At 37.1% G+C, this 131,309-nt stretch overlaps 3 protein-coding genes across 9 annotated transcripts; 1 reads left to right on the top strand and 2 right to left on the bottom strand.

Annotated features, from left to right (window-relative positions):
• Positions 1–11,614: 11,614 nt before the first annotated feature.
• Positions 11,615–88,227, bottom strand: LOC139139093 (coiled-coil domain-containing protein 78-like). Of its 7 annotated transcripts, XM_070707862.1 has the most exons (23): positions 87,993–88,217; positions 77,905–78,108; positions 77,387–77,570; positions 76,571–76,800; positions 71,281–71,444; positions 69,198–69,341; positions 67,384–67,404; positions 64,812–65,008; positions 63,895–64,069; positions 62,533–62,664; positions 60,976–61,107; positions 58,359–58,445; positions 55,038–55,217; positions 53,743–53,916; positions 52,034–52,084; positions 51,165–51,253; positions 50,221–50,299; positions 49,917–50,042; positions 49,076–49,284; positions 47,436–47,618; positions 45,838–45,904; positions 43,946–44,046; positions 11,615–16,468 (listed from the first exon to the last, which is right to left on the bottom strand). In XM_070707862.1, the coding sequence occupies exons 3-23, from the start codon at positions 77,500–77,502 to the stop codon at positions 16,351–16,353; spliced, it is 2,775 nt and encodes a 924-aa protein (XP_070563963.1). In that variant the 5' UTR covers positions 77,503–77,570; positions 77,905–78,108; positions 87,993–88,217; the 3' UTR covers positions 11,615–16,350. The 7 variants fall into 7 exon arrangements, with proteins under 7 accessions (XP_070563963.1, XP_070563961.1, XP_070563964.1 ...); XM_070707860.1 differs by lacking the exon at positions 77,905–78,108 and having other exon boundaries at positions 87,993–88,227; XM_070707863.1 differs by lacking the exon at positions 77,905–78,108 and having other exon boundaries at positions 88,106–88,217.
• A 4,470-nt stretch (positions 88,228–92,697) lies between these two features.
• Positions 92,698–130,751, top strand: LOC139138067 (coiled-coil domain-containing protein 78-like). The gene is made up of 19 exons (XM_070706290.1): positions 92,698–92,834; positions 93,645–93,865; positions 94,635–94,765; positions 95,074–95,220; positions 95,440–95,606; positions 120,456–120,630; positions 121,292–121,411; positions 121,894–122,010; positions 123,118–123,204; positions 123,545–123,724; positions 124,982–125,032; positions 125,384–125,472; positions 126,106–126,184; positions 126,592–126,717; positions 127,643–127,836; positions 128,657–128,839; positions 129,733–129,805; positions 129,990–130,089; positions 130,741–130,751. The coding sequence occupies exons 1-19, from the start codon at positions 92,728–92,730 to the stop codon at positions 130,749–130,751; spliced, it is 2,358 nt and encodes a 785-aa protein (XP_070562391.1). The 5' UTR covers positions 92,698–92,727.
• On the bottom strand, positions 96,795–108,772 carry LOC139139096 (uncharacterized). Its single transcript, XM_070707872.1, has 6 exons — positions 108,557–108,772; positions 101,718–101,872; positions 99,956–100,020; positions 99,198–99,287; positions 98,769–98,903; positions 96,795–98,082 (listed from the first exon to the last, which is right to left on the bottom strand). Exons 2-6 carry the CDS (start codon positions 101,746–101,748, stop codon positions 97,939–97,941), a joined length of 465 nt encoding a protein of 154 aa, XP_070563973.1. The 5' UTR covers positions 101,749–101,872; positions 108,557–108,772; the 3' UTR covers positions 96,795–97,938.
• Positions 130,752–131,309: the final 558 nt, after the last annotated feature.

The following is a 131,309-nucleotide window of genomic DNA, read 5'->3' as shown; positions in this document are numbered from 1 at the left end:
CCTGAGGATGCAACGAATTAGTCTTAAGAGGGACAGCCGCGAACGAACTATTTAGTTTGAGAACACGAGCTGAATTGTAAGCCTCGATCAATGTGATAACAAAAAAAAGACAGATTCTTAGACAGACGGACATTAGACTTTGAAGTGTCGACGGAGTGACTGTATTATTTTGAACGGAATGAGGTTTCTAACGGGTAACTGATACTGACGATTCACAAGGCAAGTACTAGCCTTTGTCAACGAAAATGTACCAAACTATTCGTGTCAGCTCTTGAAAAATGTCGGAGAAATTGAAAGTGAGGCAAGTCTTCTTTATGTAGATCATGTTGTGGGCGATTAAGGTAGAATGCGCGTCGGGCACAGATATTCTGACTCTTAAACTTTTACAATACTTTTCTGATCTACCACTTGTGGGGGTTCATTTGGAAGCTCGTGGAGTAAATACGGTTTTCACTGACTTAATTTAGTAAAAATGGAAATTTTGATTTTTTTTCTCATAGGTTAACACAGGGATGACGACATATTGAATTTCAAGTGTCATTTAATATGTAGGTAATTTGTTTCTCCAGTACCAAGTTTTACACGGTGCTCGACCCCTGATTTTTCCCTTGATTTCGAAAGGGAATGGTAACTTTGTAAAGTTTCCTATATACAGAAATTATGAGCAGAAGTCAAAAGTCTGAGTTGCGTAAAACTAAAACCATAACCAACAGTACAACGGTGAGTTGATGTTAGTAACTAGGTAGTATACCTATGTGAGTATAATGGTTAAGGAGGACAATATGATAAAAATCTGTATAAAGATATGTCTCCCTCAGACTTTACGACTTTGAGAGTCGATTCGTCGGGTCAAATCACCGACAATGTGTGTGCAGTCGAAACGCGATTTTTTATATCTCTTTCCTCGTATTTTCTCACCTTGCTTTCGAGAATTATATATCTGACGATGTTTGAAAAACAATGTTATAAGCATCGGCATACACTAGCAAACGAGAATTCTCGCTAAAATCAGCGTTCTAGGCACACTATGCGCCTCGAAAGTGAAAGACTTAATCTTTTGCTCAAACTTTCCTCAATGAATCTTTCAACTATTATCTTACCAAAGCAACAATAAGATTCGGGGTCACCGTGCAAAGTTTGGAACTAGCGAAACAAATTGCCCAACATTTTGCAATTTTTGAAATTCAAAATGGCCGCCATTCATGTGTTAACTGTATGGAGGAAAAATTAAATTTGGATTTTCGAAAAACTAAGACGGTGAAAGTTTTTCTTTCTCCAAGAGCTTTAAAATGACCCCCAACGAGTGGTAGATCAGAAAAGAATTGTAGAGATTCCGACTAGCTGTCCCCGAGGTGCGTTCGCCTACCTTTAACCCTTTCACCACCATGGTTTGTCCCAAATCCATTGTTTTCAATGGTAAAGTTGGACCTGTATATAGGGAACTGGGGGGAAAGGGTTAAGAGTAAACCTTCAATCTCTAGGACTAGACCAGCTCACAAACAAACCGGCCCTGTCTGCCCCCCCCCCAGGGTACCCGGGTATGACACTACAACATCTACAAACTGGAGTCAAATAAATTCCCTCCGCATTTTCATTCACACAATTGAATACCAGGGGAGGCACTATTTTAAGAGGTCATGCCAATTACCATTGCAAACCCTAAGTAGAGAATACTGCCACTCATTTTTTTACATGTAAAGTCACCAAAATTTTGACCCTTTTCCGGGAAAAACCCCGCCGAAATTCATTATCATTCATACAAACACATGGCAAACTATGTGGACTAAATGTTCATTGTGACCAATTAACAGAAAACCAAAGTTTTGTGTGTCGACTTTAACCCATGATGTAACGCCGCCGAATTCCTGTTCTGAATGCACGCTGTTAGTATAACCACGAAATTCGTCGGTCACCGCAATTTTGCACATAATCCGTATTTGTTAAAGGAGGCACGTCAGCAGTGTTTACCTGTGGACACACAGTAACAACACTATTCTTTATTGGTAGCGCTTTTTTTTGTGTGGCGACCGGGGTAACAGTCAGTGATTGACTTTAAATTATAGAATACAGGTGACCGAATTCGTGTAAGTGAGAGTATATAATTGGAGCCGCGTGCATACCTGTTTCTTTGAAGTTCTGATCTGATGTAGAAAAGTAACAGGGCCATCATCCTCTGAATTACATCAATCACATTTAATGAAATCGGAAGCTTTCTCATGGATTCTGATCCATCTGCTTGAGGTAAATCACTATACATTAGCTATGTGCGAACCCCAGAGCTATGTAGGTATTGTGAAGTATGTCTCTCTATTGCACCATACAGACAACTTGTTCCAAGCTTCTTTTCACTGGCTGTGCAATATTCTGCTCTTTTAGCCATGAAAAAAATGGATGAAACAACGGAGACGGTTACTTGGATTAAATTGGTTTGTGGAAAATTAGTATTCCGGTTCGTCCATGACATGTGGCAAATATGCAAATAACTGTACGTTGTACCCGTCACATCAGTTATAATAGACGATGGTAGGACTGAGTGAATACAAGCAGCAAATTACGAAAAAAAGTCGCGGACGAAAAACGGGGGCAGTTATGGTTTGGTACAAATACACCGAAATGACTCCCTTCTACTTGACTTAGAATCGTCAGAATTTTGTAAGGATGCTTCTTCACGAACTTGGATTAAACTAGTACTCATCAATTTGATAAGTCATTGGTGGAAGATCGAAGTAAACACAATGAAAACTCATAATGAGTGTCTGGCAGGATACCTCTTTCAAATTTTCAGTTTGATTTTTTTTTTAAATATTCCTTATGTTATATTAATCGGTAATGTACTTCGTTACGTTATTTGAATCAATTTTTTTCAAAAAAAACCATCATGACAAATTAATGACAAAAGTTGAAGTTCTTTCGGATGATGATGGTGGTGTCTGTAGTGGTGGTGGTGGTAGTGATGATGATGATGATGATGATGATGATGATGATGATGATGATGATGATTGGGGGAGGAGGAGGAGGTGTTCAGGCACGAAGCCATGAGTCTGTCGTTCAATATTCATGTAGCTATGAATTACTGAATAGGCCCGTCTTGTTATTCGGTATATGAAAACCAACTAAAGGAAAAGTCAACAATAAGGCTTTAAACCCGTCCCCTTTTAAGTGATATAGCAGATAATGAAAACGATAGTACCATACTGACGTCCAATAGATAGGCATTTAATTACTATTGCTCCTTCCTCAAACTGGTAACCTCAGCGTGGTTTTCTTTGACTCACATCATACAAGATATGTTTTATTTGAGTTCACGGACATGAACATGTCAAAGAGACACTTCATTTTTTACACTAAAATGCCCCCAAAACAAGGAATTTGTTCCCAGCAGACAATTAAGTTCCGGGAAATCGTCGGCTTTTCATACAAACGAGCAAGCAATACCTTGATAAAATTATTGCGGAAACCATCAACAGTAAAATATTCTGCTCCACATAGAACCAAAAATTATCTTTATCTGTCCGACCTCGCAATTAACACACTCTATTTCACATTTCTGTCTATAGCTCATTAAAAGGCCAAACCATTATCTTAATCATATATTTTTATTATTTAGAGCGAAATCTTTAGAGTCGTGCATAGCAGTGCCGTGAAGGCGAAATATCTGTCGCTCAAGGTATGTGTTATCTCTGTTGCACAGACTCCTAAATATTAATTTACTCCCTAGTTTATAGAAAGGGAAATAAAGATGCGGGTTACCTCATTTTTACAGCGCTGTAAAATTCGCATGGCGAACGCTTTTATCTGCCTTGCGTTACGTTGCCAGAGGAATCGACTGCACAGCGTTTCCACATCGGAACTTGAAAGAGAACAGAAAAGAAAATCTTCCATTCCTTGCCGTGTTCCCTACGGCTTGGATTGCTTGCTCGTTGGAACATAATACCCTGTCTCCAGGGACAAGGTATCGTTAGACTGATTTTCGAAGCAAGATTCAGAGAGGTTTTCAGAGCGCAAGGTAAGATTTGATTTCGCTTTCGGAATGTAAAATAAACAAGTCATCGTTGATGACACAGTCCCCACTTGTTAATGGGTACTTTGATTACATGTCCTCAGAGAGGATAGAGTCCTCTTCTTTAAGTCTGTGATAAAAATACTTTTGAATAAATTCGCTTGATACATGTCTGAGTTGTAGTTCAGGACATGAAAAAATCGTAATAAAATGGCCACATGTCAGCCATATTGGATCGTATCACAAAACAAATCGATGTGCATATGTATGACATAGGTCAATGTCCTTGTACCAAGTTTGAATAAAATCCGTTGAGATATGCCTGAGTTATGGCTCTGTACATGAAAAAATTGTAACAAAATGGCCGCACGGCAGCCATATTGGATCGTATCACATGAAAAATTGACGTGCATATCTATGACATTGGTCAATGTCCTTGTACCAACTTTGAATAAAATCAGTTGAAACATGCCTGAGTAATGGCTCTGTACATGAAAAAATCGTAATAAAATGGCCGCCTGGCGGCCATACTGAATCGTATCACAAAATAAATCGACGTGAATATATATGACATAGGTCAATGTCCTTGTACAAAGTTTGAATAAAATCGGTTGTGATATGCCTGAATTATGGCTCTGTACATGAAAAAATCGTAACAAAATGGCCGCCTGGCGGCCATATTGGATCGTATCACAAAACAAATTGATGTGCATATCTATGACATTGGTCAATGTCCTTGTACCAGCTTTGAATAAAATCAGTTGAAACATGTCTGAGTTATGGCTCTGTACATGAAAAAATCATAATAAAATGGCCGCCTGGCAGCCATATTGGATCGTATCAAAAAACAAATTGACGTGCATCTGTATGACATATGAAGTAATCCTTGTACCAAGTTTGAATGAAATCGCTCCAGGCATCTCTGAGATATCTGCGTGAACGGACGCACGCACACACGCACGGACATGACCAAACCTATAAGTCCCCCCGGACGGTGTCGTGGGGACTAATTAGCGCATTAAACCCATGAAATTGTAGGATGAATGCTTTCCTCTGTGCGGAACAGTCTTAGATCGTCTACATTGGTAATCTAGGTACAGTTCTTAAAGAGAGGAAATCACTGATTTTTTGTATCTTTATATTTCAAGAATAGGTGAAATACCTTCCTAAACCGACCATGAACTCAGGTACAGGTAATTTTTGACGTGATCAGTGCCAGTCGTAGTGCGAGTTCTCAAATGCTGCAGAATCGACAGCTATAATGTTCAAAGGTCCATATACAGTTGTAAGTGCAATCTTACGTCTATGTGAACGTCTGAACTTGACCCAAAACATATGCAGACGTATGCAGAACCTTCAAGTTGTTTTCGCCTTTTGTCGAGATTTGAGAAATTTGTGCTTAAAAAATAACAAAGAAATGGGATAGTGATAATATATGACCACTGTTTTTCATAAGAAGTTTGAATAACCGTAAAATGAAGTTTTTTTCCAAGGCTTTTGAACATATTTCTCACACTTTCCCTAAAAGAAATGTTTTCAAATGACAAACAGGACATAAAGTAATTTTCCAGACAACAAAACCAGTTTGATTGCGATTTTCATTTAATTTTTGAAATTGTAAATTGTTTTTCTGGTTGCCGCAGTGTGCCATGGATTAATACATGTTAGAAACTGTACAGGTATCACTGTGTGAGTTCATTCAATTAAAGGGAGGCAGTCGTCGGAACTGCGCGTGTCCGATTTCTTGTTTACAATGTATTTCATGCATGACATCCAGATGCAACAAGTCAACATAACTGCAACATTTAAATTTTACAATATTTAATATTCACAAACATGTTTTAACTTTCATTAATCGCCAACGTATACCCTAGATACAGTGTTTAAATCGGTCGTAGGGGTCCCCGGTAACCTTTGAGCCTGCAGATCTCCGACGACTGCCTCCCTTTAATGTCTGTTCCATATTTTAGTTAATTCTCAGGTTTATAAACAGTTCCAAATACAACAGTAGCGTGTTCAGACATAGAAGTTCAGTAGCGTCTCGATAAACACGGATGATAGTACAATTATTCTTAATATCAAACGACACAAACAACAACAACAACAACAAAACAATGAAATAAACAGCTGTTGCCAGCAGACAATATGTATTCAAGAAAATCAAGCGAGGAGTCCTAGCTCTCAGTGTTCGTGAACTCTGAATTAAGTATTCTGGAACCTGTTGTTTATGAAACCAAAATCAATTTGGGCGTCAGACGATAATGTGTTCAAAGAACGAATGACACACATCAACATTCGCGATTGGTTTCATTGGACTGGAAAATGTCCCGGATATTCCTCTTCGAATCAATAACGAAGCACGTTTGCGTATACGTAGGTAAACGTATGGCTGGTTCGGTCGGCCACGCTGTGCAATTATGACGGGATAAGTGAACACGACAGCACAGCGTCACGGCATGACGTAAATGATATGACCTGCGGAAGGCATCAGGTGGTTTCCATAGCAAACGGATGAGACGGAGAATCGTGACCCTTTTCCCTGGGAAATATGCGGAACACTTCGTTTTCAAGTCAAAAGCGCCACTGGTTAACCAGAGTGTTTGAACACAGTCCATCGCGGTCACTACACATGTAATCCTATCACATGTTCCTGTCAGCTTGATGAATATTATGCATTTACCTGAAGTGCGTTTTCATGGTATTATGCCATCGTCTCTGGATTAAAATACACAATAACCAGAAAAAAATCTTAATTGGGAATATTTCTCCCACATGGTCATAAACTAGAGGGTTGTTTTATCGCAAAACGAAGACTTCTTACGTTCCCCTCGCCATGTCCTTTTTCAGGAGACAAAACCTTCCGGACTTCAAAAATGTTTAAATTTGCGATACCTTCAACACGGCTATGACGTTGATATATCGTCAAAACAGTTTCATTTTTTTCATATCTCGCTTAGCCGGGAGATAATTAATATTCGCTGTCGCTTGGGAAACGCCACAAATGATGAGTAATCGGTGCCAATGGCCGCAATTTTCTTTCTCTGCAATGCCAAGTGTCTTCCGTAACGTTCTTGAAAGCGCATTGAAACTAACCGTCCAGTCCAGGTCGGGCTATTGAACTGCATTAAATGACAAATTCGCTCTCTTTTGGCGGGCTTTGATGTCGAGGAAAAAATAAAATCCCAGTGAAACTAGATCGGGAAGTAAAATGATGTCGATGCGCGGTGTGATGGAGATGGAACATGATGTTTGTTGTTGCATGGTGTACGCCGCGGTTTGCCGTTGGGAAAGCGGCAGTCAGCTTATTCACATCATTTTTTTTCTAAAGGGTACAATAAATGACGTCATTGCGCTATTTATCTCTATCTTAACGTATACCACAGCATGTCTCGCTAAATGGGATTGATGGTATTTTCTGTCAATAACTCTTTCAGCGGATTTTAAAGTTTATGAACAAGATTATTATCCCTAAATAATACAAAATTGACGAGAAATTATTTCAAAAAATGTCGACTGTTCACTGGTCAGTGGACCCAGGGGTAAGGCACCGACGCGGCGACCCGTAGGCTTGTGAAAGTATTCCCCAATAGGATAAAGTTATTACTGCATTTTATGAGATTTCTTTTCGAAACTGTGAAGTCAGTGATAATGCAATGCTACGAAAGTCAAATAAACGCTCTCTACTCCGCAAGCGAAATTGTGATTACATCTGTCAGGTCGGTAAGATATAAGAAATTGCATCCGTCATGTTCCTCGCTTGTTCTGCCTAACTTAGAAAACAGACGGAGAATTTTATTCTACCAGTCTTCCATTTATCTTTATGGTTGTAGCGAACTTAACTTGGCTTCCTGTTGTAAAATAAAATAACTGAATTGACAAAGGAAAAGCCAGATATACTAACATGTCCCATCAATTGATGTTTTGTGAACTTGCCGCATTCGGCAGCTTTATATATGATGGAATGAATAATTTTCAGCACAAGAGAACACGAGCGTAAACGAAGTCGTTTATAAACTGAACAGATGATTCTCCAGGGCATCAAAATACAATAAAAGCAGAGTTCCTTGAACAGGGCTGCCTGTCATAGGAAATGATGTAATCTTGAGAACATTAGTCATAAAGAGCGATAGAAAGACAAATACGCCAGTAAACCGCAGTTCAGACACAGATAATCGAGGTTGCCCCCACCATAAAAAGAAAACAGACGAGCAAGTATTAAATCTAAAAAGGTGACGTGACAGAGTATTGTGTATAGGTTATGACGTCAACGATGGCGACAATTGATATTGACGATACTGTATAACTCTATACATTACTGTTATATTATTCAATTATACGTTGACAAGTGAAAAATATGAACGATTTGCATTTTTATATCATAAATATAAATACGATAAGAGTACACATAACAGAGAGAGAGAGAGAGAGGAGAGGAGAGTATAGTACATACGTTGCACTCTAACACAATCAACATCATAAGTCTTATGTGAACCGTGTCAATGTGTCGCCTTGAACAGAGGTATGTCTGCTAGGTCGCTTGAAAAGAACACAGAATTAACTAGGCAAAGGTTCATGCAGTGTTGCTTGAAGGAACTGTAGCGACGAGTAGCAGTTGTTGACGGCACCGAGAACGTGAACATATCTCTAAGGTAGTCACGTCACTTGTTGTGACTTTTTTTGCGTCACAAAGTTGGTCCAACATCAATTCACTTACGGTTGATGACGGTGAACTCTCTCAATGAGGGGCAAGCGACTTCTCGCGCAATCTAATAGTACGCCGTTGAAGTGACTGTACATTTAATTTGGGGCTAGGCAGGCATGACGTCAGCAAATGACATCGCCGGAAAGCAGAAAACACGCTCCGTCGCACCTTGTTCATATGTCGTAATTTTTTCAGCCATTTACCTGCAGTTCAATAGCTTTAAAATGCTGGAAGATGCCTTGTGGTAGGGTGTGTGAGAAGTTTGTGTGTGGTTTGATTGGGTAGTGGTTCGTATTACTGTAGATCGGTCCATATAGGCCTATTACTATAAGGGCGTGTATCACAATATAACTCATGTATCTGTTTCACACGATCTTGGAATAAAAAGCTACAAATGTCTACCAAACCCCTACTATATACATAAAGTGGTTTTAGCCCCATCTCCCATCAGGGTCAGATGGTGACATTCTCTTTGGGAAAGGATTGCACATAATTTATGTACTTATTCCATTTTCTATCTTCTGTCATTCAAGAAGAGGGGCACTTTTTAAAGGTATACAGTCACCTGTAATCTAGATATGCCCATTAGTGGTCAAAGGGGCGTTCATTGGTATTCAAAATGCCCATGCGAGGGCGCTTTTTTAAAAAGCGGCCACCCGCTTAAAATCTGTGATTGGTTAGATTTTCTCTTGGTAACTGTGGTAGGTGACAGTATACCTTTAAGGCTATATCCATGTATTAGTGTTGGGGTGGTAGAAATTAGCACGTCAGCAGGTAATCATCTCAGGGTGTTTTTCGATCGATTCCATCATCCAGAGTAAGTCGAAATGACTGTCTTTTTTCGAGGATAATTGAGAGAAGAGGGGATATATTTAGACTAAATGGAAACGAAGACGGGAATACAGCCATCCTTGGAGTGGAACAGCTGAACAAGTGTTCAACAACGAGGGGAAAGTACATTTCAAATAGAATCAAGAAAGTCATTAAGATGAACCTCAGTGGGTAAGTATCGATGTCATCCTGTCTCTCGTTAAGTTTGGCCAGCTTCGTTAGGCGTATACTGTAATCAAAGTGAAAGTCATCGTTGTTTCATGCGTCATAGGACTTTGTCTCTGCACAGTGTTCTGCTGCTGATTACCATCAATACTTTTGATTAGAGAATGAGTGATGCCTTGCTCAGCTACGATAAAGTCACATAATCTTGCATAATGATTTACTCCAAGTATCCGTAATTGAGAACCATCTGCCATGTATATGCAGAATCTCTCTCTCTCTCTCTCTCTCTCTCTCTCTCTCTCGTTATATAGACATCTAACATGGCTACAGGATGTCACAGTGAGTTTTGTGTACAGTATTTTTGAAGTTTTTTCGGCTACGTCGATCTCTTCTGTCGTGTTTTTGCTGTAATTGTACGCGACGGTAGACATTATGCAAATGAAGGTGCAAGTAGTAAATCTATGGCAGGCCTGATCTTTGAATGCTCTATTTTTATCTCTCTCTCTCTCTCTCTGCATACAGGAATCGGACACTTGAAGGGGTGTTTACCTTGTGCCTAATCCTTCATGTAATCCTGAAAACAGAAGAGCAAGAAACTCAACAGATTAAAAAGTTGTATAATTATGATATCACAAGGCTGTTAAAGAACTCCATTTCATACCTTTCTTCGGGACTATTTCTGGCAAAAGAAAAGTACCCACACATAACTTCAATGGAGGTGCAAGTTTCTTTGATTACCGTTCGGTGGCTTGATTTTTTAAACTGTTGCTGTCTTCAAATTAAAACTTACTGTGACGAGACAATGTAATGAAATATTATTGGACTATAAAGTAACAGGACTTCAATATATGTGCGTACGTGCCTTCAACTGTTTCATTTCTATTTCTTTCTCAGTCGGCATCAACCACTCCTTAGCAATGTCTTCCCATTTACCTGCCTTTCAAGTCACATGTATCAGTGACTTGGAAATTATGAATGGGCTGGGCATAAAACAACACTGTAGACCGGATTGCGAGACCAAGTAGGCATATGGATACAGAGATAAATACATCGTGTATGTGCATACACAAATGCAAATCACATATATACATGCACAAATAAACACATACTTACATACATACATACATACATACATACATACATTCATACATACATATACATACATATAAACCTACATACACAAATTAACACATACACACATATATATACTTCATGTATGTACACAGACAAATACATACATACATACATATAAAGTAAGGTTTAATCACTGAACTGCTATCCCTGAGATCTCTTCAGTGTTGTGATTCTGCACAGCTGAATATTTGTGCACCTAGACAGTTCCCTCGAAATGGTACGTACCTCTGATCTAACAGTTGAAAAAAGTTGACGCAATAAAACTTGCCCCTATCAACATCACCACCTCGGCCCCATCTGTTGTTTGAAGGTAGAAGGTGCCTTGGAGACAGATATTCAGACTCTCAAATTTTGGCATTTTTTTTTCTGATCTACCACTTGTGAGGGCTCATTTTAAAGCTCTTAAAAAAGAAAAACTTTTCGCGTTTCAGTTTTTTGAAAATCCAAAATTCAATTTTTCTCCATAGAGTAAACACAGGGATGGCAGCCATTTTGAATTTCAAGTATCGCAAAATGTCGGGTTATTTGTATTGCTAGCTCCAAACTTTGCACGGTGACCCAGATTTTTATTGTCGATTTGGTAAGAGAATGGTTGAAAGTTTCATTGAGGAAAGTTTGAGCAAAAGTTTAAGTCTTTTACTTTCAAGGTGCATAATACCTTAATGTTGGCACTATTGTTACATGTACGACTCATTGATGTGCACAGGTGGGCAATAAATAAAGCAGCTACACAGATTGTCTTCAATATTTACATCATTTTAATAAAATTTTGATCTGAAAAATTAAGATATACATATACTGTTTATTTAAATCATTTTTGAAGTATTTTCATCTCTTAGATTTATCTACATATACATTACACCAAAACATCCACGTGATCTACTCTAATCATTTACATTGTACATTCTTTACTTTGAAAGCCATTTAGACCATGGAACTATACAGTCTATGGCTGTGATAAGGTGGGCTACAAACACTTGGCAAACATAATCCAAATAATTTTTTAATATAAAACCATGTTTTTTTGTAAAGTTTATTTTTCAAAATTGTGTAAACAAATTATTTACATATGAACAATATTCTGCTTTTCAACTATTACCGTCTTGAAGGAGCATGTCATTAAGATTCTGTTTCCTTGAAACCACCTGTTGATCAGTATGTATTTAAATATCTTGACACCTGTTGAACGGTAATATACTAATATTATGAACCTAGTGTACAGCAATATGCTAATGTTGTGACACCTGTTGAACAGTAATATGCAAATGTCATGAACCTGTTGAACAGTAATATGCAAATGTCATGACACCTGTTCAGCAGCAAGATATCAAACTTGTGAAAAATTAAATATTACATGTACTTTCAAATATAAGAGACAAAAAATATGTTGTTTTGTTCAAAGTCACATAGTGTGTCCATTAATTAAACCCTTGCACAGCAGAACTTGCCATCAAAACAGCCCACTGCTGGAAATTGAGAACAGTACGACCTTTGATATTTTCGGAGCATATCAGTCAGATTAGCCTGGAGAGTAGAGCATTTCAGCCAGACCAGCCTGGGGGGTATGGCACTTTAACTAGGCTAGCCTAGGGAGTAATCTCTAGATGTAAAACAAGAAGGTCCCTATATGTATTACCATGGAGATGTGATGCATTGATAAGAAAGTCTTATCTGTCCTGCATGATGATGCCACTTTTTATCCTAAAGGTTGAACCCCAATGAGTAGATTTCATTTCAATATTAAAATGGAAAAATAAAACTCCCTCAATGAAATCCTTTCAATTTTGATATAGTTGGTATATACAAGGCAAAATATAACCCTTGACATAGCTGTTTAGTTTTGTTATCACTCTGAGTGAGCAACAAATATTACTACATCATGTGATAATTTGATCTGTGCATAGGGGCAAGCCAATGATATGCTAGATAGAGTGATTCATCCTGGAAAGCAATGTTTTCCTATCGTTGGTTGGCAGCTCAATCTTCACTGCAAGTTCAAATGAAAGACTTTGGGTGAAACGTGAAGGATCGCATTTGGTACATGTACCAACCAAACTACGATCAAAAACTAAGTGGAATTGCAGATGCTGCAGGTTGAACTCCACTCTGCTAGATTGATGTGAAATCCGGTTAACCTTTTGATCACCGAAAGTCAATTTTTGTTCCCTTTATAAAATATTACGCAGATAATTTTTGCAGGTTAGACAAATTTTTTCAGATTTTTCCAAAAATTTTGGTGACAAAATGTAGCCAATGGAAAGTTATGTTCATTTGGTTAAAAATTATCAAAAGAAAATCACAGAAAAATTCATATAAATTGACAAAATGTCGCACTTAAATTTTTGTGAAAAAAATTACAGAAGTCAATGGGATAATGAAATGGTGATGTTATCAATGGTGTACGGTGTCAGTTTACTGATTGCCCAGTGACTGATTAAACAGTAGCTGTCACAAGTTTGTCTTACGTCAACTACTCTTTGCACATCACTCTACCTTATAATACTGTTTTGTGTACAATATATCACTGAGCTCAACTGATCCAAAACTAGCAATAAATTCTTCTACTGCCTTTAACTTCCATGTAGAGAATAACTGTTTACAGTGAAAAAAAAAACAGGACACCTGAATCAGAAAGTTAATCTGAATCCCTGTAGACAACCAACCAAAAGTATAACAGAATGTCAATAATACACTTTAAAACTTCTCAACACGTTATAATTCATAACTTTTTTCAAGCCTTTGCACCAGATTTCTGGACTTAACTTCCACGGTTTAAAAAGTTGCTGTTTGACATATTAGATACATTGTAAAGTATACTTCTAAGTATTCAACAGTTCATTTTAGAAAGATACCGACGAATAAAATTTAAATTTAAAGCTGGATGTGTTCTTGGCTTGTCTGAATCAAAGTCAATTTGACCACCCATTAAACAGATCAATCTTTTCATTGACTTTATAGAGATGGTACACACACATGAGAGACAAAAATTGATGGCTCTGTGGATAAAAGTGTCGTCATATTGAAAACCAGTATTTACATGTCATATTCACATCAGGAATGTCAGATCATATATGACTAATTGTACCAAATCAATAACTACACCTACTGTACCTAGAGGTTCCAAATCAATAACTACACCTACTGTATCTAGGGGTTCCAAATCAATCACTACACATACTTAGGGGTTCCAAATCAAAAACTATACATACATTGGGGTTCCAACTCAACTACTTCTTGTGCTAGAGGGTACTAAGTGAAGTACCTCTTCAACCTGGAGACTCTAAACCAATTTCTATTAACACCCCAGAGGTAAAAAAGTCAAATGATCAGTGCTTGAATTGTACATGGGGAACCATTGAGTCATACTACTAGAACCTAAAGGGTCCAAAACAATTACAATGTACACTTAGGGGTGCCTATTCATATTAATACTTACATCAAGGTACCCCTAAGTCAATTACTATTTATCAGTTCCTGTAAATTCAAAAACTACCCTAGTACTGAAGTATTAACTGTGATAGCAGTTAGTAATAACATGCAAAAGTCAGCTATAGTTCAGACTTGCCTTAGTTACGATGCTGAAGTTATTCTTCTATTCGTATTCATATTCACATTCACATTTGAGTCACTGACAATAATTACTGGTATTATTATTGAAGTCTATTTCTGATAGAAACTAATCCAAAGAAGATAAAAGAAAAAACAAAAGACCCAAGCAATATACATAAACCAGATATGAATTGAAAATGCTCACGTGTATCATTATATATTGCAGTTGTGTGTAAATTTAAACTTTTGCCACATGTTTGCAACTTCATTGAAAGTGTTATGATCAACATCATGGACAATATTCACCAAAGATTAAGGTGGTTGGAAAGGCTAGAGCGTCAGTTATAAATTTCAACAAAACTATTAAAATATAAAAGTAGTCAACATTCTCTGTGGAATAAAAAAAACTAGACATTTGGGCACAAAGGCATTGCAGAGTTATAGCCTGTTAAAACTTCTGAAAAACTGACCAAATAAGAAGAAGTTGGGGAGCCCTTAGTGTATTAACTATGGTAGAGGTCCCCTAGCTTTTAATAAAATGTTTGAAAAGGGAAAGTCATTATTTGCTGTTTTTCAGGAAAATTTGACAAGGCGGTGATGGCATTCAGAGTGAGTGACTGCCATTGTAAATGCATTTTTAGATTCTTTGAGTGTCAAAGAGGTGTCAAAAGTGAGATTAACCAAAAATAACTGCTCTATGACTTCAAAAGAGGGGTGCAAATATGGCTTGTTTTCAACATTTTTGACAGAATAACAGTTTTCCTACATAATTGTATACCAATTTAATCCAACTTTGAAATGAGATATGGACATGGAATTTTTACAGCCTATTAACAAGGTTACAGATAAGATTTGTACTGCACAATTTTCCTGTATTTGAAGTACTTTTTGAAAAATCACATTTTGAAATTTGAAAGAATTTTTAATAATTTTTTGATATATAAACCCATGTAAAATCATAAAAACAAATTTTATTTACAAATCCTGCCGTACAAATCTTACAATAAATAGTGTCAACATATTTATAACTAATTTGGTAATATTAATACTATCCAATTATTATTAAATTCAAATATATAAAAAAATATGAAAAATTAAATTTTAATATTTACTGGTGTCATATTTCAAAATCATGGCTGCAAATATACAATTTTTATATTCTTTGGAGAAAATATTAACTAAGGGAGTTATCCTGAAAATTGGAACTAAATATCTTGATTCTAACACTTGAAACTTGACATTAACTCTGAGAAAAGAATTGGTGCAAAAATAGCCTTTCCAACCACCTTAATTCTAAAGGTCACTAAGTATATGAATAAGTAATTAGCTGAAATAAAAACACTAAATTTCTTTGACTGCTGTCATTGTATCACCACTTTATATAGCAAGTGTAATTACCTTTGGTCAAGTCCTTCAAACTATATATGCCGAACTGTGAAAGCTCATTAGATATGCAAAAAATTAAATTAGTTGACACAAAAATGCAAAATGACTTTCAATATTGTTTTAACCTGGTATCATCAATGTACATAGCATGTTTTACTCCTTGTACATTATGTAGTGCAAAGTTTGCTTTCGTCCATTATGGTCCCGGATGGGGTACATTATTACTTTATTGTTAATTCTTAAAAAAAATGTAATTATCTTTTATAGCTGAAACTATAGGGCTATAAATAATGCTTTCTGTCACTGACTCCAACATGAATACAAATATGAAAATAACTTCAGCATGGTCCTTATAGTGCTTTAATTTTTTCCCTACTCAGTGTAAAAATAAATACCTTGAGATGTATATACATATAATACAGTGTTGACATGCAGAGGAAAACTGACTGACAGTTTAAGAAATCCAAGACTTCTCTTTAGATGATGACCATTCATTTCTGATGAAGAGTACCGGTTCAATCCATGAATTCTGAAGAACCAAGATCTCAACAAATCAGAGTCTGTGTAACTTTCGTCCAATTTCTCAATACCTCTTATGTTTCCGTCTTCCCTTGGCAGCGCGATAAGAGTCCGGAATGTATTCCCCGTCGTGCGGATCCATGCCGAGCATCCTGCGCAGACGTTCGATTTCTTGTTTATATCTGCGAAGGAGAAAGAAAAGTGCGATGGCATGATTATGAACTTTTCAAAGCAGCTTGGATTTATCAGAAAGGTCAGCCTTGATGTCATTGCAAAAGAAAGCAATACAGATTATCATTTCTGTTGTCCACGGATGCTCGATACTGATAGCTGGTTTCATTCCTGCTGTATGGGGAACTTACACGTGATAACATTTTTTTAGGTTGGTGATTATTTGTCATTCTATTCTAATCCACACGTACCCATATACATACCTGAGGGGATTCGGTAGATTTATCATATTGGAGATTAATTGTACATGTATGTGGGGCAGTGATAGAGACAGACTGACGACAAATGTAAGCTTTCATTGCAATGCCATTCCCTGGGTACAAACTTATTGTTCATATATCTTTAGTTTTGTAAATAACCACATCAGACAAAGTGTTCATAAAATAATGCTTGTGATACAAAATATGCTTACAGGATGGTAGAAAATTATATTAATTTTACAGTTTTGTATGGGACAGCATCTTGAATATTCATATGTAGGTCATTTCCCCCACACTCATCATGACCTGAGTTCAATTAGTCTAGAACATTCCCAAGGTCACTGCCCTTGATGACCTCACAACCTTGAATTCAATTAGTCATGTTTGGAATGTTCTGGAAAGTTGATTAGTTGTGTAAGGGAGATAATTTTAGAACAGTAATTAGCATGTCAATAAAAGTTCTAGATTGTTCTTACATGCCTTTATAAAAGGGACGTGCACAGCTTCCAGTCAGACTTTTGGGATCGTGTCTCTTGTGTGTTACTAAACTCCAGCAGTAGTCATTCTCAAGACTTTTCAAGACCTTCACTGCCAACGCTGGATTTATACTGTGGACTTTATGCAGCTGCAAGCCTGCAAGGACTGTTCATTCATCCAACTGACTGTTACAACTCTGAGACTGGAGCTTTGCCATCCAGCTGAGATAAGTAGTCTGTACACTTTTAAAGCTTGTACTCTATCCCTGACTTAGCAATTAGTTTTATTTTGTAATAAATTTTGTTTTAAACGTTAACTGCTGAGTTCACCCTTTTTGTTCGTTTTCTCTGCACGTAACAAATTGGGGGCTCGTCCGGGAGACGAATATTTTGAGCCGTTTGACAACATTTTGACAGCCTTTTCAAAACTACTGTATACTGTGAACTCAGCGAAATTTAATCATGGCGGAATTTAAACCAGACGAATTTATGGATGACCTTGATCAGGACACATTTAATTCCCTCAGAAAAGACAACCTCATAACACTGGCCAATTTCCTTAAAGTAGAAGTCAAAAGATCTATGCGCAAGAGGGAAATACAGTACCGTATTGCCAAACATCTAGTGATTTAGGCCAATTTGAGGAATCCACATTGAAAGATTATGAGCCCGAGTCTACCTTTGAACTAAGAAAATTAGAATTAGAAATGCAGACAAATTTGGAGATCAAGAAACTAGAATTACAAATGAGAGAGAAAGAATTACAAATGGAAGAAAGACAGAGAGAAAAGGAGAGAGAATTGGAAGAACATCGACTACAGTTAGAAATGAGACGTTTAGAGCTTGGACAGTCAGGAAAATTCTTCCCTTCAGACAAGTTTGACATCACTAAGCATTTCAGGTTAGTTCCCCCTTTCCAAGAAAAGGATGTTGATAAATATTTCCTCCATTTTGAGAAAATGCTCAGAGTCTGAATTGGCCTAAGGAGTCTGGTCTATGCTTTTGCAGAGTGCTTTGGTGGGTAAAGCCAGAGAAATTTACATTCAGTTGTCAGTAGAGCAGGCTTCAGATTATGATTCTGTGAAGGAATTAATTCTCAAGGGTTATGAGTTGGTGCCTGAAGCTTACCGTCAGAAATTTAGGGATTGTGAGAAGGTGAAGGATCAAACTTATGTTGAATTTGCTCGAACAAAAGAACAACTGTTTGATCGTTGGTGTTCTTCGGAAAAGGTCAGTCAGAATTATGACAAATTACGACAGCTTGTTTGATTGAGGAATTTAAAAGGTGCATCCGGAGTGACATCAAGACATTTATCAATGAACAAAAGGCAGATACATTGGAGGTCGCTGCACGTTTGGCCGATGATTATTCATTGACCCACAAATCTTCATTTCTCAGCAAACCATCCCAGTCCTTTTCATACAGAAACAATGCAGGTAAATTTAACTCCTCCTTTTCATCCAAGAATTTCTCAAAGGAAAGTAGGAAATCAAATGACAACAGTTCACAAAATTTAAGTAACACTCACACATCATCAGATCCCAAGTCTCAATCTCCTTCTGACAAACAGTTCGGTACACTTTCTTGTAATTATTGTAAGAAAGACGGCCATTTAATGTCAGAGTGTTTCAAATTGAAAAGAAAACGTGAAGGTCAAAGTGGTCAAAGTGGATCTAAGCCCACCGGCTTTATTTCTTCATCAACTCAATTAGAGTCTAATAATGTGTGCAACACATTTTCTGAGGTTAAACCCCTCTTATCCCCAATTAATGAGGTCAAGGTCAATTCTTCTCAAGATAGCATTATGGGTATTTTCGAGCCATTTATTCATAATGGTTTTCATATCACTTTCTAGTGATTTTTCTTCCGCTACCCCTGTCAAAATTTTAAGAGATACCGGGGCTTCCCAGTCTCTTTTGTTGGCAGATACCCTGCCGTTTTCTGAAAAGTCATTTTCAGGTTCTAAAGTTCTTATTAAGGGTGTAGATTGCAATGACTTTATTCCTGTTCCTCTCCATAATGTCTATTTGTCTTCGGACTTTGTTTCTGGACCTGTGACTTTAGGTATTAGGCCTTTTTTGCCTTTGAAGGGATTCACCTTCTTCTTGGAAACGACCTTGCTGGGGACAAGGTCATTACTAATCCACTTGTGACTGATAATCCTACTTTAGATCAGGATCCAGAGCCAATTGAACAAGAGATACCCGATTTATTTCCTTCATGTGCCATTACTCGAGCCATGTCAAAGAAACTCGAGATCAATTCCGAGAATCAAATACTCTCAAAAATAATGTCACAGATGTTGACTTAAATGACACCTTTCTCAGTCAGGTGTTTGACACGGATCATTCCGTTATCCCTCGTGGATTTGAAACTTCCAGTAAAACTTCTGCTGACCAAAGTCAGACATTTTCTAGATCAAATCTCATTGCAGAACAACACAAAGACCCAGATATTTTGTCTTTGTTTGACAGGGTAGATGATGAAGGTAAAACTTCAGATAGCTCTGTTTCCTATTATACAAAGTCTGGTATTCTCATGCGTAAATGGAGACCTCCAGATGTTTTGGTTGATGACGATTGGGCTATAAAACATCAAATTGTGATTCCAAAGCCCTATCGTGCTGAAATATTGCGCCTGGCCCATGAAACGCCCTGGGCTGGTCACTTAGGAGTCAGGAAAACTTATCATAAAATTCTCAGTCACTTTTATTGGCCTAATCTCAGGCAGGACGTAGCACATTTCTGTAAAACTTGTCACACATGTCAAATGGTAGGAAAGCCAAATCAGACCATTCCAAAGGCCCCTTTACAGCCAATTCCTGCATTTCAAGAACCATTTAGTAGGATATAATAGACTGTGTTGGGCCCCTACCAAAAACAAGATCAGGAAATGAGTACATGTTGACAATTATGTGTACATCAACTCGGTTCCCCGAAGCCATACCACTGAGAAATATAAAGACAAAGACTATAGTGAGAGCTTTAGTCAAATTTTTCACTTTATTTGGCCTCCCTAAATGTGTCCAGTCCGATCAAGGCTCCAACTTTATGTCTGGTATTTTTCAACAAGTAATGGATCAGCTAGGCATTAAACAGTATAGGTCATCCGCCTATCATCCAGAAAGTCAGGGTGCTCTTGAGCGATTTCATCAAACTTTGAAAAACATGATTAGGACCTACTGTTTTGACACAGAGAAGCAGTGGGATGAAGGAATTCATTTTTTGCTCTTTGCTGTTAGAGAGTCAATTCAAGAGTCTCTTGGTTTTAGCCCATTTGAGCTTGTATTTGGACATACAGTCCGTGGCCCACTTAAGCTCGTTAAAGAGAAATTCCTATCAGACGATGATGATTGTCTGAATATTTTGCAATATGTGTCAGATTTTCGTACGAAACTCTCTAAAGCATGTGAATTAGCCAGAGAAAATCTTGAGTCATCTCAGCAGTCAATGAAAACCAATATGATAAAAACACCTCAAAACGGAAGTTTGAACCAGGTCAAAAAGTTCTTGTTCTACTTCCGGTTCCTGGCAAACCACTCCATGCTCGTTACTTTGGGCCATACCTAATTGATAAGAAATTGAGTGATTTAAATTACATCATAATAACACCTGACAGGCGAAAACAAAAACAGCTATGTCACATAAATATGCTTAAGCCATATTTGGATAGGGATAATCCTACTATAACTCAGCCTGTCAGTGCAGTCAGTTCAAACCATTATGAAGATAGTGATACTGAAACTGACTTGAGTGAAAATACTCTAAACTCAAAGCTGGGCTCGGTCAAGCTTCAGAACTCAGAAATCCTGGAGAAGCTGGAGTCTACAAAGTTGGCACACCTCCAGCCAGAACAACAACAACAGGTGAAAGAACTGCTCCACGAATATAAACACCTGTTTCAAGATGTTCCAACGAGGACAAACGTCATCTATCACGACGTTGATGTTGGGGACAGTAAGCCTGTAAAACAACATCCATACAGACTGAATCCAACAAAAGCAAAATATCTCCAGGAAGAAGTCAAATACCTGCTGGACAATGACTTTATTGAACCCAGTAAAAGTAACTGGAGTTCGCCGTGCATACTTGTTCCCAAATCAGACCACAGTTATCGTATGTGCACGGACTTTAGGAAGGTCAACACTTTAACAAAGACAGACACTTTCCCAATCCCGAGGATTGATGACTGCATCGACCGAGTGGGAAAAGCCAAGTATGTGACAAATTTGACCTACTGAAGGGATTTTGGCAAGTCCCTCTGACGGATCGTGCTCGTGAAATATCCGCCTTTGTTACACCAGACGGATTGTTCCAGTACAAGGTGATGCCATTCGGAATGAAGAACTCTCCGGCAACGTTCCAACGGATGATCAACGACGTCATATCCGGGCTAGACGGGTGTGCAGCCTACGTTGACGACGTCGTCCTGTATAGTGACACCTGGGAGGAACACATCAAGCTCATGCGGAAGTTCTTTGAGAGACTGAGCAAAGCAATGTTGACTGTCAACCTTGCCAAATCTGAGTTTGGTTGGGCAGGGTAACTTACCTCGGACATACTGTAGGACAGGGTGAGTAAACCTGTTGATGCCAAAATCAGTGCCATTTCAAGTTTTCCCATACCAAACTGCAAACGACAACTGATGCGCTTTCTCGGTATGGCTGGTTACTACAGAAAATTCTGTCCAAATTTCTCCACAATTACTGAGCCTTTGACTAACTTACTTAAAAAGAAAGTAAAGTTTGTTTGGTCAGAGCAATGCCAACAGGCATTTGATACACTTAAAGCCATACTGCAAAGTGCCCCAGTGTTGTCTGCACCAGATTTCATTTTGCCATTCAAATTAGCTGTAGATGCTAGTGATACGGCTGCTGGTGCTGTTTTATTGCAAGAAGATAGTCATGGGACATCCTGTTTGCTACTTTTCACACAAATTTAACAAATCCCAGAGAAACTACTCTACAATTGAAAAAGAGTGTTTATCTTTGATATTAGCTTTACAGCATTTTGAAGTTTATGTTACTTCTTCAAATCAGCCAATAGTGGTTTATATTGATTACAACCCTCTTGTTTTTCTGCAGAAATTTAAAGGCAAAAATCAGAGATTGCTGAGATGGAGTTTAATGTTACAGGAGTTTAATCTTGACATTAGACATATCAAAAGCAGAGACAATTTAATTGCAGACTGTCTCTCTCGTATTTAGAAATTATTGTTGTTCACTTTCAAGAAATTTTATTGTTGTTCACTTTCAAGAAATTTTACTTTAGAGTAAAACAAAATTTGAGTACTTAAATCCTTTTCAAGATACATTTGTAAAAGAAAGATTTTTCTTGAAAAATTTTCTTTTTTGAAGAGGGGGTGTGTTATGTAGGTCATTTCCCCCACACTCATCATGACCTGAGTTCAATTAGTCTAGAACATTCCCAAGGTCACTGCCCTTGATGACCTCACAACCTTGAATTCAATTAGTCATGTTTGGAATGTTCTGGAAAGTTGATTAGTTGTGTAAGGGAGATAATTTTAGAACAGTAATTAGCATGTCAATAAAAGTTCTAGATTGTTCTTACATGCCTTTATAAAAGGGACGTGCACAGCTTCCAGTCAGACTTTTTGGGATCGTGTCTCTTGTGTGTTACTAAACTCCAGCAGTAGTCATTCTCAAGACTTTTCAAGACCTTCACTGCAACGCTGGATTTATACTGTGGACTTTATGCAGCTGCAAGCCTGCAAGGACTGTTCATTCATCCAACTGACTGTTACAACTCTGAGACTGGAGCTTTGCCATCCCAGCTGAGATAAGTAGTCTGTACACTTTAAAGCTTGTACTCTATCCCTGACTTAGCAATTAGTTTTATTTTTGTAATAAATTTTGTTTAAACGTTAACTGCTGAGTTCACCCTTTTTGTTCGTTTTCTCTGCACGTAACAATATTCATAAAACACAGCCTGTGACAGTGACATAGACATCGAGTTTGAGGAATGATGATAAGATCTTTGGAGGGGAATGGTCAAATATGGAACAACCTGAATAGTAAAAATTGTGTAATATCTTTCGAAGCCTTAGTCCTCTGAAATAAATATTCATATGACTAGAAAACTTAAAACAGTCTGAAATTCTGTTTGTAAATGTCTACATGCTCTAGGGAAACATTTTAAAAATCATACAGAATAACAACACTTTGCATGTCTTCAATGTGACTGACCCCCATTCCAAGATCAAATGGTCAATCCCTAAGTAGGTTGTGTACAAATGTCAATGTACCCTGTTTGCAGTACAACTGACTCCAATTTTTAAGATCTCCGATACTGGTTCATCATTAAGTTGGGTTTCACACATAAAGTTCACTGTCTACCCTGTGGGTTGTAAGACCCTGTGTGGGTTGTTAGCCTACCACACAAGCTTCACTGTGTACCCTGTGACCCCCTCGAAGATGTAATGGTACATCCCTAAGCAGAGTTACATGCAAATTTCAAAGTGTACCCTGGGGGCAGTAAGACTGATTAAGGGCAAAAAAATATAAATAAATAATGAGGCAGGAAAAATTTAAGCAGAGCTGTATAAATTTCATGTAATATGGTGGTGCAGACCATGCCATTAGAAATTTAGAACATGACGTTTGCAATCTTCTCTGTCCTTGGTGAATCTTCATCACATTATTGTCATTCGAAAAGTGCTCTGACCTGAAGAGTACAGTGAACTTCAGACAGAAGTACCAGATTTGTTTGGCAAACACAGAATTATGATTCTGGTCTGCATAAGTTTGAAAGTAGTTTCGGAATGCAGTGTATAGCTTTCTTGCTGAGAAATGGAATTGGCAAAGACAGGAGTAAATTTTTATTATTTTTTATTTGTTTATTTACTTATTATTTATCTATCTACTTATTTACTTATTCATTTATGATTTACAAGCAAAATATCTCCTAAGTAAATATATTTAAATGATTCTTAAAGGCAATAAAAAAGTTGCAGTTTCACTTTTGCTATCAAACATACTACATTTGACTATTTTGTTGGTATTTTCCTGTTTTTGTCGCTTAATATGTTTATATGAACACAATAACGTTCAGAATGACTTGTTTTCATCTGTCAGTTTCTTGAAATTTTAATTACAAGCCCTACGTCCACATGATTGATCGGACTGTGTTTGGATCAAGTGTGGTGATATGCAGAAAGACAATGATTGGTTTTGTTGGTTTATTTTATATCATAATTGTTCTATCTGTAAACAGACGATAATGTGATTGTATGGGCCTCTGTAATAATTATAAAGGTTGCTTAAACTGCTACAATCTTTAGATTATGAAATCATTTAGTTTCAAATGATCTTTACACTATCTAAGCTATCAAATATTTGATGATGAACAGTACTAGTGTAATTCTGCCTTTAAATTTTGGCAAGCAGTTCTTGGAAGCTCATCATGTTGTTGACTTTCGAGTGTCTTCCACCGAATACATGTTTGGTAGTGGTCATATGAGACAGATTGAGGAAGTCTCCCACAGAGGAAACAACAGTCTTGACCTTCATGGGCTGACAGAGTGTACACTCAGACTCCCCGGCAAGAGTGAAAAGAACGTATTTCTTGAAATATTTCTGTGCATTTTTGCATGTATTCTTACTTCTTAGTGACCTTTAATTTTTTTCATGAATTTTAATTTTTATTAATTTGCAATGCAAAACATGTCATTACTTCTAAAATTTTAATTGTGCTCTACCCTTTCCACTACCTTAAAAGCAACACATGTACTGACGAAATAATTGGGAATGCAAAATTCAGTTTTAAGATAGAGAGTACTGTGGGACAGATATTTAGACTTTCTTTACAATACTCTTTTGGTCTACCACCTGTAGGGGCTCACTTTGATGCTCATGAGGTAAATAATATTTTCATCAGGTTACTGTCGTAAAAATCAAAAATTTTATTTTTCCCCATTGAGCTAACAAGGGATAGTGGCTATTTTAAATTTCAAGCGTTGGTACATACTGTATTGGGAAATTTGTTTCTCTAGTACCAACTTTTGCATGATTGACCTCTGATTTTTGTTCTTGATTTTGAAATGGAATTGTTTAAAGTCTTTTTGAGAAGAGTTTGAGCAAAGATTTAAGTCTTTCAACTCTGAGGTGCGTACTATCTTAAAAGCTGTATATCCACAGAGAGCTGCCAAACTACTGTAAAAACCATTGTGCAATTATGTATCCTATGGGACAGATTGAAAACACTCCAAATTACCAGGCTCTGTCTGCAGCCATTACTTCCGACCATTATTGGATTTGCACGTGCAGGGGATTTACGAGACCTGAGATGAAAGTGACCATAAGAGAACCAAAAAAAAGCCTCAAGTTGATTGGTATTACTGATTTTAATGGAAAAAGCCTGAGAAGCACACGGCTTCTAAAAGTACTTTTTGTGTTTTGAAAAGCCATTCTAATACACTCCATTATAAAGCAACTCTGACCTCAAATGTACAATATTTTAAATAAATGTCAAAAGAGACAAGGTTATCAATGTACGTTGCTATGTTCACAGTTTTTAACTTTTCAACCTTTCTGCAGATGTTATTTCATTTCATTATAGAAGTTTTTCATTTTTTTCTTCTTCTCCGCTATTTAATAGAGTTCGCAATAGGGTTACATACATGTCCTTCTAATTTTTCGATTAAAATGCATTACCAAATGCGCAAAAAAAGTGAACACAAATGCAGCTGTGCTTTGGGAAATAAAATGCGAAATCTGACAGCTGACAGACCTGTGGGGGCTGTGAATTGTAAGGTTAATCCCCACATCACGTTGAAAGGATGAAGGTTTTTCAGCGGAAGTGTCGAGCTGTGTGCAGTTCAATGCAGAGCCTTGTTCATCCGTATCATTTGATGACAGATGTACGTATGCAGGTGCCCAAATACACCCTAACACCTGTACCTCACTGGCACTTGTCATCACACCATGAATAAAAGACAAATATCACCTTGAAATCACAGATTCACAGCAGCAATGATTCAATTCGTAGAAAAATATGTCGTCCAATGAGGCAATTGACTGTTTACTGCAAAATAATTGGCATTACTTAAATAAGGGCAATAAAAAACTGTCTAGCCTTGAACCTCATCCCTGATTCCAAGTAACATTTGTTTATATTCAAAAAAGTGACAGTAACGGTGAACCTTCATATAAAATGAATTTCCGATAATAACACTTTGAAAAATTCCAAATACAATAAAAACTATATGCCATTCAAAGTGATTTATTTTCCACTGTCATCAGACTAAAGAACAAACAGTTATGTTGTAAATGTAGCTTTGAGGTGCTGTGAAGAACGTATGAAGATTGGCATCATGTTCTCTTTGCAAATTAGCAATTTGACAGGCCTTGTAGGACTGAGGAAAACATTGGCACAATGCATTCAGAAAAGGTCTGTGTTTTATGATTGATATATATATATATATATATATATATATATATATATATATATATATATATATGTATGTGTATATATATATATATATATATATATATATATATATATATATAATATATATATAATAAAGAAAAAGTCTGTTTTATGATTATTATATATATATATATATATATATATATATATATATATATATATATATATATATATATATATATATATAATAAGGATAACATGGTGTTGAGTCAGTCAGTCAGAACTATTTGAAACTTAAACTTTTGCAACGGAATAATTTCAATAATTTTGCCAACATATTGTTATAAAAATCTATGAAATCTACCCAAGCCTAACTGCAAACTGATACGGAAATTGATATCAGAAAATCACCTTCATCAATAAGTTGAGACGAAATTATTCTTGCTATTTCTCTCATTTTGTGAGACCTTGCTCAAGAAATTTGATTCCAATAACCCTGGGAATCATCATTTAAGTGCCTGAATGCAAATAAATGGATGGAGAAAAGTGAAATTTTCTTCGTAATCCTGTATCTACAGAACAGATTAAACTCCTACTGAGTTTTGAATTATCCATTGTTATCTGAGAAGGTTGAAGATGTGGCCTACATGAGTGTGGCATATAGAGAAAAGAAAACATGCCATGAGACAATGACCCTCATACTATTGTGAGTGTTTGTTACCATGACAAAAGCGGAAAAATTTAAACCCACAGAAAGGAAATCTTCAAAATTCAAGCGCCATGCTTATGCCATAAGAATATTTAGTTCCACAGTTCTGTTCTTTTTTGCTGAAATTTTTTGGATATTTCTTTCTTTGTCGTATTTTTGACTTCATTCTCAGGAGGCCCCATGCTTGACTGTATCAAATTACCCATAATACATTGCGGTGACAGGGGCTCGATAGAGGGCGCGTAGACTTAGCCTTGTTCGTTTTATTCTGACATTGTTATGACTTGTTTTGCTAATCTCGGAGTTTGTGAAATCTGTGAGACACACGCAACCTCAGAATTGGGTTTGCTGAAATGTTTACCTAAAACCAATATGTACCCATTTAATAAAGTTAGATAAAACTAAACACAAAGAGGGTAGTCTACCCAACCAATGTTGTGTCAAAAATATTCTTGACTGCTAAAATAAATATATTTCAGAACGTTCAGGGAACATGTCTGGAATATGTAATGACCAAGTGTAAATGCATTTATCAATAAGGTCTTTCAGCAGTTTTGAATTAACATTTACAAAAATATTTGCCTTCATAAACTGCATGCAGTAATTCTGTTGAATGTACTCTCCTGTGTACTATGGCCATAAAAAGTCTCGAAAACAAAATCAAGGTTTCAGATTTTTGCTCTTGTTCTTTATTCAAGATTGAAGCACGTTGATGATATTCTCATCATGTCAACTACATCAACTTTCAACTAACAATTTCTGACGGGTTAACGCGTGTAAAACAAACATGATAGGTGTAGTTATTGAAGTCTGCAAGGATCTGACATGACTGGACAAAGATACTTAACATGCATTAACCCTTTGAGTGCTGTAATTTTTTCCCACCAAAATTTTAGTGCAGCATTTTATCAGTTTTTATGAATTTTTCTGTAATGCTTTGGATAATTTTGGACCCAATGGGCATCAAATGTTATCGACTAGTTTGTTTTATCAAAATTTTTGGCAAAATCTGAAAAAAATTTACCAGGATACATTTTATAAAGATGACAAAAATTGACTGTGGCACTCAAAGGGTTAAATATATGCATGCATTTTTACATTATCCACATGCACTAAGTGTGTTTATGTACACATGCATGTGCGTGCGTATATACACACACACGCCCACACACACACACATATGCACACACATCTTCCTGATAATTTAAGTGACAAAATGGAAGTTCAAATAACAAACAACCTCAAAGCTTGTCAATTCAATCACATGACATGGTCCCTGTATTGCAAGTTCTGGTAAATATACCTTCATGTTGGCATTCTAGATTTTGACAACAATGATATGTTTAAATATACAATCTTTTGAGGACAATTTGACAAAAAGACACTTTAATTTGCATAAGATGCCTCAACCGGTAGTGTTTTTGAATTTTCAATTTGGCTTGATGGTAAGTTTTCAGTCGGGTCTGAACTCACAACATACGGCAGCTTAGTCACCGAGTGGAGAAGCCAGTAGACAGAACCGTTGGCCAAATCCCCACTCTCAAAAAAGAGTGGTTCAATAATCGACCTAAGTTGTTCCAATTTTTCTGACTGCGACCCCTTGCCACATTCTGTCCACTAACCAGCAGAGCTATCAACCCAGAGTAGAAAATACGGTAAGTAGAAAAGTTGAAATTAGCACCACCACCTTGAATCAGAGAATTAACAGAGTTAGCAAAATTGCTGAAAAAGGGCGCTTAGGTAAAAAGAGGACACGTTTCACTGTAGTATGTGTCACAACAGCTAGTTTTCTTACGTGGTAAAATTTTCTTTGCAACAGATGATGACAGAAAAATAGGCGGCCTGATATTGTACATTTTGCAGACTATAATAAGTTTGGGAAAAGCCACTTACATTTTGTGGTCCCTGGATTTTATGAGAATAAAATCAGAATCCCCATCTAAAGGCTCTAGTAATTTCATTTCAGATGCTGCCTTTTATCTAGTCTCTATAAATTCCTTGAATGCAGATCCGCTCCAGGTATGGCCCTTAGCCTAGTAACAGTCTGAGCTTATTCCATCGAATAATGCTGTAAGCTCATAGCTTGGTGTTGATTGGAAGTTAATGGTACAAAACTCATCCACTGAGCTTATCACACACAAATATGAGGTGATTGATTGGGTAGACGGAGATTTAAGTCTGCTTTTGCCTAAAGCTTTTGATGAAGTTGACCAGAAAGAAGATGCAAAACGACAGGTGATAGATAAAGACTGTGTGGAATATGACAACTGTAGATTCCTTTTACATCCAAAGTTTACAGGAGAAAAAGTAATGCAAAGTCAATGCGTGTATTTTATACACGTACAGCATTATTCTTCGGCCCAACACTACAACCTACAGTGTAAGTCAATGTGGGAAACTAAAATCATAGTGCTTCACAAGGAGTGGGTTTTGCACAAATTTTTGAAGAAACTCTGCTGTTGTACATTGTGTTAGGTGAAACGGAAAGATGAAGGTGTACCTGTAAAGCTGTTTGTACTGCCCGTGATATGGTTATGGCATATACACACACCTGTGTGGATATTAGAATTCAATAAGTGGGCACCCCAATACACTGAGGTTTTGGTTTTGGTTTTGGTTTCAAAGTGTCACTACCAAAACAAATATTATTCTAAATTCAACACCACCAATAAAGATCACAGCATAATGGAACATCTAGCCATATAAATGAGAGTCAAATCAGTAAAAGCTAGTTCTGTCTGTCTGAGGATTGCAGGATGCATGAAACTTGAGTTAGACTGGTGAAACACCCCCATATGAGAGTAGCTGTAGCCTTGCTGACGATATGAAACAATTTGTAGTGGGAATGTAAACTGTCTTGTAAAAAGTCATCGTTGATGACACAGTCCCCGCTTGTCCATTTTGTTATAATCTTTGGTGTCTAGGTAGCTGTGTGGTCTAGGTAGCTGTGGAATGACATTGATGCAACGGGTACATCAGGCCTGTGACTTGCATAATAAAGTAATCTGAGGAACGTTCAATAAATGACTCATCTCTGCCGTAATGACCACTCAAGGAACTTTTGATTACATCACACATAACGATGCCCTTACTGCCTCCAGTGTCATGATGGCACATACTATACACATGGTTTGGTGGAATTTTCGAAATGGTATGGGATCGGGTATGTTGTTGTAATCAGCCATTTCGGATCATATAATGAAACAAATTAATGTGCACAAGAATGCAGCCATAGTATTTTATCTCGTATCACGTTTGAACAAAATCAGTCCATCGAGGGACAGTGACCTATGTTTATGTTTCAAAGACATACAAAAATCACACCAAAATTTTAATCAAATGGCTGTCTATTGACCATATGGATCATAGCACAAAATTAGTAGACATGCATATGTATGCCATAGTACTTTATCTTTGCACCAAGTCTCAACAACATTGGTTAAAGAATATTTGCATATGATTAAGCCTCAAAGACATGAAAAAATCCAAAAATGACCATCTGACAGCGATATTGGAAAAAATGACAATCTGGCAGCCATATTGGAACATGTCACGAAGTAAATTGACATGTATATGTATGCCATAGTGCTTGATCTTTACGCCAAGTTTGGACAAAATGGGTGTAATGACCTTTGATTACGACTCAAAGACATGCAAAATTCCAACAAAATGGCAGTTCTGCAGCCATATTGGATCCTATCGCAAGCTTAATTGATACATGCATATGTATGCCATTGTGCTTTGCCTTTGTGCCAAGTTTGAACCAAATCGATTTAAGGATGTTTGAGTTATGGTTCAAAGACATGAAAAAATCGCAAAAATATGGCCGCCTGTCGGCCATATTGGATCATATCACAAAGTACATCGGTGTTCATATGAAAGACATAATGTTTTGCTTTTGTGCCAAATTTGAACAGAATCGGTTCAAGGATGTCTGAGTTATGGTTCAAAGACATGAAAAATCGCAACAAAATGGCCGTCTCATGCCCATTTCGGATCGTATCGCAATATAATTTGACAAGCATATGTAGGACATAGTGTTATGCCTTTGTGTCAAGTTTGAACAGAATCGGCTCAAGGATCTTTGAGTTATGGTTCAAAGCACGAAAAATTGCAAACAAAATGGCCGCCTCGTGGCCATATTTGATTTTATCACAAAATAATTTGACAAGCATATGTAGGCCATAGTGTTATACCTTTGTGGCAAGTTTGAACAGAATCTGTTCAGGGATGTCTGAGTTATGGTCCAAAGACCATGAAAAATCGCAACAAAATGGCCGCCACGCACCCATATTGAAACATATCGCAAAATAATTTGACATGGATATGGAAGCCATAATGTTATGCCTTTGTGCCAAGTTTGAGCAGAATGTGCTCAAGGATGTCTGAGTTATGGTCCAAAGACATGAAAAATCGCAACAAAATGGCCGCCACGCGCCCATATTGAAACATATCGCAAAATAATTGTACATGGATATGAGAGCCATAATGTTATGCCTTTGTGCCAAGTTTGAGCAGAATGTGCTCAAGGATGTCTGAGTTATGGTCCAAAGACATGAAAAATCGCAATAAAATGGCCGCCTCGCGCCCATATTGGATCGTATCACAAAATAAATCGACGTGCATCTGTAGGTCATAGTGCTATGCCTTTGTGCCAAGTTTGAACAAAATTAGTTTAGCAGTGTCTGAGAAACTGTTGATGACGGACGGACGGACGGACGGACGGACAGACGGACACACGGACGGGACCCAATCTATAAGTCCCCGCCGGACTTCGTCCGCGGGGACTGTCTTGTAAAAATGGTAGTTTATCTAGCTCTGGTTAGCATCGAGTACTCTACTCCAGGTGAGATCTCTCTCTCTCTCTCTCTCTCTCTCTCTCTCTCTCTCTCGCTAAACATGTATTCTGTCAAGAAGTTGGTGCGATAGATCCCTAAGTTACATATACTTCAGCCTGTGCTACACCACATATTACAAAGTTCAAATGACTGCAACATTATTGAATGCACAACTTTACAGCAATTAGCCAAGCTTCGATCCGAGTTTGGTTAATGTACTATTTGTTTCAATGACAGATGCAGTGTTTCATCTAAACAGAGGGGTGGGGGATTCTCCCTGTGTTGATATGTTGGAACCCCTTGGAATTTGTCAAGGGGGAACCAACCCCCTATGAAATGGTACCAGTCACACCTTAGAGATACAAGTAGAACACATGAACTGGTGAAATCCCCCCTAATTTTTCTGGTAAAGGGGTAAATCCCCCTTGTTGATGCCATCCTGGATGAAACACTGTAGATGCACTTACTGATCTTACTATAAAAGAAACACGGGGACGGATTTCAATAGTTGGCAGCAAGCAGACATGTAGATTTAAGTTTCACACCTGGTCCATCAATTTGACTTCACAGGGCATGTAACAGTTTAAATCGATAAGTATGCACGCACTGTACACTGCAGTCAGTCCTGCATGACTTTCAGTATGCTATACAAGAAAAGAGTCATGACAAGTATGAAATCCAACGACTTGGATATAGACAATTGACGTGAATACGGCACGTAAGCCCTGGATTTTCCAATGTTCTTTGAAAAGTATACTTAGTACAAGTCCCTACTACAGGAAATCACTTCAGGTTGCCAGGCAACATGAAACTATGATACAAAGGAACATACTCAGAAAAGTAGAGACGATGTATAATAAATGTAAAGTAACTGCATATCCACTCAGGCTGTTATTGTAATGAGGCTGGCCACTCTTCAATCCTGTATTTCCCCAAGTGAAACAATTTTGTTGTGACGGTTTCTTCCTTCCATTTCAACATTCTTACAGTGTATTTCACATCGGTGCCACAAATAGGCGTATGACAAGGACACATTGCATCTACAACACAAACGATTAGCTTGGGTATCACAACATTGAAAGTCGCTGATTCATTAATTAATTAGAAAGCATTCGCAAGCAAAAGCGAAGTTCCAGAGACCAGAGCAGCGGAAGAAACAAGAGAATGTGTGACAAAGATAGGTGCAGAATGAAAGAGTGCTTTGGATTTTAATATTCAAGCACGTACAAAGTTAGGGCTGCTAGCAGTAAACACCCCCCCGGTAAACACCACAACTAAAAGCAAGGCAGTCCACAGATTACAAATGCCTACATGTACGGTAAAAACGCAACAGATACATACGGGGGCGACAACGCACGGAAATGTATATCAGACGACATTCTCGTGAGCCAGAGCAATAATTTTCGCTCCGCTTACCTACGCAAAAATCAATCGCTTGACGGGTAGCGCCGAGTTGTTGCCGTAAAGAGGCGCGTGGTTTACGACGATGATCAGACGAGAGGAAACATCGGACCTAGGCCATTGAAATTGAAAACCGAGGCCACATGCATTTTCATTTGATTAAAAGCACAGACTAAAACAATTTTCATTGCAATGTCGCTGTTTTCACGAGATACTGACCGTTTGATCTTGGAAAGTTGAGCTGCTTTAACGTGCAGCCAACGCATGCCTGCGCCGGTGCGGTGACATAGGATATAGGAAAAACCGCTGGTGGCTCATCAGAAATACGGCGGGCAGTTTCTCCGCCAAAACAGCCGATTTTGAATCCAAATTTTGCATTGACCATCGTTTTCGAGCACACCCACCTCGCCTAGGTACACGATGTACCAAGCCGCGCTTGTAAACTTATGGAAAGCCTAATTTTCTCTCTCTATGCGAGCGAAGCCATCTTATGCACCGCCATTGTTACATTCGGGCGAAAAAGTATAGCGCCACGTACGGCGAGTATTTAGAGAAAAATAAAATCAAAAAGCAACAAAAAACAAAGCGAAAGAAAGCTAGAATTATTAATAGCTGAACGCAATATGATAGTCGAGCAATGCAGAATAAAAAATAAATAAATAAACACACAAGAAATGCCCGTAAAACCCGTCCGAGCTGAGCGATGACGTCATAAGCGTGTTGCAATGCATTCTGGGTAATTAAGGTAAAATTTGTGTATAGCATGTTCTATGATAGTAATACCGGAAATAGAGAAAGAAAGAAAGAAAGAAAGAAAGAAAGAAAGAAAGAAGGAAAGTGAGCAAAAACTAACAGTTCCAGAGCTGGTCTCTGGAACTAATTACAGTAATTCACCATGGAACAGCTCTGTCTAGACTGATACCTGATCAGTAGAATACTCTTCATCTACAATGTAGCTGTTTTCACAGTTTCACGTGAAAGCTAAAACAAGAACATATGTGTTTTTTTTATTTTATAGTTTCAGCTGAGAAAACCTGTTCAGCTCTTCAACTCTCGGCTGAAATTGTAAAAACAGTTACATCATAGATCATTATGCTGTTCATTTCTCAGTCCAGACAGAGCGGCTCCATGCTGGTTTACTGAATCATTAATTGTGTCTGTCTCATACATACACTGAGTTGTGGCACTGATGTGAAATGCACAGTAGGCAGATATGAAATCTCATTTTAGTGATGAAAAGAAAACTTACACTATTGAATACAATACACAAATCCCAACATAATATCACAGAACTCTTGATCAGGGACACAAAGAGATAACACTTCTTGTATTTTTTGTTTGCTTTCTTGAAGAAAATGGGAAGAAATTTTGCAAAAAAATTGAAATTGAAATCTGAGAATTTCTGCTCTACTATAAGGCATCATCAGAACACAAATGGATTGGGAAAGGAAGAAAGAAATAAAGCTATAAATGAGATATATGAAGAAAATGCTTGGTCAATGTTTACATTTATTACATGCCCCGTATATCGAACGTTGCGCGCTCCATAGGATTCAATGGTAACTCGTCGATGACGTCGCGGGCCGCATAGTCATCACTGGACTGAAAGTGAACCGGAACTATTTTCAACTTGAAAACTTTTGGATGTAAAAATGTTGAAATTCATGTTTTGCATAGGAAATCCGGTTTTTAGAAAATTTCGCGGGAAAAAAATTGATAAACCGCATAACAGTGGTTTATATATATTATTGCGCCAGTCGACGATGAAGATCATTCTATTTTTAACAGTTTTTCGTCTAAAATGAAAATAAAGCAATTGACCGTAATTTGCCAATAAGCGTAAATATTTTTGGGTGCAAACTGAGTAAGAGAGGCATGTAATAAAAACATTATAGCCCAAACAAGGGACTATGTACCCTCGGGGCAGGAGACCATTTGCCCTCCTTACGTCGGGCAAATGGTCACCTACCCTCGAGCACATAGTCCCATGTTTGGGCTATAATATATATTATTGGACTTCTAGGTCTTTGAAACACAGGACTTCCTTGATGACACAGCTGCCACTTGCAGTTAGTCATTAATGAATTGACAAGTTATGGTTGATACATGTACCAGTACATTGTGTACATGTATGCATGTGAAGGGTACACAGGTTTTACCAAGCTTTTACATTCCTTTATCAAAGTAATACTTTTGTAATAAAAAAAAAGAATAAGATGTCATCAAAAAGATTTTTCTTGAAGTAACCAGTCCATGACACCTCAAAAATCAAATATTGAAATAACTGAAATAGGTGGATAGTGACTTTTTCAAAGGAATAAGACAGTATTGTGCAAATTTCATCATTATTTAAACAAAACATGAAGCCGATATGCCTAGGAACCTGTACACTAAATCTGAAAGTTGTTGGACTAGCATGTTATGAAAAATATGATGTTCTGAAAAACGAAAGAGAAAACTGTTCTTAAAATTTGCATGTGTGCATGTCATAATAATTTTAGTCAAAATTAAATTACTCTCAGCAACCTATCAATGCCTTTGAGAGATATTACTCAATCGGTTTCAAAAATATGATATTTTGATAAAAAGTGTTAAATTAGGCCCAATGTTTATATATTTAATTTTCTTAATCATTTGAATATATGGTCATCAGGTCATATAACAAGTCATCGTTGATGACACAGTCCCCACTGTTAATGGGTACTTTGATTACAGGTCCTCAGAGAGGATAGAGTCCTCTTCATTAGGTCTGTGATAAAAATACTTTTGAATGAATTCGCTTGATACATGTCTGAGTTGTAGTTCAGGACATGAAAAAAATCATAATAAAATGGCCACACGGTGGCCATATTGGATCGTATCACAAAACAAATAAATGTGCATATGTATGACATAGGTTAATGTCCTTGTAGCAAATTTGATTAAAATTCGTTGAGATATGCCTGAGTTATGGCTTGTACATGAAAAAATCATAACAAAATGGCCGCACAGCAGCCATATTGGATCGTATCACAAAACAAATTAATGTGCATATGTATGACATTGGTCAATCTCCCTGTACCAACTTTGAATAAATTCGCTTGATACATGTCTGAGTTATGGTTCTGGACATGAAAAAATCGTAATAAAATGGTCACACGGCGGCCATATTGGATCATATCACAAAACAAATCAATGTGCATGTGCATGATATAGGTCAATGTCCTTGTACCAAGTTTGAATAAAATCGGTTGAGTTACGCCTGAGTTATGGCTCTGTACATGAAAAAATCGTAACAAAATGGCCGCACAGCGGCCATATTGGATCGTATCACAAAACAAATTGATGTGCATAGCTATGACATAGGTCAATGTCCTTGTACCAACTTTGAATAAAATCTGTTGAAACATGCCTGAGTTATGGCTCTGTATATGAAAAAATCGTAACAAAATGGCCGCATGGCGGCCATATTGGATCGTATCACAAAAAAAATTGACGTGCATATCTATGACATTGGTCAATGTCCTTGTACCAACTTTGAATAAAATCAGTTGAAACATGCCTAAGTTATGGCTCTGTACATGAAAAAATCGTAATAAAATGGCCGCCTGGCAGCCATATTGGATCGTATCACAAAACAAATCGACGTGCATCTGTATGACATATGAATTAATCCTTGTACCAAGTTTGAATGAAATCGCTCCAGGCATCTCTGAGATATCTGCGTGAACGGACGGACGCACGCACGGACGGACGCACGCACGCACGCACGACGCACGCACGCACACACGCACGGACATGACCAAACCTATAAGTCCCCCCGGACGGTGTCCGTGGGGACTAAAAAAAACTAAAATCCAAATCAAGATCTATCAGGCAAGTTGTTCCTGAAGAGAATATTGTGACAAAACTGTCAAAAAAATTCTCAAAAATACAAATATATATGCTAATTTGAATGTATCGCGACAAATATGTATGCTAATTTAACAAATATTGAATGAATTGTCCCCACCAACATATATACCAATTATCATAGAAATGTCACAAATGGAAATTTTTGAAATTTAAGGAAAACCAAAATTATGTAATTTTTTCATAATTATGCAAGCTTACCCACATCAGATTCTGTGAGATTCCACTCAGATCTAGATAATCACTTAAACATTCCTCATACCAGAGTAGGTCTTATTTAGTGCAGTGATTTTTGAGTTACTAGCTCAAAAAATTTGGTCTACAGACAGACGGGCGAATGAACAGACAGACTGACACACACATAGACTGATAACACTGACCCCTTTAGTGTTCCTACGGTACACTGGCTAAAAATCAATTATATGGCATGTTGATCAGATTCATAGTCACCACTTTGCATGAACAGTTCTGATAAAAAGATGCTGCGCAGCCATGTTGGATTGCGACAAACACGATTAGAACTAATTTGGGATATTTGGATGGTGAACTAATGTCCGTTCAATCTGCAAATGTACGCTTATCTGCTTTTCTCTTAATGCAATGCACTTGTTTTTATATAAAAGTAATATATTGCAACATTCAGCTAAAGGGCATCCAACACTTTTGAGAAATTTGAAAAATATACAGATCCAATTATCCAAAATTAGTTCCAATTGTGTTGACATGAAATAAATTGACATGCAATGCATGCTTTTGTGCATTGCACTTGTGCAGGATTTGAATTAATTTAGCTATGGCATGTCACTATAATGGGTCTCGACATGAATTTTATGATAAGAATGGCTATCAGGTAGCCATGTTGGATCTGACAGTGAAATAAACTGACACACACGTATGTTACTGTACATGTACTTCTGACAATTCTGAATGAAAACGAGCAGCGGCATGAAAAGTTCATGACAAAATGGCAGACAGGTGACCAAATTGGATCATATTGTAAAACAAATTGACCTGCAACTGCATTCAACAGCGTCCTGTCTTTGTGCCGAGTATGAATAAAATTGGTCCAGGTATGTCTGAAAAGTGACTTCACCCACAGAGTGCAATCCAGTGTCAGTAATACTTCCAAAGCAAACTGTTCAGAATATTTAGATAGAGCTGTCTCTGAATTTTAAATGCATGGAAACCCATGTGTTTGAGATGGCAAACCAAGTTAGCATATCATTGGACTGTTGTAGAAGATACTATTAGAGAGAGATGCCAAAGACATGTCTCATCTACACATTGTAACTATCACAGTCAAGATATCTACTTATTACATGAATGGAATGTGATGTTTGACAAGTACCGTAAAAACCCTATCAATTCGACCAGAAAAATAATTACGATTTTAAATAATTTAACTATTAGAAAATTAACTAAGCAAAAATAATTTTACCTAGGGATTTCAACTTTTTTGACAGTTCATAAGTGATATGTGTACCATCTTGGATGATTGATACATATATAGGTGATTTTCCTGAAGTCCCGAATTAGACTTTCTGTCTTGTACATTGTATTGTTCTCTGTATTTCATTGAAAATATAATGTTCAAAACAATTTGTCATGATTGCTTGATCGCATTATTAGAGTCTTACATGTAGAAAGTCCTAATTTCAATCAGTGGTCGAATTGATAAGGGTAAAATAAAATTACATTTTGAGAAGAAACTAGGGTGATCGAATTACTAGAGTGGTCGCATTAGTAGGGTTTTTATGGTACCAAGTTAATGTCTATTTTAATAGTTTGTGCTGATTATCGAAATAATCATCTCTCCTTTGTTTATATGTAGCAGAGTTTATAATACGGCATTTCTTGTTAATGGATACAAACAAAAGCCTTTACTGGGTAATAAAAAGAAATGTTTGGATACTGGAATGAACAGGGCACGCCGTAAAACATCTAGGTTTCCCCGACTTCCTGCTCTGTTAAGATAGAGAAGATGTATTCTCAACTGAAAAGTGGGATGTCGACAGTTTGTGACTATAGCAACAGGTAAGCAGGAAAGGCGATGCCATGGTTACTGATCCGATTGACGGGCTACACGGAATGTCTACTGTTGTAACGGGAATGTCACGCTGTGCGGATAAAAGCCTTTGAGTGTCGCCCAGACAGGAGAGGAAGTTTGATCAGGATTTACAACTCACTCGTTACTCCTCTAATTAGATAGGCCACTTTCCACTTCCACAGGCAAAACAGACGAGAGAAAATGCAGAGGAGGTAAAAAGGATAGAATTGGAGTGTTGTCAATTTCCTCACACTCGGTGATAAAGGTAACTACATTTACAAAGGACATGACAACAGAGAGACGCAATCATTTACCAAATCACCTGAATGCTCACAGCAAATCAAACAACTCAAATCACTGCAACAAGCAGCTCTGAAAATTGGGAATTCTTTCCAGTACTCTTCCTGTCCCGGCGCAAATACACATACAACACTCTGAAGCAGAAAGTTTAAAATGTATCTGCATAATAACTATTCTAAACTGTGTATAGTAACACTCGAAAAATATTACCTCTCAACCCATCTCATTACGTAAAAGACTTGTTCACAAGTAACACAGTCATTATGCTGTAAATATCATCCTGTGTACAGTATATGACATAAAACCTCATGTGATGAGGATGACGAAGGCCAACAAAAACTTTGCCTGTTTACCCCTTATTCCTAGTAAACAGGTCCATAAATCTTGATTTGATGACCATTGCTGGGGGCCAAACCATGGTGGTGAAAGGGTGAAACCTAGACACAGCATTTTGTACAAGACAAAGTTTGGATATATTCTCACAAATCGACATGTGACCCAGTGCATAGCGATACCTTTAGCACAAAATGGCCAGTTGGTGCAACACAGAAAGAATTTTAAGACTTGGCTCAAACCACACTTTATTATTAAATTTACTATGCATGAATATGTTCAAATTGACTTGACGCACATATCAAAATTAAATGATTTCTATAATATGTCAAGTACTGATGACCTTCCTCAGTTTCAAAATGCATCGGCGATTGTACATGTATCTTCATAAGATTTATAAAGACTCCGGTGTTTTTATAAAGATGTTAATCATGATTAGTAGTCTTTGATTGTGCAATCTTTAGGTCAGAGGTGGGTTGAGGATACAATCTTTAGGTCAGAGGTGGGTTGAGGATACAAAACATCTGATAATCAACTGTCAATTTTTTTTACCAGCAGTAGCTATGTGATTTGATTTAAGGATGAAATTTGTCCTGTTGGGGTTCAATTCTGTTGAAATGATGTGAACTGAAGGTCAATGGAAGCCTTTCATGTTTCCGCAGCCAGAATTTCTCTGGATAAACTGATCTTATTAGCGGTAGCTGATCATAAAAGCCGATGCACTAGAAACATAATTCCCTTGTTAAGTGTCAATTCCCGCCTAAAAATAAAATTCCTTAATGTGAAATTGGTAGGAAAACTCTCTTACTGACCTATCTTTAATGCAAAAATTGTGCAAAATCTACAAATGAATATAGATAAACAACTTACATGTTTACACTTTTTTAACATGGTTTGAGGTATGACTTTCTTCATGGCAGGACACACCACGCACAAACCACGGGAAGATTGTTCAGAAAATTATTTTTTTATCATGATTTTTCCTGGCACAAATGAATCAAAGGAGTCGAAAAAGACGTGTTTCATAATTGTGCAAAAATCAGGTCATTGCTCGGGGTCAAAACTTTAAGCGATTGCATGTGTAGCAATTAAGATATCGTATCTGTTATGGTTTCACGGTCTGATTTTTTTTTGGTTACAGCAGAATCCTTATAGTGATTTTGATGCACGCAAAATGCATCGGGGTCTGCTATGCTAAGGAATTTCTAGCACGTCAGCTTTTACAATCGACTACCCCTAAGGCAGCCAAAACAGCCCATTTTTTCTAGTACGACACTCATGTGATGAAAAATATTCATGTGATCTTCATGTCAGTGCATTGCCTACACACTGCCCTCGTTTCCTGCTAAGAAACTTCAAAACACTCAAATCACAGATTCTGACCTTGTAATATTTCCTGCCTAATGCAACGGAGGCAAGTTGTTTGTCACTTATGAGAAGTGTAATCTTGGATATTACGGTGGACAGCCTGGAGATTTCTATTCAGAACAGCCTTTCATGAGCCATTTTCTGTCACTACGAGAAATCCAGATTTAATTTCCGCCACTGTCATCAGGATTACATGGGAGGATAGGAGATATTCCCTGCATACGGAATGTGTGCATGAGCTAATAAAACTGATGGATATTAACACTGGCGTAGATTGGGCTGGCTTGAGAATTTCAATTCTTCCTGAATGATGGTACCACCAAAATTTTTACAAATCAACTGATATTATCCAGGGACTTGTCTCTTTATGCCCATCGAGATCTATTGCAATTTTTTTATCTTTGGAACTTGTTTCAAGATCCCCACTTATCTGGGTTTCTCTTCAAATGAAATAGGTGCCCAATGAGTTGAATTATCAATAATTCATTCAGGATCAACTGGGAATGGAAGTGTAACAAGGAAACCAAATCAATGAGTAATTTTGTATGATGCTCTACTTCAAGGTGAATATGCTGCAAAGAGAATACAATATGTTCTAATTACATGCACATGGTAGCGGCTTCAAATAGATTTCAGAGAAAATACAACAAAATGTCTTTTTCTCAAAGAGCTGGCATCGACTCTGATAAAATACCCTTTCCATCCCCTTTTTACAGAGAATAGTAAACATCTGTATGGCTATAATACTCAGTATTTGCTGAACAATTTGCGTTGTGTTGGATAGGCCACTGATCCTTCTCAAGTTACAACCCATTCTAATGATTGATCAATTTCTTGCGCTTGATCACTGATCGGTACAAATTCATTTTAACAAATGATGTTTGATCTACCGTTGCAACTAATTGCTTGTCTTCAAAACCTTGCATTTGATTTTTCAAGCTGAATCTTTTAATCCTGGGGCAGTTGTCCCTTCATAAGATGCTTCAAGGCTGCAGACCTACATTGTACATGTACCATAAAATATTTCCAAGATATGGTTACGAGACTTTTGCTCATACGTATTTGTAATTTGAGGCAGGATGTCATATTCACCTGATCTTGGCACAGGTACAAGTTACACATGCAGTGTGCATTTCTACAACTCAAGTAATCTACAGTTAACACATATAGATATTCAGTGAATAAAACATATTCCTGCAATGTATCTTCCAGCTCATGAATTTCACTAGTGAAAGTTACTACATACAATCAGTTTCATCCCCAATTCAAAAACAGTATAACTGTAGTGGATTTTTTTCTCACAGGGTATTCTCTTTTAATCTTTGTAATAGGATTCATTGCAGATAGCGCATATTTTCACAGTATTTTTATCCCAGTAAATGTTTCAAACAGGAAATCATTAGCTTGAGTAATATTCCTTGTGTTTCTGATTAGACTGAAAATGTCAGAAAAATATCATGTCCTTTTGAAGATGGAGCAGCCTGAAGACATACGCATATTTCTGGAAACCATCCTTCCGTACACTACTGTTAAAACTCTGTTGTATTGATGTTCATTAATTTACTATCGTCAAAAAAGGATTTCATTCAACATGAGGAGAAAGCCACGAATTGCAAGGGTGTTCCATGAAATGTGTACATGTATATAACATGAGTCAATTGGTGGAATGAGCAAGTGCTGTTGGATTTTCCCAGTCCCCCCATCTGGCTAAAATATGATCATATTTTGTGTCTTATCTTGGTTTTATCCTTGTACGTTGAATAAGTACGCAAATCTCCTTAAAAGGCATTTTTCTGTATGAGCTTACAACATGCATTTCCGCAGGATATACATTATGTACAGTATCGTCTGAGAGATTATTCTCTTATTCCATCGTCTATGTGAGATGATTTGTCTATAAAGCAGTGCAGCTGTATGGAAAATTTCCGTGTACTCATCATTGGACAATGATGCCAAGGTGTGTCGTTAGTGAAAGGAATATGCTAAGCAACATTACTCTCTCCAATCTTTCGGAATCAAATTTCAAAAAAGCTTTGGATGAACCAAAACAACATAAGGGTTGTGTAGCCCAGCACAAAAGGTATACAGTACTAACCATTCCACTAAAACAATGAAATCATCACAGGGAATACATTTACTCAATGCTTTGCTGTCAGACTAAATATTCTCGAAAGGAGCACACTGGCTGCTACATTGCATTTTTAGATCGGAGGGGTCTGTTCTCTCAGGTGAAACACATAGATTTAAATTCTTTATCTTAATTTCTTTGTCATCACCGAGATTCACTGTAGTTGTGAGCAATTTCCCTGCTTTAATGACACATACTGTCTGTGTATGTGCAACTGACTCAATATTATTCTCACTCTTCCTTAAGAAATAAATATCAGTCACAGAAATGTCGAGTATATTCCTACCAATGCTTTCACAAGGGTTTGTCCCCAGCTTAAATCTCCCTTGTGATTGGCCCTTCTCACTCACCTGACTAGATGTTTATCAATGTACTCTTGGCATTCTGCCAGGGATTCTTCTGCCATGGTGCATCTGGTCAACAGGGCTGCCCTCTCTGCTTCCAACTCTTGCTGCAAGCAGAGACAAAAAATTCAATAAAACTGGTCAGAAATACTCCAAAAATTCATAAAACAAAAAAGAGTCATTTTTGAAATTCCTAATAAAGAAATCAAGGCCTGGTTGGACAGCAATCAGCTGCACTGCATTGATTTGTCAACCTTTGAGAAGTTGCAGCGGCAAGTTTTTAGCATATAACTTGTTCGCCGCGATGGCTTGGCCCAAACCTATTTTTATCAATGGTGAATGTGGACCTCTTTGCAGGGAATTGGAGTGAGGTGGTTTTAAGAAATAAATATGAACCAATCCCACAAACAGTTATTGGGATATGTTTTGTTAAAGCTGTTCAAAATGAGTAAAGTGTCCTAAAAATTTAACAAAAATAATGACAATTTTATGAAACTCATAAGAAATCTGAATTTGACAATCTCTGAAGTCTGGCATGTCAAATAAAGAGGGACCTGGATCAGAGAATTTTGGGACTATTAAAATTCAAATTTTTCCATACTGCTGCTGACATGTGCTAGCTCAAAACATTGTAAAGTCACATTTTGGATCAGCTTTGTGTGCTTGACAGCAGAGCCGATAATACTTTCAAAGAGATAAATATCAATTGTAATGTAGTATGCATCATAAGTTGTGATGATACAAATATGTCGCATCAGCAATTGATGATATCGCCCGTCAAACGTAAATTGAATCTGGATCTCATTATCCTTGCTCGATAACAAAGTCCAGACTGAACAATTTTACAGACTTCATCGTGAGTTTCAGGTGAAATGAAAGGCTTCTTGTGGATGTGACATGCTCAACAGGATAAAGCCACTTAGCATTAAACAAAATTGATGTGCTTTATATTTTTTTTCAATATGTCTGTAGCTATGATGCTGTTTCAAAATCAATGCCATATTTGGTTCGACGGTGCAGTTGCTAAGGCTTTCTGATTTTCCAATTCATATGCGGTCTTTTCCCCCACCCCCATTTCCTGTAAATTGATCAAGCCACAGAAGAGGAAAGAATACAGGGTTCAATAAACTTGCAAACAAGAAAAGGGGGTAGTCTGTGTTCTGATGTACATGACAGTAAATTTACAATCGGTAAATTGAAATACATGAACACATATCACATGCTGTGATAAACAATGTTCACAGTTTGAATAATCTGGGTCTATTTATGTCCCCCATTACTGAAAGGTGTTTTGGAGCCCCAGAGCTGAGATGGGTACTTCAAAAAGATGAAAAGATGTCTTCATGTGGTTGCGAGAAAGCCTCAGGCAGAAGCTAATCATTTGCTCATTGCATTCAATCTTGCTGCAAATCAGACAGCGTGAATATCTCACAGACACCGCCGCCGAATAGACTGACAAACGATAACACAGGTCAGATTAATCACAGAATGGTTTTACAGAGAAAACAGATTGCAAAGTATGAACGCATTCTCCAGGGGATAGTTAAACAGTAAATTGAGAGCTCAGTATAATGAGAAATCATATCAGCGATTCATGCCAGCATTTTCCATTTGTGTGTTCTTTAATAACCCTGTCAACATGACTATGAAATCAATTCCGATGTTTATGGCCGACTTGTTGATAACATTGTTGGCGTTGACACAATGACACCAAAATCCTTGACTGCAGGGATGATTGTTTGTGTAGGTGTATACTTTCAGATAATTGGCATTCTCTTCAGTCTATGTGTGTGTGCGTGTGTGTGCATGTTACCATGACAACATATCAGTAGTATAATAGACACTAGAGGGCGCTATTGCCTGACATTTTTTTAAGTTGTTCGGAGATAACTACTAACCTGTGTGTTGAGTGTAAATTCACGTAGCTGTTTCCTAAGTGATCCCCAGTTCGCATCGTCATCAAAACTGAAGTAAAAAAAAGAGTGAAGTAACTTTACACAATACATCAATTTCATGCTGATCTGCTCATTTGCTAGTCTCGCTTCCAGACCGCGTCGCTTCGCCAGTGCAAAGTGCGCCGCTGGCGGTAGGAACATGAAGTAATTTTTCCACTGGCTGGGCGACGGGGTCTGGAGACTACTGACTTCCGCATTCCAAGATATTTATACCCACCAATCACATGGCTCAATCGACAACCACGACAACAGGCAAACTTTGATGCATATTCAATAGAAGGAGGGGCTTGTAAAAATATCTACCAACAACTATGAGGAACTTCTATGACTGACAACGTCAATAAGCTCGACTACACAATGATATGACACACATAAAAGGATTCCCTCGGATTCCCCAAACGACGCACTGGGCATTCACAGTACGCGGACGTGCGTAAATTCAACTGGCGAAAATGGGGCTGACAGCCGAACTTAGGAAAGCAATCGATTGTGGCAAAGAAAAATTAGCCATAGAATGCCTGAAAGACGAGCAAATTGAAGCAATTGCAGCTTTTCTACCGGGGGGGGGGGGGGGGGGGGGGGAATGACGTCTTCGTAAACTTGCCAACTGGGTACGGGAAGTCTGTTGGCTGTTGTCTTCACATGCTCTCCGTATATTTTCACGGGAGTTTCAGCATGGTCACTGTCTACAGAGTACATTTGCCCCGGACATTTGCGACGAGCTCGATGTTGACTATCGCATATTGAAAACACATGCATTTGTCTTGGTTTTTCGGATTGAATATTCAAGTAGGTCAAGGGTCATATTTAAATTGGTTCTCCGCCCGTCCTGATGCGTCATCACAGTGGAATGCAGTGGTAGTCACCAGACCCTCGTCGCTTCGCGACTCGAAGCTCGTCGCTCCGCGACTCGCCATGTCCTACCGCCAGCGGCGCACTTTGCAGTGGCGCGAAGCGACGAGGTCTGGTAAACGAGACTACTCATTTGCCTGATGTCAGTTGGGACACAGATTTGTGTCTCTTCGGTGTGTACATAATACAACAACATAGAATGACATTTAGCAAAGCAAAAATGCATGATAAATTAGCACAGAAAGCCTTAATTTTTGATATTTTAATGAATTTTTGCAATTTTATAAATTTTCAAAATCAGCCACAAATTCAAGTTATTATAATTCTCTGAAAATTTCTATGAGTTTATCCATTATACTTGTACATTTAATTGAGTAAAAAGTTCTTGCATTGAAGACAACACCAGAGAATATGGGTAGCATGTCAACATTTGCTCTGGACGAAGAGCCACACTTGTTGTATAAACAACTAAAATCCTCCAGTTTTGCCTTACACCTCCTCATCAACTAAGGTACCGTACCTGCATACATTAGACACAGCTTACTTCTAAAACTACTGTGAAAAATTAAATTCTTTTTATTGGATCAGAACTTTTGAATGGTACCGGTACAGCTTGCCCTTTCTTCTCAAAACTCAAACAATTAAATTTCCTTTTTTCATGACTGAGAATATATTGGAAGATCTGTTACCTGACTGATTTTTTTATTGCATCATGGCCGACCGCTCTGATATGCGCGAGCTCTTCTTTCAGTTTGTTGATTTCTCTTCTGTTCTCTGATTCCAGCTCTGTGTCTGTCAACCTCAAATCATACTCGTCCATGCCAAGGTCAATGTCAGTGTATCTCTGACCTTCAATTTGTTGTCGCAGTAGCCTAGACAGAAGAAAAATATCATTGAGAAAATTATACAGGAGAGCACATGCTGTGCATGTACATATAAATATCAATTGAGTGGAATTTTTCTTTTCTTTTAAAGGTATACTGTCACCTGTTCAAATTTTGCCACAGTTACCATGGAAAGAGAAAATCTAACCAATCACAGATTTTAAGCGGGTGGCCGCTTTTTAAAAACAGCGCCCTCACATGGACATTTTGAATACCAAGGAACACCCCTTTGACCATATATGGGCATATTTAGATTACAGGTGACTGTATACCTTTAAGGTAGTATGTGCTTTGAAGTTTGCTCAAACTTGCCCTAAGGGAACTTTCAAAATCATGAATAAAGTCTGGCATCACGGTGCAAAATTTTGTACTACAGAAACAGATTATCCAAAATTTACTGACACCTAAATTTCAAAATGGCCACCATGACTAGGTTAACTGTATGGGGAAAATTAATTTTTCAATTTTCACAAAAGTAAGCCAGTGAAAACTATTAACCTCATGAGACTTTGATTTTGATTCTGCAATGAATGGAATTAACACTCAAAATACTAAAAATAAAAATAATGGCCATTTTGGAAGGACATGTCATGCAAATTTTCTGTGAACCAATACTGTATGGTACAGAAATTTGGGGCAAATAATGAAACCACTTTCATAACCAAGAATAACAATCAGGTGTTATGATGCAAATTTTAGTATTAGTGAAACAAATGGCATAGAAATGTACCATATTTGAAACTTAATATGGCTGCTATTCCCTTTGTAAGGACAAATAACTTTTTGATTTTCACAAAAACTTGATGGTAAAAACTTTTTTTGCTCAACAGGCCTCAAAATGAGCCTATATAGTAGACAAAGGAAGGCTGGAAAGAAATTTGGAGTCCAAATATCTATCTCAAAGTTGCATTCTCCCTTAAAAGCTAACATCCCATACATGTACATTGGTTGTTCACTGTGTTCGATCATAAAATTCAAAGTTTCCAGTTCAGGATTATATAGAAACATTTTGCCAAGTTTCCGGAAGTTTTACCAAATCAGAAAACAAACCCAGGAAATACACAGGTCCTGAAAGAGTTTATGCTGGAATGGAAGAGTCCTGGTTTTCACAATAAAGTTATTCAGCTGTGTATTTTACTGCTACCACCAAACAATTATGTTGATAAACTGGTATGGCAGTTGCATGTACTTGCATATATGAAGACTCCCATAAATTTAATTTTATTTGTCATAAATCTCACTTTTCAGAGTTGTACTACACTGTACTACTGTCAGCTGTAGTTCAACTATTTATGGTTTTTTGTTTTTTTAAGTAGTGTGACTGAATAAAACAACCTAAATATCAAAAGATTACACAGCCATACAGGGTGCAACGAATCAAAATTATCTATGTCTAACCATAGTTTTTTCAGAACCTTTTTTTAATAGTCTTTCTTAAGACTTACCTGTATGCCACCAACAATTCTTCATGTCTTTTGCCGACTTTCTGAGCCTGCGCTTTGAAAGCCCTGGCAGCGTTACTCAGCTGCTCTTCTCGGAGTCTGTGAGATCTCTTCAATTCTCTCATCATGTCCTCCACGTACTTTGTCATTTTGGAACTGCTTACGGGTTCCTCTGCACCCGGTGGCATACCACTGCCACTGTCAACAAAATCCTGTCAAGAAGTAACACACAACGCAGTTACCTTTCAAAGTTTCCAACTTCTTCAAGGTCAAAGGTCAAAGGTTGAAAGGTATTAACAGTTGTATAGCTGTAACGTATGGTATTTTCTGTGTAAAAAGTCAGTTCTTCTACACAGGTGTTTTAGCTATAGGTAGCATCTTGTTATGCTCTTTACAATATATTAAAATGGTCAGTTTGCTGATAATCTGTACATTTGTTTGAATAATTTCAGTTGATGTTGTTAAGAAGTGAACTGACATCCTAACTCATATTCACGATCACAATAGTGAAGAAACACAAAGCATCTACCGGTAGATAAGCAAAGCTACAACAAAATAAAAGCGTCCTAATGCTGGCCATCCATATAAAGGCACGCTTTGAGTTTGTTGATATTGGCCACTGTATATATGACTTCAACACAGACACTACTTCACGAACTTCTGAGTAATCTCTGAGTTCTTACATCTTGAACTTTCAAAAAGTCATGCCCTTAAGCTACATCTTGCAATACTTATGCTGATCAGATTTGTAATGTAATTGTCAGATTTTAAAACATGAAGATGCATCCTTCCCAATAACAGATACACAATCCATTTTCATTAAGATAACACAAAATATACTTACAGCAATATCTTCTACATATTTCACTAATCTTGATCGGTATTCTTCATTCAGTTCTTTCAGTTGTATTTGCAGTTTATTGTTCTCTGTTTCAAGTTCACGACATTTACTTCCCACCCTGATCAGCTCCTGTGAAAAAAAGGAAAGCGAAATTTTATCTGAATTCTTAGTTTTGGTCGCATCACATATTATTATTTTAAATCTGAAGAAAATAAAAGAAGATTTTGTGTGCTCTAGAGTTTTGAGGCGGCCCAGTTCTAAGCATTGCAAACATACAATGGTATCACACTGAGTGGAATCTACTTACCGTTGACTGTTCTGCCACTCTGTGCTGGCTTGCTCTGGCCATCTTCCTGGCGTCTTGTAGCTCTTTACCCAACGAGATCCTGTTAAACAAATCACAGTGGTCATTGACTGACTGCTGTCAGAGAGTTACCATGGATACAACTAAAGGAATGTACACACAGAGTGTAAATGTCGTACAGCGGTATATTTTAATAAGAAAAGCTTCAACCTCTTGATGTCATGAACTGATCCTGTATCTAGATACTTCATTGTGTTTGCATTGAATTTCTGCTACAATAACAACGAGATCAACACAGCATGACAGTTGTTGACCCAAATAGGTCTTCTTTAAGTAAACTCATTTGATGGACATAATGTTTCCAACAATTTGTATGTCACTGACATATACAATAATTTTGACAGAGCATTCATTAGAAAAACACTTAACCCTTTGAGTGCAAAAGTCAATTTTTGTTGCCTTTATAAAATATGACCCTGTTAATTTTTTTTTTCATATTTTTCCCAAAATGTTGACCAAAAACTGTAGCCTATGAAAATTTATGTCAATCTGGTCCAAAATTATAAAAAAATGACAGAAAAAAATCACAAAAATTGGTAAAATAGTGCAACAAAATTTTGGTGGGAAAAAATTACCGCACTCAAAGGGTTAATCTTATGTTCTTTTTCTGTTCGCCAGAAGACGATATCAGCACTGATACTGATGAACCACATTTTTTTTTCTTTTTTTTTTTTTTTTTTTTTTTTTCCCTTTTTCCTTACTCAGTTCGGGTTTATCCCCATCTATTTCTTTCTCATCTATTCTATTTCTCTCTCATCTATTCTGTTCATCTATTCTATTTCATTCTCATCTATTCTATTTGTCTATTCTTTTTCATTCTCATCTATTCTCTTCTATTCACACTGTCTAAAGCCCCGGTAAAACTAAACACATAATCTGTAACTTACAACTTTGACTCCAGTCTTTCCTGGTCTTCATCATACTGATTCCTGAGTTTGTCAATTTCTCTGCCGTATCTCTGTGAGGTCCCGAATAGCTATAAAGTGAAACGACAAAGAACTTATGTAATGTTGTCTCTGAATTACAATTCCCAATAATTTACAGGGACACAGGAATTGTTTTCAGATATTACTTTTGCTAATTTTGCTATTTTGCTAATTTCTTGATGGCATTTTGAGAAATGCTGAAAGAGTGGCTGACAGAACATGTGTATTTATGGAATGAATGCTGGATAAGAAAGCTATACCACTTAATATCAGACAACTACCGGAAACATACACGGATGAGGTGAAGGTAACCCTGGGACACATGCTAAACCTGGTTGTAAAATGTAGTGATATGTCATCAATCAATATTTATTTGGGTTCCGAATTTGTGTTTTCATAGCTTGCGATGATTTTAAAAAGATAAAGAATTGCTTGTTCCTTGCCATGAAAACCCACCACAAAACACTGAGTGACTTTTATCCATTTAATCCTCATTTACCAGTACATGAAGAAAACTGTCAAAGGGCCAGCTAACTCTTATCCAGTGATACATGTACCAACATGTTTGACTCTAAACACTGACAATTTCACATGGTAAGATCTTTCAATCCATTGTGTAGGTCTCTTTTTCAATTTGAACTAAGCCTGCTCTGTGAAGAAACTCAAGTCTTTTAAGAACCCAGTGTTAGGAGATTACACGAGTTTTATCATGAAAATGACTCAGATTTCAATGGAGAGTGTAACATTACAGTGGTGTACAACATGTCTGATGATTGAAAATTCAACATGGCTGACAATGGAACATTCCACAGAATGGATTACATCCTTACCCTCTTTTCAATTTCTAATCTCTCCTTCTCTGAAGTCAGCAGATCATCGGCCTGTTTGAAAATAAGACGTGCACACTGTAGTAGTGATGGGGTATTGCACTAGTGATGGAGTATTTCACTGACTGTGAGCTTTTCACAGAAAAATGTAGGATCACAGTCAGGATACGTTCAATTATATACTGCTGATGGAAAACCAGTACGCCCAGCATTCTTGATTTTCTGATCAAAGACGACACATCTGTGTTCATAAGAGTTTGCTGTACGCTGTTCAAAGACAATTTGTACCCTTCTATTTTCATTGCAATTGTATTTCTTGGAAAATAAAACTTTAAGTTTTATCCCTTTTCCGTTGAGTCTTGTAAATATATGCTTAAATGCAAGTAATACAAATCTTTAAAGTGGGATTCTAGTCATCCAGCACAAATAATACAGAGAGCAGCATGATTTTTACTGCACCATAAATACAGTACATTGGTTTACCCTTTGTCTGATGCATGATGTGATTCCCAGAATGCAACACATCCTGATCCCCTGATATTTTGGAGAAGCACTGTGGGAATATCACCTCGCATCTAATCCAGCCACATGCTGAACATAATTTTTACTACATGATTGTGACTTTGATTGCGCTTTATAGTTCGACGTTATTAACAACATGCCTCTGGTATACATGTAGGTAATTCAAAGTTCATTCAGAATATTATCATTAAATTGGTTCACCTTTAATACCATACAGATAACAAATAAAACATTTTCTCCAGGGTCTATGAACAAATACGCCACATGCAGAAAAATATCTATCTCCCCTTATTTAGCTGTAATTTTTGATGCATTTTTCAGTATTTTTGTTTTATTTGTATATGACGTCATTGATTCAAATGAAAAGATATCAAAATTTGACCTGGACAGGTCAACAAAGTGGAAAAAAGAGAAAATGTCCTTCCTTTCTGGAACAAAAATCATGAAAAAATCATCCAAAATTACAGCAATTGAGTGTATTTGGGAAAATGCTTTCAGTAAAACTAGAATATGATCTATGGGAATGGCTTCTGTGTTTCCAACTTGTGTGAAAAAAACAAACAATCCACCAGTAGCTTCTATCATGAACTACCACAAAGTACATGTACTCTTTCCCTCTGCAAAATATACTTTTTGTCATAATAATTTAAAAATCTTAAAGATTTTAAGTTGCATCTTTTGTTTGATGCAAATAATCCATAATTTCACAAATATTACAAAATGAGTTGTGAATATTTTAGAAAATTCTTCAGTTGAAAAATCAGTGGAGTGGTGAAGTATTATTGAAAATTCAGTTGTGCATGTCTACCAAATCTCAGTGAAAATGATGAGCGTGCATTATCTATTTGAGAGAAGTTTTCGAAAAATGGTAATTTGACAAACACGATTTATCATGAAGAATCTGAACTTTTAAAGGAAAGATGAGATAAATTTTTGTGAAAGGGATTGATACGGCATTACACAAGAAGGAGATCCTGCAAAACATTACAGTATGTTGTGTGTTTTTTGTGTACTTGTATGCGGCCAAATTTGAGAACTTCGAATAACTTGGTGAGACATTGTTGAAATTTTTTTTTTTTTTCAGGAATTGCAACCTGTTGGTCCATGAACATTTGAAAGTAGGAAATCTTGGAGGTGAATCACAGTACCCCTTAAAATTCTTTGAAAGCACAGTTATCAAACTAAGTTACCTTTAACCTCTTGGTTGTAAGTCTGCTAACAATTGCTCGGATTCTCTCTAATTCATTATTGGCCTGACTGTATGTCCCATGAGCCCGTTCTAAGTTTTCCTGTTGTTTTAGTAACGTGGCCCTGGCATTGACCAAGTTAAGGAGTTCAATGCCAAGTTCTTCATTCTTTGCAAGCTGGACATGTGAGAGACAGAATGAGAGAAAAACACACACACTAGGTGCTAATATTACTGTGCGCACTCGGGGACATGTAGGAGATCAGAAGTTTATAACGTACTTCGAAATAAGAATAACATGCAAGATAGGAATGGAACCATGCATTATTATGTGCAAAAACCCATGGTGATGAGAATCAATGATTTTCGAGAAGAAGCATGCAAAGTGTGTATCATGAACGATAAACTGAATTCTCCTTCAAGATCATACACCAGTCCTGCATTTTGTTACTTACCTGCCGGAGGTACATGTAAGGGCGTAATAATTCCTTTTTACAGCAAAAGCATTTAAAAAATCAAACAAACAGTACACAACAGGTGCTATCACACACATTGGTCTCATGATAAAAATTTTTGAATACCAAACAAACACAGCAAAATGATACAATGACATAATAGGCAATGTGACGATCACTGATTATCACATTGTGTCTTGAGACAGATATTGCAACTCTCAAATTTTTACAATACTTTTCAGATCTCAAGTTCTTGTGTCAGCTCATTTTAAAACTCAAGGAGCAAGGAAAGTTTCACTGTCCATTTTTGTGAAAATCAAAAGTTACTTTTTCACCCATAGGGACTGCATCATTTTCAGTGTCAAATAAATATATGCATAAATTTAAGGTCATGTCTTGCCATAGAATAAAATTTGAATTGTGATTCCCCATTTTCTATTCTTGAGTTTCAAAGAGAACAGTTAAAAGTTCCTTTACGAAACTTTGAGCAAAGTTTGAAGTCTTTCACTTTCAAGGTACACACAACCTAAAACAAATACTACATTTGGTGTATGTATTTGTATACGTTGCAAAGTAATGTAGACTGCGAAGGGGAAAGATTAAACACATGAATGAAACTAAAAATTGATGAAGATAAATAAAATATGATCAGATTTCAGATGGAGGGAGCAATCCTGACCAAAAACCTGACATTTCTGACATTCACTGCGATTTCCATACAAACTTGTTTTCTTCTAAAATAATGATACATACATGAACCAATACTATAGTTCAAAACTTTTTATTAACTTGTCATCAGTACCCTTACACTATTTCATTGCTGTATCCTCTGGGATTTTCTTACCTCTCGTTCATGTTCCTTACTCAAAGCCACATAATTAGATTTCAGAGAAACGTACTCATCGGCCAGTTCTTTCCGGTCTCTTTCCATGTCATCCAGTCTTTCCTTCACATCCCGGTACTTCTTTCCAAGTTTGTCCTTCTCAATGCCCAATTCCATCAACTCATTCTCAAGTGATAGTATCTTGAGGAAAAATTAGAGAGAAGTTGGTTGAGTTATGGACATTGGTTTAACATGTACATACAATAAAACTACTTCTGAGGGACAAGAACTATAAAATTTGAGGTTCATTTTTTTTTGCTTTTATACAACATATCAGTATGTCTGTACCTTTATTGTCACTCTCAGGCATGTCTACAAAATACACAGTATAAATGTAAGCCTTGACAGAGCATTGCATTGTATAAGGTTATTAAGAAAATACTGTAAAGGATACACATGGACATTAAATTGGCGCTCAGTGTTTTTGCTAAGGTTCCGGAATGTTGGTAAATGATTTGGGAACCCGGGTAACATTTCCGCTGTCCATAAATCTAATTGTATTGATATACCAAGGGGAACCCCGGTAACATTTACCAGGGTACCGGGCCAAACAAAACACTGGGCGCAGTGTATCGCCTGACGCCAAGTGGAGGGTGATGCACAGCGCCAATTTACACACACATCATTTGCGGTATTTCTGTGATACACATGTAACCTTATTATTTATACATCTTACATTCGTGACTGGGGCATCAAATGGGCCAAGGATTGACTGTTTTCGTGTGATGTTAACAATTTTTCTTCAGATTTATAACAAGTGTGTGGAATGCTATCTTGGATATGTTCTGGATGGCATGTGCACTATATATGTACATGTAGAAGCTGAGACATATTCGGCCAATTGTCCATAGTAATCAAAAACGTGCACATGGATAAAACACAGAAATACACCAAAATGCAATGCATTTTCACGCATGTGCCTTAACCCTTTCACTACCATGGTTTGTCCCAAATCCATTGTTTTCTATGGTAAAGTTGGACCTGTATATAGGGAACTGGGGGTGAAAGGGTTAAAGCCCACTTGGCTGGGTGTTTTGCATTTTTTTTCCATTAAAGACAGTTTGAGATCAAATGCAACTTCGGTTAAAATGCTTACCAAAGTGTGACAAATGTACAACTTTGATTTTAACGACTAAATAATTTTCAAGTTGTAACTCAATTTGGCCGTCACAAATATGTGTTTAAGCGCATAAAATTAATCGACCAAATCCACCGCTAAGGATTGAAAATAGTGATATTTTAAAAGACAATATGCTTTAATAACTGAAATCCACAACATCTCTCCGAAGATTAGATGATCCTTTAGGGTATAGTAAAATGCACAAAGATACAGCTAACAGCGGTAATTTGCAACATCTTAATATTACTTCTTTTCCACTGTGTGCCCGGTTTCCAAAAAGCACTACAACAGCCAGTGTGCAAATATTGTATTCTGGAGTACCCGATAGGCCTATTACCCTGCTACTACCTTGGACAAACAGAACCATTCTGTTATATTATGTTTTACTAGGAAAATACATGCTTTTTTTTTATCAAGTTTAGTCGCTATATATTCACAGACATCATATGCAAGATTCGATGACAATGAACGCCTGAAACATGGCAAAATTATGGGATTCTGGGACTAAACACAGCACATCCGATCAGTAGTGTGGCTTTTTTACATTTGCATAGATTTACGATAATCTGGTTTTTATAGGGGAAGTTCCTGTTTAATAACACACTTGTATGATGTAATATGATAGAAGTATATGTACACCTATAATGTCAATTGATCATCCTGATTGTATTTGTAATTCTCAATTCTCAAAATTTCACATGTGTATGATTCAGGTGGGTGGATGAAATTGGGTAAACTCTCTGCTTTTGCACTCTGTGCCGGCATTGGTGTGTCCTTTATTATAACTCACGAGTTTTCTGACCTTTTCTGGATCAATTTAGAAACTGCAGGAACTCTCTATCTCAGGTATCAATCAATCTTACATCACTAAATGAGTAAAATTTTTTAAAGCTGGAGGAAACTTCTGAGTCCTAACCAGTAATCTTCACTTGTAACTGTCACAAAAAAAGCCCTTTCCTTTGATTTTCTTCTCTGAATACCAGTATTTATAATTTTCATGACAAAATGAAGACAACGTCAACATCACAATCATTCGGGATGACTCAAAAATTGCAAGCTATAACCAGGTCCCATGTCTCTTGCAGCAGCAACTTACGATGGATATTAACCACTTTATTGGAAAGAAATACATCTAAAAGAATTACCACAGAATTAAAAACCAATCACATGAAAAAAATTTATACAGGTATTGGAAACACATTCACCTCAAAACTTGAGCAAGGTTTCCAAACTCTGAAGCCAGCACAGCATCTCTTTTGATACTCTGAAGAAATCATCAATCGTCAAAGCCGTAAAAATTTACAGTGTCAGTATAAATTTCAGTAAAGTGCTTTATGAGCCCAGAGGGACACTTTCAGTACAAAGTCATTTAATGTTACCCATCACCACATTATTCTCCTTCTAGGGTTATTTCTCTCACTAGTGTGTACTTTCTCTCCAAAGTAACGGTTTGTTAATATACATACTGTAGTTGGCAATCTGCAGCGCCATCATACAGTATTTGGATAATTTTTGCTAGATAAATCGATACATTTGTATGTACGGTACATGGGTTCAGCTGGGTCATCGCAGCAGACATACCACATCAAATTGGCAAGTCACGTCACCCCATGTCTCTTCACTTTATGGTCAGTTTGTAGCAGTGTTAAAAATTTTACTGTAACGACTTAAAACTCTCAAACTGTTGCCAGTCGCCCCACAGCAAAATTTCAAATCATGAGTTTACGTCACTAGTAAAGCTAATGAACCCTTTCAATATCATGGTTTGGTCCAATCATGTTGTTTACTATATTGACGTTGGACTTTTCAAAAGTGAAATCGGGGAAACAGGGTATGATTCAAAAATATCTAAAGTTAACGTCACTCACTTCAATACATACAAGAGTACTGTAAGTAAATGTCATTGAATTATGATGTATATGATGATACATTTCACCTTGTTTCTGTTTGCTGAGATACAACTTTGTAACAGAAAACAAAACGGTATATACCAAAAATTTGTGGTGGAGGGTGCAAAGATTAAATGAAGGGAGGAAAGAAACAAAAAATGTACATAAGTCTTAGAGAAGGGCAGCTTTGGAAATCTGTTAAGCGTACACACTCTATGCTGATCACACATGAACACAAATACTCAAACCACACATTTCCAAATCCTCACTTACCCTGTTTGTCAGTTCAAATCTAGCCTGCTCAGCCTCCTCCTTGATCTTGTTGTTTTCAAGTTGAAGGTCAACCAGCGTCTTAGACACCTGTGTGAGTGCAGTGACAGTGTCGTTAGAATCGTATCCCTTCAAGATGAAATACTTGGCCATGTTACGGCCCCTCTGTGTGTTTAAGTTACTATGGCGGGGCTGTAAGGAGTGTCCTGTGTTTTTACTGTTGTCTGGTATTGATCATTGGAGAATTGATGTACGTGTAAAGTCTGGGATCAATTCAACCAGAGTCCTATTGAGTCTCAGTGTTTACAAATTGCACAGTAAACACGCCATAAAAAGTTCTGTAGTCTCTTTAGTGTCAGTAAGCCAGTCAGGGAGGCATGTAAGTACACACAGGTATATGTCCACAAGTGAGAAGTCTTGCTAAACAAAACTATGGCAAGAGTAGTATGTACTTCAGAACAGAATTTCCGCTCACGCACGTGTTACTGACTCTCATCAGTAAGTTATATGAATTTCTAGAAAAAAAATCCTTTTATACCTACATTTACATATATTTTACACACATTTTTTCTCACATCAAAGCCATTTGAATGATGTATTCATCATGGTGGTGAACAGCAAGGGCACATGGCTTGACTAATTTTTAGACAACACTTAACATTTTACACATTTTCATGACGCTGCTATTATGATGAAAACCAAAGCTGTATCATGCAGACATATTCCTTTCAACCATATTTCAAGATATGCCACAAGCAGTATAAAATTCACCATTGAATCCTATTGGTGTTGTTCAAAATAGCCATTGCACACATGTTGAGGTGTATGCATATACTGGTCAGTGTATTTGCTAAGGTTTGGGAATATCGGTAAATGATTTGGGAACCCCGGTAACATTGCTGCTGTCCCCTAATCTGATTGCATTGATATACCAAGGGGAACCCTGGTAAAATGACTGGGGAACCCCGGTAACATTTACCGGGGTACCGGCCTTAACAAAAACACTGCTGGTACATGTGTATACAGAATCCTCCTCTAATATCACAGCACATTTTGGTAAAAAATTACTTTTTCACAGAGACTTATTCAGTTTTCGTGAATTTGTTAGCCCCAGATTAAAATATTGGTTTGGTTCACCTTTTAGCATGACAAGCAGCCCTAAAGTTAGATGAGAAGGAAGTGAAAATTAATGCACAAATCTTTTATCCTGGCTTCTTTTTTTCCTCCCATTTTCAACATTTAAAAAACTCAAATTCCACTCTGGCTCCATCAAATTTTGTGAAATTTTCACATTATTATGTTTCTTTAAATTCTATATAACAACAGTTTTGTTTTGCAATAAAGTTCTTGAATTTCGAACAAGAGTCATTTCAATTTTGCTTATCATGACTTTAATTACTTTCTTTGAACATCAGTCTTTCAACCCCTGCAATTAAGAATGAGAATAAAAATTGCAAAACAAAATTGGAGTATTTTGCTAACATACTCTAGTTTCAAATTAGATATTAGATTTCATAAAGTAGTTTTATGTTTTTGACTCAAATGAATTTTTATCACTGATACCAAAATTGAGGTTTTCTACCTCGAATATATACATTTTCATCCTTCGAGTAGACTATTGCTACCAAACTAAACATTAGATTCTCTAATTTTTGACAATATACAGTACATGAGGAGGCCTTGATGTCATCTTTGATGAGAAAATGTGTCAATCAAGAGCAATGCCACCTTAATTACGATATTCAACTGAAGATAAAATGGCCAAAGCTGACCATTGACTCTTAAAGAAAAATCAAACTAAAACATTCTCTTTCTACTTCCTACAACAGAAGAAATCCCATATCTCTTTAAGATTTCAGGAATTGAAAGCAAGTATTACCTACAACACCTACGACCTTTGACATCTGACCTCATTCACTAACATATAATGAAAGTTTTAAGGGACTGAATGACTCTCTCTCTCTCTCTTTCGGGTTCTATAAAATTCTGATTTTATAATGAGCTCTTGACGGTTATTTGCCTCCGGAGAACTCTTGGTAGTTTCCAGGATACATGTTGTATCCATGGTGACTCGAAAATTGCAATTACCAAGTAATGATACAGATGAAGAGTATAATTAGATGATAAATATGAAAGGTTATTCTCAATTCAGTGTGGATACAGTTGATTTATATTTTGAAGATCACATTTCTATGACTAATCAGCCTCGGTAATCACTGTTGAAAAGAAAACTTCATATATTTTAAAAGGATTCCTAATGAAATAAACATATTTTCGGCCTTGTTTTGAAAAATACTTACATTCTATAAGTATGAAATATGTATATAAACACACAATACTATCAGATGTGATGTACTGTGATAATACTTGCATACTGTTCTTTTTTTGGAAAAGAAGACTTGATTTTTTTAAACTTTTATTTGAATACAACTGTCTACTGATGACTGCTATACATTCAACCTAGACACACTGGAATTCCCTCTAGCCATAGTGGACTCAATTTCCCTCTAGCGACAGTCAACTCAATAATAAACAAACAGAGCATGAAATGGACAGCCGCTGCCCTCTGCTGTAAATTGCTGTTCCCATGACAACACGGATCAATAAAAAATAGAATCACCTTAAGTTTCTCTTCTTCACTCATGATGAGTTTACTGGACAAGTTTGTCTTAGCCTCGGCGATATCTCCAAACTTGCTCTGCAGAGCTTCCAGTTTACTTAACAACCTCTCGTTCTTGTCCTTGAGTTGTATCTATAAGAACCAGTGCATGTAGGAAAACAAGAAAAACAGGCTGACAATGGGCTGTGACGTCCGCTATCATTATGGCTATGAGGTACCTATTGTTGTCTATAACAATACCCAGTGAAGGGTTTCTTTTGATATAACTGAAGACGCATTGTAAATTGAATAGACAGTGAAGTGTCTGAGCTTTGTGCACAAGAAAGCTTCGCCATCCTCTCCAATGTCAATTGGAACATTCCATTACACAAAGAGGGGGTTTCAATCTAGTCCTTGACACGATTTGTGCTGCATTTTTAACCCTTTCACCACCATAGTTTAGCCCAAATCCATTGTTATCGATGGTGATTGTGGACCTGTTTACAGGGAATTGGGGGTGAACAGGTTAAGGAAGAACATCTAATAATTGAAACCTGACATAATGCTATTCTTTTATGCAAAGTAAGCATTGTTCTAGTATGAAAATCAAATAATAATGACTAATGGTTTGTGTTCATGTATATGAACATGCATTATGCACTGGTTTGTCAGCAAGAATAAGCTCTGATGGAATTTACACCTTGCCTTGGGATTAGGGTTTTAATAACGTATATAATGAACAGACATTTCAGTATATTATTCCTGAACAGTCTGATGACATTTTTCCTCGTTTATTCGGCGGAACAACAATGTCAAACATATAATGAAATGAAAAGACTAGGTTTCCATTTTGAGTAAAAATTTGCGATCCTTCGCATAACTTTTGAATTTGAAATAATCTCTCAGTAGATGTATGAACAAAATTGTTTGACTAGCATGCTAGTTTTTATTTTTGAATTTTCTTCAATGCTTGTGCATGTGACAGAGTCTGTAATGCATCTTTCAATGGGCATGTATGATTATGGCTGCACTGAGAGGGCACTCTCTACACTCCCCCAAGAGCGCCCTCAAGCTACGGATCTTTCAGTCAGCGTAATGTAAGTTTCAACATGAATAAAGTATATGTGGAAGCTTTGTTTATTTGGCAATACAAGACTGTGACACTGACAAAACACTTTTGAATGAATAACTCAATCAATGACATATTTTGTTTCTAATCACATCGCAGAAACATAATTTAATTGACTACAGTATGATTTCACTGACATTCTTTTACAGTCTTTCAAATGGTCAAAATGATTTCAACATCACCCTACATGACAAATGATAAAAGTTGTATGAGACATGATGAGAATTAAGAGGGATGTGGAGCAGTATTAGTGTCTATATGTCAATAGAAAATTTGTCTCAGTTTAAGTCATTCTGGCAAAAAGACAAGTCTGCAAGAAATGCAAACTACGAGTTTTCCATTGTATCAAGACCCCATAAATTCCAAAGTTTTAGAAACTCTGACAGCTGATATCACAACCTTTCTCTAGAAAGTGAAAGCCTAAATTTACACATGGCTAATTAACCTACGTTTTCCATGGCCAGCAACTTGTGGTCATTCTGGATTTCACCGACGGTAGCTTTCACTGTTCCCGCCGACACGCCAAGTCCAAGCATGTCCTCAAGACTCACAATCTTGGCTCTGTACTGTGTTATCAAACCCTGCAAAATATCAATGTTATGGATTAACAAATCGGCTGATCAACAAAAACCACTGGTTGATCATTTAGTTACAGATTAATAACTCATATCATGGTTAGTCTTCCAAATTGGTATACTTTCTTTCACTCATAGATGAAATTCAGTTTCAGAAAGCATTCACAGAATTGGGGACAGAATTGGAATTCAAGGGTGACTCAAAAGCTTCCGAATTATCTTGAAGGGGACTAGAATAAAATAAGTATTTATAGAGAACAGATCTGAACACATTCAGTGTTATACTGGTTGATGGTTGGGGTGTTCAGTTTAAAACTTCACTGATGGTTGCTGGGTCTGAGTGGCTAAAGACAAAATCATTTAACAGACTTCACCCTCCAATTCACTCTTGAATGCAAAAAAAAGTAAATAAATGCAACTGGAATTCAAATTTTCAAATTTCCTCCCTGAATCCTTGTGAGTATTTAAGAATTTTTGTGACCAGTTTTTTCACTTTTTCTGTAATTAGATATGGGTGGGATGTAAATTACATCCTTCAAATCACAGTTTAATTTTCAGTTATTTGTTCATCCAAATTTAAAATCTTGGTAGGCTTTACCTTTAAGTGTGATAAACAGTCATATGTCGGGTGAAAAAGAGGTGTAATGTTATGCAAATTTATGCAAATCACCTAATTGCTTATCATGATTTTCAGCACTTTTTTTGAGTGTCAATCTTTCACTTCTTGCCATATCAGAATGAGAAAAGACAATGCAAAAAAAAAATTGTCATTTTTTTTTAACATAAACTAATTCCAAATGAGAATTCAATTTCATAAACTTGTATCAAGTTTTTGACTTAAATTCATTATTATTATATCCCAATTTGCGTTTTTTTATCACAAATATCAACCCCTTCACAACCTTCAAGTAGACTATGTCTACCAACCTAAACTTTAGATTCTCTGAAATTCTTTAAAAAGATACAGTATAAGTTTTTCTTGTCATCTTTGATGAGAAATATGGCTTTGAAAAACAGTAAGTAAAGTAAAGTAAGCCTTTATTGAAATCGTATTCCAGTTGGGATCTTGATCATAAAGTAAAATAAAGGTTTTACAAAATCAACACCGAAAGAATTTATATATTTATAAATATAAATATCTATATATCAGTTAAGTGTAACACCATCTTATCAAAGGGAATAAAGGGAAAGAGCTGAACCATCCGACTGTAAAATAGCAGAGACTGTTTACCATACCTGACATAGGCTATCATTCAGTACTGGAAAGTTTCTGATCAAGGACAGCTGACTTGACAGTCTCAAAATAACTGACAGTGTGTGAGGGTCTGGTTGTGGACGGAAATGTACTATCACTGTTGTCTTGCAGTTGCCACCCATTATATCATGCAACAAACTTGTAAACTTTGATTCTCTGAAATGAGACAAAAATATGTTAATCTGATGACAAGAAGTCCTGTTTTACCATATTCAAATTTTAACACTTTAAGCACATTTAAATATTTTCGATCCACAATGTTCACTCCAACAATATCCCATACTGAACCCATTTTGCACCTGGATCAAATCCTATACTAAAGAGACATCTGATATGTTCTAAACTTTTTGTTGTGGGCAGACAGAAAGACACACTGACATACATACACACGCATACATTTACATGAAAACGTCCCTCATGCACACACTGACTGAAGCTGACAGCTACATATGCCCATTTTATATGTATATACATGCAGCGGTCAAAAATAATTTCAAAAACAGCAAAACTCATGAGCCGATTGATGACACATTTTAACATCAGTAAAATCCTGTTAGCTCCTATAATTCAAATACTGAGCCAGTGGGAATTCGAACATGAAAAGATCGACTGCTTGGATATTATTACGAATTACGGACAAGAACAAACTTGAGATAGACAGCGAGCTGAATATGTCATTCTCGACAGCTCTTTTGAAGCATATTCAATACAACTGAAAGAGCCAATTACACTTTCGTTGTCTTTTACATGCAGAAGACTGCACAACATAACAGAGCTGTCTACATCTTGTCAAGTAAGTATCTTTTCAATGTTGTTCACACTACAGACTGCAGGAAGTGACAGATTTCTCTTGTTACGAGGGGGGGGGATTCTTTTGTAATATTGCCCATACTAATACCTGTATGAGATGACCCTCTCTGGGTTGGGTGCGTTGGCAAGGTTAGCGACTAGCTGTCCAAAGGCAAGGATTGGTCTGCTCAGCGTCGGTCCTTCCCGTAATCTTATCTGCTGGGAATCTTCTGCCAGTTTCTCAGCTGCTGGCGTGTCTATGAATGTGAACTTGGAAATGTTTGGGTGTGGATTTTCACCATGGCGCTGGAAAAGGTATATAAAAAGTCCATGCATGAATGAAACTACAAATTTCATGCATCTTTTTAATCAGGTACACAGAGAAATACAACCTTAAATTTTATTCTCTCTGATGTCAAATTTCAATTTACATAAACAATTTACCAAAGGTTGAATTGAGTTTAAATCAACTAAAATTTCACATTGTAGCTGCTTGAAGGTATTAATTTTTTTTTTGAGGGGGGGGGGGGGGAGGTGTTAGTCAGATTGGTGTGACCATAGCATATATTCAAAAATGTCCACCTTTTGCAGTAACTTACAATAATGCATGAATAAAATCATTACAGTACAGTTATATTTTGGATAAAAATTTGTCACTCTGCATAAAGTATCAGCCTGCATTCTAAATTCCATTTACGATAGTACTGCCTTGAAATTGTACGACCTAAAACTTTTGCTCAAACTTTCTGTATGGCAACTTTCAACCATCCCTCTTGAAATCAATGATAAAATTCAGCGGAAACTGAGCAAATTTTGGCACACAAGAAACAAAATACCCAATATTCAACAACACTTGAATTCAAAATAGATGCTAACCATGTGTTATCCCTACGGGAGAAAATTACATTTTCTATTTTCACAAAAATAAGCCAGTGGGAACTTTATTTATTCAATGACCGTAAAAATGAGTTGCAAACAAGTGGTAAACCTAAAACGCACTGTAAAAGTTTGAGAGTCTGAATATCATTCCCAAAGGTGCATTTTGGTCAGTCTGCGTATGATATATTCCCAGTTATCTCCATCCATTGTAACACTGTACATGACATCAATGTTTGATACTGGTGAGTGGTTGTGATTGTGAGTCTTGTCTCAGGTTCTCATGAAAAGTCTTTCATAAAAGATACACGTGGATGGTTTATCTATCCATTCTGAAAACCGGGACAAATAAAATACAACCACTTTCAGATCTGTGATGGAGAGATCCTGAACAGAGCCTGTATTACAAATCTCAATCTCAACAGCTGCTATAAAAATCATTGACAACACAATAACATTGCAATAATTAGCTTGGGGAGAATTACATCTACATGCAAAGTCATAATATTTTATGGTGGGAGGATTGTTTTTAAAGCAGCATGCACATTATGTGTGCCCGCAATATAATGGGTCCATGTAGACCATAAACATGCATTATTAAGATAAAACGCATGCATTACAATCCAAACAAAGCTTTCCTACACTACAGGAAAATGAAATGAAGTCACTATGTCTAACAATAACTAAAGACAGCTATATTCCGTCTCTAACTTTTGTCCATCTGATGGAGGGGTAGATGCAGCTATATTATATTATGGTAATATCAAAACACACTATAATATTTGTATGAGCATCAGACCTAACACCAATTTCTGATAAATTGTAATGCATATATTTACAAGAATATATGTCAGGTATCTTTTCAAAAGGCAATCACATTCAGAATGAATAGGAGACAAATTTCATTACTGTTTTATCCATTCTGCCCTCTATGCAATTTAACGACGACGTTTCGGATAGATAGAAGTGATACGGATTGTGCAGTATTCATTATTTGCAGTAAGAAAGAGAATTTATAACTGTACACTGGAAGAAGGAAACGGAAACGTTGATTTAATCAGCTCTGCATAAATCTCTGACAAAATGTGACATCGATTTCCTTGATGCTTGTCAATGTGATTGTAAAGGATTACCAATATCTGATGAATAATAAATAAACAAAAGCTACACATACCCTGCAGCTACTTATTCAACTTTAGTATTTGCTTTGAAGTTTGCACAACAAGATGAGGTGTCTTTCTATAAAAGTGGTTCTACATATCCGTCATAAATATTAATACCATTTATATGGGACAATAACTTTTCTTGGGGAGAGTTTTAAAATCAACAACAATTAACATGACAAGGATAACACAGTCATTGTCCCTCTTCTGTCAGGGTGACCAATGTTTCCCTCGTAGCTATTGATTCAATAAAATTCATTGCCTCTTGTACAAATTTAACGACATAACAAACAATGAGTTAGTAGCTTTGTAGCTTTATCTTTATGAAACCAAGGCAGAAAGTACCTCGCTACCTTAATCAGCTGAATTGGACCATAAACAGGCAACGTGGATTGTTTTTATTGAAAAATGAACAAAATTACTGCACCATATAATTAACCCAGCAGCACTGCCTCGAGGCAGAAAAAGTATACCTCACCCACAGCAGATAAAATACTGAGAGAATGGTGACAACATTAGAAGTCTCATGCATTGCATGAAACACGAAACACGGGAATATGGGATGAAACAGCCATTAATTGTCGTCAAGAAAACCTGTACATTAATTAAGACACAAGGCACTTCAGGAAGTTCATTACTCACCCCATTCCATATCCACTGCCACTAGAGGGCAGTATTTGAAACGCAAAAGAAAGAAAAGAGAGATATACACAGATGCATAAAAGAGATGCAGAATGGTACACTCAAATTTCTACAGGTTCTTCAGAATGTAATTAAAGAGAAGAAGACATAGCTTAATAAAAGAATGCACTGAGGTTCAGGGACAAACAGTAGCCTTTTTTGAATAAAAAACTCTTTGTCAAATAGTGATGAAGAAAGAGTTACATCAGCATCCTAGACCGTGACAAATGTTGATGTGAAAAAATCATCTTTTGTTCACACAAGGATTATGATGCAACAGAATTGTAGGAATCATTTACGAATCAGTTTTTGAGGCAAAGATTGTCCATTCCTTTGTCATATGACCATTAATTTGAATTTTCCTGATTCAAACTAAATCGTTAAACAACAAGTATTGCACAGAAATAACTCTAGGGGGCCTGTATGAATAATCCTCAATATATATTTCAAGCAATTAATTTTAAGTATTACATTTATTTTGCAAAAACTTGATTGTCATCTGTGATATAATGGGGTAGTTGATTTAAAATGTGTATCAGATAACTATAATAATAATTCATTTATTTTATTTATAACTGTTCTATTAACAATTACAATGAAATCAGATAGGTATTGACCATTTCTTAACAGAGCTGATTCTTTGTTTGTAAAAAAACACCATCTTGTTCAATAACTTTTGATTTTGTGTCCAGTGGAGAATACTGGGGTATTTGATTTTCTCTAAAAGTTTAATTTTTTTTTTCCCGGACTGCATTTGCTGATAGATAAAATCTTGAGAAACAGCATCCCTGTAACTTGAATACATATATTGGCCAAGGGATCTTAAATCAAAAATTACAGATAAACATTCTTCTGTTTTCAGTGAAGTACACTGATGTGTATTGTTTTGTCAGTTGGGAATTTCAATGAATTTTACAATTGGTGTATACTCAGTATGAAAGAATGCACTGTGGTTCAAGGATAAGTAGTATCATTCAACATTATATTAGCGTTCTATCCATTGGTCTATGGATAGTCCTTTCTCAAGAGGTGGGGTAGAGCGCCCTCAAGAGATTTCTCTCAGTCTGATAGAATGTGTACTATAGGTAAATGCTGTGCAGATTGAGTCCTGGTTTGCCCCTTCAGCAACATGAATATACATATATCTGTTTTGGAATATGTGAGTAGAACTGACTAGCATCATTTAGAATATGCTACAAATTGTGAATGCACAGCTGTCTGTTTATAGACATGAACTATTTAAAGAAGTTTACATATACAGTACATCATGATTTCATTTCTTATGTAATGTTACAAATCTTCTTTCCACGGGCTGCTCCTTTGTTAATGCAAATCTTGGTAAAAGATTCTAACAATAAACAGACAAACTTTAGGAGATTTCAACTATTAGGATGGACATATTTATATAATCACACGTTTTGAAACAATTTATAGTCCCATCAGGGTATCATCTCTAACTTTCACAATTTCTAAAATCTGTACCTTGAAGTCAGTAAAGGAACTTCTAGAAATTTCCTTGAGTAAGCACTGTAGAAATCGATGTAATATTTGAAATTTTATTGAAGCAACGAGAGCTTGCTTGAGTCATTGCACTTCAAATTGGTCAGGAAGGCATCCTGACAGCCTTGGCTGTCATTATATTTGATAAAATCATGCAAAGAAGTAAACGAGAAGATTATACAGACACAGGTAGTGTCCAACCCTTTTTTAATGATTTCAAACACATGAAAAAAATTTTGAAGAGGAAAATTGGAGAAGTCACAAAGTATACTTACAGCTGTAAGTTCAATGGTGATGATAGTGGAGGCATAGCAATGAGCTGATCCATGATCCGTCTGGGCGATAATTCTTTTTCCCCATCCTTGCCGGAACAGAGCAGTGGCATCTGAAGCACTCTTGATGGGAGTTTTAAATGCATTCTAAAATGTGTAGAAATTTTTTTCATCAAAAATCATGGTAACCAAGTGGAGAGTAACATTACTCTTAAATATTTACATGGTAGTATAAGAAACATGAATCTTATTACTTCTCTAAAGTATTTTTGGTACAGCATATGTGTTAAACGGGAAGTTAAACTAAAGGACCATGGGGGCACAATAGGGGATTACTGACGACGCAACCAGTTGTATATACTGAGCACGAGTTTTTGAATTCTCATAGCATCGCTTTGACCGTCTGATAAATTTGAATAATCATGATGGGCACTTTCGTGACATATGCAAAGAGGGGTCAAATAGTCCTACAGGGAACAAATTTTGAAACCTATGCGTTCTTCGGCAAAAAAAAACCGAAAGAACATTTTTTCAGTTTATATTCAACTCAAGTTTAGTGGCTATATATTCACAGACATCATATTTAAGATTCAATGAAAATGAATGCCTGATACATGGCAAAATTATGGGATTCTGGGACAAAACACGGCACATCCAATCAGTAGCTTGGCTTTTTTACATTTGCACAGATTTACGATAACCCGGCTTTTGTCAGGGAAGTTCCTGTTTAAGGAACATAACAATGACAATTAGAATTTTTTTCATTTAAATTACCAGAATATATGTAAGAAATATATATATGTAAGAAAATTGCAGCCTCATGCAGTACTGTACTTGCAGTACTGTTATTAAGGGAAAAAGTTGCTATATTTAGATACTGTCTGGGTCAATTTTTATTATTTGAAAAGTCAATCATAGTATACACATGTTGCAACCTTCAAAAACACTAAAAGATCTGTTGACAAAACATGCATTCAAAGCTCTCACTGACAGAGAAGATAAAACTTACAAATACAGATGAAATTCTAACATCCACAAGAAATTTCCGTATAAACATGTACATGTGAAACTGAACATGATCATGATGCTCACAATTTTTTCCTTTGAAATTGACAAATTAAAGTCTTGGCAAGAAAATTCATTATAACGGCCAGGCACAGTGCCTACTGAACTTTGCAGCATAAACCACAGCAAAGCTGTATTTGAAACTCATCATATCATCATTAGTTACCGGTCAATTTTGAAAAGGTATTTAACTTTTTCATAACATTAGAAAATTACAAAAACATCAAATAAGTCTTGTCAACTGAAAGACCTGGCTATGAGTACTTGGATAAACAAAACTGCCTCTAGGTGGCGCCCTTCAAACTCAAAGTAAAATGCTACAAATTACCGATGATATTTACCTATTAAGACTACTAGTACTGTATCACAAAAAATCAGCAAATAAAAATTAACTTAAGTATCAGTTATTTGCAGCATTCAGTGCTTCTAAAAACAATGCACCTCAAAAAGGCTGCGTCAACATTGCTAATTCATGTGAGATTTTTTGGATTTCCATTGCTCCTGATGGGAACTTGAAAAGCCACACAATACAGACATAAAGAATAAACTAAATAAGATGAATGGACAGTTAAGATAGAATGCGCCTTGGGGACAGAGAGTTGAACTCTCAAATTTCTACGATTCAGTTTTCTGGTCTACCATTTGTAGGGGTTCATTTTTAAACGCCAGGAGAAAAAATGTTCGACGGCTTAGTTTTTTGAAAATCCAAAATTTTATTTTTCCCATAGAGTTAGGAGTGGCGGGCATTTTGAATTTCAAATATCGCAAAATGTTGGGTAATTTTTTTCGCTAGTTCAAAACTTTGCACTGTGACCCCAAAATTTTATTTTTTATTTGGTAAGAGAATGGTTGAAGGTTCCATTCAGGAAAGTTTGAGCAAAAGTATAAGTCTTTAAATTTCAAGGCACACACTATCATAACTTCAAAATATTTCTCATGAACAGAAAATGAGCGAACATTGCAAATGACTTTAAATTGTCAGGGCACTGACTGAAGAAAGAATGGTTGATCAATGTCTTACCTTGGCATGTACACCTTCCTGGGGTGAGTTTTTCAGAGGAAGTGGGTTTTTAGACGATGGCAGTGTCAACAAATCCCTGATTGATTCATTATAGACTTCTATCATGGACATTGTGACCTGACCTCTCTGTATCTTCAACCTCTCATCATACATGTATGCCTCATCTGAAGTAGAATACAGAAAAGCACATCTATGTTCACGTGTCTGGGTGTCTATAATGCTAATAAAACAAATAAATGGCTTTTCTAACATCATTTATCGTTCAGAGTGCACAATAACAGTATTGATTTATTCACGGTAATTGTTCTGGTAATAACAATATTAATTTATTCATGGTAATTGTTCTGATATGCAAATCTCACGATGAGTAATTATCAGTGAAGAATATTCATCTTATGTACCCTGGATGGTGTAGCCTTTGAAAAAGCAGGTATGTGAGAGGTCTGAAATCGGCAGTCTGCACCCCTAAACTGCGCTAGCGCATTTCAATTTGCGCTATCAATCTGCTCTCCTATTCTGCGCTATCGATCTGCGCCCCCATTCTGCGCTATCTATGGAACGTTGTAAGTTTAGTTTTGTAGCTGCGACATTTACGAAACTAACGCGATATAAATCCGTGGCACTTTGCCACAGATTGATAAAGCTGCCAGCCAGATCGTAGGACATATCAGTGTCGAAATATATTTGTATTTACTTGTAACTTTATAGCTGTCGGTTGCCTCCCACCATCATGCCATTGCCAACACTTTGCAACACTATTTTTCATAATATTAGAAAACTTTTCAGTATTTTCGTAATGTAGGATTGTCAGGACGACTGGTTATGAGTAATGTAAGATCGAATATATTTCCGGTACAATCACGACATACATACATTCTGTGGACAGTGGATCCGACACAAAAGATATGTGAAGTAGTAAAAATAAGATGATTTTCTTTCTCGTATAAGGAGTTCGGGAAGTGATCAAGTAGTTTAAAGCTCAAAGTCAAGTTCTGACTAAAATTATGTTAGTATCCCCATGGTTAGACGTTGCTGTTAGTCGACGGCGACTATTTCCCGAGTCCAACAATGCACAGCAGAGTGAGTGGCAGGGCTGGCGACGCAACCCTGCAACATGGAATGGCACAAGTGGATTCAAAATTATGTTTACGTTAGCATCACGATTTTCAACTTCTTTTTTGACGATTTCTTTGTCGATACTGAGAATTTCTGTTCATGTTCACAGAAACGTTTGAACCCGACAGATCATACATGTTCGCGACTTCCGTGATGATTGACAAGTCTACGTCCATGACGTCAAGCCTGCCGACGCAGTGGGTGACTTGTCGATGACGTAAGACTGACGAGGTGTGAAGTAGGGTATACGTACTCGGTTTCAAATCTTCAAAAGTATCACTTGAAGTTGATCTTTTTGTGAAAGGAATCTTCTCATATTGTGTTCATTTTAATGTTTCGACATTTGGATATTCTTTGAATTCTAATCACTACATGATATGTTGATAAACTAGTACACTGTTGTTTATGTCGGAATGAGCAAGCGAATTGAGCAGTTTTTACATCGTCTTTGATTTCCCGACATTTTCAAAAACTAGCCATGTAAGGGAGAGAGTAAAGCTTACAACCAGAACATCAAGGAAATCAGCTACAAGGGAATTCAGTGTTACTCATATCAGTAAATTACATCATGTTTGTTTCTTGGAAGGTTATGACACATAGATGCACGTCCAAGCAGCGGCAATTTTATGAGAGCAGCAACCGTTCATTATTCATAATAATTGTTCAAACTTGTACACACAGTACACATTTTGTGAGTAATAAAACTTCCCTATGCATCTATCAGTACATTTTACGTGAACTTATTTTGTTAGAAAGTAAAATCGTGAAAAAATGCAAACAAATCGCAGTTCACAGGCTTTAGGAGAGGTAACATATGCAATTTTCGACATTCAAAATCAAAAGACGGCCAACGCACTTCGATCAAAGTTCATGCAGTACAAGAGCAGCACAATCTCGTCCGTAGAACAAGATACTGGCAAACATTGATATTTTTCACCTTATTTGCGTTAACATACATGTAAACGAACTTCAAACGAAATTGCAATCATATCATTGTCGCTACACTGCACGGCGCGGTGACCATGCAGAAGTCGGACATTTCAACTCACGGGGGACCGGATTTACAATAGGGATAAACTATTAGTTTTACCGCAGTAGAGGCACCTGTCTTATATACGATATCAATCAGCTATCTCTATAGGTTACTGTATTAAATAAAGATCCATCGTGTGGTAAACAGTGTTACCTGAAATCTGGTAACAGTTGTGTAACAAGCGATCGAATATGTTCCCAGCGAAACTGATAGTGATTTTGTAGCTCATTCTTTACTATTTTTAATAGTTTTTGGTGGCCGCTGACAGACACTTTGTGTTCGTGTCGGCTACATGGACGATCTGCCCGGCGATAGCCTAAATTCGAGTGAACAACCGTTTTCAAAGTTTTTGGCAAGTGGGGCACAAGACGTCGGAATGGAAGATAACCGTGACGTTTTCAGCAATATAGTTATTAGAAACATTTAATACATAATGGTAGTGCCAGTGGCCACCCCGGCAGCCACAACTCTGTTATCTCGCCACTTGCTAGCATTTTGGGGGGTGGTCACGGCACTCTGTGGAATATAGACTTTTGACTAGTACTAGTAGTAGTAATAAAGTTACCCCTACTTGACCCAAACACCGTGGTGCATGTATTTATTTCTATACCGGAGACGGCAATTTAAAACCGCAACCACATCTTTGCTAAACCTAGTTTAAATCCAATTTTCGAATGTTTAACTAGTAGATTAACTGTATACTGTTGTCTCAACAGTTACAATCTGGTTACCAGAGTTCACAGTCAAGATGAAGATGTCGAAACTTGTGTAAAAAAGGCTATCCGATCGAGACCTGTGTGCTGTCGTCGTGCGATCGCGTTGGACATTCACTTGTTCTTGACTCACGTTGTCTACTTCCTGTCTCGCGCGGCAATTTATGCATGTTCTTTGTGAAAAATGACTGTCAAGTTCATGTCAGCGCCGACATCGGTTGTATTTTTCTACCTCAAGATGAAACGAACACATCTAACTCTTGACAACATAAAATGTTTGTTGTATTTCTTATAATTAATAGCTTTTGCACCGCGCTGCAAACCTGTCGCCCTTTCCTACAACGGGAGAGATTGACTCGTATTATTTTTTCAAACTTTAATTATATGTGTTCTTGTAGTACCGATTTTAGCTGATAGTTTGCCATTTTAGTAATATTTCAGGAATTTCCCGGTACGATGTGACCCAACACTTTCCCCAAAAGAAAGTCCTGGCAGTTTTCGTTTTGTTTTGGAGAGATTGTAGGACCGGATTATCGAGCAACGAAAATCGTGGCATGTTGGTCGAGATCAAGCATCGCAAGCGTCTTGTAATCATCTGGAAGTACATTTTCAGGTCACTTGAACTGGTTTACTTCCTTCCTTCCGGTATATAGGGCCACCCCCGCCCCTCCCTTGCGCTCCGATCAATGTCCGTCAGCCAAGCGTTACATGCAGGATCTACCGATGTACGGTCGACTTTAAGTTGGAATAAGTTAAATTTAGTTCGAACTTATTTTAAATTCTCAGTCAGAACAGTAAGCTCATTAAAAAGGCTTGGCTAGTAAAACATTTGAAGGAGATCGTGCGCTACGTCATTACCGGATAGGTGACCGAATATGTTGAATAAAATACGTGTGTCATCTTCCTTTAGTACGGGGACAGTTGATGAAGCCGTGTCGGCGTGAATAATGCATATTGCATGGAAAGTTTTCGTATTTTCATCGACCGGTCATCCTTTAACGGCTAGTTTTATGCACATATTTGCACTTCAATGAGTTTTAACATTGAAAACCACTAACCGTGGGCCACAGTTCAGCATGACAACACATACGTCCTAGCTGTTCAGTGCACTCACAATCACATCGATTGTGAACCTGTCAACTAGCGGCCGAGTGAAAGTACAACCTTACTGAACCTGTATGTACACACCTATTTGATTTACAGGGGACTGTCTACTGATTCTACAATATTTATATTTCATAAAATTGAATTTCATTCACAATGTATCACATCCGAGTCAATGAATGAGCGGACGGGCGAGGGTTTGTAGAGCGACAGTGCCAGTCCGAGGGACGTAAATGCGGGACTGTTTCAAACCGCGGATACTTGGTTAAGTTAAGTGGTTGCACATGTGTCGTTTCTATCACACTCATACATGTAGTTTACATGTTTGGAAGAGTCAAAAAAGTACGTAGGTGTATGTCGGGAAGGCAGAATTTTGAAAGGTCAACTCTATCTCCACGTAGGTCTGGCAGCCATCGATGATACAGGACTCGCTACCAGGGTCCTAAATGCAGCTCCCTAACGGCCTGCAGCACCATATCTCGATCCAATGTCATATCAAAAAATCAAATGATGGAAATAGTAAAATCATGATCGACGTAGTACGTTCTTGTGCTAGTTGGGTCGTTTTCACAGCACATATGGTTTGGAGAAATAGAGAGCGCAAAACAGGGGCGCAGATCGATAGCGCAGAATGGGAGCGCAGATTGATAGCGCAAATTGAAATGCGCTAGCGCAGTTTGGGGGCGCAGACTGCCGATTTCAGACCTCTCACATAGCTCGAAAGGGAGCTGTACTACATACAGGTTTTTGTAACCAAGGTAGAAATTTTGGTTTTGCCAGTATTCTTCTACTTTGCTCATCTAACAACTGCTGTTGCTAAATATTATTTCTGAAATGCTCACGACAGGTTTGAACAATGCACAGGCAACAAAGCGTCGGGAGTTATCATCGAAATGATTGACCCTGTATGATGTGCATGTACTAGCCATCAATGCGCACAAAAGAATGACATACATTACATGTAGTTGCTGAAATGTACAAAAATGTAAGCTGAAGAGGCTGACAGATGAACCCTTTTTATCTGTTATTTCTAACAATAATCATCCACAGAAACTTTTTCTGCTGTCTATGCTACAATGGAATATGGACAAGGATGCCATAATTCTCAATGTCTTTGTCTGCTGTTGTATTATACACATACACTGTACACTGCACACGCATAAATTATAGACCCATGTTCAAGGGTCAATGCACAAACTAAGTATCGGTACATATGTATAAACACAGAAACAAACACATATCAAGTATACCATATACAAAGAAATCATGTGAAAAGACCAATTCTGCACTGTATCTATTTTGTTGATACGAAAGTATTCCCCACCTGCTCTCCTGCCATCATCTAACTTATTGAAGAGTGCATCCAGGAAAATTGGAACAATGCCGGCTTTATTGGTGCTCTCCCCAGTCAAGGTGTATGATTTCCCGGAATAACTCTCTCCCACTGACAGGATGGAACAGTTGTAGCCAGTGAGGAATATATTGAGCATCGGCTCAACTGACTTCCTGTATACGTCAAAGTTTGAAGAGTCTTGCTTGAAGATCATCTGGTAACTGAATAAATCAAAGAAATAGAAATGTAATGATCTGGAAGACTTTAATCACGCCCAAAAGACTATGATATGAACATATAAAGCATAAGTATGGTCATGGAGCATGCAATGAACATGATATAAATCATATTCTGTAAGTCATTGTACATGTTGAATTTCTGTTTGAATCTACGTACTATACAGAGTGCACACCATAGTTATACATGTAAATGTCAATATCAACTAGGTCTGTATGGCTGCAAGAATGTACAGCTGTTTATGCCCGGCAATGTGGTAGAGTGATATTGCCAATATATTGCATTCTTTACAGGAACTGCAGGTACTTAAGTTTCAATACAAGTATCACTTGGCTTTATACAGGGACTGTGCAATGGAGTCTGGGAAGGCATTTCTATCTATTTAACATCTAAAAAATTTATATCGCTCCAAATATCTAAACAATGCTCATTGGCCTTTGTGTGAATGGACAGAAATATGATTAACCATTGTATGACATCACTTCATACAATTGGGACTAGTTTCCCTATTGAAAGTTATGTTACCAGCCTATCAATGAGAAGATCCCTCCTGACTTTACACCTACTTACCTGTGTCCATGACCGCTTTCTTGTCCCACAATCCTGTGGTGTCCTGTGATGTTCACATTGTGGGGACCCTCACCCCGGACCGAAGGGCGTATTCGAGCGACTGTCTCGATGTTCATCTTAATTTAGTCTAAACGTGTTGAAATTAGTTGGTTCATGAATCACTTGTAAACTTTACGGAATGAATCTGTATCAAAAGAGATAGCACAAATCTTAATTGCATTATTTTCATCCAACAAGAATAGTCTCCTCCGTTTCACAATACTTCCTCTCATAAATATTCTGAGTACTCTAGAAGGAAATACTTTCGAACAAGGGAATTGCATTTTTCAATTTTTATACTGGTAGGCTACCACTGCTTCAGAGACTAGGAACACGAATTTCTATTTCTGTTAATTTTTGAAAAAGACAAGTTTTGCAACATGTTTAATAAAGGGCGATACTTTTCAGATCTACTGGTACACAATTTATAGTAAGTGAATCATGTAAGTTTTGTCTTGCACAGGTTATAAAAATTTTACCTGAAAAAAAATAATTTCTTCTGAATTTTTTGAAAACAGTGCCAAGTACATGTAAATTTGTCGAAGCCCACTGCCCTACATCTAGGTTGGATGCACTTGTAGATGCCTTAAAATTGTTGCATCTTCCAGATGTGCGACTGAAACACTGCTGTACAATGGTGAGACTGAGTTAGGCCTCCACCAGTAAAGGGGAAGCAGAGGTTACTGTAAAAGAGAATCATACACAAAGTGTTTCAAAGTAGATTGCGAGTGTATGATTACTTGAGTATTTGTGTCAAGAATATTTTTCTTTAATTGTTCAGTAAACATGACTTACTGTCCCTTTCCCTCCACTAGTTTATTCAATTGAAAAGTATAATTATGTTCAACAGGTTGCTTGAAAGGCTAAAAGATGTGGTCCATACTTTTTTTAAGCTTGTAACTTTCTGTAGAGCCTGAAGTCAAACAAGCAAAATCTTAAATGAAGGAAATGTTGCCTGAGAAACAACGAGACACATAAACAAGAATGTTAGTAATATTTATTCTTTCTTTAATTTAATGATTTAAAAAGTGGGACTAGTATTTTCCTAAACAATAAAAACATGGGGCCCGGGGGCACCGACGTCCTTTGTGCCTCCTTACTGTTTATTATTTGCCATAAATGTGAAATCTGGCAAAAAGTCAAATTGTTTGGACATAAATGAAAGTAATGTGAAAGTGAATCAAGAATAAGAGATGGAACTCAATAGGATTAACAATATCTAAAACAGGAAACGGTGAACTTATATGATACAGAAGGGGAGAAAATTTAGCCACAAACTATTGTAATATAATGGACAATGGCTAATCTAAACCAAATTACTTAAACTGGATTGTTGGCATTGATTACACATGTATTTATTGTCCATCAAATAGAAAATAAATTTGGGCCATTGACTAAAAAACATTTGCTTGTTACACTCACCACACTTGTACTTAGTATTTGGAGTGTACAACTATCTACAATACAATGATAAAAAGTTTGGACTCTGAAGGTCAACAGTGCATCTTTAATGTATTAGACTAAAAAAGCTTACCCCTCAAGTATGTATAGGCCAAAAACAATATTTAATTTTGAATTATGTAGTGCAGGGAAGGACATAGAAGCAAACTAAATATAAAAACTGAATATACAATTATATGGAAATGTTGTTTTACAGTCATGAGTATCTAGTGTGTGCCGAGAGACATATTAAAATTGGACAGTATCATCCTGACCAGAGTTTGTCTGAGTGGTTGTTTCCTTCTGATTTTCTGACACGGTGATAGGTACAAAATATTATGTTATTCACCATAGTTAAGCAACATAGCTTGCATTTGTTCACAGTAGAACTGAGTTTTACATGTAAGATAACTTTCTCATAAACTGTAAATTCTGGCTTGTGGCAGCTCAAACGTCGCAATACTACATTTTTGATATGATATGGAGTGACTTGCACACATATGCAATATGCAGTGACAGTCGATATATTCATAGTAAGAGTCTACTACATTCAAGCATAGTGATGTTGACAACTACATGCATGCCAGTGCACGACTTCAAAGTAGCCAGGAGGAAATTCTAATAGTCTTTTAGTGGAAATAGGCCCTATAGGTATTAAACCACAGTGAAACAAACAACATTAGTTATCGTGACCTTGCTAAAGTGCAATCTCGGATCATGTATGATCTGATGATCATGCCAAATTACCATGTCGGATTATGCCGTGATCTGAAGTGCGCGTAAATCGGTCAACATAAGCACACATAGACTCTCGCCAGTCGCTTGTACTGCTTGGTCTCGCGTAGCTTTCGGTATTTATACAAGCTCGTGCCTTCGGCACTCGACCTTGCGCCTTCGGCGCTCGATCGCCTACGTTGGATTACTACCGCAAGTGACTCCGGATCCGGTCAAAAGAAGGCACGAGGACTGTCGACAGTCTAAAGCACACACTGTCTTCAACAATGATGCTTCGGCGCTCGATCGCCTACGTTGGATTACTACCGCAAGTGACTCCGGATCCGGTCAAAAGAAGGCACGAGGACTGTCGACAGTCTAAAGCACACACTGTCTTCAACAATGATGTCAAAATCAATGCACAACTGTCGAAATTACCCAAAATAAGCAACAGAAAACTTAAAGTTATCGCTGTGTCGAAAGGACAGTACATCAACATAAAACGACGCTAGTTTGTTATGACATGGAGGTAGAAGGACAGAGCGAATTCTCTCGCTCTCACCCAGCTATTACTAACGGGCCGCCGGTGGGATTGCCTCGCTAAAGCAATGGATTCGCCGGTAACGAAGGAGCGTTTCGTGCCAAAAAAATACATGACAGCAACAAAAATACAATCACCGTGAACTTCATATTTACAAAACATCATCAAATAAATGCTAAAAGCTTCGAGACCGAGAAACAAGACAGAGTCGGTTTGATTTTTCAAAGTCCGTGCCAGGAGCTGGTCCTTGCAAAACAACGCTAACTTGTTATATGCGCATGCGCATATTAAGGAGAGACCCATTTGATTTCGGGGGGGGGGGGTATGCAGGAAGTGGGTATGGGAACTTTTTTTGTCAGAGAGACAGCATTTTTTAATTTCAACTGTCACACCTGCATCAATTTTTTATCAAATGGAGTAGCAGTGCAATTTTTCAAATTTAAGCCAGTGTTTCACATATCACAGGATGGTTTTATATATTCATTTTACATTCCAACGAATGAAAACAAAATGGAAAGTCTAGTATATATACAACTTTAAATTATAGAACACTTTTTTGGCAAATCAACAGTGATCAGTACTATACCTGCTTTTCTTTATATCAGTCAATTCCTTTTAAGTTCTCAGGGGAGATGTTATCTTTTTGGTCAGAGAAACAAGGCTCACACATTGTATTTCATTATATTTGTTGTTCCTCAATTTTTCTTTGACAACTTGTAATCTTTCTAACATATTTATGTTGAGAGAATAATATATTGGTTTTTACACTAGTTTATTGACTCCTGTCTTGTGTTTTCAATTTCCACAATGTACAGAAGTCAAATAGTCCCATCTAGATATTGCCTGTACCATTGAGATATTGCAACAGAAATCCAGAAATATGATTTCTTGGGTCAGAAAAGGGAAGGAAAACATCGAGTGCACTGAGGTGTAAAGTAGTGAATGCTTATATCATAAGTGCTGGGAAAAAAAAAAACATGAGAATTGCTTGTGGTAAAAACATTTGCGCTGCCTATGGCAGCATGCTAGCAAAGAACACATGAGAATGAATTTCCAAAATTTTGCTCATTTCAACTGCATTATGACAATTCCTTTTTTATTTATTTCTGTCTGTTATGAGAATTTTTTTTCTCAAGCCATTACAGGCTTATTTTTTTCTTTTATTTCACCTGGTGACAATTTTTTTTCTCAAAATCCTCCATACCCCCCCCCCCCACAAATCAAGTGGTTCTCCCCTAAGTGAGTCCCTGACCTATGCGGCCAGTGGATTACTTCCTCAGTAGAACTGATATGCCTGCCGGTACCATCATTCTTCAGTCGATCAAAGGCGCCTTTCGTACCAAAAAATACACGACAGCCGCAAAAGTGCATCACTGTCAACGTCATAACTATAGAATATATTGAAATGCACAGTGAAACGTTCACAAAGTAAAAAATGTGCCCACACCGAGAAACAAGATGGCGTCCGATTCGATTCTCAACTCAGATTTTGTCCTAGAGTTGTGCGCATGCGCAGACGGTAGCTTTAACGAAGCGAGTCAAAATCAAGTAAATATAAAATAAAAATGGATAAAAATATTGTTTAAAAATAATACAAGGCATGTATCACCAAATTTTGAACATTTCTGACGGCATTTCAACTATACGAACACCCATGCCAAATATCACAATAATCAAATCAGTGGTTTTGAGGAAAAATTGAAAATAGTGGTTTTCACAAAAAAGCTAAAAAAGTGACTTTAAAATGATTCAATCAAAAAAAGAAAAAAGACCGTTTGAGATACATGCCAAAGTGACCACCAGACCAAATTTCAGAAAAAGTTACTGAAGCGTTTCTGAGATACCTGCGTCCACAGCATACGGCCCACTGTATGCAACAACAGAGGCCGCGTCATCACATTAGTACTTTGGGCCAAAGGCCCAAAGGACTAAAAATAATGACCTGCTTTAGGTTTTTTACAACACAAAGGGAATGTATCAATAGTAAAATTGAGTTTCCTTTTACAAAGTCTTTCGAACCGGGAATGTAAAGTAAGCAAATCCCATTGCCTAAAGTCTCAGGCGCCACCAGTAGCTTTGCTAAAAGCTGCAGTAGATATGCAATACCGCTGAATTATTTCTACTCATGTAATTAAGATTTTGTTGCTTTTGGACTGAGCATGACACTTGCAGTAAAGTAACCACTTGACATTGGGTCAATATTGCACTTCACTTAAGAAGAATCACATAAATAACTTTTCCAGCATAAATAGTACCATAACAACAAGGTTTGTGGAAGTTAAACATGGTAGCAAAGATAGGGAATTTATCCATTTGGTGAGTCACATGCACAGTAGAAGACTTATGAAGAAAAAAAAATAATGAAAAAATAAGTGTTTTTTTCCTTTTTTTTCCTTTTCACACAGTGCTAAAATGTCTGAGAATATTCTCTAAAATTGATGCAGATGATTTTAGAAATCAGTTGTGAGATGTGACACCAATTCAAATGAAATTGAATACTTCAGAACACTAACTTGAATCTAAGGCTGAGATGACTTTTGAAAAGAGAAGTTTAGCATCCTGAGATTTCCATGATAGATATCTACCAGGCGCCAAATGTAAAATAATTATTTTACACATTAAAAGAACATATTCATACGAAAAGGGTGTATTTGCATGCATTTATCAATAAAAAAACTACTATAGCATAAGTATAAATAAATCAATACAGACATAAGTAAATACATATATGAGTGAAAAAACATACATATATGTGAACCAATTCACACAAGACATATGAAGACAGACACATACATATATACATACGTGCATACGTACGTGCATACATACATACGTACGTGCATACATACATACATACATACATACATACATACATGCACTCAAGCACGCACATACATATATAAATACATACATACATACATACATACATACATACATACATTCATACATAAATACATGCACTCACGCACGCACGCACATACATACATACATACATACATACATACATACATACATACATACACAAGCCCATATGCACTCATTCACGCACGCACACACATACATACATACATACATACGCCCATATGCACTCATGCACGCACGCACGCACGCACACACACACACCCCACACACTCATATACATACATACATACATACATACATACATACATACATACATACATACATACATACATACATACATACATACATACATACATACATACATACATACATACATACATACATACATACATACATACATACATATACACACATACAGGATCGAAAAGTTTACATGAGGGGAACGAAGTACGCATGCGTATATCCACTCGCACACACACACACACTGCTACTCGGAAAAGTTTACATGAGGGGGAACGAAATACGCATGCGTATATCTACTCGCACACACACACACACACACTCACACACTGCTCTGAAAAGTTTACATGTGGGGGAACGAAATACGCATGCGTATATCTACTCGCACACACACACACTGATCTGTAGACTGTCGACAGTCTCTCGTGCCTTCTTTGACTGGATTCACTTTATTAAAGTACGGTAGCAATCCAACGTAGGTGATCGAGCAGTTGGTCACTTAGAACTCCGGGTACCGATGTAAAATCAAGATGACACTATATACACTTGGCTCACTTCTGTAGGCAAATAGCTATCAAAATTGAGTAACTTGAAGTAATAAATTTCAGCTGATTGTCGCTTAAGCGGCAAGGTGATTGCCAAATCGAAGCAACATAGTTTGGCAATGTATGGTAGGCTGTCGAATGCAGTGAACGCGATGGCCTTTGGCAGCAAGTAAGGGAACCGTCAGTATTTACGACCTGGGGGTCATTCAAAAATTGAAAGTTATAAGGGGGTGCTCAAAATGTTTTTTCTTTGTCTTACTCTGTCCTCAATGACATAATGATTAGTTGATTATATATATTTTACTCTGATACATATTAAATAAAAAGAAAATAAATACTCTAACAGTACAAATAAATATCAACTAGATGAAGCAAGGCAAAAAACTACAAGTAGGTGCTACTACTAGCAATACTTATTATGAAAGAGAAGATAGTGACGATGAGAATGATATCGTTGTTCATGTACGCAATGGCACCAGCGACATTAAAGATGAGGATAAACAATGGTGATGATGATGTCACACAGTAGTTTTCTGCAGTCGTTACCAGGGTTGGAAGGAGAGGCTGGGTCATGGAGAAATGTTCTCGACAGATATCACTATAAGTACACTGGCTCTAGGACAAAACTGAACTGTTGTGAATTCATCCTTTATATTATCATAGAAATGTATATTTTATTTGACTTGAGTTCAACAACCATTTGGACATTTAACCATACCATAATGACATGCTACCCATGCAAATTTAACAATACTATATGGTCGGAGACTGCTTATTAGATGAGCTTTTATATCTACATATTATTACATGGGCCTAGGTAAGCCAAACTTTCTGTTAGAGAGAGGGTAACTCAAAGTCATCATGGTTGGCTGGGGTGCGACTCAAAATTTCAGAGTTTCTAATGTAATTCCTACGACCCCCAGATCGTAAATAATGACGGCTCCCTAAACAGCTGTGAACGCCTGAGTCAGAACGATCGGGACCAGTATACGCACTGCTGCATGCTGTATCTCAGCGAAAATTTAGAAAAAAACAATGGAGCTACTGCTAAGAAATTTACAGACTCTTGGCTCTTGATGCATCAGTTACTGAGCTTTTATACTGGTAAAAGGCATTCTGAATACAGCGGTAAATTTCCTCCCAAACGACAAAGGATAACACGCGGGCATTCTGCAATGGACGCTGTCAATTTTACCTTGCTGCAGGCCCCACACCAATCTCGGCCCTGCCCCGCTGCACTTGTGCAGTCCACTACCTCCATGTAGTACAGCCTTACAGGTCTAGTAGCTGGCGAAACACACAAAAAACAACGTCGCAGTGTAAATTCCGTAGGTCAGAACCGTTGATCATAAATTTTCAGAACCAGTGATGTTTAAAAGTTTTGTATTGATCACTTCATTTAGGTTTATGTGAATGACTTTCTCATCGAGCTGCGTCTATAATTGTCCCGGGCATTGTCCATGCAAATTTGGGGCCTGCCTTGCTCCCTCCGATCGTCTGTAGACTACAGCCTGAGCAAATTGTACAGTTGTGAAAGTCAGATATGTATCATGAATTTTATACAAAAATATAAACAACAGAATCAAACCAAGAGGTTAGTTTGCTGTCGGGCCGGGTGCGCAGGGGACGACTTTGCAGTGAGGCCGGGCTCTCTCTTGTGTTTGAACTTCCATCGCATCGCAGCTAGCCGATACTTGTTGTACTACTGTAGTCCTTGTGAGGATTATATACCCGTTACGTTCGATATTATTTTGAAATACTTTTAAATTTAATAAGTAAGACTTTTGTACTGCATTCAAGATATGATTTTTCCTCTTAGCGTTTTCAATCACGCCGTACGGCAACGATATGCGAAGTTGATAGGCTGTGTTGCCTGCAGCGTAGCTGGCCGTACACAAAACTTCGTTTGAGTAGACGGAGCAGAATCAGTCCCGTCACAGTGGATAGAGGGACTGTGGTCCCGTCATTTATTTTCAACGAAATTTTCATTATACTACATAATGGAAGAAACGACTAGTCAATGATTACAACATGGTGAAGTGCTGAATTTTTATTCATATATGTTTTTCTCTCTCAATCATTCAGCAAACTTGATCTCCGTACCATCGGTCACAACGTGCAGTGCCTTGCATGAAGCTTACAATCGACTGCCTCTGTCGTTTAATAGTTGAGAGTTTAGAGAGCAGAGAGTTTAGCAGTAAAGCTGTTGCTTTAGTTCCAGTAAGCTGTTGCTGTAGTTCCTGTTGAATGCTGTATTTAACCATTAAAGAATATAAGCCGAATGGCAGAGAGCTGTAATACACGACTCCCAGTGTTTTATTGGCCTGGGTTGGGCCGTTAACCCCCGCAGAACTTCGCCGGCAGGTACCATTAAGTCAGAAACCCTTACGGGGCCTCTAAGCAGTGTAGTATTACTCAGGCCGGCTACTCACTGTGTAAAGCCCTGTACGAACCCGACTCACGACACAAAGGCCAGAAAGAGAAAAAGTGTCGCACATCTTTGTCATCGTCACTAGCCTTCGACGCCGCGAGGTACGTAGAGTCCGGGTTAGGAGTGGGCTCCCCGGTGTGGCACGATGTAGTGTGTGGCCTGTAGATCGTTGCGTCAGTGTGTGTATCTCAGGGAGAGTAGCAGTGTGTGTGTATTGTGTTTGTTGTGTGTGTGTGTGTGCGCGCGAGTGGATATACGCATGCGTACTTCGTTCCCCCTCATGTAAACTTTTCCGAGTAGCAGTGTGTGTGTGCGAGTGGATATACGCATGCGTATTTCGTTCCCCCTCATGTAAACTTTTCGATCCTGTATGTATGTATGTATGTATGTATGTATGTATGTATGTATGTATGTATGTATGTATGTATGTATGTATATGAGTGTGTGGGTGTGTGTGTATGTGCGTGCGTGCGTGCATGAGTGCATATGGGCTTGTGTATGTATGTATGTATGTATGTATGTATGTATGTATGTATGTATGTATGTATGTATGTATGTGCGTGCGTGCGTGAGTGCATGTATGTGTGTATGAATGTATGTGTGTTTGTATGTATGTATGTATGTATGCACGTACGTATGTATGTATGCACGTACGTATGCACGTATGTATGTGCGTGCGTGAGTGCATGAGTGCATATGGGCTTGTGTATGTATGTATGTATGTATGTATGTATGTATGTATGTATGTATGTATGTATGTATGTATGTATGTATGTATGTATGTATGTATGTATGTATGTATGTATGTATGTATGCACGTACGTATGTAAGTATGTATGCACGTACGTATGCACGTATGTATGTATGTGTCTGTCTTCATGTCTTGTGTGAATTGGTTCACATATGTGTATGTTTTTTCACTCATATATGTATTTACTTATGTCTGTATTGATTTATTTATACTTATGCTATAGTAGTTTTTTTTATTGATAAATGCATGCAAATACACCCTTTTCGTATGAATATGTTCTTCTAATGTGTAAAATAATTATTTTACATTTGGCGCCTGGTAGATATCTGTGCCAAGATACTAGGGTAGTTACAGGGGTCTGTTGCCTGGCAACATCAAGTACAGTTGATCCTTGAGTAGGTAAGCCTAATAGTATTGCTTGTGAACCATTAATCACCATGGCAACAGCAATGCATATCTCTGATGACTTTAATCGAGACAAACAAATGTTTGAATTTGTCAATACAAAAAAAACTTGGAATATCTGATCATATAATTCATATATTCTTAGTGAAAAATAGGAAATGGACCTGAGTGATATTAAGACAATATTTATGAATTAAAGGAAAGAGTTATTTCAGTTTTATTTTTTCTACACTTGGACTTTTGGTGTACCTTGTTAATGTACAACTGTCTACACATTCAGAATAACTATTGTCTAGTCCAATGAATTATGTCACATTGAAAGTTAATTTGCAGATTTAGTATCTGGCAAGTGCAGTTCCAGGACGGCCGCAGGACTACATATGGGCAGACAGCAATGAAATTTCTATCGAACGTCGAACCATAGTAGTACGTACAACACAAGACATACACCAACAGAAAGTCACAAAGTCGTGAAACCAACACATCTGACATTTCATTTGTGTATCGATCTACACATCAGGCTACATTCAAGGGAACAATGGCATCCCTTCGTTTACTCAGCCATGTAAAGAGGTATTGATCGAACAAAACACCACATATCGTCCATGTTCATATACTGTATGATGTGTACGACTTACGTTAATCCTTGGCGGTATTCGTGTGACAGGAACTCACAATGGCGTCTGATCGATTCTGTCGCTTATCTCATTCGACGAAACTTCTTTCCTTATTGATAACATGTGTCGCTTACCTGTGTTAGCGCGGTCGATCGATGTAGTGATTGGTACACTGAGGTAAGTAGAGGCAACAATGGGGTCAGAACTGAATACTGTTTACATCGATTGCTATGCCGCCATGTTAGGTTGTCAAATTGAAATGCGCTTGCGCAGTTTCATTAAATCCGCCCTCTACGACAAAAAATCCATCGTATAGTAAAACAATCCATACATACACAAGCTCACAGTTAGTGAGGCTACCCACAATTCTCCACGATCCGTACACACGGAGATCACTCACTGAACTGAAGCAAATTTCTTCTCTACACAGAACAGCTTGGTCCATATTTTGAAATTCCGGGACCATAGTTTTGATAATCATAATTCTCTAATTTCTCACTGTGAATAATGAGAAGATCAACCCCTTTTCCGCGGAGGAGATAGCAATTTTGTGATTTTGTCAACATAGTTGTTTGACAGCCATATGCAATATTTTCCAGGAAACTAAGGGAATAAGTTGCATCTATGATGGCAAAAGAAAGGGTATTGATTTTTTTGAATGTTTATAACAAAGGAAATTTGCATGTCTGACAGGTGGTATGATGAGACCATCTTAGTTGCTGATAACTTTTGCTTGACAAGTGTACAATTTTAAGCACCTTCAAACGTGGAATTCTTATTCAATTTACTCCTGAATTTTTAACATAATCAATAATTTTGGACCATAGTTTTAACCAATAATTCTAATTTTAAATTTTAAGTTTCAAATTGTTCAGAAACTGATAAAATTGAAGAAGCCTTTAGCAAATAATGTCTGAGCACACAAATCAAGGGGAATTGTGGGTAGTCTCACTTACTGTGCAGCTCACAGGCGCATAAGGATTAGACACAGGAATATTACATGAATATCATAACTATGATACATCATTTATATGTATCGATATATTATATATTTCGTATTACATCACGGTTTAGTTCTGCAATACATGAAGTTGATAAATGATCACTGAATGTTTATGAAATCCGTGGCACTTTTAGGCCAACCATATTTCGATGTGGAAATCACAGAAAGACATGATAGATTATGTCTAAATTGCATTTTGTTACGGATTTCAGAACTAAGGAAATTACGTTTTCAAGCAATTTTCACATAATTAGAATTTGAGGACGCATTCGAAAATTTAAATTGCGCTAGGTGCGCGATACATTTTGCGGCCAGGCATTTTTCTGGTTTGGAGAGAGAGAAACATTTTTGTGGAACCGTCAAAATTAATAAAATTACTTGTAGTAATAAAGAAAGCAGTCAGACGGTTTGGAGTTGAACTCTTTATTTGAAATATCACAGTCAAAATTAATAAAATCAGATATGGTAAACCGTTGCACAAAAACCCTCCCTCCCCACCCCAGGGGACTGATTTCCTTCAAGTTCCCCTGTGATCACAGGTGACTGTGTGCGAACAATGCATCTGGATTTCGAGCCAATACGCGTTTAGTTCTCCAATATCATCATCAAATATAAGCTGGCGCGTAATGCATGGCGTTACTGGTAAAATCCGATGTTGGATATGCCAACTCTAAAACGACAATCACGAACGGAAAGAAATATGACGATATTTAGTAATTGCTTCTTTGATTTCGACATTAAAATTCGGTTTGCCTAAAAATGTCACGGATAAAATGAATTATAGTCTGCGGCCAAGCTCTTTTTTAAAATACTTCCTGCTATATAGTATCATTCATACACGTTTAGGGATTTTCATTTAACAAATTTCATACATTCACGTGAGTTATGGGAAGAGGATCACTCTTGTTTGCGTAGACTTTTAAAAAGTACTATACACTAGGAAAACGATGGTGTAAATGACAGCCGCTTATTTGCAACATTATCCTGCCAGGCCTGAAGCATGAAATTTGAGTTATGGGTCGCGGTATTGTTATCTGTAGGATAATCGTGTCAAACAGGGGTATTTTTATAAGAACTATCATCTTGCAATTAAACATTAAATAGATGACTTTATTTACAAGATAATTACTGAAATACGAGAAAAATACATCTCATTAGCGTAGTGATCGTGCCAACAATTTATGTCGAATACATATTGACAAGATCATCGTACCGATAAGTAAATATTTTAAATCATAACAAGCAGGATAGTTGTTAAAAGTAACGAAAAAAAACACTTTTATTGGTAAAATGAACGTTTCAATAAGTAAATAAAACGAATTATTGGCATAATGCTAGTGTCAATATTAAAACACACACATATTTATAGTCAAAATTATCTTGCGAGCTCAAATTGTAGGCTAACTGGTACGATGCTCGACCATAGGCTAGCTGCGACCCCCCAACGATTAGACAACTTTAGCGGGAGAAGATTGTAAAACCGAACTTAACTAAGCCTACAACAGATCCATGGGAGGAAGTTATAGATAGGCCCTGCAAAATGAGTGTCACAATATTGCTTTTTTCGGTGGATTGGTTACGTTCTTGGGGCAGCGAAAAATAAATTTTCAGGTCTCCCCGACTGTACATATACATGTGCTGTTACCGTCCCGAAGACTACTTGTATGTCTGAGAGACAATTCTCAATAAAATGATACCACAATTACATTTTTGTCAGCATCAGGCCTAATTTTTCCCCTCTGCCTTTATGAAAAACGTTTTTGTTTCCTTTCTTTCGATTTTTCGCATTAGGTTGCGTTCACAAATAATGGTGGGGGGCTGAAATCTTTTGTTTTTCAGATCCCCCGGGGGGGGGCTGAAATCTTTTGTTTTTCAGATCCCCCTCAGTTCTTAAATAGATGGGGTATTTGATCAATTTTTTTCAAGTCCTCCCCCAAACACACTTATATTGCGAGACTGGAGAGAGAAAGTGACGCTTTCTCGCAATTGGTGAGAATCTCTTTGTCACTGCTGTCAGTCAGACATTTTAATTTTCACTGGTGAGCAGTGAGAATTGCTCTCTTTGGTGAGAATAAAGGGTGGTAACAGATTCTCACCGGTGAGACTGGAAATTCTCACCAAGCCTAGTCAGAATGGTTATTTTACTGATGAGAGTCAACTAGACACCGTTCATTATTGAGAATCGGCTAGACTCTTCATTCACTGGTGACAATTAGCCAGATTGATTCCCATCATGCCAGTGAACAACAAGTCTGGCTGATTCTGACCAACGCCACCGTGAGTCTGGTTGAATCTCACCAGTGAATGGTGAGTATGATACATTCTACCACTGCCGGTGTACAGTGACAGTTATACTGCCCGTATATAGGTAGTAGCAGGGCAGTAGCTATATTAACTTTGTTAAGTTTGACAATTGTTCAGTTTACACAACTGTGTTCTTGTTCTAGCCTACTCCCTACGGCATGTTGAATTGTCCAGTATTCAGCTTGCAAATACAGCCTGCATATACATACGGTGCATTTATATCAATGGCTTTCAGTCTGAATACAGTTATCGCTAATAGTGTTAAAACAGACTTTGTCAACAAACTGAATATTGTGTGTTTCGGCATACTGTAGGGAGACAACAAGAAACTGTATTGCATAAAAAATATCAACAGTTGCAACTTCTGCCCCATAACTAGACATATTTGTTGTTTTTACTTATGAAAATTCACAGGCATTTATATTATTGTTAATTATTTTCGAAGTAAAAGTCATGAAATGCGACAAAGTGGTTCTAGATTTTGTTTAATTATTAGTAGAAACATTAGAACCCTTGGATAACATAAAGTCTAATTTATTTTTCATTGAGTTAGCCTACCTACCAAACTATGGAACCTGAAAAAGTAAAAAAACAGGGAACCAAAATATTTTCAGGGCCATCTCCCCTCCCCCTTATACGCAGAGCAAAACTTTCAAGTCACCTTATACCCCCAAAATTTTCAACCCCCAGTACTTGTGAACTAAGCCGTACACAAGAACACCTGCAGTCGCTGAAATGTTGACTATTGGCTAGCTGTGTGTCCAAAGCTGTGATGTTTCTTTAGACGGGATTCCTACCTTTTACGGGCCGATTTTGACTTTTACGACTTTGACGCTTCCACTACAGCTGTGGTAGAGGGTAGCTGCAAAAGTGCGAAATGTTGTCTGCCCGCGAGTGTACTGATAATACTTCGTCTCGTGAAGACTGCAGTATTCAGTGCTGTTTCGTCAACACGGTGAGAGTGAAATGACCAGGTGTAGTTAGTGCAGGTAGACGCTTATAGCATATTTAAAAAATGATATTTTTTATCTTTATGATTTGATGAATGAAAGGTTTAGGATACAATGTGACTGTCGGTAAATTGTATTTGGGACGCGAACGAGCTAGAAACAGTTACTTTAAAATTTGTTGACGAGTGTGCAGAGTTTTGGGGGTTTTTTTCTTTTTTTTACACACAAAGAACTTGTGGTCACAAAATAAGTGCAAAAGTGAAGTTTACTAATTGAATAGAGGTCAAACTCCCTCACCCGTGTACGAATGAATTTCGCTTTTGAAATATGCGACAATCTGCGATTTTCCCTACGGGAGTAATGGTAGTGATATTTGCCACGCTCGGCCTAGGGAGCACACGCACCGCAAGCTAGGGAGTCCCTTACCCAGAAGTCTCTATATCGCATTAAAAAAATTCGTTGTCGTCGTCTGCTCGCTATCGATGTGGTACTACCAAACATGGATGTCGAACTTACAGCTCGATTTCGGACTCTAGAAGAAATTCAAGGAATACAACAGGTTGGCCAGGCAACCTTTAGCACTGATGACGGAACTGTCAGCCACGAGTGAGTGGAAACAACTTGTCGAACGCTTTTTCTGCTTATGTTTACCAGTATATATTTTGGCTGTCTGCTCTGTCCCGATAACTACACTGTTTGTTCACACACCCACAACACACATTTCAAAATATTGTACAAAGGGATTACATTTGCGTCTGACGCTTTCTTACTGTTTTCAAAACAATCAACTGGCGATGTCCCTAGCTACAACGCTTTTAAATTCTGAGCTGTTTATACAGACCTACTGGGTGCACGACATCGACAGCTAATGGTGCAGTTCGACTGTCGTCACCGAGTCGATTTCAGAGTTTTCAAATTCACAGAAATTTTTGAGCGAATGTTTTGCTCTTCAGTTCACGCGTCTTTCACGTGGAACACTGTAATGTTTGTTTTTGAATTATAGAGCTTCATGGCAAAACTTGGTAAAGTAAGGCAAGTAGCATAATTTTCAGGTTCCATAAAGTGAATGCATAGTCACCATTACAAGTGCATCAGTGCACTTTGTAATGATTTTGACGCAACACCTTAATCTATTCAGAGTGTCACTATTTACTTTTGCAGAACCATTTAACTTAAAGCTCGATAGATACGAAAAAAACTATACGAGCATTGTTTTATTATTTTTCTGTATTGAAATCAAAGTTTGATGGTGATGACGAAGCAAATACTACATAAGTAAAAGCAAAAACAGATAGGCCGGAGGCAGCACCCTTGTAAAAATCTTTTACACTTCAAATTTTTTATATATCAAGTTATCCATGCTTTCAAAATATTGAGTTGTCCAGCTCACTGTAATCACTTATCTCTGTTATACAGGTTTCAAAACATTTTCAGGGAACATGACAGCACTCACCATGTATTTGACAAGGTAGTTGAACCTTTATTGAATACCTTTGTGCGAGGGTTTAATAGTTGCTTGATGTATTGGAGGACACCAAAGACCTCTAACATCAGTAACACATCAAGCAAACCTGATGAAACCAAAGCTCTCCTGTCAATGGTGTTTGAAGATGCCTTTACCAAATTAGCAAGAAGTAGTAAGTGATAGCCAACTTAGTGTACACATTTATCATCAAAGTTTTTTAAAGCAGTTAATGGCTGGGTTTCATTTCGACATGGCCGCTGCAATGGAGCCTTAAAGTTGACATGACTATCGAGAGGTAGTTGTTTTGCAAAAGAGATCGACTAAGAATTTTTCAAAGCCATTAATATTGAGCAAATCTTTCACTCTTGATCAAAGGATTTCTAGAAAAGTATTTGATGTCTTATCTAGTATGTATACCACAGTGTGAAATTTGTCAAGTAGCATGATCACTATACATGTTCACCATGTGCAATGGTGCACCTGCTACTTGTGTTGCGGGATTTTAGAGTGAAACTTTAAAAAATCTGTCTCAGGTATGCTGGCCTAAAATATTAGTAAAATGCCAATGAGAAGAAAATTAAAATATATGGCACACCAAAATGCACATTGACAAAGTGGCAAGATAACGGTGACTATAATTGAGCCCTATCATTAGTTTATTCTGTAATTGTAGGGATCTGACCATTATGGATGCATGTGTGCATTCATGCGGGTACATTCAATTTTAATACAATGATTTATACCTCAATAATGCAAAATTGTCTTTGAAGTTATTTTGGTATAAGAAATGTAGCGGGCATAGGGAGATTTAATCATTAAGTTCATATCCACTTATTTATATTGAATCTGATTGGAATACTTAGCTAACCTCAACCTGATGTAAATCTGTATGATTACAGAAATCAAAATATTCAAAATATTCCCTTTTTTCATACATCTAGGTGAGAATGTGAAACCAATGGTGACACTGGAGATGTATGAACTCTGTAAACATAAAGTCAATGATTTGCTTGAAATCAGAGATGGCAATCACAAGAAAAGAATTGGCACAACTGTACCAGAATTGACAAGTGTGAGTATTACTTAGGTACTGAAGTCCAATAGTAGGAGTTTGATGACATGATTCAGTTCTCCTGTACATTTTGCTGAGATATATCTATATGTCACAATATATTGGAGCAGCCGTACATATTTTAGGCAACTCAAAGTTTGCTTATCGTGATACGTATCCGGAACATGTTCTACATAACACAGCAAAAAGACATCCCATGAATTCTTTGTCACTTCACTCTTATTCTTATGAATTAAGAGAATCTGCTACAAAATCACTAATATATACATGACATTCACATTCAGTGTATCAGTTCTCATTATTTGCAGAGGGTGAGAAGAGTACCCGTGAAAACACCACAGGGAGCCCTGGCCATGCTCAAACAAGCATGGTTAAATAGAAGATTTACTGGTGTCAACAAGGCTGTGTCAATTGTGCTTTTAGAGTTAGAGGCAGTAAGTAAATGTACACATTATGTGAGCTTTGTGATTTTTATTTCATTTTCAATAATTTTGTTTTACAATGTTTTATGTCATAAGTTGGTATCAGAAGTTTCTTTTGCAGGGATTAGAAGGATATATGTAGAAAATGTTTCAAAAATATTTTTCTGAATCATAGTACTGTTCTTGTTATATTCTCTGTATAGTGTTAGACATGTACAAGATGGTACTGTGCAGTTTCTTGTCTGATTTCAGATACATGATAACTTCTTGTTTTCAACTAAGTCTTTATTTGCTGTCATTGAGATTTGGCTTGACCGCATCAATGACAACCTCACTTCAGAAGAAGGGATTGAGCATATTTTTTCTGCCTTAGAAGTCACTTCTCCTGATGTGGCAAAGCAAGACAAAACGGAATATGGGTAAGACAAAAATATTTGTCTATTAGCAATTAACAATTGATTGATATGTTATAATGATATGATATACAGTCTTTCATCCTTCTTCCCTTCATCAGGATAATGATTCTACCATCACAAGAGAGGATTACCTTTTTGGACCCAAGCATTTATCTTAACCAAATGATTTCTCTGTTTGCTGATATGCATGACACTCTAATTATTCTTGTGACCTCTGTATGACCTGTGTATATATAACATATAACTTGATAAATGAATAATCTTCCTTGATCAGTAGGTCCTTATGATTTGTGTTGCAAACTTACCTGAAACACTGCTCATTTACCCTTTGTACCAATGAATATTAATTTGTGGATTTTGCAATCACCCACATTTTAGCTGTTATTTGTGCTCGTTTTAGAAACTTGGTGTTGAGCACCACAAGTGTCTGTGTCTGATGTATTACTTTGTTTTCAGCTATTGTTGTGTAATGTTGCATGGTGCGATTATGAGGCTAATGATCAGTATGTTCAACTGTGCCATATCAGGTCATATGAGGTATATTTCATTATGGAATCCTGGCTTCATTAGTCTTAAACACAATGAATGCACATGCTTGTTACAAACTCTGCCATAATCCTGGCCAGTATGTATGCATGTAAAGATAAAAACATTGTATCGATTAACAGAATAAACACCATTTTACACATGTAGAGGGTGTCTGAAAACTCACTATCATATACAAATTGTTCTCTTGTAGCTTGTGTGGTAATATTTAGAATTTTTTCCAATTTTTTTGAAGAGTTCACCAGACAGAAACTCATATCATTTGAAGGTCAATGTGCCCTATAGTTTTCAAGATTTCTGAATGTCTTTTGATAGTTTTGGAATTTCTTGAAATTTTCTCAAGTCAGCATGCAATATATGAAAGTCTCTTGAGTCAAAGAGAAGACTTTTGAGTCAGTTGACCATCACATTGACTTTGACTCTTGAAATACTAGTGGAGGTGGCTCACAGAATCCTCACTTCTCAGTACTACCTATAAGAGACTGCCCTGACTTTCCTGTTTTTATTATGATGTTGTATTGATTTTCCAGCAAATTGATGGACATATCATACAAGACATCTAGGTCAGGTCAGGTCAGGTATTTGAGAGAAGCTATTCTACCTATAGTAACCATATGACACACAATTAGATAAAACAAAAGTAACTGCTTTCAGTAATCTAGGTTTTTTATTCAATTTTTTTCAAAAAATTATCATACCTCTCAGTGCATTGAAGTGAAGATATGCCAAAAGACTGACCAATGAAACAAAATTCACAATGACAAAGAAAGCAGTTCATTTCATATAATTTTCTCTCAAGATATTGTACTGGCTTGACAAAATTGATATTTTTTTATGATATTGAAATTAAATCAAATTTGTGACCTAATTAGAAACTATATATGTGAACAACATATATGTCTAGCCTACATTTCTCTATTCTTCTTACCACCAAACGTTTGTATCACATAATTTGTATTTGTAAGACTGGGTATTATTCATTATTCTTGAAGAGACAATTTGTTTTTCATAAACATACAAAATATTTAGGAAGCCTTTTCTTCCTCACCAGACTTTACAAGTAAAAATAAGCTATAACTTTGTTCACAGAAGAACCGTTTGATAATTAGAACTATAGTGATCACAAAAATATAGTTTCAACACTCCCAGTGCAGTGCACTTCACCCCTTGACTTTTTGGCACACCCAGTAAAACAGCTGTACTTAAAAATTGTCATCTAAAAAATTAAATTTTAGAATGTAGTCTTTTTTCCTGCACTTTGTGCATATTTTCTTTTAATCTCATGGAATTACCTAGTTTCATTTGAAAATATTCAAGAAACAATTACTCTACCAGGGCATTTAAAAAATAATTATTTAACTGACTTACACTCAATTAAAAAAATCACTTTCATTCTATGAGCAAACAATTTTATCATCTGTGTACAATTAACTCAATTAAAAAAATCACTTTCATTCTATGAGCAAACAATTTTATCATCTGTGTACACAGATTCAAACAGTCTATCAGTCTATCTGTAAAAATACAACAAATTGAAATTAACTAAGAAGGTATCCAAATGTTTATCTTTCTTAGCAAAGCTGAGATTGTGGCAGTACAGAATGGTAACTCATTAATAAACAATGTTTCATTGCACATAAGTGCACAGACCTGTTAGTCCAATGGCAGCCTTTGAGACATTTTTTGCCCTGACTATTACAAAGGAAGTTTTACGATTTTCTAATGGACTCAAATACCCAACGTATGAAAAATGAGGACCCTCTTGTCAACTGGTAAATAAAAGTTTTACTTATAAATAATCATATTTATATTTAAGAACCAGCAGGGCTGCCATGATAAGGAGGCCAGCAATTCCACCAGCAATGCCAACTAGATGTGCTGCTGTTGACCATTTATGTGCTGATGGATCATGTCTTCTGTTTGCACGTTGAGTCTGTTGGAAAAATTGATTTGATCAGTAAATTGTAGTTGGAGATGGGTGATATTGGCTGGCAAATATTATAGGCAGAAATAAGTTCACCAATACCGTCAAAAAACGTGACGAAGGAATATCCAATGAAATAACCAAAATGTATGAAGTTTATCTCAAATTTCCCTGCAACATTCTTTTTAAGCTAGGTTTCACATTGGAGGTGTAATATTGTCCTTCATAGTGTGGTTTGGTTATGGCTTTGTTGAATAATACCCATGCAGCCATGATTTGATCGTCAGAATGTGTGATCACAATCTGATATTGAGCTTACAATGTCTTGTTGAGATAGACAAGAAAATGAGGCAGACATCACTTTTAGGATGGGCCACTCGATCTTGGAAGGGAAAATTATCAAAATTTAAAATCTGCAAACTGAAAATTATTCAAAAGAAAACAGACAAGTTTTTTTGTCAAAATGAGGTATTTATACAACTCAGAAGTGGATAGAGTATGGAATTTGAAAAATATATTGCATTATCTGCGTTCTTCTTGTGTTAGAAGGCAGTTTTCTTATGTTTCTGTTGTGTTACATAATCATGAAATAATTTAAAATAGTTTTTGCACTTATTTGAATTAAATTATCATCTTGAATTTTGGTCTGTAAATGAGGTAGGATGTGGGAGAGTCCAGATAAAGCAAAAGCTTACCAGTATTGAGAAATATAAGGCAATGAGACCAAGTGGGAAAAAACAAAGAGTAGCTGCTATAGAATTCAAACACCAGTCATCTGCAGGTTCCTTCTTATAATAGTGGCCCATGTATATCCCTGTCTGGTTAGGGTCCTGTAAATTTAAACATATATGATTTAATTAGCAATAGTAATTGACTAAGGTGGACTGTGAGATGCTATTGCCATTAGGGTACAGGAATGTTTTATTTGGTTGGATACATGAATGTATGAATAAAGTATGGCTGTTGCAAACTCAGTCATATTCATATTGTGTTTGAAATCGATAGTTACATGTAGATTTAGCTTTAATCTAACATGTGTTCAGTGTTGTGTGATGATGATCGATATTAACTAGTGCACCTAGATGAACATAAGAGTGTCTCCTGAATTTTAAAAGTATACTTACATCAATGTGTTGAACGGTAGCTTGCATCATTAATGGTGACGACACGGTTTCTACAATCACATGGTTGTCTGGGTTGATATCATTTGAAGCCTGCAATACATTATCAGGATTATTTTGCATAATTGATAAAAGAATTCATGCGACTCAAAGCAAATATTTATATTTTGTAGTTATGATTTCCCCTAAACTGCAATATGTCTATGTATTCGGGTATTTTCCTTGAAAGACATAGAAGATAAATGATGATGAAACTTGAGACTGTCATTTATAAATTGGAACCCACACATGTATGACATAGGTACTGTTCCTGACAAATTTGTTGTTCAATATATCACTAGTGAATGTGGTATGATATTTATCAGAGTGGCAGTTCTTTACAAAATAAATGGCAGCACCTGGGCAGTCACCAAAAGTGAAATCATTGCTTTGAAATTGAATGAAATTACAAATGCCATCATCAGTATTATTACATCAGGAAAATCATTTGGACGTTCATGAATATGAATCTGTTGATAAATTTTGCTATACTATGACAGTTCTTTTACCAGTCAAATGCTTTGTGTGGCCAAAAAGGGCATTGTAATACTATGCACTTTGTTGTATTGCTATTAACCCTTTGCCCCCTGACCCCCTGGTACTCTATGACGTCATCTGATATTTATGTCCGAGCTGGGTTCAAAGGGTTAATTGGTGAATTTGTAAAGTCCAAATTTTTGCTGAATCTCAAATTTCTGCGGGAATAATATTTAAATACATACCATTGAATCCTTCTTCATCACAACCATTGTCTGAACAGATGGCTGTTTGGAACTATCTGAAATATCTGACAGAAATTAAAAAAGAACCATGTAGAATGCAAAATAAAACTTCAGTCAATCAGAGTAGAGAATACATTGACAAGTTGTTTTCATCCATGACTTCTTAGCTAGAGTAGGTATGGTAGGTTCAAAATAATCTGACAATGAAATTATTAAAATGAGTGAATCTGTTAATAACATGAATTTATTTGGCATCCCAATCATTATTTTTCTTGTATATTCTCTGGAATTTGTTTAGCATGGTTTCTAACCAAAACAGGCATCAGTGATGGACAAAACAGTTCATATAAAGACCACAAGGAATATCCTTATGAGATTTAAGGTAGAACGCACTTGAGGACAGACATTTGGACTCTCAAACTTTTACAATTCTCTTCTGATATACCACGTGTGGGGGTTCATTTTAAAGCTCTTTGGGTAAGAAAACTTTTCACTGGCTTAGTTTTTTCGAAATTCGAAATTTTTATTTTTCTCCATAGAGTTAACACAGAGGGATAGCAGCCATTTTGATGTCTAATATCGGTAAATCTTTGGTAATTTGTTTCTCTAGTACCAAATTTGCATGGTGACCCCCTATTTTTATTCTTTATTTTGAAAGAGAATGATTAAAAGATTCCTTGAGGAAAGTTAGAGCAAAAGTTTAAGTCTTTCACTTTCAAGGTGCATACTACCTTAACCCTTTCACCACCATGGTTTGTCCCAAATCCATTGTTTTCCATGGTAAAGTTGGACCTGTATACAGGGAACTGGGGGTGAAAGGGTTAATGGATTGAACATACTGTATTTGATGATAGCATGTTTTAATTGCACAAGTCAAAAGATATACAAGAACACTGCAGTTCATATTTGTTTGAAACAAGTTTTGAAATCTAGGAAAGGGTACTACAGCAAAGTCTTCACAGCTAAGTTTATGGCAGTTCCATTTTTCAAACCAGGCTAAAAACTTATGTATATGTATGTTTCCAGTAACAAGACTTCAGGAAATAGGGGAAGTCAGGAGTGTTGAAATTTTTCATTTTATGAGTTGCAATCTATCAAAAAAACATCAAAATAGGCCAAATCATGCATGATTTTTTATAAATGTTAACAAAGTTGAGGATCAGAGGGATTTACAGTGTTGTTGGAAAACCAGAAACTTAAATAATGTAATTATTATTTTGCCCAAACGATGAATAATTTCTTCATAGGAATATCACAGAAAATTGAGGACACTTTGAATGTAAATAGTATCATAAACATAAAGTAATTTGGTCCCCAGTTATGACTATTTGCACATGGATGCTTTGTTAAGAACAAACAAACCTTTCAGTCTTGTGTAAATTTACACTCAATATAAACCCTTAAGTATTATTAGTCTTTGATAGAGATAACAGGTTGTTTGTAAATATTGACACAATTCATATTGATATGAGGAAAATATGATATATGGTTACTCCAAAATCCAATGTAGTGGATTGGCTTGTCAAACAAGTTTGCACTGCTGTACACCAGTAACTGTTTACATTTTGTGATTTATGTCAAAGTATATAACTGATTAGTAATTACACAATGGAAACGTAGAAGCAATGGAAAATCTAATGATTTTGAAAAACCACTGCCTCAAGTTGGACTACTTTACTCAGTACCTAAAGAATTACACCCTTGCTTTCACTCTGTCAATGACAAAGTACATGTACCCCAAGCTTACTCATAACAACCTTACCTGCCTCCTTTGACCCCATTATACCATTCATTCAGTATGAAAAGTAGGTGAGAACAAATATGATGAGTTATTGCCTGAAACCACTTCTACTAGTTTCCAACATATATCGTTCAGTTCAAGGTTGCTGCTGTAGAGGTTGGTCACCTAAGTGTTCTCTGCAAGAGGTGGAATGTTCAGAAATTCTTATGAATCCTCCAGAAAAATGTAAATGCTTCTAATCCAGCCCCTGCTATGTAGCAGTGACCTTCCTGGTAGCAGATATTTTCATTGTGCTATTTCAGGAGAAATTGATACGAAAAAATTTAATTGATTTCTCCTGGTATTATTCAGTAGAATGTCATAGCTGATCAATATTACTGGTAACCTGACAGTTTTTTTCAGGCTCTTAGTAGTATAATATCCCAAAGGAAAATTAGATTACCCTCAATATAGGCAAGCAAAATGATAGAGGAAGCTTTTAACACCTCTTGGGCTCAACCATTTCGAAAATACACAAAAGTGATCAGATAGCTGTTTCTGACAAGTTTTAATCCAGCATTATTGACAGCTTGACTATATGGAATTAATTACTTTTCTGATGACTTCAATAAAACATGTTACATGTATGTGGTTATCCGTGTGACCTTGGGTCACATGAAAATGATTTTTCGTGTGTATAGGATAAGAGTAGCCAGTCATATACATTTATATGGAATATGCTAATTTTATCCAATTTTCCAACATCTGGACTAAGCAGCTATTATTACAGAACGTCGGAATGTAGCATAAACTCCACTATCCAAGCTCACAGCACGTCTGTGCGCAAGACAAACTAGTACACCGACGACAAAGTACGTTTCATCATCAACACGTCTTCAAAAATCGGATTCATTAAATGAACAGCGCGAGATATAACTGGTTACAATAAATAACGGGGAAAGAAGCTGCAGTACAGAAGCTCGATGTTTTGCCTGAGGTTGTAGGTTTGGGGAAAGCAAAATCAGGCAAAATCTCGAGCTACTGTACTGCAGCAACACAAATTGTAGCCAGGGGCCGTGCCGTGCGATAGCTTTCGGTTGTTGTTCAACATGTTGCATGCTGCTAGCCACAAAAGGCCCCAAATAACAATCATAGTGCCCCGGGCTACTAGGCCTAGAGGTTTGTCATACGGTGAATATGAATGAAAAAGTCAATTTAATTGATTATGAAATGGAACTTTACCGACGTCGACATTGGCGGAGACCATCACGGAGCTTGACAGAGGTAACTGTTGGCGAGAATGGGGTAAAACAGCAGAATGTAGGCTTTCACTATGAAGAAAACGTCCGGCGCACGTATCAGAAAATGGGAGGATAATTGGGTAGGCGGAGTCGACTGCACAGCACCATACGGTAGATTTAATGATCGAGGGGGTGGCAAGCTGCTGAATCTAATGTGGTGTTTTCTATTAGTTTTTAAAGCCCCAATAGCTGCATATGTTTAATAAACCGATCTCAAAATATCCTTAGTTTTCCGAGAGGTTTCTTTGAATAAGACCCATTAGAGACTGAAAAAGTGTATAACGCTGCCATGAGTGTCGAGGGTGGCATGTAAATTCAAAGGTTTTAACGTCATTTTAGATTTCCCGCCATTTTCAAAAACTAATCATATGACAGAGAAAATAAAGATTACAACAACAAAATGTTAGCCATCGTGTGCTGTGCATTCAAGTAAATGGCATCATGCTTGTTTCTGTTATGATCACGATGTATATGTGCAGGAAATACTGTTTTTTGTATTTTCCCGTGGGGCGCCATTTTATGGGTGCGGCACCCATTTATTATTAAACCTGTTAAAACGTGTAGGCATGGTCCAAATCAGCGAGCAGTGATACTTCAATACACATCCTTCAGTAAGTACATTTAAACGAACCAACTCTGGTTTGAAAATAAAATCATGAAAATAATGCATAAAATTAGCAGCTATTGGGCCTTTAAAGGTTCTTGTTTTTGTTTAAGAGAACTCAGCTATTGATTTTTTCGAGAATTACTTTTTCGTCACTTTCAGTTTGCAAGAAAAATACACTGCGCGGTTTGTCTGTCAACTATGAAATTTTCACTTCCCTACAACCATTTTGTGTCAATTTCGACTCTCCCTGTCTCCCGCGTCGGATCGATGCGGCGCGAACGTCAGAGAACGTGTTTTGAAACATTGTACCAATGATTAACGGACCATGATATCTCTGGAGAGGGTGGGCGGAATGGCCGTTATTGACGACATCGCTTTTTCCTGTGTTCCAGAGTTGTTTTTTGAGTGGAGAAGAAGAATACTTGCTCCCAAGAATTGTACACTTTTCAGTATTCGGTCATGTGTTCAGGTCACGTGATGTTTTTTTACAGAAGTAACAATGCTACAGTTTATTTAACATTGCAAGTTTTCCGATTTAACCATCCCTTAATGCAGTGGTCGTTAAATCTTATAAATTTTTGAATAAATTTGATACCGCCACATCGACATCAAATTTTTAGGTCGATTGCTGCCTCTTTGACCGATTTGTATAGCGTGTCGGCGCAGCGGCAACCATATTGTGACTTGCGTTGTTTTAAAATAGAGACCCTGGCTCTGCGTTTTGCGAACTGCAAGTCCAGCTGTCACCTGTCGGATGAAGACCAGTAGACCTGTCCCAGGCTGCAGTCGAAATGAACGCTATAGAACGGCATTATTGAGGAACAAAGAGAGAATAAGACGCAGCTGTTTTAGGCAGAAATCTATCCATTTCACCGCACCGTACACTATACAGTGTACTGAGTACTCGTGGGGTGAACATCGCAGCTCAGGCGCGCTGGGCGTGCACTCTGTGTGTGACCTCAGATGAACTTTCACGGGGTCAAGGACACCATCATGCATCATTCGTCTTCCAGTGAACACAATATTTGTTACGATCGACTGTTTGCAAAGCATAAACTATTAGAGTGACTATACCACTCAAATTGAACAAGAGAGATTTGTAAAGTTGTGTAGTGATCCGATCGAGCAGGAACAGCTCGTTATCATCAATTCCTCGCGAACATGTATGCGTAGGCATACTAACGAGTTGTGTATGCTGACGGTAACTGTTTCAGTAAATGGCCCAATGATGTGATCCGGACTTTGATAAGTTATACGCCAGCGCCCGTTTCGGAATTAAAATATGGCAATTTTCATTTGATCTGTGTTGTACGTAAAAACACGGACATTGTTATTGACAACCTGTGATGATGTAGCCCACATCTGAGTATCATTTTTTTTTAAATGAGATTCCGCTCTGATCTAATTTGCTTCATTTATGTAATTGATATTATGAAAGGGCTTGAGACAGTCCAAAAAGCTAGGCATGATGGGAAACTACTTCTCCGGAGGAGTTGTAAAAATCGGAATATTTAACCTACAAGCTCATTATTCTGATTTTCGGTCTATCCTGATTGGAGAGGGAGAGCTTGTCAGAGTTCAGTGTGATGGAATTGAAGTTTCGGGATATTGAAATAATGCATAAATGTAAAACTGATTTGCATACTAATTAAGTGGGATAGTTATATGGATATAGGCCTAATGTTATTGTTTTTAATTTATAAATTTATTACAAGTTACGACCAATGACGTTGGTGTTTATGGTTTTATCTTTGCTGTCAGTGAAGTGGAAGGTAGCGGGTGATTCCTTTTATGCGAGAAATATAATTCAGAATCCGGATATTGCATTGATTGTTCACTATTATCGACGACAGCTTTTGTTGCACTGCAGACTAAGTAGACAGGAAGCTAACCTTTTGAACCGCCTGATTTTTATCAAAGGAGATGTACAGCAGTCCGCGACTCCCATGACTCAATGCATTATTTATGAACCAAACTTTTTCTTTCTTTCAGCCACAGCATTCAACTTCTTGTCCACCTAGACTTGTAATAAGCAAGTCAATCTTACAACTCTACTATACTGGCAGCAAAATCTTCTCCTCAGCAGCTGGTCCAAAGCTTTAATATTTTCGTATACAGGATCCTTGGGATGACTTTATTTAGATTTGTCCAAATTGTGATGAAAGATGCAAATTTGTATTATTAAGGCAATGTTTGTCATTTTTTTAAAATCTTCAAAAATCTTCTTCAAAACTGCCGGCCAGACAGCTTTGATATGTAGAAATATGCAAACTTGTATTTTAAGGCAATTTTATCATTTTAGGTCAAAAAATTTATTTCACCAAAACCGCTTGTCCGACAGCTTTGATATTTGGTATCATGGAGATGATCAAAATGTGATATGTTCAAATTATGATAAAATCTACAATTTAGTATTTTGGGGCAATTTTTGCGATTTTTAGTAAAAAAATTTGTTTCTCAAAAACCGCTCGTCTGATAGCTTTGGTATACACAGCTTCATACAGATGCCCTAAATGTGATGTATTCAAATTCTGATGAAATCTGCAGTTTTGTATTTTTGGGGCAATTTATTCCACTTTTGGACAAAAGATTTGTTTCTCAAAAACTGCTCGTCTGATAGCTTTGATATTTGGTACACAGATTCCTAGGGGTTATCTTATATGATATTATGAAATAATGATGAAAACTGCAGTTTTGTATTTTTAGGGCAATTTTTTGCCATTTTTGTCAAAAATTTGTTTCTCAAAACTTACTCGTCCGATCGCTTTGGTTGACATGCTGTTAGGTATGATCTTAATATGATATGTTCAAATTATGATAAAATCTTCAATTGTGTATTTTTGCAGCTATATTTTGCCACTTATTGGTTTGGCCATCCTCATATAATATCATTGGGATTTCCACTTTTTTCGTCAACACATGCATCACAAATAGTTATTCTCTACAACACACAGCGGAAGCTATATCGGCTGTTAGGTCGCTTGTGTAGTATTTTCCATAATATTTTGACTGTTTGTAGATAAACCCCCTTGTTTTACCACAAAATCATATCAAAATCAAAGTATGCAATCAGTCAATCAGCATGTATGAGTAACGTTCAATGTTACCGTCGACAACTGAATCGTGTTTGAATTGTGAACAATAACATATTGTACGCCAGTGCCTTGTTTTTGCAAGACTTACTGCTTTGTATTTTGACAAATCTAGCAAAAATAATCAGCACATACAAAACCTCAGCGCATATTATATTAACGCGTTGTCTGTTGGCCTAAATTTTAATGGTTCACTCGATCTGGGCAAGGCGTTTTTGTGTCTCCAGTATCCTCTACTGCATGACTACGGTGAATTACAAGGTCGTTTCGTAGGTTTGCTGTATGTAATTCGGAGATTGCAGATACTGTACTAAGTTTTCGTAATTGAAATTAAATTATCTATACTGCAGTGGACAAGACGCACATTTCGACAAGAGTCCCACAAATAGTTTGATTTCATAAAAAAACGGAACATTCAAACAGGCTCTTCTTCTATCAATTTTTTACAATATGTAACGTACTTCCCCATTGTTTATCACACTGAGAAGCATGGGTTGGAGTACAATCAATGGAATGTCGCATCATGAATTAGTTTGGAGATTAGGGAAAATTCTACATTTCAATGACCAATTTATCAATTTACTACGTAGCCTGTGTTATAGAAAGAAACGGGGTTTCAAGCCATTTTTAGGCCTACAGATGTTGTTACAGCACTTGATCATTAATCGGTGCCACTGCCAGCGTTTGAAGTAACTTTGTCGGCACAATATGACAACAACCTCGCCCACCGAATGATTTTTCATTTTGTCGGTTATGTAGGGTCTGGTTGTATACGTGGTGATTCATCTTTGTCGATTTAGTGTAAAAATAAAATTGACTTCTATACCTTTCGCAGGCTGGCACTGGTTTGTACCGGTTACTCGTCGCTTATCTCTTTATATCTCTATTACCAGCGTACAGCAGCAACAGCGTTTTAGTGTGAACGGGTTCGCTACTGATAAAGTCCGATTATGACGGCCAACACCAAACTCGACATATAGCGAATGGATCGAACAAGTGGCACTCCCTTATCGTGTTATGCGTTCCGTGGTAACATGCTGGTTACTAAGGTAATGATTTGCGCTTTGACTCCGCAATGCATGACTGTCATGGTATCCTGATAAACACACTGAAAAAAACACTAGCAAGCATATCATTAAAGCTATCACACGGACGTCGACTGCCCAGTCTGATACGATTTTCAATGCATCCCACAAACATAAATAACAAGTAACATAACAAAATTTGAACGATCAGTCATTTTATAATTTCGAAAGAGCTAATAACGTGTGCTCAACGCTTCCAAAATATTGAGAGTTTGTCCCGAACCCACGCCACGCAGGCCATACGTATACAGTGTTTGTTGAGGTCGTTGACTCTACCATCGATTGCTGTGTACCATATTATATTATGTCAGATACATCAAGTTGTCAAGCTATCTGATAACGCATGGTAAAACCTCATATATATGTGTGTGTGTAATATATATGTGTATTACCAACTATTCCTGGATGTATAATATCTACAATTGGCTATCTGAGATTGAAATTTGACATGATACGATTTGAATGAACAGCTCGTTTAAACCCGTGATTCGGAAATATTTTAAGCGTTTTCATATTTACAACAGCTGCAGTTTGTTTTCCCCGTCAGCGCTGACTGCGCGTCCAACAAGAAATCCGATGCCTTATTGTGTTAGATATATAGACCATTGATAGATGCTGTTCTTTGCACACTCTGTAACCTCCATTTAAGCGTCATCACTGCAAATCAGCTCTACATACCAGGTCCTGTTAACTGGTATGATACTTGATAGAACTAAAACAAGGGTGTAGAGCGCCACTGATAGCCAGCAGTTCTAACTGTTTTCCATAAAGCAAATACATCATTATTCACACTAACCTATTTATCTGGAGTACAGTATGAAGGAATTCTCAACTGTTGAATTCACATGTTGATGGGGTGTTGACTGGAGAAGCAAGCTATCAGGCATCTGACTGCATGCACTGTAAACGACCACATCACATGATACGAAAACTCTAATGTCATTGGTTGGCCTAATGTCAACACACCAGTAGTAATGACTCCAGTATGTCACGCAATTACTGTGTGATATTTGCCTCATAATTTTGTTTGTTACGAATACTTGAACGTTTAGTATGCATTGTCTTGGTCAATACCACATTGTATATTGAAGGTCCCGACCTTTCACAGAATGTTTTTCAAGTATTTTTAGATCAGTAAAATTTGCAGCATGATGACGTCAGTGTTGTTTTGTTTTTCGTAACATAACCACTTGACATCCTCAAATCGAAAAGAACAAGCTGCAGTACACTTCAAGTGTTTAAAGCTATGTTTTCGATGTAAACTTATATCCAGCAACCTTTGACCTATTCATTTATATCGTTGTTATGATCAAGTGAAACCGAGGGGTGGAAGGTCATCCAGGTCTGTTTGGTCAATTTAAAATGTTGTTGTTTGAAGTGGTCCACTTTCTGATGTTTTGTTATGTGGTTCTCACTGATAAAATCACCTATTGACCCAGAAATCAGACCAACAGATGAATATCAACATGTTTGACATCAGTTAAAGTGAAGGTCGTCGTCTGTTTTTTTCTCGTACCATAAAATTAAGAATACACATTTTCTCGGCTAGACGTCTTCTGAGTACTAGTATTTTAATGGTGTAAATCCTTTCATTGTATAGATGAACGCGGTGTCAGAGAATGTTTTAACACATTCAAAACATTACATTACGGTCTGTGACAGCGGTAAATAACTCGTGTCCTTGAGCTCATGTGTGATGCATCGGACGATGCCTATAGATTCAGCTTCACTATATGCATGCGCCAAGGTTTTAGCAAGAATCGTTTTATCTGCGCATAAGGCTAACCAGGTCATGGCCACGTATCCAGGGTCATATGTTGCCGATGGATTACATGAAGTGAAGGTAAATTCCACCAGGTCACTGAAATGGCAATAAGGTCACTTCATTCGCTTTCTGTGTAGTCAACATAACATGATTTGTGGAGTGTTGAAATGGATGTAATTGAGATGCTTATCTGCACAAACGTACATCAGCCTGTACATGTGGCCCGACAAGTGTGTCGGGAACGTTCGGCCGATGGCTACCCCGCTACATTTAAGGTGAATAAATCTCCCAGGTGAAAATTGAAAGAAATCAACAACCAGCACTAACTCGTATAGAGGAACGCCGGAGAATAAATGGCCCTTTATTAGCTACATATTAGCGGTTTAAAAATTAATTCCGGATGAGTTGAATAGATAAAGAAGAACTAATATTCGATCCCAAAAGGCACCGCCTACGCAACTGTTATTGATACCTTAGTAAGGCAAAGGTGAATATGCAACTTTAAACGAGGTAGTCAGCAAGGTGTGGTACGCAATTTACCTTAGCACTTCATCAGTGCCCCAGCTACGACAGCTGTACCTTTTGTACATACGGTTAGCACAGCAGTGGAACAATTTCCAGTGTCTCTGTACCAGAATGTGTACGTGCGTCGATTACTGATATATCGTCATTGAAAACCTTTTCCGAGACCTTGTGTTCGCAGAAATATTCGTATTCATGTTGCATAAAGCTATTTGTGAGTTGTATATCGAAGATAACTAATGTACGTCAATGACAGAAAACGTAACGTCGCAACGCTTTATAAATGCTAGGGTTGTCATGATACTGTGTGCATATAGCGGCTAGCACCTCTGCATTGACCAAGAATATCGGATTTTTTAAAGCTTCCATCACTATGTGTAACAATGCGGCAAATAGACATGTAAGAGAAGTTACTTGGCTGAAAGAGGGATAATGTTTGGCAACCATCGTCCACTCGCACGGGTCCGTCACTTCCCACAAACTACCTGATATCGGGGAGCATCCAGCTGCCCGGACAAGAGACCTTGGCAAGCGAAGATGTTCGGCAACATGACCAAGCCAGAGCATAATTTCCGCTCTGCTGACTTACGGAAAAATCGAGAGTAGCGCTAAGCTATTGCCGTAAAGAGACGAGTGGTTTACGACGATGTGCCGGCTAGGGTTTACGAGAATAGTCGTTGCGTTGGCTCACTATGGACAGGGTTAACTTTAATGCAAGCCTTAACTTGTATCCGCAAAATGAACTCTGAAAATTTAGGCCTACTTCAGCTCGTCGACTTCCTGTGCGATAGAAGCGCAGTAAGGAAATAAATATTGTTTTATTTTATCGTGTTTCCGTGTAGGCGAGATAATGTCTCGTGTTTTTGCAATATCGTGGACATGAAAGTGAAGTAGGAATACAAAATTGGAGCGCAAAAGAAACCGTTTGTTTTGAATGGTATATAGCTATGTGTCATTTCCACGCGATCAAATATTGTTCCATGCATATACTCTTTTACGTCCGCCCAGGTTCCGGCTATATTGCAATCACATGATATAGCGGTAGGTATCGATAAGGGCTCAGCCATCCGATCTTAGGGTGGTAAAACTATGGGGGAACCTGCGAAGCAAAAATCGCTAAACATATTTGAAACTCATGCTGCTTTTTTGTAAACCATATTAACGCAAAGGACATCAGAAAAAATATAGAATTTAGAAGTATGCAGGATAGCAAAAAATCTGAAAACCCAAGATTTTTAACGAAATTCGGAAATTCCCGAAGACCTAGTGTGGCCATCTCTAACACAAGGGCGAGGATATACCAGTATCTCTCACTCACGAAGTGTTTACACTTTTGCGGATATTAGAGATTTATTCGTCCCTCCGAAAAGACGAAAGTATGGGTTTTTTACGAGGATATGCAAAATGTTACCGGTAAAGACGACTAATGGAACTTCTTTCAAATGTAAGTACGAGATAAAATATTTTATTAATACATAACGACAGTCAAAGATTATGCTATATTATGTGTATAGAAAATGCGGAAACATAACTTTCCGATTAAAAAATTCTATAAATCTATCTGAAATTACTCAACAGCCAAAGTGCCTGTAAGACAATAGAAAATTAGAATTCAAATAGCAGTTTATCCATATTTATACTGGTTAGCTCACCCCAGTCAAAATGTACTGATTTCCAGTGTAAAATAAAATAAAGAAAAATATTGTAATAAAGTAATAAATAAAACTCAAAATACATAAAATTGAATAAAGACAAAATACACAACATCACTGAAAATTAAAGTCACGTGGCAAACACGAGGCGAACCATATACAATAAAAACATCTCTGCAAAAATCCAACACAAAAAATCACATAGGAGGATGTTTCGTATAAATTGCCGTAAAGACGTGTTCTTGTGAAAAACAGCAGGTAAACTGCTGAAATAATTAATCGCACAATAAATAAATAAAGGAATTACATGCTGTAGTCGTTCTGTAAGAAAGTGTAGTAAATATGTTGGATTATAATTATCGAACATGGTTTCTAAATATGGAGGAACGATATCCCCCTTGATTAGATTTCAAACACTTGGACATCATGTGACACACATGGCCTCGACTTAAGCGTATTCCAGCCCAACGTAGCCAGTAGCTGCGGCACAGCTTTAACAACATGATGCCCATTTCTAGTAAAATCACTAATGATAATACGAGCTGCTCTGTGATGAAGTGACTGTAACCTAGCTGTCGATATTATTTTTGTCAGCCCCGTCTCAAATAATATCACATGAATCAAACAAAGGTTTAATCAAAGAGCTGTACATCAGAGTGCAAGTTTTAGTGTCAATATTCGGTCTGATAAGACGTAACATACCGAGACCTGCAGAAATATTTTTGTTCAACCATGACAAATGTACATTCCAGTGACGGCATTCGTCGAAAAAGACCCCTAAATATTTGAAATAGTCAACCCGTTCAATTACCAGATCATACATTTTTATTATGGGTGATAGTTTTAACTTTTGCAATACTTGTATTCCACACTGAAATCTTATTCGAGTCAAAGTCCAACATTTCTTGAATACAAAGGTTTTTTCTATAAGCTGAATAGTCAGGATGAAATAACAATAACACATGCTTGTGTTCTCCTTACAATAGTTACTGTAAAAAAGTTACAAGACTAAAGATATTTGAATGTCAGTAAATTTAAGGTTATGGAATTCAAAAAGGCCGTATACGTAAGGATAGTTGTTTTCTTTTTTTGTACGATTTTCTTTTCTTTTTTTTCATGAAGACGACTACTATGAGAATCATGGTTTTGACGTTTCTTTTGGCAATGTCAGCCATTTCTCTACGTATCTGCACGCAAACAACATAGCCTGGCATGTTTGTAGTGTGAACATAGATACATTTAAATTTCATAAATAAATTATCTTCAAAGAACGATGGTAAAACTATAAGTTAAACGTTTACTGATTGTAAACTACATAAATGATTCTCTCGTAACATTATTATGTAAGCTTATACAGAGACCTTGGAGCTCATGCACCACAGCCTATAAATACCTTACCCCATGACACTTTTAAATATATACAGTCCTTGCTTACTAGAAGTAGGAAGGTGTCAGTATCTGTTTCGGCACAGCTTGCAGTTTGTGAGGCATGCGCAGCTGTTAGCAAACTGAAATTCGTGCCAGAAATTGGAAAACGGGACAGAGACAGTCCAAAATGCCGTAGGTGTAAAGAAATTCGGGGCGATATCGCCCCGGACGAGCAATGTGTTCTCGTCGGCAAGTTAAGTATTACTATTAGGGTAAAATTTGTCCATTTGCACTGCGGGCAACTTCCGAAATGACCAAGCGAGCGGGATGCATGAATTGGTTGTTTCCATGGGTTGGCTTATGAAGGTTCCTAAGGCATGTGGCAAAGAGGCCGTTCAATTCATGTAGTGGGTCGAGCCAGCAGGTGTAATGGGGAATATTTCAAATCGTAGCAGCAGATAGTTGCAAACACTTTCATTTTCCCACAAGCTTTAATTTTGACTATGGAAAAGCATATTTCCATGTAAAAGTGTCCACTGTTAAACTTTCCTAAAATCGTCCAGTTGACTACCCCTAACGAGGCTAGTTACTTTGTTAAATGATTAATCGCGAGCAAGCTTGCCGTGTAACAAAGTACTGAATATTACTTTCTCAGTGATGGTCTAAAATATTTTCAGAGACGGGCCAAAGCCGAAAATGACCATGAAAGATTCTGCGGTATGCAGAGCGAAAGTCTTTCTTGTATGCGTAGAGGAAAGGGTTGAGAGCCGAATTACAAAATCCCAACCAGTGAAATATTTCAACACCGACCAGTGGGACACAGAAACAGATTGCATGTACCATGGTCGCCAGGAAACAAGGAAACCAGAGGATCATGAAGACGACTACAATGAGAATCATGGTTTTGATGGCTTTAATTTCGCCTGGTTGTAGTTGACGTACGTTCTGATTGGTCTGATTGGAACCCACAACAGATGCGTTATCCTGTGCTCTATCCTTGTCAGAGTTTTCAATCGCCTGGATGCGCCTGCATTGCATTCGCAAGACTTTAAACACGTAACAATTAGCATAGAAGGTCACTAACAGAGGGAATGATCCCAAACACAAGCCGATGATAGTATACAAAATTGTAAACGGGTAACACAGGGGATGGATGATAGTATCATCAGCATCGTGGTCTTCTGACCACCTGGCAAATGTTGGAGCAATTGCAAATCCAAGAGCTACCATCCAGCTGATGCAAATGCACATGATTGTACGTCTTCGTGTTACTACTATAGGGTAGTGAAGTGGATACTTAATAAATATAAATTTATCCAGGCATAGTATCATCGCACTATAAATGGATTCGTGACAAAGTAAAAGAAGAAAACTTTGATAAAAGCTACATGTGAAGTGCCCAAAAGACCATTCGTCCTTTAGTCGAAAACTTATAGCTAGGGGTAATACGGTGATTCCTAGGAGAAAATCTGTGATTGCCATGTTAATGATGGGAAAATTTGCCTGTGTGTTTCGGAGTTGTGGGAACAGCACAATGGCTAACAAAACTACCGAGTTATCCAGAATAACAATGATGTTAGCAATGCACTGCATGAAGATCAATAAGACTGAGGTCGGCTGTGCCTCAACGCTGGATGAAGTTTCATTGATCAGTGGGAAACCGGTGGAGTTCATCATCATCGAGTAATTTTCGTTACGCGCCTGACTGATGACGATAAATGTAAAATAAATGCCGAGATAGTGATTTTAAAGTCGTATCTCACTTCTTGAATGTCTGAACTGCAGTTGTAGATTTCAGTTCAATGTTCAGCAACATCCATCCGCTGTTTGCAGAAGTACACAAGGTAGTAGTTTCAGGCGCAGGGAGAGAGAACTTCGTTGAGGTGTTGCTCATATGGCATTAGCCAGTATTACTATTCTGATCTTCTTCCGAACTACGGTATAAGGTGCAAATGCCTACAGATCTCAGCAAAAGTCGTTGAAGGTCAACGTCTGAAACTGGAAACGGACACAGGGAAAATCCGTGATTTTTGTTAATTCTCGATATAGAATCACAGGGGCTCGTCCATTTTGATTTATTTGTGTGTGTGCTTGTTTGTGTGTGTTTGTGTTTGTTTATTTGTTATTTTAATAAAATAACAGCGAAAAGCTCTTTTGTTAATATTTGTCAATAAAGAGTGGTTTATTTATTTAATATTTTGTTTGTTTGTTTGTATGTGTTTCCGATGGTTAGGGTTAGGGTTAGGCTTAAGTTAGGGTTAGGGCTAGGGCTAGGGTTAGGGCTAGGGTTAGTCACCCCCTCTATATTAACAGTCTGGTAATATAGAGGGAGTGACTAACCCTAGCCCAAACCCTAACCCTAACCATCGGAAACACATACAAACAAACAAACTAATAAATAAATAAATAAACCACTCTTTATTGACAAATATAAACAAAAGAGCTTTTCGCTGTCATTTTATTAAAAATAACAAATAAACAAACACAAACACACACAAACAAACACACACACAAATAAAACAAGGTGGACGAACCCCATGTGATAGAATTGTAACACGTGGAAATATCGGTAAAGCCGAGGTGAAATGCTAGGTCACACAGGCAAAACCTCTATCGTCATCATGAACAACGATGAGATAGTATTCGTACCGAACGTGCATAAGTTACAGACAGTGAATCAGTTACATTTGGTCACAGAATATGTTTCCCCAGAAGACGACGGCAAATCAATAATAATAATATCAATGAGTGTGTTGTTATTTTCCAAACCACGGTCCTCTTGGAGAAACTGTGACCGAAGAAAGACGTTTCGCTGTGAACAGCTATACCCTCTCACGTCACCAAAATATCCAACGGATAACGGTAGGTTTAATACTGAGTTCATGATTTTGAAAGGTAAAAATTAATTTAATCCGAAATAGACGTTGTACATTAGGATCGATGCTGTAAACATGCATAATACTATACAAGTTTGTTGGACCACTTAGTCACGGCGATGACTAATCATTGGTTTGTAAGTACATCATATCCTGGCCAGCTTGTGATATCACCATGAAAAACATGAATTGATAATGTTTTACGAAACGAACGTCGTTATGATTCAGCCGCACTGTGAGCTGATAATCAGTCGAATTTTAAAGTACGTAGCAAACTCAACTTGCAGATATTGGGAAATCACGGTAAAAGAAGTATTTGACAGTATTACCTTGATGTATTTTACGTTGATTCTCTCCAAGTCGTTGATGCCGATTTGATTCACCACTCTTCTATGGCTTGATCGTACTTTAATCGGTTCTTCGTTCTGTGTACGAATATATATCTACAGGTAGGGTTTATCGGAAATGGAGTGCTTTATGAAATTCTCCAATCAAAAATAGCGATATTGGAAAAGAAATAAAAAGGTATCCTGCAGGTTGTATATGCACGGTGGGAAGAAAAATCCTGGAAGAAAAATTGCACGATGTATATTTTAAAGACCAATATGTATTAAGACTACTAAGCTTATGTTTTGACTTGCAGGCTTAGCTTCGATTGCGTCTTTTTATTGATAAATCCATGCAAAATTTATATCGTGATCTTGCCAAGATTGCCTGTGTGTTTTACCGGGATTCAATTTCTTTTTCTCTTCTTTAACAAGGGTAAAAACTATGGCGTTAGAACATCCAGGGAAAACAGCGGATCGTCTTTATTCGGCAGTCCTATAACAAACACCGCGGCAGTGCTTGCCTGTACACCCCTTCATTGACATTAGGCCGAACAAAATAAAAATTGTGCTGTTCCGATAACCCGACCTACCCTATTTTTTACCTGCCGACCCTGAAACTTTTTAGAGCTACAGAATGTACGTACACACGGAAGTAAAACAAAGAAAGAAAAAAACCGCAAATCACGCGTTCGTTACTTGGCATTCGATTTTTGCTTGAACGAGGATGTCTTTTAGGTTTTTTTCTTTTATATCTACGATATATTTCTCTGGAAATGCTGTGGCCAGTGACATGTTTGACCCGGCCGCCCTGAACCCCTGAAAAATGCATATTTAAATATAAAATGTTTTGGAAAAAAAACACTGTCGACTTACCTACCCTATTTTTGAAAACCATGTTATCAGAACAGCAGTTTTTTTGGTCTTACCCCAGAGATTCGCTCTTATTTTTTTTGTACAAACTGAGTGGGTTTGGAAGACCTCGGCGGTCTCTGCCAATGAAACCCCAGTGCTGCAGACGCAATTGCTACGCATGCCGCAGCCAGTCTCGCCATCGAGAACTTCCCTAATCGTAGAAAACCGCTTCCTGTGTCGTCAATATTAACACAGTGGTGCATGGAGCTTAGACTTGCTCAAAGTATGTGGGCATACATGAATAAGTGGCCATGGGCATACATGAATAAGTGGCCATGGGCATACATGCGTAAGTGTCAAAACATAATAAATTGAAGGGCTAAATATCAGCAGACCATCGCACTTTGCGTAGATCATAGGGTGAAAGCCTTGGCCCAAAGACTTGTGAACCTTGCAGGGGTTTGGGTTGCTATAAATAATTCATAATGACGTCAGGCTTATAAATATGCATGAGGGCAGGTGGAGTTTCCTCGGGAGTTTGTAGAAGGACCGCGTTGCTATGCCACTCAGAAACTCAGCTAAAGAGAAAAGCCAGGCGACTGGGGGCCAGTCTTCATGGAACATTAATATCGAGCTATCTAGTATCTACGAAATGAATAAATGGACCACTTGTCTCAAAATGCTTAAATCAGTGTTTTAAATTTAGTTTTATTGAGCCTCTTTTTGCGGCTAGCAGAGAAGCTTATCGTGATAGAATCGAACTATTTATCTTATCAAGTGGCGAGAAACAGGTTGATGAGTGGTATTTTCTCATTAGAAGACGAGAATGAGAGTATGTAGGGAGGGAGTTGCGAAAAATTGAACTCATCAGTCAACTCTGATATTGCACATTTTGCAAAAATGTACTGTTTGAATTTCTAGTTCTTTTTATTGCTACATATTTTAGGGAAAATAATAAGAAAGTTTGTTTTCAAGAATTAAAACGTTGAAAATATTATCGCTCAACTTTTGTCCTTCATTCGATTTTATGGGGGAGCAAAATTAGCTGTCGGTATTCTTGCTACATATTCAGTTGGTCAGCAAACTGTCAGGTATGCAATCATGTTCAATTATGTAAGGTAGCGTCGTGTTGTTTGTTTACATTACTTCCTTGATAGAATTGTTTGCTCCTTTCTTTTGGCAGTGCTCTACTTTTTTGGGAAGTTCTGTCGATTTGAAGAGAACGTCAATCGATTTGAAGAAATTGTCAACATTCAAGTCCATCAAACAAACTAGAGTCACGCCTCCTTTTTGGAAACTTTGAAGACATCTCAACTCTATGTATATAATAGATGATCGTGTATAATGTATATTTGACAACAATGAATCACGACCGCCTAGGAAATATTTAGTTTTTTGCCCGAGACGAATAATTTCTCAAATATTGCCCGTTTCCATCAGCTCTAGTTATTATAATCTCTGTCCATCAAGACATTCTAAGCTTATTACTGTACTGTATCCTCTTTATAAATTTCAGGAGGTGTTTTTATTATTATCAATATTACCAATCTGAATATTGTATTCATATCTGCTCGATGTTACTGTACTATGTTAATATTTCATTTCGTGTCGCAAAGGTAGGGTTTGAATAATGTTTTATTAAACAGCAGCCTATCGCCCTCAATATCATGACTCATAGACCCTCTAGAAAGGGTCCATGCATGACTACACAAAGTTTACGAGACGGGTCAATTCAGGTGATAGCTTCTCAGTGATAGGAGGGGCTTTCGTTACGCGCAACTTTTTATTTATATGGTTCACACTTGCTTTAGGTGTATCAATGAATATTATAGCAAATTAATAATTCACCGTGAACATTATAGTCGAAACTGCTTTTAATTGAAATCTTCTTCTAAGGTCGAACGACAGAGCGAATATCTTCCAGCTGTTACGGTGTCGTCTGACATCCAATAATATCAGTTCAATACGGGGTGAACCATTTGGCATGGAGGAGGACTGGAGTAATTTGAGACATTTCGTCGAAGCAAATCTGTCGCACTTTAGAGGCAAATGAATATTTTTTTTCGATTTCGTGCGGGCAACAAAATCTACATCCCCGACAACAAACGGTTTACCCCTATTATCAAAAAGCTTAAGCTTGTAAACTTTAGTTGCGCCTGGTCTAGCAGGAACATTTAAAAGTTTTTATCAACATGATGGCTTGTCGTCAGTCTATTATGTATTAGGTTACCGTTTCAATAAGGACCAATCACCGAATATCTGGTAATCTAGCAAACTAAATGAAATATTGAAAATCGGGACGTCGACGATATTACAATGCGTATTATCAAATGAAATTCTGTCATGAAGGAAAGCGACAGATTGACAATAAGAAAACGGTAAGAATATGCAATACTAAGAAAATTGTGAATATATGTGAACAGTTGCTATTTTTCACTGACTAGGAAGAAATGAGTCACTATTTTATGGAGTTGGTTTTAACATATTTTTGTCTGTTTCTTCACTTTTTTATCTAGCAAGCTTGATATTGGCTTACTTACTGTCTTTGCCAGTTTTCCTGAAAAGACGTGTTTGGTTTTGACATCGTAGACACGTTGTACTTTCCTGATGACAATTCGACTTGAAGTATAGTATTTTCGCTGTAGTGTTAATAATGTGTTCATGGTCGAATTGACACAGCGTCTCGATGCTTTGTTGATTTAAAACGATTATATTCATTTAATAAGATATATAATTATTTTTATCCAATAGAAAATTATATTTATCTAATGTGGACGGCGGATATTTCATAGAAAGATATTTCATAGAAATATTGAAATCTTACATTTAAGGTAGAATGCGCCTCGGGGACAGATATTTGGACTCTGAAACTTTTGCAATGCTTTTCTGATCTATCACTTCTGGGGTTATTTTAAAGCTCTTGATGTAAGAATACTTTTAACCGTCTTAGTATTTCGAAAATTGAAAATTTTATTTTTTCTCCATATAGAGTCAACATAGAGATTGCGGCCATTGTTAGTGACAAATATCAGTAAATCTTGGGTAATTTGTTTCTCCAGAACAAAATTTTGCGAGGTGACCCCCGAATTTTGTTCTTGATTTTGAAAAAGAAATGTTGAAATATTTCTTGAGGAAAGTTTGAACAGAAGTTCGTCTTTCACTTTCGAGGCACATACTACCTTAACACCATATTATCTTTAGTTGAAGTGTTTCAGGCACTGACTATTCTTTTGTTCCGCATTGTAATTGATACCTGTCGATATAATCTATTGTTCGGACAAATCTTTTGTCTCTTTTTTTGTATTTCTTAAAATTTTATTATTTATTTCAGTGAATTACAGCTTGCGAGTCTCCTTCCAACCATACTCGGCGGCAACTGCTGTACGTCAGCAATTTTACGGTTCCCGCCACAGCCGTCGCGGGCATCAATTGCTGCCATGCTTGGTGTCGCAAAGATGCTATCAACTGTCAAGAATTATCCCCTAATCAACACAACATTTGCCGAGGTAAACGATAGAGTGTTACAGCTACTCACGGTTACTCTAGAGTAACCGTGAACTACTCTATAGAGACCGGTGTGAAGTACTATAGGATTTGTAATCGAAAATCAATGTGACATAGGGAAATTCGCCTGTATAATATACGTGTTAGACATAAATAACAGTAATTTTTGTATATCTGTGATAAATCACGTGGTCATTATCCATTCGTTTACTTCTAGCAAGGTAGGAATCAAGTTAAGTCTATTTTGTCATCGCTACACAGTTTTTGGTATCATTTGCTGTGTCTTTTTTGCCTTGAGGAATGGCATTGTACTTGGCTGTGGTGTATACGTACAGATGGGATTTTCCGTCCTTCAGGGTTTCTCCCGATTTAAACCATACGTTTTTAGAAAATTAACGCTGCCTTAATCTCGTAATTTCCAGAGATGAATAACGTCATAATTATCGAACTGCTTTATTATTTTAGTCACATTCATAATTTAGATATGACAACGTAAGCATGTTATTGTCAGAATGCATGTATTTTGAATTTACTTGCAACAAAACCGTTCAGTATAGTGCAATACCTACCTTCTTTAACTTGATGTAATTGATGGTTTCTGCTTTCAATCGACTAATCTTCTTATTTGACAGTATTCTCACACACATTGTCCGTGTCCCGCAGATTCTGCTCACGAAATATCAGTCTAGAATTGATAGCCTCGAAGAGAGAAATCAACACTTGTCCAAAGCTTTGAAACAAATCAGTGAGTCAGGAGTACCTGGGGGGCATCACGCACAGACGGTAAGTCTGACAAAGATGAATCATGAAATAATCATGTGTGGATAGATTTCCATGGATTTGTCAGGGATAACAGCAAAAGTAAATGATTGTGGTATTAGCAAGTTTGACAACATCCCTGTCACTCTGGGTGCATTGATTACACTACCTATACTGTCAAAAACAAAGAATAGTTGTCACTTTGCAAATGTCAGAACTGTTAAACGCACATTAGCTGTAACTTTTGATAGCGTTATTTATGAATTGAATGTTACTAATAATCGACGGAAGTTTCCGTGTTCGTACAAGACTTGCAAAAATACCGAATTGCATGCAAGGCTGTTATTGTTGGCAAACATACTTTTGATGGACATTACAAACATTATAAACACAGTCACAATATTTAAAAAGTTCTTCAAAGTTAATTAGGCTGTAAATAGTTGTAACACTTGCTTGTTGCTATGGTAAAATTTAAATTTATAATTGGCATTTCCCTTTTTTCACAGGTCAAAGATAAAATCCCCATTGATGTGAAAGCCTTACAAGAAAAACTAAATGAAATAGCGAGCGCGAAGGCAGCATTGTCAACACAACTTGTCGACGCCGAGGAAGAGAAACTTGCAGTAATAATTTGATTATTGCATCCGGAGATAAACATCTTCGTTATCATACAGAGCATATTAGCATCACAACTTAAATATTATAGAACCATGTAAAACCGTCAATTCGTCCTTTGTTGCTACCTCGACAAGGAACAACAGTGATGCTTTAAGTGTTGCTCCCATGTTCACTTAGATATCCTCTTGTACTACAATGTCACTTAGGCCGAACAAAAAAACTGTGCTGTTCCGACAACCCGACCAGCCCAATTTTTAACTGCCGACCCTAAACGTTTTAGAGCTACGTAAACACGGAAGTAAAAAAAAGAAAGAAAAAAACCGTAAATATAACGCGTGCGTTACTTGGTATTTGATTTTTGCCTGAATGAGGATGTGTTTTATGTTGTTTTTTTCCTGTTATATGCATGATACATTTTTCTGGAAATGTTGTGGCCAGTGTTTGACCGCCCTTAACCACTGAAATATGCATATTTAAAAATAAAAATGTTTTGGAAAAAAAATCCTTGCCGACCTACCTACCGTATTTTTGAAAACCATGTATCGGAACAGCACACTTGAATTTTTTTTTGGCGTCAAGTAAATTAAGTATCTTTATTACCGGTTCAATAATGCTTTGACTATGTAATTGGCTGTTTGTATATATTTCACTCCTATTCTACATTTATTTACCCTTGTGTAGTTAATGATTTCGTTCATAAGCTTACTATGTCTTTATATATTACATTAACAACAATAATAACACAATAATAATAATAATAATAAAACGAAAATAATTTGAGAAGAGATAAGAATGCGACGCACACTTTTTACCTGCGTTCCAAAGTTTAATAATTTGTTCAGAATTTACATCGCATAAATAACTTTGTCAAAAACTTCTATAGCTTTTTATGGCCTACATTCATATGATATTTTTCCTCGGTTTTATTTTATTGTTGATCATCCCTCCCATGCGATGATCGACATCCATATGATAAAAACAGTAGTGATTGTTGAAGTCATAACACCACACGATACAAACATCATCATTCCACAACTGTTATCATCATCATCACCGTCATCATCAATATCATCATCACAAAACGTAAAAAAATTAAAATATTAATTCACAAGGTATCCAAAGAACTGGTGGAAACCAAGATCGAAAACACTCGTCTGAGGGAAGAATCAGAAAAGACGAAATTTGAAATAACTAACAGGGTATGTAATCTAAAGCGCTGCTATGATGTTGTTGGAAAGTGCACATATATTTCTTTTAACTCAAGTATGTGCACGTTTACGGGCTGCATGCCGTCTGTTGAGAAATTGCATTTGCATAACACAGTTGTAGTCAGATGTTTTGCCTTGGCAAATATGGCATTTTATAATTTGCACTTAGTTGTCTGGCAAGCGTTAACATATGTGTGACCCTTTGTTCAATCATGGTGTGCTCAATATACGTCCCACTATGTACCCGAAGGTACAGAAAGGAGACTAACAGTGTAAGTCGTTTGGGTGCACCCGTCTATTTTTCTCAGTTTTTGTCTGTTCGTACACTCAGTGCCTTGTACTTGAAAATGAAATAATGCAGTCCACCAGTGAGGCGGATGAACTCAAAACGAAGCTACATGAACTAAATGGTCAAGTTGCGCATCTGAAGACTGAGAAGCAAGAGTTAATTGACAATCACAAGAAACTCAGAAACCTGTACATGAGAGTCATACGCGACAATGAAACTGAGGTAGGGTAAAAAACGATGGGAACAGTAAATATTACATTGTATTCGTGTTGTGAGAGAATTAATGACTGGAAATTAAATGGCCTTTAACATCTCGCTGTTGCTTTGTATTGATTTTTTTTTTTGCACAACATATATGAAGAAGGAGAAATAAACAAGTTGAATATGCTGGCCTTAGTCTGGGAAGGAAAACCAGTCGCAATATACACAATTGAATAAATAGCATACACAAGACATAAAAGCATCGTGTCAGACTTACCATCACGTTGAGTCTTTTATTCCACGTACAGTTGCGGCCAATATTGACATGCATTAGAGAGGTTTAGTTACACGTTATTACGTTCGATCAGTACGCGTAGCGTCTTTGTCACGTGATAACCAGACGTCGCGTACGTGTAGCACAGACGTTCCGAACGTCAAACAGCACTTCTACACGTTGTCATAATTACGTGTAGTATTTTTGAGATTTTCTCAATGATTTCCACGAATTTAGACAAGCAAACTCAAAAGGTATCATTGTAAATTAGCAAACATCTTTGATATCAGAATATTTCGTAGAGTTTGCAACTGTACAAGGAGTACTTGCCATAATTTCCTTACATGAACGAAATGTTGTAGTCGCATTCCACTTTTTGTCTGACGCCTTCTTAAAGAATTCTCTAAACCACATAAATAACTGTATCAAAGAAAATCGGCCGATTTAAGGTAGTTCGAGGGTAAAACGAGCTACTATAAGAGTGGTCCTCACTTATCGAAATTCATGTTTCTTAAAAATTACACGAATTTTGCATGTTTCTGAGAAAAATATGCAGCAAAATAATCGGGAACGCACAACTAAACCTCTCTATTCACACGTGAGCACGGATACGCGTACGCCACTACGCGCCGTCAGACGTACAGGTAATTACGTGTAACTAAACCTCTCTACTATCAATATGTTCAGTGTTTTGCGTTAAAACGCACGACCACCTGCTTCTCATCAATAGTATCTTAAGGCGATCATCGTCAAATTCCAATTTTGCAAACTTTAATTCCAAGTACAGCTTACATTGCATATTGCTGCGGTCTATCATGCGTCCTCGTCGTTGTTTGCAGGACAACTCTGGCATTTGAGTTTCTTAATAAAGTATTCCACGATATTGACGATATTGATCTTTTCAGAAAACTAAACGAAGATAAAATCGTTGACTATGTATTTGAGGAAACTTGTTTATGTCTGTTTTAAACACATGCCGTGTTTTGTCGTTTTTTCATGATTAGGCAGATAATGCCCATACCGCCGAGCAAGAAAAGCTTGAAGTCGAGAAAAGAGTAAGTATTCGGCTGTCTTTCCATGAATGGCATTTTCGGGACAAATTATGCTTCAGTTGTATTCTTTTTAATAAAAGTCGTATGGTGTTCTTTTGTCCTCACAATCGTCAAATCTGTTTATCGTGTGAATATATGATTTGTTTTACCATTCAAGCAGGTTTTATATGCTCTTGTACCTTTTGATAATATTTCCGAAAAGACAATCTACATGACGGGATTAAACTGACAACTGGACAAGTTCACACATTTTCAGTGACAAATACCAATGGCTCAGCTTGTGCTGAGGTTGTTTTTTCCGTAGAGTTTCGAGTTAAAAGTGTTTTTACGAGTCATGTTATTGTTACCTTTCAGCTGTTCGGAACAACACACCATTATGAAATGGAACTGAGACAGCTACGCTCAGAATATGATGTGGAGCAGAGAGAATTAGAAAGTCTTGTGTAAGTATACAATACCAGTGTTCTAAACTTTTAATCACACACTTCATACAACATATTTTCGTTGGCCAAGATGTTACAAGTACAGATAAAGGCAAAGGTATTGATGTGAACTAAGGCAACGTGCATCCCGAGGGCATCATTCAGAAAATATTAAAATTTTCAAAGCCACGATTTATTTTTTGCCGATATTAAAGATATATTCGCTGACGAAATCTATGACAGAAACCTGATATGCTTGCCTTCCTAAAGAAGACAAATGAAAGCATGTTGCTATTTGATACAGTAATCTGATACAGTGTAACCTGACTACTGTTCACAACACTGAAATATCTGTCAAACATGAAGAACAGGCCTCAGGGAGTCCAATGTCAAATGTTGCTAGCTGACGGAATTCATATGGGAATTTGGTCAGAGTCATAGTCGGGGCTATATAATGCTATTTGTAATTATGATATTCAAGGCTCCCGATAATTGCATTTGGCAACTGTCCTAATGAATCAGCTGTAAGTAATGTTCTCCAAATGTTCCTTAAGCACGTGATGAGATGGTAGTTCTTAACCTTTGACATACTTACCATATATTGATTGACATAACATATGTTGTTGATTTCACAATGCATGAACTGTGATTTAGGAGTACATTGAGAAAGGATCTAGATAGGGCAAGAGATGCTGTCAAGACTAGTCAGCTCAGAATCGCACAACAAAGTATAGTAAGTAAGAATTAGAATTGAAGGTTTCAATTTTTTACTTAGTTAGGTATATGTTTTCAACTTCTTTGTTGAATTAACGGAATAAGGTGGCGACCACTTTCAATATTGAGTTTGTGAGTGGAACAATGAAAATTGGGTATTACTTTCTATCATAACTCAGAAAATTATGAAGTCGATACAGGTCCTTTTGTATGTTACTCATCCAATCAACTACGACAAGCCTACGTATCGCATTCGAGCCTGAAAGTCGCCGATAACTCAAATTTATTGCACTGAGGGTGTCGCGTATGAAATCCTACAATGTCCGCGATTACGTCCACATATTTCGATCGTTAATTTTATCATAACTCCATTGAAGAGGTGACGTGTATATTCTAATATTTCAACTTTTTCATTCAAATTAATAGAAACTTGTTCAGCTAACCAATAGATCTCACGACTTGGAATTACAAAATGACAGCCTTCAGTTAAAACTGAAATCACTGAATGATGAATACGGATCTAAACTTTCGAAATATATTTCTGATGTCGCGGTAAGTAGATCATACGTTACACATCTTGTCATAATATCTGATGACTTTAAAAGGCGTTTCGAGATAAAGGTTGACTTTCGATGCAAGGAGACTAGGAGTATATTTCGTTTAACCAATCTTGGGTGTACGTGGAGGGTTAGTTTTTGTAGCTGTTTCTCATCAGCAGATACCATTGGTAGACACTGAAAATGATGTCATCGTTTTCTAGAACCTTATTCAATTGACCGCTCTTTGTGCATATTTCAAGATGCCGAACAATAGGGCAACTTCAATACAAGTATTATGAAAAATAACTCTGTTTGCTATATACTACGTAGAGAATGCTGCTCTATACCCCTGCAGAGTCATTGATCGTTTCTTCTGACAGCGTATCTCGATTACCTTATTGCTCCTACCACATCTTTGATTTGCGAGAAGTCCCTTATATCAATAGGAATAGCTCATTTACTAACTCAGTAAAGATGTGAATTTTCCTCGAGTAGTCCTATGTATCGAAAAGTATGGTCGTCGGAAATATAATACTGGAATTTTACAGATTTGTCTGAAAGGAGAGGAAGTGAAAAAGCATTACAGTCCAACAAAAGGGTATAATAGTTTATTAATAAAAAATATAAAACTGGAGAGATACCAAATTACAGAAAATGTACAGCAATTTTAATGGAGTCACGGTACTTACGATACCTATCTTGAAGTTAAAAACTTTATCAAATGAAAGTAAATCTATGGGCTTGTGGGAATGCTACAACCAAACATATTATATGTTTCCTCGTTTAAATTGTCTTCACTGATAATTATCCTTTTCTATAATTGAGGTAAGGCTCATCTCGACATGTATCAAAATTTATCTACCAAACTTCCTATCATGATAAGAAAATCTTAGACGGAGATCATTATTAGTAACTGCACGCTGCAATCCGTTTTGCAGAGATACGTTGAATCACAACACACATCACAGCAAGACCTCAATTGTAGGATGGCAGAGCAGGTCGATCAAGGGCTGAAGGATTTGAAGACATCTTTCCGGACAAGGGAACAGCAGCTGAGCAAAGCAGCCATGACGTATAAGAATCGGGCTGAGAAGGTTGCATCAAGGCATGAAGAACTCCTGGTAGCTTACAGGTGTTCACCGATCTGTTTTTCCTGTCATCACTGGTTTCATTGTAAAACAACTAAATGCCAACAAACACGAGTCAACTGCATTCTTAATTACCTATAATCTGTGATACATTTTCTATGATGCTAGTATTTTTGTTCTGTTCGTAAATTGCAATTTTTTGTTCTTCTTTCATGGATAATGCCAAATAATATCGTTAACACCTAAATTCTAGTCCGGACTAGAATTTATTCATCAACAAAAACATTGTCTTTATCTGCACAATGTGGTACAAGGCATGTATTTCGTATGTCAACATATATTTTGAAAAAAGAATATAAAAAAGTATTTATTTACAGAGCAAACTAACGACGATGTATATCAGCTACAGGCACAGTCTCTTTAAATTACGACATGATATTTGACCACACTAACACGAAAGGTTTACAAATCTTGTGTGAGCTGTTCCGCAATAATTTCTTCAGTTACTTTCATGTTAAATAGTGTGGAAATGTCGAAAAACTAGCCCATGAGGGCGCTTTCCACAACGCGTCTCAAACTTTCTCACATGTCCGGGCAGCGTTTACTTGCGAGATGTACTAAATTAGGTGACAGTTTACGATACAGAATAATTTAACAACAGCACAGTCAGTTAGGTATTATATATATGTTACTGCATGCAGGCAATGCTTTTTATACACAGTCCCTCAAATTTGTGGAGGGACTGTCCTGTACATCTGATTCAGTAATTCAGAAAAATGGACTGGCTTGACGGGGGAAGTATATCATATGAAAGATGATAATAATGCATAATTAAATGCATACTAATGTGTTTCTGAGCCGTAGGTACCTTAGGGAACAGGTGGCATTCAAACAGATCACTGGTTTGGATCTAGGACAAGATGAGTATCACTTATCATTACAGTTACCAGAGTTAGAATCGGCTAACAGAAGAGAGATATCACGCTTGCAAGAGGAACTTGAAAAAGTGAGAGCCATGGCGACAGTACCCTTACCGGCAACTGAAACGTAAGTTTATAGGTTTTCGAATTTGCCACTTAGGCCAAAAAAAATAAATAGTTTGTTCTCATCCCCGCGCGCGTCAATGTAGACCCGCCGCGCCAACCTTTTTTTTTGCATCTCAAGAGGGAACGAAAAAAAAATTAAAAAAAAACCCCAAAAACTAAGAACAAATTAAACCGTTCAGATCATACCAAAGCAACACAAATATTTTATGATCTGAACTAGACAACATTGAACATCACACAGTGCTGTAACATTCCATTCAGAACTGTACACTATGTCATTGAAAGCTATCAAAACTGCATTCTGCACTAATAGTCAAAAAGCAGCACTGTTGATATGCTAAAAATTTGCTGTGCATTTATCTCTGCATGCATTCCTATGTTCTCATGTTGTAAGCGCGTTGTTGTTGATGGTTGAATAAAAAAAAAAGTAGCAGCAAAAAAAAAAACCGCGTCACCGCATCATTTTTGCAAGATGCCTAGGATGAGAAACAATTTTTTTTTTTTTTGGCCTTATTTCGGAATATCCCAACGAAATTAGTTATCACAGTTAAAATATACACATCCGCATTTTTACTCGTTGCTGTTTAACTCTTCAACTTAACAATACGGACACTTCAACTTAAGAATACGGACACAACACTAAATACGAGTCGATATATACGAAAACCCCGTAAGATTTTGTCACGTACGATTACTCCACCAGTCCTTAGCTATAGAATAACCCCTGCTTACATGTGATTAGGTTCGGAGTTGAAGGAGTAACCTTACAAGTCGACTTCATATTTTATTTAACAGAAGAGAAAAACATCTTTTACTGTTTGAATTTTTGCATCATGTCATTTCATGATATTTTTACCAGGTAAACTGTTTGTCTGTTTTTGTCTCTTTCCTCAGCGTTGAGGAATGTGATGATAAAAGATGGGGTGAGCTGAGACGGCAACTACGAGAGTTCACTCTCAACACTCAGGTAAATATTGACATTATTCACTCTTCTTTACTCAAAAATTTATTTGTCGTGCACTTTGCATGATTACAAAAGCAACAAATGTTAAAGCCTATTTTGTACTTTAGCTATATGTGCCATAAAAAAATAAAGACATGAAAAGGAAAATAACCATGAAATATGAAATATCATTTCATTTAATCTGCAGCGAGAATTGGAAGCTGAGAGAGCAGCCTTGCTCAGCAGGTGTTATATTGCGGAAGAACAGTTAGAAGAGTGTCATGTGTATATTGACAGGCACTGCACAGGTAAGTGTGTCATAACTTGCTGTAGGAATTTACCTTCTTTTCAATATTCAGTCAACAGAATTTAACAGGTGATTGAATAAGAGTTAACGGTATTCAAACTACATTCTTTTTCTTATTCTTCTAACTTTTTGTACTTCAAAACACAATGTTTATAAACTCCGAGTCTGACCGCTGTTCTGTCTCGAGTCCGTTGTGCGACTGCATGGCAGGAACTCGGTCATTTTTTATCATGGACTCAACTTCTGTAAAGCAACGCTGAACCTGTCCAACATACAGATATCCACTTATGTAATGACGATGAAGCTCGATGTTTTTGAAGAAAACAGTCAAGACTTCGCTGACCAATTCAGTAACTGTATCAAACATCAGTGTTATAGTCAAAGTTATCATTTGGTTGAAAATGTTCTGGTATTTCATAGATATAAAACAGAAAATGCTCACTTGAGGAAGTTACTTGGAATAGAGAGTGTGGACGATTTCATAAATATTGAGTTAGCTGCCAAAAGAGAAGAGCGAGGCAGACACAGAAGAAACAAAAAAGATATCTCTCGTTTTTTGCCCTGAACCTTGATTGGGCAAGATGTTATAAACATCTAGTAGATATCACGTTGGTAACTTAACTCATATGTTCAGGTTTGTATTTTACTACAGAAAAAGGATAGGAAGAATCCTCAGTACTTATTTGTAATCTTAAACCTGTATTTGCTATTCGATCTTGTCATGAACTAGTAGCTTTCCCTTTGCTGCGTAGAGAAGCATATGTTGATCCCTAGCGCTTTGAGCATATGATTTCGGCATGAGTTGTATTTTACAGGATTGGGAACGGGCATTACACAAAATTTACACAGTATCAAGTGTAACGTTTGCGGCGCACTGGTAACATCGTTAAATGAACTTCCGATCTTACGATATCATTTAAGGCTTCTCACATCTTTTCTTTATTCCTTATTGGCAGAGTCAGCCAATGTCCATTATTTAAGCAATAATTTACCCTCAGCGACGACGGTATACCATGAGATTCTGACCAGTTCACGACATATATGCACAAGCGATAGCATATATGAAGTGAACTGGTCAAAACCGAGTGGTATATCGTCGCTGGATGTGCTTTATTGCTTTTATATGGTATCAGTATATTGAAATTCTGGAATGGAAATTCAAACAAGGATTTTTACTCTTATTTATACCTTAAGTTGCGGTTTTAGACACGATACATGAAA

This window comes from Ptychodera flava, chromosome 8 (assembly GCF_041260155.1).
Source record: "Ptychodera flava strain L36383 chromosome 8, AS_Pfla_20210202, whole genome shotgun sequence".
NCBI classification, from domain to species: Eukaryota; Metazoa; Hemichordata; class Enteropneusta; family Ptychoderidae; genus Ptychodera; species Ptychodera flava.
Note: the sequence above shows the minus strand (reverse complement) of the source record. Positions and strands in the feature narration are given on the sequence as shown.

Excerpts from the sequence above, each read along its gene's own strand:
- LOC139139093 (XM_070707860.1), bottom strand. The coding sequence starts at position 77,502 with ATGAACATCGAGACAGTCGCTCGAATACGCCCTTCGGTCCGGGGTGAG. Across the intron at positions 67,405-69,197 it reads TCACCATTGAACTTACAGCT|TGGCAGTGGATATGGAATGG; the intron begins GTAAGTATACTT and ends ACTGCCCTCTAG. Across the intron at positions 53,917-55,037 it reads GTAAGGAACATGAACGAGAG|CTTGCAAAGAATGAAGAACT; the intron begins GTAAGAAAATCC and ends TCACATGTCCAG.
- LOC139138067 (XM_070706290.1), top strand. The coding sequence starts at position 92,728 with ATGGATGTCGAACTTACAGCTCGATTTCGGACTCTAGAAGAAATTCAA. Across the intron at positions 92,835-93,644 it reads GACGGAACTGTCAGCCACGA|GTTTCAAAACATTTTCAGGG; the intron begins GTGAGTGGAAAC and ends TCTGTTATACAG. Across the intron at positions 129,806-129,989 it reads AGTTCACTCTCAACACTCAG|CGAGAATTGGAAGCTGAGAG; the intron begins GTAAATATTGAC and ends TTTAATCTGCAG.
- LOC139139096 (XM_070707872.1), bottom strand. The coding sequence starts at position 101,748 with ATGAATGGTATAATGGGGTCAAAGGAGGCAG. Across the intron at positions 100,021-101,717 it reads AATGGGGTCAAAGGAGGCAG|ATATTTCAGATAGTTCCAAA; the intron begins GTAAGGTTGTTA and ends AATTTCTGTCAG. Across the intron at positions 98,083-98,768 it reads CCTTATATTTCTCAATACTG|ACTCAACGTGCAAACAGAAG; the intron begins GTAAGCTTTTGC and ends TTTTTCCAACAG.